Source organism: Podarcis raffonei, chromosome 5 (assembly GCF_027172205.1).
Source record: "Podarcis raffonei isolate rPodRaf1 chromosome 5, rPodRaf1.pri, whole genome shotgun sequence".
Lineage (NCBI taxonomy): Eukaryota > Metazoa > Chordata > Lepidosauria > Squamata > Lacertidae > Podarcis > Podarcis raffonei.
Window position 1 is genome coordinate 33247664 of NC_070606.1, and position 144179 is coordinate 33391842.

Here is a 144179-nt window from a genome sequence, read left to right on the forward strand (position 1 = left end):
TGTGGGAGAGGAAACCTGGGATGAGAATGTATGGCATGGGGAAACTAACACCCAATAACCTTTTTCTGATGAAACAGGGGACTGGACCGCATTGACAACACATATTGTTAAACCCGAGGCCTTGCCCAAAGGTGGGGCGAATGGACTCTTTGGAGCCTGACAGCACAGTCCCTGATGAAACACACACAAACTCCCAAGGGCAGGTGGGTAACACTCAAAATCTTGGGGATTCAGAGTGGAAGGAGAGAAAGGCAGAGAGACCAAAAGCAAGGGCACCCAAAGCTCCTTGCATTAGCTTGCAGCAGACATTCGCAGTTCAGGGAAAGCAATTAACCCTGTTGCAGGAGCTGCATCTATCCCAGCCTGTGTGCTCTGCTTGGAGTGAGGTCATTCCACTCTGCATATCCATTACAGCCACGCTCTGCCAGGCACATTAGAGGAAACATGAATACATTGACTTTGAGAGAGAGAGGGAGAGGGGGAGAGACAGGCAAGGTGCACAGCACAGCCTCATTACTCACTGGTCCCCAGGCACACATCTCCAGGGGAACTTCCCCCTCCCCAGCGCTCCCGTTAATGAAGGGAAGAGAAGCTGAAATGGCAACCGGAGCAGGGTGGGGATGCTGATAAGGCCAGCAACCTACATTAAATATCACAGTGCGCTTCCTGAGCACAGGAGCCAGCTCCCAAATGAAGGAGGAATGACAGTGTTGGCTTTTAAAAATGAGGATCTCTTTCTCTCTGTGTGTGCCTTGAGCAATGGGGCATGAAGACGAGTCGCAGCACCCAAGTTCCCTTGGAGGAAGCCTTAAAATTGCTGGCTGTAGACCTGCCTTTCAGAAAGAGAGAGCAGATATTATCACAATGGGTCACTCCAGCTACAGCAGTGGGCAAGGACTGGGCACTCACATATAGGAAATTGCTTATGGTACGTGTTATGTACTGAGTTGAATAGGATATAAAAGGCAGCAGTCTGATTGGTCCTAGAACATTAGGATCCAAAATGCAGCAGTCTGATTGGTCCTAGAACAATGCAGTATGATTGGTCTGCAGGAGCCACCCAATCCAGCTCCAGGTGGAAATGAATCCGCAACCTGATTGGCCTACAAGAGAATCCTGGAATTGGCCAATCACATGTGACCCATTGTGTAAATAATGTATATAAAGCAGGTATTTGGGGGGGAACTTTCATTCCCCACTACTATGAGCTGAATAAAGAGCATGAAATCCACACTTGACTCCAAGTATATTTCAGTATGGCACTCTCTGGGCTCCACCATTTTAGGATGCAGATTGGGGAAGGAGCTGCTTGCTAGGGTATGACGGAACCAACCCTTGGCCGCTCCGCGTATTTGGTCTGTTCCTCTGAGCGAGAAAGAGATTGAAACGGACAAGATAACAGGATCCGTGTCAGCTTGCATCCTTCGCGGGGTCAGATCAGGCAGGTGCAGGGAGATGACCTGTGCATACATGGAGCCCGATAAAAGTCAAACTCCGCCTGCATTCTTTTGCTGCCGTTATCACCGTGATGATTCTTGCTTCCTTTAATTGGCAATACTCACCTCTTAGCTAACAGACAACGAATGGGTTTATAGATATCAAGCCGTTAAAATCTGGCAAACCTTTCAAATGTGACCTATTCCAAAGAATGCTTTTATCAGATGACAGGTCTGGAGATCCACAGACATATGCATAATTGAAACGGTGTAATGTGTTGTTATTGTCTGAATCCTAGCAAACAATACCAAGATAAGGACTCTGGCACAAACCACAATGGGCATTTATTTATAGAGCCATTTCTTCTCATCTTTTTTCTTCTAATTTCACTTTTTTTCCTATAACTGCATGTGCACACAGCAACATTCTCTGCTTTCAGATGATGAATTTGCTGTTCATTTTCTGCCTCATTAAAATCTTTCCATTCCCACCCGGTTCTAATCCAGATCTTGGTAACGTGGCCCAGAAGTCTCAGGAACCATCATGAGTTGGGTTGAGTTGAAGGGGCAGATGGCTACTGGCAGAAGGACTACAAGAAAATTTGTGATTAAATTACATGCTGCTAAAATAAAGCCATATAACTAGGTGGTGAAAAATATGTGGACATGGTGTGTCTATTCCACAAAATTTCTATTCTCAAACTGATACCTGAAATATGACATTTTTCTGACCCAAACTTTCCAGTGCTATCAAAGATGGACTTTGTAATAATAGCTATTTTGGACACAGAACTTAATACGTTCCGGAGGTCCGTTCTTAACCTGAAACTGTTCTTAACCTGAAGCACCACTTTAGCTAATGGGGCTTCCCACTGCCGCCGCCGTGTGATTTCTGTTCTCATCCTGAAGCAAAGTTCTTAACCCAAGGTACTATTTCTGGGTTTGTGGAGTCTGTAACCTGAAGCGTCTGTAACCTGAAGCATCTGTAACCCGAGGTACCACTGTAATTCTTTCTGAGCAGTCATTTAAACATGCCATCTTTTCTTTAGGAGCCTTTTGATGTTAACAGGCTTGATGGAAAAAAGACTCTGGCTCAAGTTTGGGCAGAGCCTCCAGCTGGAGAAGGCGACACATCTATGCACCGAACTCCGGCTCATCTCTGAAAAGAAGCACAGCCCATTCTTTCCATTGCTCACTCTCTCGTTAGCTTGCCTGGAAAGACTGTCAGAGCAGATGCTGCCATTAGAGTCAAGCATCAAGCAAGGTAAAGCATGGCATTGCCTGCGGCTCCAAGTCAGAGTAAATAAAGCAAGCCTGCGCTGTTGCATTCATCTTTCATGTCTACGGTGAGAAACAATGGGCAAAGAGGCGCATTCCCTCCTGTTAAAAGGGACTCGGCGGCATGTGCAGCCACCAGAACGTTGATGAAGGGCTGTGCTAGGACAGCTCTACCCTTTGGCTCTCTCTTGTTCTCTCTCCCAGCTTGCGGCTGGAAATCTAGAAGGGAGACAAAGAGAGTCTCCAGTGCATCACGTTGTTCAGACCCTTTGGCTCATATGTCCCATGCGCAGCTGCCATAGCACTGCCCCGTGTTTTAATACTGGGCAGTGCTATGGAAGCTGCACAAATAGTGTTCTCGTGACCCAGGAGCACCAAGGACAAAAGTGAGCAATGGGGGGAAAGAACCAACCTCCCAACACATTACTGTACTCTGTGGTAGCGAAGACACAGCAGAACTATGGAGGCTGTTTAGCCTCACTGCCAGGTCTAGACAGGTAACAGAAAAAAGTATCAGGAAGAGCAACAGCAGTGTTGTTGTTGTTTTATACCCTGTATATCTGGTGGGTTTTGAATTATGCTTTTGAATTATGCTATTAGGCTTTTGAATTATGGTGCTGGAGGGGACTCTTGAGAGTCCCATGGACTGCAAGAAGATCAAACCTATCCATTCTGAAGGAAATCAGCCCTGAGTGCTCACTGGAAGGACAGATCCTGAAGCTGAGGCTCCAATACTTTGGCCACCTCATGAGAAGAGAAAGCTTCCTGGAAAAGACCCTGATGTTGGGAAAGATGGAGGGCACAAGGAGAAGGGGACGACAGAGGACGAGATGGTTGGACAGTGTTCTCGAAGCTACGAACATGAGTTTGACCAAACTGCGGGAGGCAGTGGAAGACAGGAGTGCCTGGTGTGCTCTGGTCCATGGGGTCACAAAGAGTAGGACACAACTAAACGACTAAACAACAACAAATCTGGTGGGTTTCCCCAGCCACTCTGGGCTGTTCCCAACAGAACACTAAAACAGAATAAAACTTCAAACATTAAAAACTTCCCTAAACAGGACTGCCTTCAGATGTCTTCTAAAAATCAGGTAGTTGTTTATTTTCTTGACATCTGATGGGAGGACACCATTCCTTGAGTGTTTATTTGCAGGATGGTGTAGTTGGGAAGCAAAAGCAAACATTAAGAGATTCCCTCATATTGAGGGCAGTGCCAAGGGGCAAGCAACAGACACACAGAAAGATTCTGATTATAAATCTCGGCACATCAGCACGTCTTCCGAGCTTTTATGAGCTTCTCTGAATCGAAGATTTGTTGCAGCCACCTGCCACATGTTGGCTCCTGCAAAACCAAGCAGAATCTTTCAGCAAAGGTCTCAACCAGGACATGACATCTGGGAAGCCACAAACACCCAAAGACTGAGTGATTTCTAGCTTAGTTTTTCAAATGGCGGGGTGTGTGTATGTGTGGCTGCTATTCTGAGCATACTCCTGCAAAGTGCTCTTGTTGTTTCCTTACATTGGAGGCAGAGTTAATGTTTTAAAACGCACAATTCTTTCGTCCCACTGTCACTTCTGGTCAAAACGGTTTATAAGGTTTTTGAAACCATACAAAAAAACCCTGCCAAACTTGCTGGGCCACAGGGGAAAGCAAGATGGACACTCACACCCAATCCCTCTTTCAGGCCACCTTGAACTTGTGTGTGTTTGTGTGTGTCCATCTTCAGCCCAAGTTGAAATCACCATCTTGCTCCAAACATTCTTCCATGTCCCAAAACTACCCCATAAGACAGTTTCCTCTTTTTCTCCAGTCTCTGAAGAACCTGACTGTAAAGTTCATCTCAAAATAAAATAAAATAAAATAAAATACAAGCTTGGAAACTTGCACAGGCCAAAGAGGTTATGAACAAAGGTTAATGGCAACAACAAACAGGAGGATGTTCTGAATTATGGAAGCGTGGAAAAGATGGGCAGGGAGGTTAGGTGTGTGCCTGCTCTTTGCATCATAGTTAATGGCTGAGCGAGGGGGAGTGAGCCAGTATGTACTAATTAGATTTGTAGGATGGGAGGGGCTAGGAACAAGAGTAAGGACAAGTGGGGGCTGTTGCCTTGTAGTTTGTTTGAGAGAATGACAAGTGTCTCTTAAAAAAACACAGGCCACTGGTGGGGAATTAGCAAAGAGGCACCCAACAGGTATTTCAGCACCTTAAAATTGCTTATTTCATGGCATATTCCAGAAGTGATCTATGCCTAATGACTAGGAAAATGATAAAAACTGCAATATTATTTATTGATAATCTGCTTCCTCTAAATCTTCAGTTGGCTTACAAAAATCCAACCTAAAATGACGAAATCGGTTTTTAAAAACCCAGATACTGCCGCTATCTTATTTTTAGCTGCTCCATCACCTGTGTTGGTTGGGGTTTTTTTTAGCAAGTGGCTAAATTGAAAGAAATCTGCGTGTAAGTACTTTATTTATATAAGTAACTTTTCGACACTCTGAAATGAGTGTAAATTGCAAAAAAAAAAAAACAACAACCGAGTCTTGTGGTTCCTTAAAAATAATCAAACCTATTAGGGCATGAGATTTTGTGGACTACAGTGCACTTCATCAGATTCATTCATATAGAGTCCACTGCCCCGTGATCTAAACTTAATAAATAATACTTCAGCCTGGAGCAACAATGGGTAGACCAAACTTCCCATGTTGCTCCATTAGGAGGCTTTAGGCAGCTCATTGCTGGCCTGCTTTGAGCCCACTGAGCTTTCTCCCAAAGCTTTGGACACCCCCTTAAGTTACTGACATGTGCGAGGAGGATGGGGATAATTTGAAAAGACCCAAAAAGATGCAAGGGGCATTTCCCCCCTTCCCTTTGAAGAATTTCAATTTACTGCAAGAATGTGCTGATAAGAGACTGGCAGAGGGACCCAGCTCTTTCATGTCTGGCTGGTTAAATTACATTGGAAAGGGAAAACATATTAAGAGCCTGTATTCCTCGGCAAAGAGAAACAGACGCTCATTCCTGCTGACATTTCTCCTTTCAGCCACCAGCTGAAACCTAACTTCAGGTCGCCAGAACTGCATCAAAGGGAAAGGCATCTTCTGCTACAGTTCAGTTCCATTTTGGTTCTTTTGTTCGGGGGTGGGGGGAAAGGGATGACAGGGACAGTGGCGTAGCGTGGGGGGTGCAGGGGGGGCCGGCCGCACCGGGCGCAACATCTGGGGGTTAGGGTTAGGGGGCGCAAATCCACGGGTTAGGGGGCGCAAATCCACGGGTTAGGGGGAGCAAATTACTTGCCTTGCCCCGGGTGCTGACAACCCACGCTACGCCACTGGACAGGGAACAGGTTGAATCAGTGTTTTAAACCACAGCATGGTACTTCCCTCTCTTCTATGAATCCACCCAATTTACCTTTCAAAGCCGCTCCACTCCCAGCCAGTGGCCATTGCCCCATATTGTGGTTGCGAATGTTGTGCTAAGTTAATTCTGAATGCTTTGAAGCACTTCTGCTTTAGCTATGCTGAACATACATCCAAATCAAATCAACAACCCTGCCCAACAAGCAGAGAGCACTCTGATGGTCCCGATACCATCCTGGCAGTCCCCTAACTTCAGCGTCAACATCTGCACTGACGAGGTCCTTTAATAATGGCTCATCCTCCTAAGCTGCTGGCAAAGCTCCCAATGAGCAGAAGTGGAACACCAGGGCCATGTTGTCAAAGTTCTAGTACAGGCATAGGCAAACTCGGCCCTCCATATGTTTTGGGACTACAATTCCCATCATCCTTGCCCACTGGTCCTGTTAGCTAGGGATGATGGGAGTTGTAGTCCCAAAACATCTGGCAGGCCGAGTTTGCCTATGCCTGTTCTAGTATAATGGAGAGTTAGAGTGTCCATGCAGTCTCAACACGGCTCAGAGATTTGAAGATCTCTATCATGTCTCCATCTAAACAAAAACAAGCACGTGCCACCTCCCCTTATCCCTTCTTCATAAGGAGACCCCTTCTTCTTCTACCTGGGTGATTTCCCCACACTGTCTACTGCCCATAAAGAGCATCCAACTCACTGGTGCTCGTTAGTTCAGAATGTGAACGTCTAAATTTGTCAGATGTCTCTAGATGTTGTTGTCATTATTACTACTGTCACTTTGCTCATGGAAATGGCTCCAAGAGGCTTAGACACAAACAGGAGTGTAAAACCAAGCAATAAAAATCTAAACAGCTACACATCTATACAAACAGAAGACAGATGTTTTCAACGGTGTGTTTTCGAAGGGTAGCAGCCTGCTCCAAGACTGGATTTCTAGTACCTACAGCGTTCTCGAGAGTGGGCTTTCCAACTGACTCCTTTAGAAATAAATCAAGGGTGGGGAACTTGTGGCCCTCCAGGTATTGAAAGGGAGCACCCCATAGGAACAGAAGGAAAAGAAGTGGGATGGGAAGGAAAGCTGGGAGAGTTAACAGGGAGAGATCGAAGATACATGTGATCAGGATTGTGAAGGAGAGGCAGACATTGACATGCACATTTTGAAGTGGCTTGCAAAGCTTCTTCTGCGTTTGTGTAGATTCCACACCCAGGATCTTGTATCGTTAGACCAGAAAACCCACAAGGTGCAAAATGTACAACACTTCTTCCTACTCAAAATGATTTGGTTCTTAAGTCCCTTTCAGAAGGAAACCCCAAATGCTATGAGCCATAGTGGCTGTGGCTACTTTGATTATATTCATTGAGGAGTTCGGAAAGCACCTCCTATTTTTAGAAGAGCAGTGGGAACAAATTGGGCAGGGAGATCATAGGACCTCCTTTCTTGGAGATGAAGAACATGCGCCCTCCAAGTGTTGGACCCTAGCTCCCACCAACCCAAGGCAGCATGGCCATTTGTTACGAATGATGGGAGTTGTCCTTTCCAACTCTTTCTCATCTCCCCTCCATCACTTTCCTCGGGCTTCTGCTTTCTCAGGAACCTCCATCCTGGTCTCCTCTTTCCCTGGGCCCCTGCTCTGCTCTCCTTCCTGGCCCAGGAAGCTCAGCCAACAGCACTCAAAAATCCCACTACCCTCTCTGACATCAGGGCAACTCAACCAATCCACCACCCCCAGATCCCTTGATAATATAGATAGAAGGCAAGACAGCACAAAGGCCCAGACTGGCATTTCACAATCTCTCCTTCTTAAGCCAAACGGGGCAGGCACTGCAAATCTAACAGGCAAGATGGAGACAGGCAGGGTACTGCAAATCCAGCAATATTATTCTACCCACAACGCACACACACTCCCCTGCTAGAGCATCGATCATACTCAAAGCTCCACTCTAAAACCTTTCAGCTCGCCAGCATCCTTCTGAAACTGTAGTGCCCAGTGCTAAACGCAGTTCTCCAAATGAGGTCATGCTGTGCTAAGTGGAGTTCAGCCTTCTGGGTTTTCGAATGATGTTCTTGTTGTTAATACAATGGAATTAGTCTTTTTAAAAACCACAGTCAAGCTTGGCTAATTCGTGCACCGGTTGTTACCAGAGAAACATGCCCCCATCCCCACCCCCCAAAGAATCTCTGTTCCTACAATATTTGAACAAATGGCATAGAATCATAGAATTGTGGAGTTGGAAGGGACCCTGAGGGTCATAATCACCAACCCCCCTCAATACAAGAATCTTTTGCCCACCGTTGGGCTCGAACCCATGACCCTGTGATTAAGAGTCTCAGGCTCTAGTTATCACTTCAGTTGTTAGACGACTTCCACCAGCCCCCAGACTGATGGGATTTGTAGTCCAGCAACACTTGGAGAGCGACAAGTTGACGAAGACAGCTCTAGATTACTGGATTTAGACTCCAGATCTCTGGAAATTGCATCAGAAGCTACACAGCTTCTGCTACAAGCCCCATCAATGAGGATTTGCTGGTATTTCAGAAATCCAAATGGTTTGGTTCAGACTCTATGCTTGAAGTGTCCATCGGCATTACTATTTTGAGGCATGTGTCACCAGAAGTGACAGCAATGTCCTGACTGACCTGAGCTCAGCACATTTGTGCGTCTGAGGTTGAGACTGGAAAAACAGAAGGGAGGGCAATAAAAGCTACAGGCGGAGTGTTGTTTGTTCTCACAGCTGTAATGATGTCGGTTATGTGTCTCTTTGTGTGTACAGGTCTATGAAGAATGCAGCTAGAAGGAGGACTTCTCAGCTAAGTGAGGGCTTGCCATCACACCATTTGGTTCAAGATTTTGAAAGCCACTGTGGTGTAGTGGTTAATGTGTTGGGCTAGGACCTGGGAGATCAGGGTTTGAATCCCTGCTCAGTCATGAAACTCACTGGGTGATCTTGGGCCAGTGGACCCCTAACAACACACCTATACCTGGGACAGCCATGGCTTGATTCAGGGGTCCCCTGGCCTATTTGGGCCCAGGGGGTGCCATGGGCCCATTTCAACATAAGAAAAATTGGTGATGTTCAGAAATCCCTCTTCCCAATGTCTGCACCCACCCCAAAACAAATAGAGCACAAACTCCAAAAAGGGGAAAGGCAAGCAACAACCCCCTTCTCCAAAACCAGGGGAGGGGGGACCCCGGCCCCAATCAAACAAGCAAAAGAGAAGGGGGAAAATATTTTTTAAACTGGGAGAGCAAAGGGCACCAAAGAGGATGTCTGAGGGCACCATGGAGTTCTCAGGTGCCATGCTGGGAAACACAAGGTCAGCTCATGACAATGGTGGCCCTTTGCAAAGGAGGTCAGAGGACTTCCACATTTCACGGCTGTTCAAAAGGTAGCATTCTGGCAGGTGCAGTGGGAAGAAGAGTAGGAAGTAGAGTTAGACCTACTGAAATCCCTTCGTATGCACCTGTTACATGTGCAAGACCCTTGCCATCCACAATATACATCTCCAGTATGTGAAACCCACATGCTTCTGCAGATTCAGCCCCACTGAAGTCCAGGAGGCCCACAGGGTAACTACAGCACCAGGAGGCCAGCTGTCAAGCCTTTCTGTATCATGGCCTAAGTCAGTTGAGCCACATCTGCCTGGTTGTGCTTAACAAGGCAGAACGCCATTTCCGCTGCAAATAATACTGCCCATCCTCAGATGCCCAATTATTAATAGCGCTGCATTTGGCAACATCATGGTGGTGTGTGCCTTTCTGCAGATGCACAGGCAATTTGGGGGGGGGGGGTTTGCAATCTTATCCTTACCTAAGGATGAAGGAGGATTTGTCCTGTCTGCATTTTTAAGCAAACTGATATAATCTGCATCTCCCAGACTGATACACGGGCTGAAACATAATCGTCCTTCAGATTTCACACACTTCCGAATTTTACAGTTATGATCCTTGGCCCCCTAAGATGCACCAAAACACATCAAAATTACGGATTTGGGGATAAAATGGGTTTAGGAATGTGTTTGTTGAGATAAGGCAGGCATTTAAATCCAGATTCAGATGAAGTGTTATTTAAATACGTTTTAAAGTATGTGCTTATGCATTTTCATACAGCCTTTTAATATATATATAATAATAATCACAGGTAGATACAAAAACCTGAATCAAACAAACTCATGCGAAATTGACCCGGGAGTCAATCCCACTGAACACAATCCTAACAGGTTTGCACTGGAAATCAAGGGAGAGGGGAGCTTTCAGAGAGGAAAACAAACGGCAGGCTATCAAAGAGAGCCTGAGAAAACCCGCACAAATGTTTCTCCCAAGCAATTGCAGGAACAATAGAGTGTGTGTTGAAGCAGCATGCCGAAGGGGGAGGGAAGAGAGGAGGGAGAAAGATTTGGCACCTCCGAATCTCTTCCTTGGGCTCCATCCCCGGCTCCTTGTCTCTTTCGCATGCATCCTGCCCTGCAGAGGACAAGAGTACAGTGCACCAGCCAGCTTAAGCTGAGATTTTATTTTATTTTATGGCACATAAGTGGCTCTCGGTGACACACAGTGACACAAGCTAATCGTGACTCACCGAGCACAGCATACATCTCAGCGGAGGGAGCCTGTTCCGAGAGACTTGTTTTATTAATCCCGCATTACTGGGAGAGCTTCTGGGGCTGCGTTTAGGGCCATGCGTTGCAGCAGGGCTCCGGGGGGCTGCCGCTGCTGCGTTGAACGCAGAAGGGATACATGAACTGCTCGTGTTCCCCTTGGGTGCACAGACACGGGCTTTCAAGCATGTGTGCCCGTAAGAGAGATGCAAAACCAGGCGCGTTTCTCTCTCTCCCCCCCCCCCAGAGGCTGTTTGGAGTGTCAGAACAGCAAACAGCGCAGATGGCCGTTTATGGAAAAAAAGGGAAGAAAAGAAATCAACATCACACCTACAACATACACACATACAAATTTGTGCAGCATTTAACTTCCCCTTGTCGGCTTGTCAAGTACAAGTACATTGGAAAAGCCGCAGAGCACTGTAAATGTTGCCAGAGGAGGAACAAAAAGCAGAAGGGCCAATTGCAACCAGGGTCACAGGATGCGTCCCAGGGATGGCGAACCTGTGGCTCTCGGACTACAACTCCCATCATTCCCGGTGGTTGGCGATGATGGCTGGGGCTGATGGGAGTAGGAGTGCAACACCAGCTAAAGGGCCACAGGTTCTCCACCTCTGCAGCAGCTTCTGGGTGTGTGCAAATGCTTATTTTGATGGAAGCAACTTCCCGCTTCCCACCACTGTGACACCAGCCCTCGCCCAGCACCATCAGCAGAACTGATTCAAAAGTCACCTTGCTTCAGAAAAACAAAGCCTGCTTGCTCCATTTTCCTTTTTCTCAATTACAGCTGCTGCTCACGCGATTCAAGCTAGTGGTAAAATTGATTGGACCAAATAGCCCAGCCCTCCTGGACTAGTCAATTTCATTCAACAAGGAAACTTTAGGTGGGGGAGAGGGAATCTTGAAAGGCAAGCCATTGCTGTGAGAGGGGTAGGAGTACAAGGAATCAGGGTGACTGGTTTTTAAAATAGTCCTCTTCTTAGGACTTTAACAGCAGTTGGCCACAAAAAGATTTTAATGGCATGGAGATAAGGTGTTGGGGGGGAAACTTCTGCATAACTCTTTCTGTCCTTGGTAAAAAGGACAGCAAGCCTAGATTCCACTTTTACTCCTGAAATGTGTAAACAGAGTAAGGACTGATCCCGTTTTTGATGTTCTACCACAGAGAGAGTGACAACTTCCTCTTCAGAGTAGGAGAGAATTCTGAATGGACTTGTACACAATCTTCCTGGGTAGAGGAGAAGCCAGGAGTATGGAAAGCCCAGATGAGTGATGGGGGAGGAAGACGTCCAAAGCTATGTTCTTCCTGGGGACATAGCAGGGTGATAAGATGTGCAGGATGGTCCTTATGCCCTCAAAAAGGTGTGTAAAAAGGAGTTTGGGCAACTGCAGCTTTGAGGCCTCTTCTTAAGCTGCAGCTTCCAAAACTCCTCCTTCTGCAGAGTTATTGCAGGAACCGGGCCCTGTCCGCCTTGGTACAGCTCCAACCAACGAAGATGCCAGTAAACATCTGAAACCCTACAGAGGATCCAGTTCTATCGCAAACAGGATTTGCTAATTCCACATTATGCGGTTGTCATAACGGGCCCCCACTGGGAAGCATTTAACAGGGGAACCTCCCATCCCTCTTTTATCCTTGCCCTTTATCTATTAAACTAATTGGTTTATTTAACACAGAGAATTACAGCCCACCCTCACCAGCTCAGTGAGAGCTCTGATCTATATTCATGAATGCACAGTTCAGCTCTAGCCCTGCTGGCTGTCAGGACAGATATTTCAAGAAGGGGTGGCACTGAGGGGCTTTGTTACGGCTTCGTGGCCTTTCCCTCTTCTTCTGGGAAAAATCTGGACTAGTGTGGGTGCCTCAAGCGGAATAGTAAGGCCGCAAACAGTTCTAAATGCTAAATGTATTCTTGGAAAGAAGATACGCATCCATGGACACTTGCCCTGTGATAGTGTTCCAACAGCTCTGGGCTCTGAGCATCTCTTAAGGTAGGCTTGAGGAACCTATAGTTCTCCGGATGTTGCTGGGAGTCCCAAAAGGCCCCAGCCAGCATAGCCAATAGTCAAGGATGATGGGAGTTGTAGTCCCAACAACATCTGGAGGGCCACAGACTTAAACTGTAGCCCAAAGGCCACCAGTAGTCCACTTTCAGGTGGTCCTCGATACCAAAGAAAAGAACAACAAAGGGAGGGAAAGAGGAAAGCCAAGTGTATTGCTGAAGTTTTCATCACATGCTGAAGAGGCAATACATTTCTCAGTTCCAAGTTTTGAGCAGCTTGCCTCTTCAAGTAATGCAAAACAGCAGGGCAGGACCAAGGCATTTTGGCACCTGAGGCGAACCACAAAATGGCACCCTCCCCTCTGCCAAGGAAGAAGGGGTGAAGTGGGGATCAAAGACCGTCATGACAAGGGAAGGGACCTGCTCTGAAAAATGCTGGGTGGTTACAGAGCCCAGGAGACTCGAGAGGGAAGCCCCCTAGGGGTGGGAGGAGACCAGCAGCATCACCAAAATGCCCCTGTAGAGGTGCCATGGGGGGGAGCTGCCTAAGAGGTAGCAGATCCAGCCTCCAATGGCACCACTGTGGCAGCAGCAGCAGGCAATGCATTCCGTGGAGGCCAAATCTGCTGCCCCTGCAGATCCTGCCACCCAAGGCAGTTGCCTCATCTTGCCTCATGGGTGGCCCGGCCCTGCAAAGCAGCTACAGTGGGAACTTCAAAGAAGGCCTCCTGCTACAGACCTGATCCTTTCCTGTGCTTGCCGGTCACAGAAGACAAATGCAACAATAGAGTTTTAATTGGTAAGCCAAGGGTCTCTCCATAGGGAGATGTGAGATTTTTTATTTATGTTTTTAAAGCAAGAAATCCAGCAAAAAAACAAGCCGGCCACAGGGCGGTTCTTAATGCAACGTCCTAAGGGTGTCTCTCTGTATGGTTCATCACATCCCCATAGGACAATGAGGAAAAGCACTAACACACACAAGCTAGATCACATATTCTGAAGATATGCTGCTGCATGAAGCTTAATCTGCCTTGTAGCATTTATGCAGATTAACAGGTAGAATAGCACGGTTCGTGGGTTTTTTAATGTTTTTTATTAATTTTTTTAACTGGCTATTCATATACATATTCCAATCCTTTTTCCCCATATATAAACTGTTTATGTGTGTGCGTGTGTGTGTGCGCACGTATGTATACATACATACATACATACATACACCAGGCAATATCAATATTTCTTCACAAGTGACTTCCCAACACCTCATTGCCGCCTCTTCTATCTTCTTTCTCTTTTCGACTGTGTTGTCTTTATCGCCTTTCTATTACATAATATAACATCTATTTGTTCTTAACTTTGCAAAATTAATCAAAGCATATCAAGGGTTTTATTTGAGAACAATGGTTTCCTAAATACTCTTTCACACATTCCCACTCTTTCTTACATTTTTGGTTTGGTTGGTTCCTAATTGCCTCTGTCATTTTTGTTAATCCCAAATATTCACACAATTTGATTTGCCATTCTTCCTTTGTCCCCCTTCCAATTCCTAGCAATTAACATTCTTGCTGCAATTGTAGCATATAGAAACACCTTTTTTGTCACTAGGTATATCAATTGTCATAATGCCCAGAAGAAAGGCTTCAGACTTCTTCTCGAATGTTTCTCTAAACATTTTTCTTAATTCATCACAGACAGTGTTCTGGATTTTTTTAATTTTATCACAACCCCACCACATGTGGTACATTGTTCCTTCCCCTTGATTACACCTCCAGCATATATTTGATTTTGATTTATATATTTTAGCCCATTTTCTGGGGGGTCATGTAAATAGCACGGTTCGTAATGTGAACTGGTGTGCTGCGGATGACACAGTGCTAAATATGGAACTTGGGAGACCAGTGTTCAAATTCTAGATCTGCCATATAAGGGTTAGGAGCTGCTGAGCTTGGACCGATCATTATGATGTCTGGAGTGAAGCAGATATGAGAGCGGAATGTTAATCGCAGACATGATTTATTTGTGCATCCAAGTGTTTGCGCCCTTGGACTTAAATTTTGAACCAAGCTAATGTGAGGTGGGAGGCTAGTACTTTCTTTTAAAGCTTTCAAAATTAAAGCTGCAGGGGAATAAATTAAGTTGGAGGAGCACACTGAACAGATCTAATTTAAGTTAATTCTGAGTCCAAAAACATGACCTACAGATAAAATTCAGTAACCGTCAGCAATTGCTGTCCTGCTGCAAATATCAGAAACGCACCAGCAGCTTCTTCTGTCGGAAATTTCTGTATACCCCAGGAATGTCAATTCTGGGAGATGTAGTTGTTGACTGCACATTTAAAGCATTCAACGTCCCCTAAAGAAAACTGAGAACTGTAATCTACCACTGATAGAGCTTCAACACCCAGCTCCCTTAACGAACTACAGCTCCCACGAGGCTTTGGGGGAAGCCATGTGCATTAAAACTGCTTTAAATGTCTGGTGTGATGTTAAACAAGGAACTTTCATCCATCAGAATACAGGTGCAGAGGGAAAACCCCATTGTTTTTTCTAGGCAAATTAAAACTAAAGAGATCTAGGTAAAGGGACCCCTGACCATTAGGTCCAGTTGTGGCCGACTCTGGGGTTGCGGCGCTCATCTCGCTTTATTGGCCAAGGGAGCCGGCGTACAGCTTCCAGGTCATGTGGCCAGCATGACTAAGCCGCTTCTGGCGAAACAGAGCAGCGCACGGAAATGCCGTTTACCTTCCCGCAGGAGCGGTACCTATTTATCTACTTGCACTGGCGTGCTTTCGAACTGCTAGGTTGGCAGGAGCAGGGACTGAGCAACGGGAGCTCACCCCGTCATGGGGATTTGAACCGCCGACCTTCTGATCGACAAGTCCTAGGCTCTGTGGTTTAACCCACAGCACCACCCGCGTTCCTGAGCCACCCGCGTCCCTAGAGATCTAACTAAGAGAGATCTAACTGGTAATTAATTCTCCTACAGTCTGTATTTCTTATAGGAGTGGTCATTTTATTGTGTTTTTCACTTTTACTTTTTAAGCTATGATTAATCATCTAAAGCAGGGGGTGGGGGACCTTTTCCAGACTGAGGGCCACACTTCCTTCTGGGCAACCTTTCAGGGGCCACATGCCAGTAGTACATGGGGCCAGAGGCAAAACTGGCAGAGCAACGAATGCAAATCTTCCTTTTGTATAGTAGGTTGGTTTTACTCTTTATCCTCCATCTGGACGAACTAGAGGCACTATCGGAGTTCAAAGGAATATTCAAGGAGGATCCATAGTAGAGCTGATGAAGGGATATGGCCTGGGGAGAATCCTGGGGTCTAGACAGAGAAGCTACCCTTGGTCTACAGCTTTGGCAACCTTTTCAGCAGAAAGGTTTTTATATTTATGAATCAACCAATCAAATGACAATATTTAGGGAGGTAAGGCTAAAACCTAGGTCAACGGATGGGCTGCAATGCAAGGGGCAGCTCAATTCGAAGCATGCTTTCTCAGAAGAAACCTCACCACCTTGGGTTGGGCTTACTTTCTTGATATCACATGCACAGGATCGTAGCCTTTATCTCACCATGGAATGCCAGCTTTACTCCTTGTTCATAAGACACACTCAGTATCTATAGGTGCCTGGGATACTCATGCAATCATATTCCATTTTTACAAATTATGCATTGGCTCAATAAAGAGTATCTTCTCCCACATAACAAAATATTGCAGTTTTGAGTGCTGGGAAAATGTGATATCCTTGCAACAGAAGGGTTTGAAGGAAAACAATCTGGATCCCCAAGAACAAGTGATTAACTATCGGGGGAGGAGGGGACATCCTCAGTACAGCCAAGGGTCTAGAAACACCATCTATTTCTCCCCCAAAATTAACCAAGTAAAGCATAATTCAAGCCAGCTACTTCATGATCCTGGAAGCCCAGATATATCATGACCCCCATCTCTAATTCCGCCACCCCATCTACAAATGTTAATGAGAAGAAGTGTGCAAAGAGCTGGGATAGGATAGCAAGGGGCAAAGCTTGCATACAGCAAGAGCACTAGGCTAGTTGTGCCCTTATTTCCTTATCTACTTCAAATATACCAGGGGTGGGAAAGATCCAGCCCTCTGATGTTGGTGGACTCTAATTCCCATCAGCTCCAGCAAGCATAGCCAATGGTCAGGGATGATTGGAGCTGTAGTCCAACACTGGGAAGACCAAAGGTTCCTCATCCTTACAATACACTGTATAGTCTGCCATATTTTATTAACTGGTTTAGACAACGGCCATTAGTGTATGATGAAACTCAGTTACACAGGATGAAGGACGAAGGGTCTTACCAAAAGATCCATCATACACCCCTGCCCTGCCCTCTCCTGGATCCAAAAGGACCCGTGCGTCAGAGGTTGCACGTCAGTTGGATACACGGAAAATGGTAGCCGCCTGCATAGTGTTAGGAATATAGGTTGTTAGATCCTTTTATCCCATTTAGTCTGCTTGCAAACAGCACTCCTCTCTTTCTCCCCATCTTGCAATGAACAGGCCACACAGTTAAGTAAATTTAAAACAATTTACTTACAAAATGTTCCAAAGGTCAGATTCATGCATTTATCCAAGCAGCAGCAAGGCAGAATACTCTTGGGTAGAAAATACAGAAAGATAGTTCCAAACATGTGCTCTAAGCTTGGCACTTGCTTAGGCACGTCTTCCTTGGTCAGTTCCATGGCATGGGGGGTGGAAAGAAATATTCACTTCCCCCCTCTTGGGGGAAGAAGGAAGAGGAGGCGTGAACTGAGCCTAGGAAACACAGCTCTATTATCTTAACCCTTTCATACACTAACTAGCCCTATGCTTGCTAGTTGAGCCACTGACGTTGCCTAAGAAGCTTCTTGTAGCACCAGCCACTCTGTGTTCCAACCCAGCTTTGCATAGGATCAGGAAAGGGTTAGAAATCAGATCAAGCCGCATTCCTTGTCAGCATCAGGATCATGGATGTTGTCAGATGGGAGTGCAAGCAAGTTTGGCAAGGCTACTCCTTTTAACCAAAGGTCAACTGCCTATTTTCAGTATGACTGAAGAAGATGCTGAGAGTGAATCACATCGCATGAATGCAACTAGGGCTGTGAAGACCAGCATGCAAGTGACAGTCCCTTCAACAATGCTTGAACGTGATGGGCAATGGGGCTGGGCAGTATCTGGTTTCCAACATCGTGATATATCTATCACCAGCTAAACATCGGGATATACCGATATATATCACAATGTCTGAAATAAGGATGGAGCTATGTAGAGGCATTGGCTTGCTTCACAGTTTTTCCAACATCATGATTTTTGCATAGCACACACATACATTTGTGATATATTGCCAGATCAAAAATTATAAAACCAGTATCACATTGAGGACTTCGTTCTGGTTTTGGACGATCTATCACCCAGCCCTAACACACATCATGATTCATGATATATTACCAGGTCAAAGATTATGAAACGGATATCACAATGTGGACTTTAAAATAGTTTTGGACGATATATATTGGCCCAACCCTAATGGGCAGCCATTGGGGAATTAAAAGGGTGAGGACAAGCTTGTTTGGCCCATTATGACTTTCTTCTTTATCTAGAGATAGATAGAACCATCCTATTAATTCTAGGCCATTGTTCCCCCAATGTCTGAGAGCTGAGGCACATTTTTCCCCCTTGAATTAAAACTGGAGGCACCGTTCACTCCAGAAAGATGTACACATGTACAGTGCAGAACAGTAAAAAGCAACCTGTTCACCTCTGCTGGAGTCACTGTTCTGAGCATGTCTCCTGACAGGTAGAGCACATGGCATTGCAACTAGAAAGCCCCACTTGCTCAATATTGGCTTCTGGGAGCAGCTCATCTGTGTTTCTGGCACGTGTCTCTCCCAGCCTTAGTTGTAGATGCCAGAAACACAGATGAGCTGCTACCAGAAGCCAATATTGAGCAAGGCAGACCACCGGTCTGACTTGGTGGAAAGTGGCTTCTTCTGCTCCAGAGGAACTCACAGAGAGATGCAACCCCTTCCAAGAGTGGAGAAGGCTGCAGAGTCTCCGCATTGAAAAAGAGTGACTGAATTGTTGGATATGGCCTAATTAATACCCGCCCTATCGTGCTCAGGCAGAGCAATAAATCATGTTCCAAGACTCAAAGCCCTCGATGGGCAGGTCCTTCAAAGGCTGCTGGGAACTGTGCTTTTAATGAATTAATTCATCACACACAGAGAGAGAGAGCTCTCTTGTGGAACGTAGCACAAGCATTACTTGTCTCACTGCCACGAGCCAACAAAACCTCACCCGCGGTTCTCCCATTTCGCATTCGTTCCTGTCAAACCCGCCAAATTCCACAACGAAGCAGAGTACCCCCAAACTATTTCTTCGGCCCACCTTGTTGGCACGCAAACATGGAAACATTTCCCGCCCTGTTTCTATTTTAAAAGGATCCCTGGGAACCTAGCATACCTCTGGAGCTGCCACGCATGGCATCGGTCAAGAGTATAGCCTGTCCTATGCGGAGGAGCAGCTGCGCGTGTCTATTTCACAACTCTGAGAGAAATGGAAACCCGGAGGGATGGAGGAACGAGACGCTGCTTCAAAAAGACCAGCATGCACCGTGGCTGCAATCCTGCACACAGGACTGGCTGAAAGGCAGGTGCTCTATTAAAAGTGTCTGCGTGAGTCAGGTGGGAAGAGAAGTGTGATTTTATTTTGCATCAAAGCATACAATGTTGTTGCAATCCTACATGCAGCCACATTAGAGAGGTTTGGTTTTTTTAAAGGATGGGGAAGAGGGAGTAATTTCCTTTTGCATTCCTTAGAGGAAACGTCGGGTGGGGTTGCCAAGGCACCAAATATTACAGTATTTTCTAAGCTGAGAGCCAATTGACTTGCAAAGCATCTGTAACATTCCGTTATCAGAAATGCTTGTATGTATGTATGTATGTATGTATGTATGTATGTATGTATGTATGTGTTGACGTTCCCTGGCATCACTGAAAATCACCCCCGAACTGATATGCATCAAACCACGGGCTTCAGTAATAACTGAATCAGCTTAATTTTCTTGTGGTCATTTTCCTTTAGGAGAGGCACAACATGTTTTCCTTCTCTAGCTTCCAAAAGTTTTAAATATGATTATCAGGAGGTTTTGCTAAAATGACACTGGACTCAGAGTGGGCCCACATTAAAGTGAAGGTGTTGGGGGGGGGGCATGTCCAAGTTAATGAACAGTAAAAAAATTATGTATGCAAAAGGGAGACAAGGACAAGATATTCAAACCAAGAGCGATATGTAACAAGTTGATATACCGTAAAGTTAAGCCGACCAATACTTCAAACGAGCTCCCTGTATTTTCATTTATGCACCTTACTCATTGTTGTGCTTTGCAATAAAATCACAATATGTAGCATTACAGGTTTTCAAGGCATTTTGCATGTCTTGTTTTCATAAACCTTTGTAAACAACAGTCCTGTAAGGTGGGTCAGAATGATTATCCTTCTACTGCAGATGCAACAGGGAGACTGGGCTGGCAGAAACCTGCCTGGATCGACCTACTGAGTTATTGGCAGCAGCGAGCTTTGATCACATCTGCAAACCTAGACCCACTTACCTGGGAGTAAGCTCCAATGAACTCAATGACACTCGCTTCTGAGTAGTAGACATGTAAAGGATCCCACTGTTAGCTGCTACATTACAGTAGGTCTCTACATATAGTTATGGTGTTTTTTCTCTCTCTCTCTCTCTGCCCTTCAAAGAAAGGTTACAAAAATAGCCAGGACAAAAGTGCCCTTGCGCAATTCCTTACTATGCCGAAGTATGTTTGCTGTGCAACGTAAAAGCACGTAAGAAAAGCCGCACTGGATCAGACCAAGCAAAGGTCCAACTAGACCAGCATCTTGTTACCGATAATCGCTAGGCAGATGCTTAAGAAGTTCACAGGAAGGCTGGAAGACAATATATTTTTCATGCTGTTGCCCCACTCCTAGCAAGCAGTGTTCAAGAGCCATACGGCCTCTGAACACAAGGGAGTCGATCTGTGCGCAGTGGCTAATAGCCCTTGATAGACCCCACCCTGCTCCATAAATTTGTCTTATTTCTTTTAAAAGCATCCGAGCCAGCCTTCGTCGTCACAACCTGTGTCAGCGCACAACCCATCAATTAAGCACAGTTCATACGAAGAAGAAGCGCTTTCTTTTGCCCGTCCGGAATCAGCTGCCAATCAATGTCATTGAGTGACCCCCAACTTTCTAGTTTTCTATGTTTTATATGGGCACAGACCCGCAGAATGGAAAGCTGGCTGTGCATTACTGACTCAAAAGACAATCTGGCAGGGGGCGGAGGGGAGGTGCATTCATAATCCTTTGCAAATGCATTGTTCCTGGCCAAAGCCAATCTGCTCAGATTGCAGCATGTCTTTGTGGGGATGGTGTGTTGGTGTGTGTGTGTGTGTGTGTGTGTCCGTCCATCCTACCCTTTATTTAATGCCTTTGCTAGTAAATCTTCCAGAGGGGTAGTGGGAAGAACTAAGTGGCTCTTCAGACGATGTCAAGAGGGCAAAAGCCAGTCTTTCTGAGTTTTATTGCTTAATCAAATTGCTTTTCCTTCTGATGGAACAGCCATTAGATGAAACCGTAGCTGCTTCCAAACCTCCCTTCCCATCAGCTGACCAGACATTTTCCCAGCCTCCTCGGTGGGTTTATGAAATAGACCAAACCAGATGTCGGAGGGGCTATGTCGGAAAAACATGTGCCCACGCTGGCAACCTCGCAAGACTTTTCCCTGGGAGCAATTAACCCGGAATTAACTAGCACTCCCTAAAATCACTAGCATCCCTCCAATGCCAAACTCAGCTAGTGAGTGCCGAAATAATTTTATCCATAATGGGGGCTGCTGAGAAAGAAGTGGGGGCAATCAGAATGTCTTTGGGAGGAGAGGGGGAGCAGAGGTTTGTGGAAGTGTAAGAAATCGTTTTGCAGGTTCCCCTCAGAGAACACCACCCACAATCATGAATTGTGCATGTGTGAGTACCTCAAAACCCCAGCGAACCAGGCGAAAGGCCTGCATACCCCAGTGTGGTATTAAGTTAGTTAATTCTTGTTTCCACCATGTTCAACCAAGACCACAAGCGGGGTGCAAAGAGCTCTTGTCCCACCCCCTTGTAATCCACAAGTGCTCGCAACCTCTGCTACTAGAGGTAGTATGTGGGGCTCTTGGGGGAGGGGGAACCCATCATTTGACCACCCGATGGTGAATAAAACTAAGGTTTTTAACAGTTGTTTCGAGGGCAAACTCATCTGAATTAAGTGCTCTTGCCCACAGAAATGTGTTTTCCCCCCTTTCTAAATGCAGGATTTACACTTTACGCTGCATAAATAGGGGAGCCAGCAGTGAGATGAGCATTATATCTTCTTCTTTTTTACTGGACCTGCTTCTTCCTCTTTATCACCTGCCTGGGCACGCACAAAGCGAGCAGAAGATGCTTTACCTGGCAAGCAAGCAAATGGCAGGTAAAGTGTCACCTGGTAAAATTCTGCAGGTGGGGGCTGCCCTTAAAAGGCACAGCAGTTAACAACAATGGCAAGCCTAGACATCAGCCTATTTCATTTATCCTTTGTTTCGTTTGTACGGTTGCCTAGTCCCCATGAAAACTGGCACCGTTTTACTGATGAGGAGGCACAGGGAGGACCGAAAAGCAGATCTATTCAAACAGGGAGGGGTGGCTGTGGTGTGATCTTCTGGTCAATTAATTTTAAAAAGGAGAACTATACAAATGAACCCCCTTTCCTCCCACCCCACAAATATTGGTCTCCCTGGGGATCGCCTCTCTTCCGACTTTTATTTAGTGTGGACCTCACAGAATAAATCTTAAAAGATCAGGGGCGGGAAGGGGGGAGAATTGCCCATCTGGTTGCATGATGAGCAAACTAGAGCTTTATCCACCCATTGTCCCAACAGCAGAGAACAGACAAACGGGCTTTCAAAAGGAAATCTGCAGCCACATACTCCAGAGAGCTTGCTGCATGAGTCTGCTCAGCAAAAGCAGCCGTCAGTCCAAATCCTACATAGGCTTAGTTGGGAGCAAACCCCACCAAACTCAGCATTCGTGAGCCTGAGTTCATTTATCCAGATGCACCCAGGGGAATTTAATTTAATTATCTCCGATGGCAGGCAGCTTGATCCGAACTCAGTCTGGGTTCACAACAACCTGCCATGGAAGTAAGTGAGCTAGTAAGAAGACGGATGCTCTGGACATGGGCAGAAATACACTTTCCTTTGCCAATGGAAGTCCAAGCTCCAAAATCTCCCCCTTACTTCCAGGCAGGATGCAGCAGTTTCGGCAGGTGTGGCTCGCCGCTAAGGTGCTGCTTGGAGATAGGAAAAGCTGCAACTGCCAAAATTCTCTCTTTCTACGTGCCTATTTTTTTAAAAAAGCACACGGGCCTTGACCTCTATTGGGTTGGGTCCCAAGAATCTGTAGAAAATGAATCACTCTCAGTTTTGGCCTTGAAAGGTAAGTCAACTCATTCCTTGTTCTCATGCTGATAGTTGATGCCAGATGAGCTACCTCAGCAGCAGCAGCACCCCCCAGAACCCCCCCCCCAATTACTCTGGAAAAAGAAGGACCTGCATCTGCCATCTGGGTGTAAGATGAAGCTTCTCTGTTCCCTAGTGACCATCCTAAACAGTCACTAGGCACATTTATTTCTCAGAAATCTTGTAGGTGTGGGTAGTTGTCGTAGAACAAGGGAGGCTGGGGTTGCAATCCTACACACCCAAATGACCTAGGAGTGAGTCCTATTGAGCTCAAGGCTGCTTGCTTCCGAGTAGACTGGTCAGGATTGCACAGCCAGGCAGATTTCCCTCTTCTGCTTAGCTTGCACACCTGTATAATGTGGCTCCGTTTCCCCTTGCATCTACTATTCCCCCTCCCTCAATTTTCTCTGTCCTTTCGTTGATGTCCGATTTCGCCGGCGTCAGCCGTAAAAAAAAAAGGGGGGGGAGCGGCGAGTGAAGTGTGCCCGCTCCAACACTGCAGTAACCAGCAAGACCAACCAAAGCACACTAAGGTGGAAACCGATCCACCCGCCCCGTCCCAACTCCACCCGGCGTTTACTGTTCCGGGACCTTAAATATATAGCAAAGAATTTTTGCACAAGGTGGCAAACTGAGCAGGAAGCGAGAAGGCGAGATGCCAGCCTGGAACAAACACACGCACAGCCCCCCCCCCCCCAGGCGCTGCGTGGCTTGCCTTGCAGCAAATGGCTCCGCCGCCAAAGGGCTCGTCGGAGTTCGCAAGGGCGGGTCTCCGCCTGGCCGCGTCGGAAGGAAACGGGAGTTCCGACGGGGCTCTGCGCAGCCAAGCAAAGCCAAGCTTGCGCGGCGGCCAGGAGAGATCTTTGCAAACTCGACTGTGTCTGTTTGTGCGCGTAACAGGAATTAAACCGCGAGGCTGCAAAAGCTATAGCCGGGTATCCAAATCCCACTTGCTCTCGTTTAAAAATAAAGAATCGGGACCAACAGTGCAACCTCAGCTCTCCCAACCCCGCTTTTTGCTCGACAGCCGCCGTGCAAAGAACCGTGCAGGTTCCCACCTACCCGCCCAGCTTTCCCGCTCCAAATGCACCAGCCACTGGGAGCCCCCCCCCCCGCGAGCCTTTGCAACGGTTGCTCCGCGCACTGCTACTGCTGCTGCAACCGGCGATTGCTCTTGGCGGCTCCCGGCGCGCCACCTGCACGCGGGTTGGCGCTGCAAGAGGAGCCGCCTCAACCCGCCACCGCCTCCTCCACGCCACGCCTGCACCTACATCCTCGACAGCAGCAGCAGCAGCAATTGTTGCAGGCTGCCAATCGCTCCGTTGCCCATGCACCCCCGCGGGTGCAACGCGTTGCAACAGCCTCTATCCACCGTTCCCTCCCTTCCCCACTCCCGGGTTGCCCTGGATGCTAGCGGGGCGGAGGAATTTGCATGCTACGAGGTAAAAAATAAAATAAAAAAATCATGCATGGGCTACTCCATCCGGACTCACGTCTCGGAAACGGTTCCAGTGCTTGATCTTGCCGCTGTACTGGGAGATGGAAGACAGCCATTGCTCGTCCTCCATGAAATTGCCGGGATTGTCGCCTTCTTTGGCCGCCTTGCCGTCCCCTTCCGCCAAGGCGAGGGCCAGCAGCAGCGGCAGCAGCGGCACCAGACAACAGCCTGGGGCTCTCATCTTGCCTGCGAGGCGGTGGCTCCCTCGCTGGCCGCAAAGCGATTATAGAGTCTTCTTCTTTCTCTTCCTCCTCCTCTGATCTCTCTCCCGGCTCGGAGGGAGAGAAGGGCGGCTGGATCCCCGCTGAAATGTGACCTGATTAGGAGATGCACTACTTCTGCGAAGCCCGGCGCTGCCTGGGAGCCACCGGGAGGATTACGGAGTCTGCGCCAAAAGAGGCAGGCTTAAGTCACTGGAGCATCAGCATCACATTTGACATCATCATACCTGTTAAAAGAAGCCCACCCCCGACGGAAGGGGGTTGGAGGGGACCGGGAGGGGGGGTAAGGACTCGGAATGCACCGGTCTCTTCGACTTCTGCCTAATTTGTAAAGAGCAACTCATTGTGGCTATTGACCCATAATGACAGTGCATAGCCCAAGAAAGACCTTGGGAGTGGGGTCCTAGATTATTTTTATGAGCAGGAACCCTACAGCTTTTTAGTTCAGTAGCTGTGGACAATTTGGGCGTAGCCAGGATTTATGTTGACCAGGGTGGGCACCCGTCATCATCTTCTGTCTGGCTCTGTCATGGGGAATGAAATGTCTCCACAACCGTTGTTTTAAATTGCTTTCTTTTGACACCAAGTGCTCAGAAAAATATTTCCACAATATCTACTTTTAGTTAAGCATATTTATTTATTTACTTGATTGGGGGGGCACTGCCCTCCCCCCCCCCAAGCTACACCCATGTCCCAGAAGATAAGAAATATACATGAAAGAGGAGCTTATTGTGATCGAAGGCATCCAAGCATTCAGGGTTATACAGAACTCAGAGCAGGTTGGGCAGACAGCAGTTTCTTTTAAAGCTACAGGACAGGTAAGAACATCAGAAGATGCTGGTGGACAGGTAAGAACATCAGAAGATGCTGGTGGATCAGGCCAATGGCCCCTCTAGGCCAGCATCCTGATCTCACAGCGGCCCACCAGAACCCAAGCACAAGAACACTCTTCCCTCCTGTGGCTTCCAGCAACTGGTATTCCAAACACCATACTGCTTCCAGCTGTGGAGACAGAGCTTTGCATCACAGCTAGCAGCCATTGATTGCTCTCTCCTTCGTGAATTTGTCCAATCTTCTTTGAAAGCCATCTAGGTTGTTGGTTACCACTACTTCCTGCAGAACTGAGTTCCATAGATTAACTATGTGCTGCATTAGGAAGCACTTTCCTTTATCTGCCCTGCATCTTCCATCATTCAGCTCCACTGAATGCCCACCACCAGTGCTAGCACTGAGAGAGGGAGGGTGCTTCCCCACCCCCATGTCCACTTTCTTCCTGCCATGAATAGTTTTATAAACATGCGTCCTGTTGCCTCTTACTTGCCTAAAAAGTTCCCAGTGCTGCAGCCTTTCTTCATAGGAGCGTCTCTCCATCCCTTAAGGGATTGTGTCACACAAGATGTATGGGCCTGCCGTAGGCTTTGCACTCAATAGGGAGCTGTAGCGAGCCCAAGTGTACCCAAAGGATACACACAGTGATGCCCTTAGGTAATATTAGCTTCTGGACTTCATGGTCATATGGGACCATTGTGTAATAATATGTGTATTATTTCCACTTCCTGCAATATTTACTAAGCCAACCCCACTGTGTTTGGGGGCGCTGCCCAGATGGCATCACTCAATATAGCTGTTTGTTCTATTCACACTTTACATCTTAATTTTACTCCCCAAGAAAGGCCCCCTGCAGCTAGAGTGGCTTTACAGGAAAGGCTTTTAACCCCTCAGGCCACATCAGATAATGTTTCTCCCACACCCATGTTTCCCCCCACTTCCTAGCTATATGATACCTCAGGAACTCTCTGGGGGGTTACAGCTGTTTGTAACGACTTTGCCAAATGTGATAACTAAACATTTCAAGCCCAACTGCTTCTACTCAAACCCCTGCTCCCCAGCTGAAAACTGCTGGATTCCGTACAATCTGGTGTCTCGAGGGATCCTAACCTATTCTCACCCAAGCACCAATGCGGCAACAGCAAGATCATACAAAGGACCAGGCCTGTACCAAACACAAACACCTTATCAGAATATCTGGATACATTTTAAAAGTGGGGAAGGGGCACCCATTTGGTAGGTGCAATTATTAATAATTGTGAGGCCATTGTTCTCCACAGGAGAGAGTTATGCATGTCCTGGACTTTCCTTCTGAAATAATAAGTGGGAACTGAAAGTGCTTAACTGTGGCAGGATCATGTCCACAACGCTGACTCCCCTCACTCCCAAAATGCATACTGTACTCAGATTATTCAGTGCAGCTACTCTTGCTGACCTGAATAGTTGTAGAACCTGTCAATTGAAACAACAGCGATAAAAACTAACCTCTACCTCACCAGATGTCCACCCTCCCTGTTCTATGCTGCTACTATACTGGGCAATTAAGTGCACTGTCTAGCATATCACCTACGGGTTCAACCACCTAGCAGAATTTGATGTTGCAAGTCTCCAGTGAGGCTTCCTTACTTTTGCAGCAATGAAGCCAATCAGTCCTGGTTCTTCCTGTGCAGGGATTTTACAGTCTTGCCAGACTCATGCTACAACCCTGTGCACACCTATCTGGAAATAAACACCATTGAACATGCATAGAAGTAAGGGGGGGAAGCCAACACTTCGATCTTCTAATGTTGTGCATGCTTAAGACAGTATCTTTTCAGCTCTTCAACCCCCCTCAAGAACCTCCAAGCCCATAGTCAAGGATTCATCCACTCTAAATTGGGAAAGCAGACAAAGAGTTATGGTTTCTCTTCTCAGAAAATTCTCCAAGAACAGGATACAAATGAGCTCTCCCGTACCTTTTCCTGGCCAATCATTTTTGATAGAAAGCTTCGAGGAATCCCAGTAGGGCATTTAATCATTGGACTATGCAGGGATGTTGAAACCCGTTTCAAGAGTTGACACACATGCTTTTCACTGTCTTGACCTGCTGATAACCAACTGCTAGAAACTATAAGCCACAGTGGGCCACCCTACCCATCCATCTATATCTATCTATCTATCTATCTATCTATCTATCTATCTATCTATGTATCATCAGTGAACATTGTACATGAAGAGTACAGATGGGTATATTGAACAGACATTAAACAAAAGCTAGAGAGTGAGTTTTTAACATCACGTGAGTTAACCAAAGAAGAAGCCAGGACATAGTAATACGATATGTGATTATTTCCATGGATCAGATGAAGAGTCATTCCAAAATGTGATGGGGGAAGCTGAAATTTAGAAATCCCGTTATTGATATATGGAAATAATCAGAGACTATTAAAAAGTTCTTGTTTGGCTGTCTCCTAGCCGGGGTGGGGGTGGGGGGAGTATTCCTATGAGGCCCAGGCAACATGACAAATAGCATGGGATGTTGTTGTGTCCATGTTGTCCCTGTTACTCAGGTAATTAAAAAAATAAAGAAAAATCCCAGCCCAATACTGTAAATATAAAGCAGGACAAAGTTTCCAAATGTCTGTTGTTATTATTATTATTAATTATTATTATTATTAAATTTATATACCGCCCTATACCTGGAGGTCTCAGCTATTTCCTTCCTGCCAGTCACTAGTATAACATATTTAAGAAGAAACTGTCATTGCAGGTTCGAGGGGAGCCTTCAAGATAACAGAGAAAATGATGGTTCTGGTTGCACCAATGGTGCTAAGTCAGAGATAGTGCTAAATGCTCATTCCCCAAAGATATCTACACCATAGCTAATCTATCACACATGAGTAAAAGAGCCTTATTTCTTGAACCCAGATGACTAGCCTTTTCAGTATCATATGCCAAATGTAAAGTAGCTTTTAAGTGGACCAGTCTTATTCCCCACCCCACAGTCTCCATTCTTATTATATATATATATATATAGATAGAGAGAGAGAGAGAGAGAGAGAGAGAGAGAGAGAGAGAGAGAGAGATATTTAAATGGAAAGCACTCTATCCTAAGAGTCCCTGTCTGGAGTAGTGCCGCCCAGACAGAGGTTTAGCACCTCACTGAGTACTAGACCCATGCAATTAGTAAATGAAGTGCAGAATTAGTACCTTAGCGGATTCAGCCTTGGTTGCCTGATTTATGAATAAGCCACATGTGGCTATAAGTTTGCAGACAATGCCTTTGCGGCACTACGTTCATTACAGAAATGCATCAGCCATCTGTTCCGCTGGCAAGAGAGGCACGATTAAGTATCATGTGACACATTGCTAGCCGTGCAACTTAACTTGGTTTAAGATGCTGCTATTTACACAGAGAGTGGACTGCTGAGGGTCTTAAATGGAGCCAAAGCTTGTTGGCTCCAAAGTCATAATCTATAAACCGGGCACCACTCTCTGATGTGCTTTTGCAAATATGCAGGATTATGAACTAGAAAAGAATGGTTTTCTGTCGAAGCCAACAAATGCAGTGATGTGATCTGAACTATTTCACACCGTCCGTTCATTATAGCCATAGCTTGCAGTTGTTTGCATACAAAACTTTAATTATGCAGGGGAGGAGGCCAAAAATGTCTCTGGGTGTGTGTGTGAGAGACAGAGACAGACAGACAGACAGACAGACAGACAGACAGAGAGGAGGGTGCTTTCTGGGGGAAATAGAGCTAAAACCCTATGCAGACAAACGGAAGGAAGACCCTTTTAATTCACCAAAAATAAGGAATCATACATAAGATCAGGCTATGCATATAAAGGCCCAGGGTGCCTTTAAACATACAAAAGATTCAGCACCGTATAGTGACCATGAGTGTTAGACTGAAGAACTAAGTTCAAATTGCCATTTAGCCAAGCAGCTCACTGGGTGACCTTGGGCCAATCACTCTCTCTCAACCTAGCCTACCTCACAGGGTTGTTGTAAAGGTAGAATGGCATGGGAGATGTGTGTATGCTGCCTTGAGCTCCTTGGAGGAAATATAAACGTAATCAAGAAATCCTGGTTTCTTGGAATCCTAGGTATTTGTGCCACGATTAGAGTCAGAAAGCATTTTGTTGATGAATGCAAAAAGGCGCTCCTAAAATCCTGAGAACCGCCTTTGTATTAGGAAACTCAGCCATCGCTGGTCACATGTTTTTTCCACTTGCCAGTCATATTTGTTCTGTGAGACATACAGAGGCTTGATCTACTAAAAGCCACACATAATCTGATCAAACGCAGCCCATCCTAAACTGCTCCATCTATCTTATTTATTGTCTGCATGCAGATGGCACATCATGTAACCTTCTTTTAAGCAACGTGTATTACAGACAGGAACTCAGATGGCAACAGGATTCAGATGGGTCCAGGTCTATGCAGCAAGGGTTTCTACCCCCCTCCCAACCCTGTCTCCAGTAACTAATCATAGGAAGAGCCATCTAGACACAGTTCATGCACAGAGCTTTTGTGTGTGTGTTTTGAGAGGTAGCAAAAGCAAAGATAAAATAAAACCAGAAAATTCAAGCAGTATTTATCTCCAGCTCAGACACCATTGTTGGCAAAGTTTCCTTCTATTCCAGATAGGGAGAAAGGGATAGAAAAAGTATGCAGCAGGCATTATTCACGAGCTGGTCCTGAATGTTTGGGGCCTGAGATGCAAAAAATATGCAATCTTGGGCGCACACAGTATCATTTTCAAGTCAGGGATGCAATTTCAAAGTGGCTATCAAGATGAAAGGCTTTACGGTAAGAATAACCCTGTAATTTCCAGCTAGAATCACAAGGGATGGATAAAGCAGGGCAACATGAGCAGCAGAATCAATTCAGCTGTATTGCTCTGCAGAAGATGGTGCTTTGTCAAAGCGCAGTGCCAAGCTGTCTGTCGGGGGGGGGGGAGAAAATTCTCAAGTCAAAATGCTGTGCTCAGAAATTTCAGCTGGAGCCAGTTGCAAGCAGAGAGACAGAGGTGTGCTTAGATTGCCTGCATCTAACACACTTGTCAGATGTCAAGTGGCTGTGCGACTACAACCTGATGAGCCCAGTTCTTAATGTTTCTAAAGTGTTGACCCTGTCAGCTGGGCTTGTCTTTTGTGCAGGGCACAAATCAATTGCTACAGTCAGCTAATGCTACAGTGCTCAACACAATGACTCAGAAATAAGGACTGCTTAGAACACAATGCAGTGCTTTTGAAACTGCCTTGGGCAGCAGATCCAGTGGTTACAGAGCAATGTTGTGATTTGCTTGCTCCGTGTAGATTTTTGTGCAGTGTCTCACAAAACCCTGTGGCTGCCAGAAAGGTTTCGTAATTAAGGCTCGTATACTTCTGTACCCTGATACATCTGTACGGCGTGCTCCGACTAAAATATATATTAATGTAGCATCTTCAAGAGGAAGCAGAGGCAAATGGAGATGCATGCTCCATGTCACTGTCTGTCTTGATCCTGTTATTCAGGGCTTTTGATGGTATACCTTGTGAGGTCACTTTGCTTAGACATATTTGGCACAGGGTTCTCTTCTCTCTCCACCCCCTCCCTTTGGGATGCCTTGCACCCCTTGTCAGCACCTATTTGAGGTGTGCTAATGTCCAGAACCTCACATTTTTATATAATTTTAATTTTAAAAGCCCCTTAAAGTGTCCATTGTGCACCAGCTCCATTAAGCTCAAATAAGACTGGACTTTGTGCTTGTCTTTCTTTCAGTGCTGTTACATGTTACAACAGTCAAGACAGATCCTCATTTTTGCACCTCACAATTTTTAAAGGATGCTTACGTCTGTAAACATATGACTGACGATTTCCCAGCTACCACAATTGGCCAAAGTTCCCAGGGGTATATTCATTCCTTGCTTTGAAATATGTGAATGTCCTTCAAACATTTAACAAAAGCATAGTCAATCCAGTAGAAATGCAAGGATTTGTTTTTGTTGCAAAATGTAAGCCACCTCTCTCTCACTGCAATAATATGCATCTTAAAAAGCAGAGACATCACCTTGCCGACAAAGGTCTATATAGTTAAAGCTATGGTTTTCCCAGTAGTGATGTATGGAAGTGAGAACTGGACCATAAAGAAGGCTGATCACCGAAGAATTGATGCTTTTGAATTATGGTGCTGGAGAAGACTCTTGAGAGTCCCATGGACTGCAAGAAAATCAAACCTCTCCATTCTGAAGGAAATCAGCCCTGAGTGCTCACTGGAAGGACAGATCCTGAAGCTGAGGCTCCAATACCTTGGCCACCTCATGAGAAGAGAAGACTCTCTGGAAAAGACCCTGAAGTTGGGAAAGATGGAGGGCACAAGGAGAAGGGGATGGCAGAGGACGAGATGGTTGGATAGTGCTCTTGAAGCTACCAGCATGAGTCTGACCAAACTGTGGGAGGCAGTGGAAGACAGGAGTGCCTGGTGTGCTCTGGTCCATAGGGTCACGAAGAGTCAGACATGACTAAACGACTAAACAACAATGTGTAGGTTTTCATACTGTACTAACCAGATTTTTGGGGGGCGGGGGGGGGACATTTCCCAAATCTTAAGACTTAAGCCAGCATCAAGAAACACAAGCTTCTGTAGTCACTGAACACTGACAATGCTCTGCCACCAGCTCTTGTGATCACAATTTGCCTTCACCAACAGCATAGACCAGGTTTGCTCAACTTGGTGCCACAGATGTGTTGGACTGCCACAGTGCTGCACCAATTATCCCCAGCTAACACAGCTGGAAGGCTGGAATAGATTGAATGTCCATTTATTTGAGGTGGGTTAGAGTTAGATAGCTATTTGGATAGACTTCCCAGTTGTCTTCAGAAAGAGGTATCCAGCGATGCTGGTACGTAGTCATTATCTTTGTGATGTGCTGAGTCCAAACGTTTGTATTAGAACACCTACCTGCAATGTAAGAATTTTGATAGGACTTGTGATGAGGCACCTGAGGTATCCCCAGTGCTAAGCATTTATAAGCTGTGTGTATTGTATTAGCTAACTGCCAAGGTTCTGCTGAGGACAGCTTTCAAAACAGATGTATCTAAAATAACTCGCTATAAAACAAAAATATATTTATTAATCAGCTTGCCCTTAAACATGTCCATATGAGGTATTGGACTACTACTCAGCTTCATAGAAATTAATTCCAGATCTGCTTCTCTCTGCTGTGAATTTTATGTACCAACTTAATCCAGCGTTGCTGAATTAATTATACTTCATACATTATAAAGGAACAAACTTATTAAATATATATATATTCAAAAAAGAAAAAGAAAGTACATACAATTAAAAGAAACCCTTTCAAATCTCATTTAAAATAAATTGTGTTCTCTGAGTTTAGGCCTTGACCTACTAAGTAATTAACTATATTATAGTGGGTTTGCACCGAAATTCAGTGCTATACTACTTAATCTGTAGCACTGAAAAAGATTTGTCAAGCTTCAGGTTGGCCCATTTGGTACTGGTGGTAGTACCCAGAAAGAACTACTCTCATGAACAATGAGAATGGCAGAATCTGGCCCTGCATAATCAAACCTAGCCATATTAATGTCAACCTCAATAACCAACAAGCAGCATGGGGAAAAATCAATGCTAGACGATAAAGGACAAAACTGGTCAGGAAAGAAAATTTATTGGAAAAGCTTCTATGAGGGAACTGCAGACAAAGAAGAATAAAAATAGTCCTCGTCTCCTTTTCGGGCTCTAATATTCAGCATGAAGTGCATTGCTAAGTGCATAAACAGCTTCTTGGTTACTGTTGTTAAAAATAAAAATATGTCAAGAAGCTTTCTGATGTACTTCTTTTCTTTCTGCTGCAGAAGAAATGCCTGGCTTTTGTGAGCAAGTGGAACAACAAAAAAACCCCCACCTCCCTCTGCCTTTGCTCTGGGTAAAGGAAGAACCAAAGGGGCCTGTATTTGGGCAAGCAGAGTACCTCTCAAAAGGTGCTGAAAATTGATGTGTGGAGGAGAAGAGCACTCAGGATCAGACCTGTGCTCTTCGAGGTGACTGGCAAAGTCAAGCCTTAAGAGCCTCAGAAGAGATTCTTGATAGCGGAAGAACGAAAGTGATGACATCAGCCAGCCAAGGAGTGATTAGGGAACGCAGGGGTTGCATATTTTAAGAATAATCATTAAAATGGTTCGTAGTTATTCATATGCCACAAAAAGAGTTTCACTCTGTCTGCCGTTGGGAGAAGGGCCATAATGCATGCAAAAGATCCTAGCTTCAATCCCCATCTCCAGGTAGTGATGGTAAGGAATCATTGAGAATAGTCCTGTAGGTCTGCTTTACCTGTGGAAGGTCCCAGCTCCAGGCAGGGCTGGAAGAGAATCCTGTCTGAAATCATGGAAAGTCACTGCCAGCCAGTGTCGATGGACCAGTGGTAGGACTCTAAGGCAGCTTCCTACGTTGCTATATACCGAAGAGCCACTGGCAGTGAGAGAAGATAATACTTAGATAGACTAACATAGTATAAGGCAGGCTACTGTGTTCCCATATGCCACTGGGGTTTTTTTTTATAAAAAATAAGCCACGACAGGACATCCTGAGATGCTAATGCAAGGAAACAGGTGTTGATTGGGCTGGTAAACAACAAAGCCCAGCCCACCCTCAGAAAACAATTGTGCTGCTAGTATAACTGGATGTGGACAGTGAAGATGATCCCCCAAGTGACAAACAGGAAAATGTATGCCATAGCTCCTGCATTCTAAAAATTGACAGGTGTACATTTATTCTCTCTAGCAGAATTTCTAGAAAACTGTTTTGTAACATTCAAGGGGCAGGGATATGGATGTGAATTGGACATTTCTTGCCAGTGCTAAAATAAGCAGCATGATTCAGTCCCAAATCAATTACTGTCAACCAAATAAACAATAGAATTGTAGAGTTGGAAGGGACCACGAGGGGCATCTAGTCCAACCCGCTTCAATGCAGGCATCCTTTGCCCAGTGTATGGCTATCAGTCATTAAGAAAGACTGGGTTAGATCTTCCAGAATTTACTCCAAGCATTCAGTAATATGGGGAATAATATTTCAGATATTACCAGAATTCTTGTATTTGCTTTTGCCTTGCCTTCCATCTACCGTTTCACTTCTCACCGTTTCTCCTTATATACTCTTGTTCCCTTCTTTTTGTTATGAGATGAAATAATTCTAGAACTCATATACAATAGCTTGTAGATGTTTTTTAAGATACGGGTCACAACACTGTGAGCCATAATAAATGCTCAGAGCTGCACACAAGTGAACACATCATGCCTACTGCCTTTGGGGCTACACAAGGAAATAGGCAAGCATTATCACACTGCTGGGTGTGATTTTTCACTACCATGTAAGCAGAATCATCCAGGGTGTTGTCCACGTGGCAAAACCTGGCCCCTCGTACGGAAAAATGTTGTTTGCATGGATTGTGCTCCATGGACAGTGCTCCATGGACAGTGACCATTTCAGAGATGAAAAGAGTTACTTGCAGCCCACCTGGACATGCAGTAAGAACCCCTTCTAGGCAACTGAAGATGGGAGCTTTTGTAAACTGAAAGCATCGATTCTTAGGGCAATCCATGAGTAATAACTAGCATTAGATATGTGTTCAAAGGTAAGCTAGTAAAAAAAAATGTATTGGTAACCTTGATTAATTTATTTACAACTAACTGAAAGCCTGTTACACGCAGAATGTATTATTTCATCTGTAACCAGCACCTATTCTTCAATAAAAGAACCAACAAACTAAAATATCTTATTTGAACAAGTAATTGTTTTCACTGTGTTCAGACCAAGGTGAATTTGCAAATTTAGAAGGAGGACAGAATGACGCTGGCCCATCAACAGGATCCATTTAAATCTTCTTCTTCTTCTTCTTCTTCTTCTTCTTCTTCTTCTTCTTCTTCTTCTTCTTCTTCTTCTTCTTCTTCATTGTGCAGTTCTGATGTCATTCTGTTGGGGCATTGGTCTCTACTTCAGGAGAAATTTAACTGCCCAGATGTCGCATAGTAACCAGAGCTATCTGAGGAGAATCTCTGAGAGAGGTAGACTGAATTCAGCTGCACTTCTCCGAAGCAGAAGTTCTCAAAGAGCTGAAAGAAATGAGATGGAAATAATGAAAGATCCCTAAAAGCGTGTGCTCATATTTCTTATGAGTGAAACTACAAACAATATTTTTGAAACACTTTGATTTTGTAGGACAGTAAGAAGCCAGATATAATAGCATCACAGATTATATCTGGCCTCTGGCCCAACCGTTGGCCATCTCTGTTCCTGACATTTCACAATCCTTGTTTACACTTGCCTCAGTAAAACACAAAGGGAAACATAAAAGTGGAATCAGCCCTTCAGACAAACTTTTGCTTGCTTCCCTGGGCTCCCCACAGATTGGAATGTGAGTGCTGCTCCTTCATCAGCCAAAATGAGCTCAGTGACCAAGTTCCCAGTACATTTCCTAAAAGATGTTACTGCCTCTCTTTGTTGGTATGTAGTGGTATCACAGAAGAAAAGGATTGTAGCTCAAGGAAGAGGTAAAATTATAGTTTAACCCTGAGTCTTCATTCTTCAGTTAGGTCTGAATATAATTTAGGCAACGACCATTTTAGGTGCGTCTGACTGACATGTGATCGCCGGTGCCACAGGTTCTTTTGGACCTGGAAGAATAGCAGAACAGGGCTGGGCTGGGGTGTAATGGAGCGGGGAATGTGGGGTAGGGAGACCAGGAACAACAGCCCCACACAAAATGGTCATCACCAGTAGTTCGTGAACTAGGTTAAACGAGGCTTTCCTTGGTGAGAGCTAGTTTGTAACGTCCATGATAAATAAACTGAGCTCATTTAATTAATGCAGGTTATCAAACTGCATACTGAAAGGAGACACCCTCGGGTGCTTTTGTTCAAGATAAGAAGAGTGAACCGGAACAAAAGGCTCTTTGACCCAATTCCTTCAATGAAGTCTTTCAAGGGCACTTAAACCACACACACACCACTCCTGAAACCTAGTTCAGGAGAAAGCTGCTCCAGTGATTAACACTGTACAGGAGACAGATGAAACGATTACATCAGAATATATTACAAAGGGAAGCCAGTAATATTGCTTTGAAGAAACATCACATTCAAGTGCTTTTCTCCATTCCATTAAGCAGCAGGAAATTGCTCTGCCTTTAAAATGCCTTTGGAAAACCTTTCAACAAATACACTAATTTCAAACTCGGTTTAATGCTGCTGTGCCAAGGGTCAACAAGGGCTGAGTAGCTTAGCTTCCCCATCATGGAGGCCTTAAAAACCCACACTCCATCTGACTTCTTCTGCATTTTATATCTGTCCCTACAGACCTCAGCTCAACATGGGCAGTACAACTCTTCTGGCCATTAAAGACTCCCAGCGGCTTTGAAAAAATCTACAGCTTCATTAAGCCCTGCTCATCCAGAGCTGACAATGCATTGATTCTTCTGTGTGAAACCACTGAAATTCAAAAATTTACTTGGCAGGCATAATGTAATATATTTCACTTCTTTCCAGAAATGTACTGAACTCTCCCTGGTACGGTTTATCTTAAACCACTTCTTCACTGATGTTGGCCATTTATTTTATGTTCCATGACCCTCTTATGTAAATCAAGATTTGCCCAAGTGGGTGGGGCATCTGACACCAAAAGAGTTTGCTAGGTGAGCCTGAGGGAGAAACATATACTGTCCTGCTCAAAGATGAAGACACTTCAAGGCAAGCTGCAGCTGACTGGGCTGTACTGTCAATCTCACTGCAAATATATGGATGGGGAAGGGCAGAAACAAAGACAGGGACTTAAAATGATCTGGCTGGCTGGGCAGAATACATTACGGGATCTAATAGGGTGGTAGGCAAGAGGAATTTCAAAATCTTGAGTCTCTAAGTATGGAGTCTTGGAAACAAACAAAAGGTTCTTAAACTATAAATCTAGCTTTTATTTTCAAATCCTTCTGCTACCCAAGAGCTTCAGAGAAAAAAGTAGCAAATGAGAATTGCAATAAACCTCACTGTCCCTACTTTGGCCCCTCCTTGACTATTTTTCCGGTTGTCTGGATGGAGGACAGAGTGGAGTGTCAGTGTAGAAAGTCACCTACTGCGTAAAGAGTAGAATTTACATTTGTTGCTCCACCCTCTTTTGGTTCTGGCCCCGCCCACCATTGGCATGTGGCCCCTTGAAGCATGCCAGTAAGGGAATGTGGCCCTCACTGTCCTCCGCCCTTGGTCTGGAAGCTGGTCCTGAAAACCTGACTTGCTAAAAGATTGCCCCAACAGCTGCTGGAAGTGCAGTTACATTTTGAAAAGGACATGAAACTACACAGGAGGAGGCCAAAAATTACTTTGAAATAATCAAGATTCTAGGAAAATCAATATTTGGATAATGAGACTTATCCTTTTACCGCTTCTTGTTAAGCCAGCAAGAATACATTTTATTGAAAACTTTAAAAAATAAGTTTTGATTTCATATTTAAAGCCCAGGGTAAAAAAGGAGAATTGAAAAGCCCTATGCAATTATAAACATGAATCCATAATGAGGCTCCAAAATCTTATGTTCCTGCAATCAAGAGATACATTTCTCATATATAAGAACTAATAATGGTGTGTGTAGAGGGTTGTTTTTAAATTAAAATCCAGTTTGACTGAGCACAGTATTTAGAGAATATTTTTTGAAGACTACAGCAATTTTGACAGGGCATAGGCTTTGAGCTCAGTGGCCAGAAGTGGGATTTTAAGACTACACCTGTTTTTTATTTTCCATATATTTTAAATAAGTAGCTCTCACAGGTCCTCATAATCCTACCTTTTTGCTTACTCAGCAAACAGGATGCTCCCTGCACTGCCTACACAACAGGAAATTGTTACTGTCAGATTGTTTGTGAGCCTGAAGATGTTTTTAAAGTGAGGAATATTGAAGTATTTATTTGCAGTGGCGGGGGCGGAATGTTGAAGTTTTAACTTCTAAGGGGATTATTTGCCTCAAGACAAGCTAGCACAGGAAGCAAAATGCATATACAGGATATTGCAAATATCTATTTGAGATAACAAAAGCAAGCTCTCTCTTACCATATAGGCAGTTCTTATTTGAAAATAAGCTCATGCACACACACACACTTTTCAGGGGTTACTCAAGAATACGCAGTACCGGCACCTCTTTTTGTTGTTGTTAAAAAGTGTAGCACTTACTGTAACAACTTCATGGTGAGTACCAGCACCTATTTTTCTAGAAAAAAAGCATTATATATATGTATACACACATACACATACAAACACACTTTACGTACACAGACACAGACACAGATATAGTAACGAAGTGCAAAAGCATTCTCCCCTCCTGCGGTTTCCAGCAACTGATATTCAGAAGCATATTGCCTTTGACAATGGAGACAGGAAATAGCCAATAGTAACCGCTTGAAAGTCCTATTGTCCTTGAATTTGTCGAACCCTCTTTCAAAACCATCCAAGTTGGTAGCCATCACTGCCTCATGTGGGACTGAATTCCATAGTTTCACTAAGCTTCACTGGGTGTCTGCAAGTTTTAATGTTATGATCCACTTTCTCCATGCCATGCTATGATTTTACAAACTTCTATAACGTCACCTTTTGTCTAAACTAAAAAGCCCCACAGCAGCCCTATCGCTCAAGAAAGGGTAAGGGGAAACATGAAGCGGCTTAGTCATGCTGGCCACATGACCCGGAAGCTGTCTGCGGACAAATGCTGGCTCCCTCGGCTTATAGAGCAAGATGAGCGCCACAACCTCAGAGTCGTTCGCGAATGGACCTAACGGTCAGGGGTACCTTTACAATTTTTTTAAGATAAAAAGGAAAAGAAAAAAAGGATACACTTATTTAAAATAGCCACCTGTTCCCAAAGTGGGGTGTGACCTCAACATGTTAAAAAAAAGAAGACAGAAAATAGCACTTTCCCATAGTGAACTTTAGTAGAACAATTGATTTTTCTGGAAAGGTACTAGCCGTACATTAATCATGAGCATAGCACAAGATTTAAGGAACAGCCACAGCCTTTTCTCTTCCCGCTTTCACATCAAGCCTCCTACTTTTATTACCTCACTTTATTCCCTCAGGCCTCAGGTGACTGAAGCCGCTGGATACCAAGAGTAGGCAGATGAGGGCAATAGCGTAGTCCAAAGGGCATAAGCTCCCTCTCAAAGCACAGCTAGGAAAGAGGCTCTTGGGAGCACAGATGGTAGCAAAAGGTCTCTGATATTGCAATGTTAATTTCTTGCTTTGAAAAAGGGGTCCCGTGACCCTGCCTCCTGAGCTTAGGTTTAATAGAGCTGCCTTCTACTTCACATCTGATGAAGTTGACTCTGGGCCACGGAAACCTATGACATAATCAATTAGTTTTCAAAAGGTGCCACACCTGTCCTGATTTTGCTAACATTATTTCAGATTAAGGGGAGTTAACAGCAAGTAAAAAAACGTTAGCAAGTTGGATGATCTTTCGTTTGCCCCCCTTTGTTTTCTCAAGCCACCCAAACTTTACTTATGATTGTAGGCCTTTTGAAGACAGAGATGAAACTGCTGTAGGCCACCCTGAACCCATGGTCTTGAGTGGGTTATAAATAGGATTAATAAAATTAAATTTTTCAAAAATATTTTAACTATAGTTTTAAGAATACTAAAGTGAGACTTCCATAAATGTGCACAATATATTTTGCTTTGGGCAGAATGAGTGGAACACCCCCTTTCTCGTCTGCTCGGTTCCTGCAGTTTCCTTTCGGCTACCTTCCCCCAAAATGTGATGCACCACTTCTGTTTTCAAACCTGGGAATAGCTACAATCAATCACAGGGCTAATATACACCAGGCTACCAGCAGAGCAGCACTGCAGCTCCATTTATGAAAACCTGGACATGCCAGCACAAACTACTGCTTTTAAATCACCTGTCATGAACACAGCAAGCATGAGAAACATTAATAGATTTGGCTGAAAAGGTGCTGGGCAGCAGGACGACAAATATAACCAGAAGAGAGGAAGGGGAAGCAGAGGTATTTAAAACTTCCTTCACGTAATCTCTCTGCTCTGCGCTTTGGGCAGCCTGGCCTGGTTTTCACTGTTACTGTCACAGGTATTGATCAGTTCCAAAAGCTTTGCTCTTGCCTAAAGTGGCAAGGCCAAAAGGACCATTTGGAATTAATTAAAGAAAAGAAAAGAAAACGAAAACCTAGCAGTTCTGCAGAGAATTTCAATACTTCAATACCATGGGAACAACTCACTGCAATGCTCTGCAGTTAAAAATCTACCAACAAAGAGAAGCAGTATCAGAGGATAAGATGCACACATTCACCCGGAAATGAATACACACATGCAGTCAGTCTGTAGGGAATCCATTCACTGAAAAGTATCAACCATATAAAGCACCGGCTAAGGATAAGGAGATTAATGGTGCAAAACTGTCCTTTGTGAAGCCGCACAAGAAGGCTGGCAAGAGAAATAACATGTCCTTAGCCGCCCGTACAGTTTATTCACAAAACCAGATACTCCCAGCCACGGGTGTGGGAGGCTAAGGACTCAGCCTGAAGGTAAGAATGTTTTAAGCATCAGAAGATGGAGGGGGGCCTTTCTCAACCTTGGGTCCCCAGATATTGTTGAACTACAACTCCCATCATCCCTCGCTAGCAAGGCCAGAGATCAGGGATGATGGGAGTTGTAGTCCAACAACATCTGGGGACCCAAGGTTAAGAAACACTGTGTTAAGGAATCAGATGCCTTGTTGGTGATACAAAGCAGCTACGATATGTGGTATCACCCCCAAATCTAAATATACCCCTAAGGGTGATAGTTCTTAGACTTGGATACAAGATCAGATAGGATATACAGTAAGAGCAACCAGAGACATAGTCAGACTTCTGGTGCCAGTGGAGCAGAGAGAGACAACACACCCATACCCACCCCTCAGTTTCCTCCTCAGGCAAGCTAAGCTGCCTAAACTGGTCCCATCATGACCCGCCCACAGAAAAGGACCTAAAAATATGATTACCTCAGCTTAACTCCAAGGATGTTTCTAAGGGCACTCCATCAACAGAAAATGTTTCATCTGCAGCACCCAGTTTTCCCAAGAGGAGATAAAAAAATCCCCACCAAAAGATTCCATTGGGATTGTTTTCATGTTCACTCTTTTCTGAAGGCAAAATTCACACTTATTTCAAAGCAGCGAGGTTCACTACATCATTTTTAGCAGGGAAAGTGGTCACCTACCATCTCACTCTCCCACAAATGAAAAGCACCAAAGTGTACACTTAAAATAAGGGGGCAAATTCACCATACACATATTAATTAGCTCTCAGCCACACTGATGAAGAAGTGGGAGGACTTGACTTCAGCTACATTCAAATAGGTACAGACTGGTAGAGAGTTTGGGATTACACTCAAGATTACATTATTTGACTACAGTCTTAAAGAGCAATACATGCTCTGCATCTATCATGCAGATAATATTAGAAAGTAACTTTGCTCAGTTCTTGACTTACATATCATAACTCTCCCTAGTTTTCTACCTGGAGACTTTGAAATTTTCAGTGACTACACCTAAATATACACTTTAAAACAGGCATTCCAGAGCCCTTGGCTTCACAAACTTTTATCTACTCAAGTGCTTAGTCTATATTGCAAAATACAGGAGAGTACTAAGCCCTCAGACAGCTTCTCTTGAAATTATCCACGAAAAATTTAATAATCCTACCCTAAACAAGTATAAAATAACCTAAATTGAAAATATATTGGTCCTGTGGCTTAGAAGAACTAGCTAGTTAAACCCATGCTCTTTATAGCCTGTCTTTGTGGAAAATATTACTTAAAGTGCAAATTATTATAATCTTTCAGACTTTGACTAAATCAGAACCTTAATACCAGCACAAGCTAGAGGGAAATATGCTGTAAGTAGCTCACCCATCAAGCATACAATAATTTATCAAAGAAGACAATGTTTGTTGTATTGGCCTGCAGCTCTTGTTCAGTCTTTTTTGGCAGAAATGAGTATCTACTACAAGGTCTCTGACAAGGAGAAGATTGGTTTAAAACCAAAGAGGGGTCTGCAAGTATAAATAAAGAACCTCTACTGCAGTCCTCTGGGAACCACATGGATTTAGAAACACATGCTATCCTGAGATGGCAGATATTGATACTGTAGGAGAGAGAAAGGGGGAGGAGGAATGCTTGTAGGGATAAGAAATAAATCAAAGTGATTGATAGGACAAAGGAGACTGATTGATACAAATGGAGTGAATTTCACAGTTCATGAATATGTGGAATGGATCTCAGTTGGCTAGCAGGCAGATGGGAACTATGGACGCAGTATGCTTTGGCCATCTGTCCCACACAACTCTCGTTAATGAACCTCCATTACGACATGGAATGAATCTGATATTTTAGTTCCTAGAAGGCATGAAGCTGGAAGGAATCTAAAAATCACCTAAATCCAGCCTCTACACATCATCATGCTTTCTCTTTCTCTCTCACACACTGATTTACACAGGTGATCCAGATTGCAATGCCTCACTAAACAGGAAACAGGAAGGAATAAGAACACGCAGTCAATGAACATTTAGTAAAACAATGAGTTAAGAGCCTGTCTGCCCCCCGCCCCCAGCACATTAGTACAGTGGTACCTTGGGTTACAAACACTTTGGGTTACAAACTCTGCTAACCCAGAAGTAGTACCTCGGGTTGCGAACTTTGCCCCAGGATGAGAATGGAAATCGCGTGCCAGCAGCATGGCGGCAGCAGGAGGCCCCATTAGCGAAAGCATACCTCTAGCTAAGAACCGTTTTGGGTTAAGAACGGACTTCCGGAATGAATTACGTTCGTAACCCGAGGTACCACTGTATTATAAAAATACTAATGGTTTCTGGCCAGAAAATGTCTAAAAGTGCATGTTGTTATAGTTCTGAAATGATCAGATATGAATCTAATCAATAGCATTCCATACACACTTCAGAAAAGAGCCTGACCATTCCCACATTACATAGATGAAAAATAACATGAAAAATGTATTTCAGTCTCTATTACGTAACAAGAACCACAAACTTACAGCACTTCAGTGATTTATGTTCCAAGATCGTTCAACTATTTCTAACAAAAGGGCCTCTTTGCTACATTTCCAAAGCAAAGCTTACTTCAGGTCACAGGCGTCAATAAAATCAATAAAAATACTTAACTAATTGAGGTTCTGCCCTCCCCCAACATAAAGCCTGACCCCCCCCAAATGAATCTTGGCTACGCCCATGCTTCAGGAGGCAAGTTGTTGTTCAGATGAGTAGCAGTGAACAGACATTCAGTGGAATTCATAGATATGTTTCTTGAGTCAGATCTTTTACTGGCTCAGGAGACAGAAGTTTGCATACTACTAACCATCACAACAAAGGAACAAATATGGAGGGTTAATTAGTTGATTCAGATCAATTCATTCCACATTTGAAATATGTTTTCAATAACATTTTGGTCACGCACAAAAAGCATATATCCGACTGTGTGCAACTCCAGACTCTGCAAGCTTAGTAATTACCTACACCATTTAATGGCACCTAGAAGCTTTCCAGCACTACAACCATTAAAAGAGCAGGTAGGCTGGTGCTGTTCCAGAGCGAAAGACCCTACCTTCTGCTCCAGAGTGAAATGAATGCTGCCTTCTGTCAAAATGAGCCTGCTGCTCCTTTCTAATGGCTTTTTAAAGGCATGCTAGCCAGATGAAGAACAAAAACTTCTGTTATGGCACAGGTGCTTTGTGATTAAGATGTGCTGCAGAGTTTCACAAAAAGCATGGGGGACAAAATGAAAAGAAGAAAATGAAGGCCTGGCATTCTTTCCTTACTTCCCATAGCAGGGCTTCCAAAACAACCCACAGGTTATCAAGGCCTTCCACCTTGAAAATACAGCTTGACAGATTTCTGGAACAGTCTCCCTAGAACAGCAAAGGGAGCAAATAATGTCATCAAGTCCCAAAGGAATAATTTGTAAGAGTACTTTATTCATTTTCTTTAAAATCTGGTGTATTACTCAGAATCTGTTGCATTCAGCTTTTCTCTCCCCCCCCCCTCAATCTTGTATGTTTTTTTCTGGGTCCAATTGCATCTCCAGGCACTACAAAACTTTGGAAGACAGCACATGCCAAAATTCTCCCTTATATGAAACAAAAGGTACAGAAGCCTTCTCAGGGCTGGGAAATCCTAGCTTTTTCCTGCACTTCTGGAGCAAGACAGATTGTCACACTGAGAATGTTGACTGGGAAGATGCTGTGATAAGAATGCCTTTTATTTGAATAGCTTGTGCTTCATCCTCAAGAGGCTACCAGTTTTTTTTCTCCTGATCCAACAGGCTAGCTAATCCAGTGACATTTTCCCCCTCCTACTGCAGCATTTGGCTTGGCTCAGACAGATTGTTCCACTAAATAATAAGACAGTGGTTCTTCCATAAGTGAGTGTGAATGAACATTGGAGAAGACTATTGATCTGGATAAGGTTTCACGAAGGACTTTGCCTTCAAGAATGAAGTGGTCTATCCAGTCCACTTCCCTTCCCATTCTTTTTTTTTTTTAAATGTCTTCTGTATTGTATTAATCTTTTAAAGAGCTATGATCTGGAGATGTAGGATTATAAAGGATTAATGGGGTCTCCTTAGTATTCCATAAAAACACCTTCAAAGCTCCCCAAACGTTGTCGCTTATTCTGCAAAACTAACATGTCAAGCAATTTATAGAAGCCTCTGTTTTATCAGCAAGCACAATATTCTTTTTGTTCAGTTCTCATTTTGATTAACTGTTTCCGCAAGAACTTTAATATAATGAAGCTTATTAAAAAGTCTCATGCTAGGGTTAAAAAAACCCCAAGATTTGAGAACAAAATTAGATAGTGTTTGAATTATGAAGGCAATTCATAGAATCATAGAATTGTAGAGTTGGAAGGGACCCCAAGGGTCATCTAGTCCAACCCTCTGCAATGCAGGAATTTCAACTAAAGCATCCATGACAGATTCAACCTCTGCTTGAAAATCTCCAAGGAAGGAAAGTCCCTCACCTCCCAAGGGAGACCACTGTTCTTCCTTCATCCGAGCATCACAGAGCGGTTTACAATATAAAAACACAAAAATACATACCACAGTAACAAACAAAAACAATACCCCCCCCTAAAACAGTTTAAAAGGCCATAGATTGTTTAATTAGCCAAAGGCCTGTTATACTTAAATGATCATGCAACAGAGTCACTCTTGGTACAAGACCTAATTACAATACCTGGAAAAATCCACATTTGCTGCATTTTATGCTCCATTATTTTCAATACCCACTGCTAACAAACTACTAGCCCACCCACAGGACTGCACTCAAATTAGTAACAGATCATACTCTTGGGTAACTAGCTGCACACAGAGACAAGCACATACAGAGTTCCCTCTCCTTTAATCGGTGTTACAAGAGAGTTAAGCAAGCAGTAATGGCACCTGCTGAAAAATAATGAATTAAAGATACATCTGCACAGAGCTCTCCGGCACATTTTAGTGATGCTCCATTAACTTTAATGCACTTTGAATGAAGCCATGTAGGCCTCTGAGAGTCTAATGTGTTAATGAGGTATTGATGGCTTTAGAAGTAGTTAGGCTGCAAAATGGGCCTTATTGGTTGCTTCCCAAGTAGCCTCGCAGCTAAACAAAGACTACTTGAAACAGAAGCAAGCATTCCGCTATGTCTCTCCATATTGCAAAACTTGGGCATGTCACAATATTCCATTCACACCTTCAGCAGACCCTGTTGTCTGGTACCAGTGCTACTTCCTGTGAAGCAGTATCTTGCTGTTATGTGACCTCTTTCTACTACCTTAAGCGGAACTATCACATTCTTTGGCAACCAATTTGTGTGCCCCATTCCTCCGTTTGTGTTTTGCTGAAGGAAGGATTGAACACTGAGATGTTCACAAGACTGTAAGAAATCTAGACATTCGTCTTCAGATCAAGAGCTATTTCCTCCTTAGGGTGATACCAAAGATTCATATATGTTAATATGCCACAAGTAGGTCCCCCCAAGAGTCTGTTCTCAGGCAAAAACATCTGAATTACTCTTACAATAAACCTAAAGACTGAGACTGGAACATCTCTTTCTATACATATGCATGCCTCTGGGCATTTCCCCCATGCTTTTTGGAAAGGATACTCAAGGTCAGCAGCAGAGAATAATCAAGTAAGTTAGCACTTACAGATGACAACAATACCCGACTCCCAGTATATTGTGGAGTGCAAACTGGAGTGCTTTGTTTTAAGGGAGAGAATAGATTTAGCGGGCAGTCATGGGATAAGAGAACAGGTCCTCTTATGGATCAGGCACTGGTTAAAGAACAGGAAGCAGGAGCTGTAATAAATGGATAGCTCTCCCAATGGAAGGATGTACTTTTAAGTATAGGAGTGAGAGTGTGCTCAATGATACTTATCACCTTGTAGCTGTGTTTGGAATTGCACACATACTCTGGAAAGTCTAACATAAAGGGGATACAGAATGTCCAAAATCAATCACATACTTTCTCCCATAAAGTTTCTGTCTCGTATGATACATAATGCATTGGGTCAGTGTGGTCTACTGGCCACTGTATATCAAGTGTAGGACTTTCAACTCACCTACTAGAAAAGAGGCAGAGGTAATTGCTGCTATACTGATCGAAGAGAACCTAAGATTGAAAGGAATGCCCATGGAAAGGAGTATGAGGGAAAGGGAAAGATACAAACATATCACAAATTCCCTATACTGTGTTACATTTCTTATTCACTTCTTCCTAGAATTGTTTCTCCAGTGGATTGCCTTTTTTTCTTTTTCTTTTTTGCTGTATTTGAGTTACTCCAACAAAATAAATTTTCTTCCCAGTCTCTCTTCTGAATGTTCTCATATTCTCTCTTAGATCACTAGCTTAAGGATTGCCCATATTCAGAGGATGTAAAAAAGCTTTCCCCCCCTCAAATATTAGATTTCTATTAATGTATTTATACAGTCATCCAGCCCCTTTAATCTTCCTTTCTCCAGACCATGCAAAAGTTGACTTTGAATCTCTCTTTAGCCCTGCGGTCTCCCTACCACAGCATCATTCTAATTGTGTGTTCTTGAATTTTCTCTAGTATATCAGAATCCTTTAATAATGCAGGGATCAGAAATAGATGCAATGTTCTGCAGTGTGCAAAGTGGCATTATGTGTTTCCAATTCTCCTTTCCATTTTTCTACCTAGCCACTCCAATATTAAAAAACCACTCTTAACCGAATATTCTATTCAAAAATGCTACAAAACATATATTTGTTTTCTTTCATCAACTTCTTAGTTTTATCTTCTGGTGTTTACGAAGCATGCCAGTAGTGTGTTCTAGTCATCTTGCTTTTATTAATTTACTTGTGAAATGCCTGTCATTATGAAGCGTGGAAGGAGAGCACATATATTACAGGGACTCACAAGTGTGAGTATAATATTATTTAAATAGAAACTTTAGAAACAGCTTCACTAAAAAAGTATCTCCAACTGGTGTACATTTAGCATGCAACATTGTCAGTGGAGACTGGATCTCCTAATTTCAGAAGAAAGAAGCAGGCTTCAGAACAGTGTACTCAAGTACAGTACTTTTACCTATAAGACCAGACAGCAGCTACTCATTTTAAAATAAAAAGATGCATGTGGGAACACTGCTGGGATGAGAGCTGAACCCACTCCTGCATCAAGTGACCCAAGTAGCTGCAGTACAAGACATGTTCCACTCCTATCCCTACTGACACACCATCTTTCAATTCATTCCTTTGTCACAGGAAGCGACTGACTCATAGCCAATGAGCTGCACCAGGATACACTCATGAGCCCCATGTCCAGAGCACAGGTAGATTTTCCTAGTCCCCTGCAATCCAGTCCCAGTTTGCATCTTAGTTTACTTTACCCAATAGGACTCTATGGAAGCCTTTAAGAACGAAGTCCATTCCTATATGCATATCCCCACCCTCGGCTTCATAGACTAGGCTCTCATTTTGTGTGACAAAACAAGAGAATCCAGGAGAAAGCTTTTATAAGAATATGATTGTGGGTTAATCCAAGTCACGCAGATTACAACCAGACCCCCTCAATATGGCTTGTACAAACTCAACAATGCCTTAGCACTTCTTTCTCGTATTGTAATTAAATAAAATAACCAAACTGATTTTCAGTGTTCAGCACTAGTGGAGATGGGGCTGTAGCCTGGGAGGGTCATTATTAAGAAAGTTAAGCTCTGTCAGTTTCTCAATAATATGGAATGCCATAAAACCCTTCTCTATCAGGATGTAATTAACTCTGCTCAGCATTATGTAGGCAGCTGTTACTTTAGCCTATTTTTTAAAAAAATCCAGGCAGTTTCCCCTCTATTTCACTTTAAATATATGACATTACAAAGTTAAGTGTCAAGTGAAAAATCTGTGTCCTGCATCTAGGTTATATCTATTTACCGACATGAGGATTACAAACTGTAGATAAGCGTACTCACAGATCATACCCCATTATCACTTTATTATCTTTTGCTAAATCTCCCTTACTTTTCCCAAACACACAGAGATGCCAAGACACCAAATGATTTTCCTTTCATTACAGGCGCAGAGTACCTCAAGGCCTGGACATTCTAGTGGACTGGAAGTGAAGTAAGTGTGAGGTTTAGGCCAGGGGTCAGCAACCTTTTTCAGCCATGGGCCGGTCCACTGTCCTTCAGACCATGTGGTGGGTCGGACTATATTGGGGGGGAGGGGATGAACGAATTCCTATGCCCCACAAATAACCCAGAGATGCATTTTAAATAAAAGGACAAATTCTACTCATGTAAAAACATGCTGATTCCCGGACCGTCCGTGGGCCGGATTGAGAAGGCGATTGGGCCGCATCTGGCCCACGGGCTTTAAGTTGCCTACCCCTGGGTTTAGGCCATAGGATGAAAGGGAAACCTTAGTGGGCCAGTTGTTAAGGAAATGTATGATGAGGCCTTGCTTGCTGTGTAATGCTTTCAACTGGCAACAGAGCCTTCAGCATGAGTGTACCAGTTGTAAGGAACTCTGTTTCCTTGATGATTGGACAAACCTACTACTCTGTCCTTTTTACTCAGGCCTTCTCCAGCATTGCTTTTCAGTTGATATGGAAAAGGGGCTTATAGCTCAGTGGCAGAGCATCTGCTCTGCATGCAGAAGGTCCCACCTCATTCTCTGGCAGGTAGGGCTGGGTACGTCTGAAACCCTGTCAGTATAGACAATACAGTGGTACCTCGTTTTCGAACATCTCGGAAGTTGAACGTTTTGGTTTTCGAATGCCAAAAACCCAGAAGTACCTGCTTCGGTTTTTGAACACTTTTCAGAAGTCGAACATTCCACACGGCTTCCGTATTGAGTTTTCCGTAAGTAAATGCTTCAGTTTTTGAACGTTTCGGAAGTCAAACGGTCTTTCGGAACAGATTACGTTGGAAAACCGAGGTACCACTGTACTGTGTTAGATGGATCAATGATCTAACTCGATATAAGGTACCTTCCTACATTCCAACTATGCTTTGTAGTTTTGTTTTATGATGGATTTTATCTTATGCATTTTTATGCACTCTTGTTCACCACTTAGAGGTTTTATGTTACGATCTTTATACATCCTTAAAATAAACAAGAGTTAAGTGTATGCAGGAATCTTATGAAGGGATAGATTATTGCCGAGCACTGTCAGTTAAAGCCTCTGGAAATCTGCAAACCTGGGGATATACACTGCAATAGCCCCCATATTTTATCAGTCTACAACTCCCATCAGCCTTAGCCTGCACAGACAATTGTGAGAGATTATGGAAATTGGGAGTCCAACATCCATAATATGTTGACTACTCCTGCTCTAAACAAAAGGGGACTCTATGTCACTGGGATCCCATTATACTGGACTTTGCATATGGAGGAAGAGATGACATCTTCTTTCAGAACATACAGTCAATAATGGCTTAGACTCATTAGAGCAGAGTTTCCCAAACTGGGGTCTCCAGTTGTTTTTGGACTACAACTCCCATCATTCCTAGCTAGCAGCATGAGGGATGACGGGAACTGTAGTTCCAAAACAGCTGGAGACCCAAGTTTGGGAAACCCTTCCTTAAAGCCTTCCTCTCACATATTTCTTCATGATTTCTAAGATCAGCTAGGAGTGCCCTCTTCAGGATCACACTCCTGGGTTGTTCTGGTGACAATGGCACATAGAAAAGCACTATCAGCAGCTGTCCAAACATAGAATCCACAAGCCTGCCCCAAATTTTCCAAAGTTTAAACATTGTTGGAAGCAAGAAAACATTTCTGTTTACGTTGGCATTTGGTAGCAGAGTTCAAAGCAGGCAAAAAGTTATTTTATGTTCTCATCCATTTGAAAACATGCGACACCTGCTGAGCCCTTTCTATCAGATTACTTTCTACTATATATTTATTACAGTCAGTATGGTGTTGTCTACAGGAAGGTACCAGCAGACTTTAATCTCAAAATTCTCCCAGCCTCATGTATTCTGGCTTCTTACAGACTTACCTCTTGAGCCCCTACTGTTGCATCCTAATGCCTAACTTCTGGCTTCTTCAGTAGTAGTAGGAGTAATTATTCTCAACGCATTTATATTCTGCCTTCCTGCTTTAATATGAAGCACTCAGTGTAACTCACAGCATGGTAAATACACACATACACCACAAAACACTTTTTAAAAACTCACCTAAAAAGGGGGATAGCAGAAAATACAAAACAAATACATGCAAAAGAGAAGGCCCAAAAAGGAGAAACAAACTGAATACTGGCCTGCTGGAACAAAATAATAATTAAATCTGCCAGGCAGAGTAATCCAAAGCCTAGACACAATAGGGGAGAAGGCTGTATTGAACATTCCCACCAGCCCACTCTCAGATATCAGTGGGATACACAAACAGGCTTCTCCAAATGACCTCACAGAACAGGCAGGCTCATAAGGTAGGAAGCTCCAGTGCATTTGATATACTGATCCTAAGGTGTTCCGGAATTTAAAGGTAATGGCCAGTACTCAAGTCCCAAACAAACCAGAATGAATATTGTAAATGGAGTGAGGGGGAGATTTGACAAAATCTAAGAGGAGGGGGTGGGAGGTTTGGCTACTCAAGGTTTTCAAATGCCCCCACCCCACGTTTCTCATTCAAACCTCCACAGGGGGGTTACACTGGAAGGCATGCACCCACCTGCCTATCAGCTTCTCCAGCACCCACCCCCCATAAACTTCCCCCTTCAAACCTCAGTTCATTTTGATGTCCCAGTACAGCTTCAAAAAAATCACTTTGGCCCACTAGGCGTAGGGGAGATAAAGATTGAGCCTGATCTAATGGGGAGGAGTTTGGCAAGCTGTAAGGGGGGAGGTGGCTTTGGCAAGGAAGGGGAGAGGGTGGCTTTGGCGGGGTGGGGGTAAATGAGGTTGGTGAGTTAAGCCAGCAGGGGTGGAAGTCCCTAGTACAGGGTTTCCCAAACTTGAGTCTCCAGCTGTTGTTGGACTACAACTCACATCATTCCTAGCTAGCAGGACCAATGGTCAGGGATGATAGGAACTGTAGTCCAAAAACAGTTTGAGAAACCCTGCCCTAGTATCTTGACAAGAGCAAAATGACTGATCAAAGTATGGCAGTAATCCTAAACATACTTGGCATAACACACTTAAAGCTGCAATCCAACTCCCCAATCTGTCACAGTCTCTCCTCAGAGCTCTGCTAGCATCACTCCTCCAGCCTGGAGCTCCTTGTTCTGCCCACTGAAAGTGTAGGTTGGGGTGGAAGTATCGCTAGCAGGAACTCACAGAAAGCCCCCAATGGGGTATGCTGGGGTGGTTGCACTGGCCCTAGATTCGCTGAATCCCAAACTAACCCCACTGCAGTCACTTGATGGTATCGGGCCTGATCCAGGAACAGTCACCACATCAGTTCCACATCAGCATGGAACAGGGTTTTATCTGCCCCAGGCAATGTTGAGTAGCAAAGCTGTGGATGCAGCAGTGGCCACCCCATTCATTCATGCCCCTCGGCTGCCCAGCCAGTGTGAAGATTGCTCTGTGATTCAGCGGGTTTAATTCTGAGTAAGTATGCACAGGATCGTGCTGTAACAGATCTTCTGTTTGTCTAACAGGGCTGTTGCTGGAAAATGTCTGGATGCACAGAAGCCTAAGGTTTATTTTTAATATGCATATTGCTTATTGTGAAGCATTAAATAATTGTTGGAAGACACTGGCAGATGTGCTGATGTGGATGAAATTAATTCAAGGTGAGTTAATAGATCTCAAAGATGTACACTGGTAGGTAATGACTGCAAAATAAAAAAAATTCTACATTTATAACAGAAAAGGTTATTGGAAAGGCTATCTGCAGTGGCATATTATGGAAGAAAATGCCACTGGAGGTGTACTGATTCTCCATATTATCATCGGTGGCTGATACGGTACCAGTCCAGTATCACAGCAGAACAAAAATGAAAAAGTGTTTTAAAATAGGCCTGTGTCTAACTTGCTGCAGGAAGTTCATCAGCTTGTGCCTGAGCTGTGCACTTTTTTTTGGCTGTTCCCACTTGGAGTTTGCAAATATACTTTAATTACCACTTCCAAATGAAATTTCTTTATACTACTGCTTGACCTCTTTTGGTTATGCTCCATAAAAAGGGGCTTGCTCTTACCTGGCATGCTCTCATTTTCAGTTATCAAACCAATCTGAAAGTTATCCGACTGGGAGAATTAACCCCAATCACTGAGCTGGTTGCATAAGCATCCACAAAGCAAAAAGCAAGTCAACAATACAAAATCTGGACTGGAAGTAAAAAAAATGAAAGACTACAATTTAAGAAGTAAGGGAGAATGGGTGAGTTTGTAAAGCACATTGCATTTGGATGGCAGGATGCAGCTGGTATGCTGTGACAGTCACTGCAGCTGCATTCATAACCAATCTGACATTTGGGCTTCTGTCTCTAAACCTAAGGAAACTACTTTGCAAGGAGAATTAGCAGAAGAATGTAACTAATATAAAATGGCAGGGGCAAGAGTGCCTATCAGAGCAAAATTCAAAAGAATGCATCACTGATCAATGGTCAGGCTGCCAGGGCTCTACTGCCAGTTATGAGTCATACTTAATTAGTGCCAGTGGGTGTTCCTCTGGGCAGTTGGCAACGAGGAGGGAAATGCCAAATGAGTGGTGAAAGAATGTGGGGGTGCTGGAGAAAGATGGTGTTTTTTAAAAGAAGGCGTGCTTGGGGGAAATTAGCAGCATTCTTTCATGCATCAAACAGCCAATGGTTCTATTGGCTGGAACAGTAAAAAAAAAATTTTTAACCCCACAATTAATGCTTCTAAAAAATAACTGGTCTGTCTCACATTTCACAGAGCTGTGGTATGAATAATAGACATGGGTGATCAAATTTAATGTATTTTTCCACTTAGAAACTCCATACATCAGCATGCCAAGTCAAGACACAGAAGTGCAAATGACACAATCTTTAACTTGTTGCCAAACAGGAAGATGGGACAGGTGGGAGATGAATGAACTACTTGAATGTATGATTCTTTTAAAAATCTAAGTATTTGGGAAATGTTCAAGGAATGAAAGACTCAAAAGAAGCTTAAGGTAGACCTAATGACCGCTAATATCCTTTTCTGCTATGTTGCAATTAAGTATTTATTATTGTATATCTTTGTCTGTCTTTCTGACACACACACACACACACACACACACACACACACACACACACAAATTAACTATGCTTGGATAATACTATCTGGGTTTGACATGCCAAGATATGAACAACTCTTTTGGCTGCATGGACAGCAACTTATTGCCACCTTTCTCATTGCATGCTTGAATGAAATGCAGGCATTTCTAACTAAACAGAGTTTCCCATTTTGTTCCCACTGGTAAACTATGGCTACCTGCTTTGGACTACAGTTTCAATATCTGTATATGTGTGCCCCACCCCATTCTGCCCCCATTCCACCTTCTTCTGGGTCCAAAAGGACCCATGCATCAGCAATCACATGTTTAATAGCTATATTAGGATCTCACTTAGTCCAGTCAATGTGCCTCCATATGTCAGTGTCATTTATACATTTTGCACATGTTAGACATGCCAACAGCATTTCAGATTGAATTCCTTTCTTTTTAGTACACACACTCTTTTTAAGTACATACATACATACATAGTACATACAATAGTCCATCCTCTCTCCTGCTAATTAGGATATCATAGATACAATATACAGGTGCAAGTTTGCAATTTATTTTTAATTTCACCTGGAATGTCATTTAACATAAGCTAAACAAGCCTACTTCACACTGACCTTCAATATATTTCGTCCATCAAATGACTCCCTTTCCTTGAAAAATTTGCCTGCAGATCTATTACTTTGCTCTTCAGCTGCAAAATAAATATATCAAATTACAGCTCAGCCTACAAGGGTTTTTTCACACATGGAATACAACTCTGCACTCACCTTTTATACAAGAAAGAAAACCTGCAAATTATTTCCCAAAGTATCATGTCAAAATTCCTACAGTCATCAATATTGTTGCAAGGATTATGCAGGGCTGACAGCTCGGTGTAATAGAATCATCCAAGGGGAAACTAGAGTGTAATACTCAGGGCTCTGTCAAAGCACATTTCAGCAATAAAGCATTCTCTCATCTCTTGAATTACCAAGTCCAGCATCAAATATCTGATCACTCTGCATAGTATATATTTAAAACCAATGAGGAAAAGTAAGCACTTGGGCAATGCATCCTTGTTCACAAGGTGTCTCTAATCTCTCAATGCCAGTATCTGAGAACAAACTCAAGAAGATGAATTACCCCTTAGCTAGAGTTTTGTTACTCTGCAATCTACATATTCTCCTCACAAGCATATAACCACCAATATGATTTCTGAGGTGTTCATGTTTCATTAAAAACCCCTCAAAATTCTAGCCCTTATGATAGCAAGGAAAAAACCGTTGCATTGCACTGAGCTAAGCCAAGGTTTAGCTTAGCATATCATAAGAACCGGAAACAGTGGTTCTCTCCTCATTAATCATAAGCTAAAATCGATAAAGAACTTCAGTGCTATCTCACTACGCCATAGTTTGGCTTACTATGTTGTGCAAACCAGCTATCTGAAAATACGACTTTTGGAAGTTGTCTATTTGTTAAAAATAAACATGAGCAGTAGTTCGTAATTCAGGCTTGTAAGCAGCAAGCTACCTGTTCACCTGTGAGAACTGCTTCCAGGAAGGATAGTAAAAACCTTGGTGGACTAAGAATTTTTATATTTTTTAATGTGCAGCCCAGGCACAGGATTTGAGATTGTGTGGACTCTTTGATAGAAAGTCTGAATTTTCTGATGCAGACATCACACAAACACATCTATTAAGTGTCCTATTTGTTCTATCAGCTAAAATCAAAGACAAAATCTTGATATACAGTTAGTTGGTTGAACTTAGCATGGTAGTTCTTATGGCCTTAAAATATGCAATGCACAGAGTGACTTAAGGAAATGTCCTTGTCATAGCCACACACAACAGTTTGCTGTAAGCAGTTTGTTAGAATTAGCGCAAGGCATGTTCAGGGTTCAGTTCAATAGTTACTCAGTTACTATTCTATTTACTGATATAGTCATTCTCACTAAAACAAAACAAAACAATGCAGGAGCCTGGAAGTACATAGCATTAACCAAATCCATTTTTTAGATACAGGAAATACGAATGAAGACAGTAACAGTCTTGTCTAAAAAGCAATACAATACCCTAACTTTCATCAGACATAAGGGGAAGAAAGAGCCAATTTCTGCCAGATATAAACAGTGTGTTTAATGTTTTAACAAAAGATTTCTTCTCTGCTCTGTACTGTGTAACCTTAATGAAGGAACCCTACTCCTTTTGAGAGTCATGAACCAATTATCTTCTGCCTAAAGGTCACAAAACAATAACAAATGAGCAACACCAAACACAGGAATCATATAACAATTTCAGAGATCAAAGTGGTAGCTATATTTCCTCAAGGAGACCTTAACAAATGCTCACCACTAGGATCTTTCCGGAAGATTGTGTTCATGACTGTGGCATGGAGTTTCACCCGATCCCACTCTTTCATCATTAGTCCAGAGGTCACAAACCGATCTGTCAGTCTATCTGCTATGAGCTGGAGCCTATGGAAAGGGAAAGGAAGTAAGGGAAGCCACAATTTTTTCATTACCGTAATGGGATACATAATTGTATGTTCATAACCCTGCGGGAAAATACATAAAATTGTTGTTACTAAAACAACAGATGTTGCATTTGCAGCCTGCCATTTCTTCAAGGTAGGGAGATATCAGTGGTGAAAGTTGGAATTGGCAGGTCTGGAGTACAGAACAAAATGTTTCAGTCACATTTGTCACTGGGCTTAGAATACAAGGCAAGCCTAGATAAGGGATCAATCATGGGATGAGATGACAAAACTATGTTCTTAAGACCAAAAATATACTGACCCCACCTGAAGATGGCTTGATATCATGCTAAAAACTATTTATCTTGTTCCATGTACAACTTTGTAGTGTGGAAATCAGAACCTTGGCCAAGGATGCTTGTCTGAGATAAAGAAATCACCTCTGAATCACAAGCACTTCTTCAAGTCATGCTGGTACCTGTCACTAATCGTCTCCAGTGACAGAAGTGATAAAACAATGTAGCTGGAAACTGTCGATACCTTGCTTAACCCTAGCAATACAGCACCTTCCCCTAGCCTACAATGCAGACATTTCTAGGACAATGTGGTACACAGGCAGGTCATCATACAAGATCGTTTTATTTGGGTGTGCACATCACATTCATTTTGGAATTAACCTGCAGCACACAGCCACAGGGTGGACATGTTTGTTTTCTGAACATTGCCAGAATAACCCAAAACATTTACAGTCAAGTGTTAAGATGTATTTAGAGACAAGTCAGATGCATCGTTTTTTGTTTATTCACTGCCAAGCATAATTGAACCCGTTTGGCTTAATCTGCTGCGGTACATCTCAGCTGCATGGTTTATCTGGGGATGCTTTCCAAGGCTGGTGCTTATGAATGAATTATTCTGCCTCACGCCATTTAAAGCACAGAGTGATGGAATTCAGACAGAAGGAAAACATGAGGTCACCATATACAGCAGCTCTCCTCACCATTTCAGCTCCGGCTTGAGATAATGGTTTTCCACAGGAAAAGTGGAAGGACAGAAAGTGATAGAAAAGAGGCAAAGCAATGCTCCCAGCTTAGAGCACCTTCGCAAAAATGAGCAGTTGACCAAAGCAGCTAGAACTGTATAGAGTTGCCGTGAGATTTTAGCTGTCTCTGATGACATCAGTCATAATGAACTATGTTGCTTCTATAAGTGGAAAAATATATATATATACACATATATATGGCAGGGGGACTGGAACAGATATACCCAATGCCTGAGCCAAAAAGCCACCTATATCTATAAGCAATAAAGTTGTGGCCATTTCTAATCCAGATCATTGTCTGCTTGAGTTTATTAATTACATCTTACATTTAGCCACTGCCTGTGGGGGCGGTGGCACTATGACTGGGCCCGCAACAAACAAGCAAACTTTGTGGCGAGTTCCCCCACTTTTCTCCCAAAAAGAAAAGCACTGGTTCTACATCATCTTAAAGGCATCAGTTTAATTCCAGTTCTGATTACAACTGAATGTTTCTGAAAGGTCAAATATGGGAATCAGGAAGTTTGATAAGTGTACAGGAACTTGTCCCTGCTAGAACGTACAAGTAATCTCCCCACACAAAAGTGTGATGATTCATATTTGTGCTAACTGCAAGCTAAATGTGTGCACTAGGGGATGAACACATTTCTAAAGCCCTGTAGCTCTTCAGTATGTTTTCTTCCTTGAAAGGACTGAGCAAGATTCATAGCACCATGGACAGAGAACATTCATTAAAACCAAACATTTCTGCTCATTAAAATGGGAGATCATCACACAAATGGGAAGTCTTATACAATCTTGTCACTAAGTCCATTAGCAACATAATTTGCCAGATAGCTCATCCCTTTCCAGCTATAAGTTGCCACCTTGGCCCTTTAGGTCTTACTCAGAGATGGAACAGTAATAAGGTTATTCCCTCTCCCTCTCTGGTCACCATTTGCTTGACAATCCTTGATGAGCTAACGTTACAGCCTGCTAGCTTTGAGCTGTCCCTTTGAAGCAGTTACTGGCCAATTTCTAGTCTTACTGATTGAATCTTATGTTTTGCCCTTCATCATTTTATTTCTGGTGATACATCAGTGACTTTTAAAATTAGCGATGACAAATGAAAGAAGTATCATCACAGATGATACTAAAACAAATTAACAAAATAGCTCAAGTGAAAATGGTGCTTTATTATGTTATAAAATTAATCAAAGAAATGAGACAAATTAAAATGAATTACAAAGTCTTTGCTACATGGGAACCATCAGAGTATAACCTTATTTCACTGTCTCCCCCCACCCCACCCCACACAGTCTAAACACAGTCTCCAGCATCACCAAGGCAAAGGAGGGAAATGGGAACTCTTATGCTTTGGGAAATCAACTATTCAGAAGCAAACAAAAATCAGAAAGGATATTTGCTTCTCACATTGCCATATAAAGGATGGATCAAGAACTTATTTTATAATCCTAAGTGTTGAAAGAGTCAGTCACTTTTCTTAAGGTATCAGAGTAACTAATACTGTATGTTACTATTAGTTATTAAACTCATGGAATCTATTGAGTATATCTATTAAATCCAAGCGCCTTAGCTTTTATATCATCCCAAATATGTATGTCCTGGTAGCACAGAATCCAGTTAATGGGTAGTGAGAGAGCTATGAAGCAATGGACACTTGGTCTTTGAACCTGTAAAATCCCGTCTCTACCACTGATCCTACGGATCAGATTCCTTGTAAGGCAGAAAGCTAAAGCAAATAAAAACATGGTAGTCCTTATTTTAACAAAAGCTGAGGATTAATTTGAAATGATACATTTAAATCTTGTTTATTTAATTTTGCTGTAACTATTTACTCTGATGCTTCTTTTCAGGAAACCACAGATACATTTCAAAGGGAAGAAATAAATAAATTGAAACATTCAATATACATTTGAAAAGAAAACAAAAGGAATGACCTGGTCTATATTTAAACTGGTTTCTTAGGGAAGGTAGTAACAACACTGAATACAAAATAAATGAACATTCATACTTTGCAAGTAGGCAAAGTAAAGAGCATTACAAAATTGTGATAACAATGTGACTTAGCAGTCAATTGAAAAGACAGGGGCCACATTCTCGCAGGTTAGCCATCTAGACAAGTCTGAACGGGTCCAAGCAAAGTTTTCAGCTTCCATGCTCCCCTTTCCTCTCTTGGCCTTCCATGGGGCCAGGACTTCAGCAGCATTTAGTTTCATTTTTAAAGAATTCTGGCTCAGCACCACCATGTGCATCAGAGATCCTGGTTTTAAAAAGCCTATGGCTAGCCACATAGCAAACAAACTCCAAACCATGGGTTATGAAAGTGGGTTTTAAAATGAACCAAGGTTTGTTTTAAATCAGAATCTGTGGTTCAAACCTAACACTTTAAAAGTGAAACAAAACTCTGCTGAAGTCGTCTTGCTCCTGACTGCATGGAAAGAGAAGATGGGAGGGGGGAGTGCACAAGCCTGATGCACTGTTTGGGCACTTTCAGGGTCACCCACATATGTGTGAACGCAGCCACTAGCTAGCAGTGGTAAGAATTTCAATCACACATTTACCGTATTTTTCGCCCTATAGGACGCACTTTTCCCTTCCAAAAATGAAGGGGAAATGTGTGTGCGTCCTATGGGGCGAATGCAGGCTTTCGCTGAAGCCTGGAGAGCGAGAGGGGTCGGTGCACACCGACCCCTCTCGCTCTCCAGACTTCAGGAAGCTATCCGCAAGCCTTGCAAGCCTGGCGGGAGGTCCCGCGGGCTCGCAAGGCTTGCGGGCAGCAGCCTGCAGCCCACAAGCTCGGGGGACAGCGGGGAGGTGGAGCACCGCCACCCCGCTATTCCCAGACCTGATCTGGAGGCTGGCGAGGGGGGGGGAGAGAAGCAAGCTTGCTTCTCCCCCCCCGCCAGCCCCACAAGCTCGGGGGATAGCGGGGAGGCGGAGCGCCGCCATCCCGCTATTCCCCGACCTGATCTGGAGGCTGGCGGGGGGGAGAAGCAAGCTTGCTTCTCCCCATCGCCAGCCCCACAAGCTCAGGAGGCTGGACACGGAGGCTGTCCCTGAAGGCAGAAGAGGGAGACGGAGCGCTCCGTCTCCCTCTTCTAGCTTGGGGATGGCTGCGCAAACCTGGGGGGGGGAAATAAATTTTTTTCCCTTGATTTCCCCCCCAAAAAACTAGGTGCGTCCTATGGGCGGGTGCGTCCTATAGGGCGAAAAATACGGTAAATTAGAACTAACGAGAGTGGAAACAGTTTCTAGTTTTCAGAAGTATCAACATTAAGCAGAAACTGCACAGGTGGATACTCCATAATTATCTCTCTCAGTAATACTACTTGTTATCAGCCCAAGGGCAAACTCATTACAGACCCTTCTTTACCTACAAAGAGGTTGCAATAACCTTATCTCCTGGATATCTTGCGGTATATTTTCTGGCAGAAACAATCAAACTCAGAGGTTGAGAGCCTTCTCAAGAGTCATTATATTACTTTTGCTAATTTATATATAATCACTTTGTGGAATGAAAATGATTTTTTTAAATTAAAAAAGCACGGGGAAACTTACTTGTTAGAGCCATCCTTCATATGAACTTTTGCATAGAGAACATCCATCATGGCTGGATCATCATTCATGTACTCTACACCTGCTACTTCTACAGTTAGTGGTTTGCCTCCAGCAATTGAGCTGTTTGAAAGAGGGGGAAAACACCAAACACAGTTCATATTTAAGATTTGCAACTGCATAATTCACTTGGTCAGCTGCACTAGGTTACACCAATTCACCAACACAGTTTCTCCCCCACTTTTTAATGGAGGTTTATGGATTACTTCAATTAAATTTATATATTTTAGTGCGGCTGTTATTTCAGTAGTTTGATGCATATTTAATTTTTAATTTTCATTATTTTGTTTTAAGCCTTTGTATGCTGCTTGAGAATACTTTTTTGAACAGAAAATCATACAAAATAAAATGATCATCGGCAGAATTCACAACTATATCCTGTCCCCAGCAAATTCACCAGAATACCTACCCTTTCTTCCCTAGAAGACAGATTGGATTGTTCATCACTATTGACTTTTGCCCTTGTTTCTGCTGTTTCTAGAATCATATAAACCTAACTTAGTTCAATTAATTTCAGTGCCTCTGCTCTGAGCACGTTAGCCGACTACAACCCAATGGATTCAACTCACAACAATCTTACACTATAGAACATTGAATCATACAGAGCAATGCCTCCAGGCCTCCTAAGCCCCAACAGATTTATGTCTCATTGTGAAACTTATAATGAAGACATTCAGATTATTTTGCCACATAGAGTGTCACAGGCTGTATTAATGGTCCCATCAAATGGAATGTTGTATGATCATATGAGGGTCAGTTCATATGAGGTCATCACAGGGATTCACTGAGATAGAGGAAAATTAAATCCTGTCATTATTAATGTAGATTCCAAGCTTTACATGCAGCAACTTCTAGATACTATACAGCACAGTGCTAGTAATATTTAGCTGTTAAAGTGTACAAACAACTGTAGCATCTTTTCCATACATAATAAACTGCCAAATACTGTCAAATATTAAAGCAAAGGATGAGAATTTTATCTATTTCTGTGGATAGTATCAGAATCCATGCAGCTAGCTGCTCCCTGAATAACGCAGACAAAGGCCTTTTCTCTGACAATTTAAACAAACAATCTAGAAAAGCACGTTGCTCATTGTGCTGCCAAGTCCTCATCACACACTAATGTCAACTTGGTGACACACACACAAGCGTCCTGTGATGCAAAAACTGGGTCCAGAAGTCCTCAATTTTTAGTGGCCTCAATAAGCCAGTTCAGTTTTGTGACTGCCAACAATCCTCCTGCTATGGATAAAATATTTGTCGTTGCACTTGGAGGCACTGAGCATTGAGAAATTTTGCTGTAATTAGAGTGACTCCGAAGCTCAGCAAAGCAGGGCCAAACCCTCTCCATCAACCACCTTTTCCTTAGGAGAGAGTGGTGGGAGGCTCAAGCCTGCAGTCACAAAAGGAATGTAAAGTAAGAGATGGGCAGGGGCTCATCTCTGACCTTGCTTTGGGCTTCAGGGGCACAGTAAGGCTTCTTGCCACTTCTGAGCACCTCCCTGATTTCAAGTGCCTCTGAAGCCCAAGGTAAGGTCAGAGACAAGCCCCTGGCCATAACTCACTTTGCATTTGCCACCAATGTGCTTACCTGCTAAAAAAATATGCTCATCATTTGCAAGCTCATCTGCGGGTCTCACCCTGCAAGCTAAGAATCATTCTGCTAAAAAGTCCTTGCAAAATTATTGGAAGTGGAAAAAATATCGGGGGGGGGGGAGATTCATAGTTTCACAGCTTGCTAATTCTACAGCTCAAAGAGTATGGTTTTGTGTAGCAGATTATGACAACTCCTGCACTGTAGAATCACTGATCTACTGTATTAGAGCTTTTTTTTTAATACAGTTCAATACTCTCTACCTTCGACTTGCTTCGGAAATTAATCTCAGGGATATACGACCATTGGGCGGGGGGAGCTATTTGCCAAAGGCTCTGCTAGTGAAAAAGTGCCAAGGCAATCACATTTTTCATGCACTTCCAGGAGGGGAGAATCAATCTTTGTTCATGTACAAATAAAACCAGCTACTGTAAGAGAGAGAAAAATGCTAGGTTATAATAAGATTGCAAGCAAAGAGATGCTTCTAAATGGTTTATATCAAGAACAAAGTGCAATTAGGTCCTTGTATTGCTTTGTGTAGGCTTTTCATTTACTCCTAATAATGGTTTTCTGGATTGCTGCAAGCTGGGACACCCCACACCCCTCTAAGTTACCCTGGCCCTAGAACCAGTACTTCTTTTTGAGTGCTGCAGCTGGATTATGGCATCCCAAGTGCTTTCAATTTACTCACTCAACAAAGTCTTCTTTACACCTCTGTAGGAGTTCTTGGGCCTTCTGGATTTCCTGTTCATTCAGGAGTACCAGTGTCCCAATAGTCAGATGGAGCTTGGCAGGGTTCTGGAACAGGCTACTACTGACACCATAGTCCTGTAGAAACATTGAGAAATTCATTGAGTGACATCAGAAATTCATGTTTCTCTTTACTTTTGCATATCTAGGAATCTGTGACACTTTTAAGGTATAGAGCAGATCTCTATTACAAGCGAGGCTTTATGTTCTAAAAAATGTGGAGCAGCTATTGGTTCTTTATTCCAATCTCACAGATTTGTAACCAGGTACCTGTAGCATCTTAGGGAGACTTATTCAACTGCTATCTCCAAGTCTTAGGGAGACTTATTCAACTGCTATCTCCATCTTGTAACTGAGTCTTCAAGGTAATCTCATAGCTAAACATCCAGCCCAATTTTACTTTATTTCTTTTTCCTTCTCTCCCAATCCCCTATTTTGTGTAACATCTTGCCTAACAGAAGAATTCTCGAGAACTCAATAACTTTTTGTGATGTTTTGCTTGCTTCTGAGAAAGGTATTAACCAACTCCAGATTTTTGAAGTAGAACGTCTGATGATCAGAATTCAAAATGGGTGACATGCAAAATTAAAGTCATATAATAACATGGCAATAGCAACAAATAGGAAATATTATTTTTAAAAAACCAGCAAACTAAAAAATGCCCAGATAAACGTATTCAAATTACATAACATAATTTCCTACATTTTTATGGCTGCTGCATTTTAAAATCAGTTAGCTCTTATCTTCATAGCTGCTTTAGAAAAGGTAATTTCCCTACAGGTAATTGTCTTGTCTCCATTCAACCACATTGTTAATTTTTACATTTCAGAAACCCAAGTGATGCTGCACAGCAGGAGGCCAGCTAATGATTCCCTTTCTTATGCAAGTCTTATTTGAAGGAGCAAAGTGGCAGATCATTTGCTACTCCCCGGCCACATATACAGGGATGCAGGCTGTAGAATCAACACACCCTCACTCTCATCTTGCTTGATGCCTGCCTATGCACTGCACACATGGGAGCTGCTAGCAATATGCATCACACTGGAATAGCTATATGCCGTGGCTAGGAGTGGCACCAGCAAGGCTGGGGTGCATGTGTGTCAGATGACAGTGCATGGCAGGAGACACCGGGTGATGCAGGAAGCGTTGGAGTAGCAGGGGGCTCTGCCACACAAGACCCTGGAATTATGATGACTAAATGTATTACCAACCCTTCATCAGCAGGTCCCACAACAGTAACAACAATTTAAAATTTGGTATTAAAAAATGTTAAAAATAAATAATAATCACAGAATAGGGTGGAAACACACATTTCAGGTGCCAAAGGCCGGGGTGAATTGGCATGTCATCAGCATTCACTGAAAGCTGTATAGTGAAGTCACCAGATGTATCTCTGTGAAGAGGGAATTCCACACCTTAGGGGTTGCCACGGAGAGAATGCCCTTTCCCCAGGCCACTGCCCCCTGAATTTCTGAGGGTGGCAGAACTACCAGGACCCCCCCCCCCCCCGATCTTAACACCTGAGAGGGTCTGTAGAGAAGGAGGCAGTCTTTCAGCTATTTGGGGCCTAAGTCGTTTAGGGCTTTAAACACTATCTACACAGGGAAATTAATTTTCAACAGTGAATGAACTGTACCAACTGGAAGAAATATACCAACTGGAAGAAAGACCAAGAACATTGATTTAGGGCCCTACATCCTCCAAGAGTCAGGAATCACTATAGCATATCTATTCAGTGTAAAAATAGATCCAAGTATGAGGAACGCAGAGGTCTTGATCCCTGAATAGTAGAAGTTTGACAAAGGCTTTTTCTTGTTTCTAAGCTTTTAGAAAGACTGCTCCAATTTGAGTTTTGTCAGCCACCTTTATACACAGAAACTTTTAAATCATTCGCTGAAATCTTCCAGAAACAGAAAGTTCCACAGCAGTCTATGCCAACCTGGTGTCCCCAAGATGTTTTGGACTATAATTCCCATCAACCTCAGACAGCAAGGCGATGATGGACAGGCCTGATGGGAGTCACAGTCCAAAACATCTGAACAGAACCAGGTTGGCAAAGACTGCTTTAAAGAAACCATTGTATTGTTCCATATCTTATGACTCCAGTTATGATCCTTCAGACTCCAAGACTCACTGAACATGGGCAATAATCTGCAGACAGAGCTAGGAATCCGTTATCAATGCTGCCCATGTTATTGGGAAAGCGTTACTACCGTCACTGCTACCTTCCAGGCCCTCACAGACAAAGGAGGCCAAATTGATAATATTCAATTCAATTCAGTTAATATCAATTCCACCTTTCAACGGGAATGCTCAAAGCAGCTGAGAACAAAAGCTCTCTCTCTCCCATTCTTTCCATTCTGCCAACTGGTACAAAAACAAAGCTGAAAAAGATCCTCATTCTCTTCTGCATGAAAGCTTATTTAGGATATACTGCAAAGACAAAGTGGTTGTACTTATGAGCTTTCTCTTCAAATATGGGACAAGCCCCAGAAGCCATTTAGTCCATAATGAAGACAGGGAGCCTCAGAAGCTGGGGAGGCAGCAGGGGGCAGGTTTGTTATGTTCCAACTGTTGACAGCAGTTCATTTTAATTTCTGTAATGCTCACAGATATGATGCGCACAAAATATATTAACACAATAAATAAGCAGCTTTTAGGAAAAGAGGGATAGTCAATCTAATCCCATGGGGGAGGGGAAAGGAGATTTCATGTTACCAGCAACCTAATCAGCTGAATTTCTTCTCTACAGCTTTCCAGGAATCAGTGGTATCTTACATGCTCTGACAGCTTCCTATTCTGATGCTGCACATCACTAGGAAACACCTGAACTAGCTTCGCAGGAGGAAGCCCCATTAATAGCAGAGAAGATCCATAACTCCCTCCTATAAATTATCTGCAAATATCAAACCAACTGCTTCTCATCTTTTACTACATTTTCAGAGCTCTAGTGATTGTGGTCTAAATTGGGCATAGGCAAACTCGGCCCTCCAGATGTTTTGGGACTACAACTCCCATCAACCCTGACCACTGGTCCTGCTAGCTAGGGATGATGGGAGTTGTAGTCCCAAAGCATCTAGAGGACCGAGTTTGGGGATGCCTGGTATAAACAGAACAATCCTAAGTAGGTTTACCCAGAAGTAAGACCTACTGAGTTCAATGGATCTTACTCCTTACCTGAAGGCGCAATCTTAATTCCTGGCAAGGGAACAGCAGTCTGAACAGAGAAGGAGAGCTGCCACCACATCTGAAGCTCTGCTGCTCACACTGGCCATGGAGAAAAGGGAAGGAGTATTTCACCTAATTTATGCTGTGCCAGCTTCATGTGACAACAGCAGAGAGACCTGGATCAAGTCCCTCCCTAGCTGCAGGACCAGTTCAGGGTCCAGCAAATTCATGGCTGGTCCACCTTCTCCACTGCCATTCCACCCCATATGAGCCCTTAAACTGACTATTACCAACAGGAACACCACTAGCCATAGCATGTCAACAACTCACATTGTTGATGGTCAGAGACAAACAGAAGGGAAATCCTCCCCTAAATGCATCCCAGCAGTGGAGGTTGGGGGTTAGGATTGTTCTGCAAATGTGTTTTAATCTTAACAATTTAACCCCATGACGCTTCTGAGTGGACTTTTCCCAAGAAAAGCCTGCAGCAAAGTTGCAACAGGCTGCTCTAGCTTGCTGAGCCCTTGCTGTTTTGCTTAGATGCTTGCCTGCTTTAAGACAAAAGAGCCTTTAAATTACTTGTTCAAACTCCCAGTTCATAATTTACTATTTAGTAATCAATGCAGTGCCATTGAATTGCATTGATTTTTCCTTCACATCTGCACCCAGCAATATCTTCAAACAACCCCTGTTGTACTTGAGCATCCTAACAGCAGCAGAAACAACAACAATAATAAAAAAGCAAGTCAGAAGCATATCTAGAACAACTCTTAAGTAAAGCAAAGTTAGAGAAGAAAGTTCGCTCACAAAAATCTGGACTAAACCAGACTTACAAGCTGTATACAGTGGTACTTCGGGTTAAGTACTTAATTCGTTCCGGAGGTCCGTTCTTAACCTGAAACTGTTCTTAACCTGAAGCACCACTTTAGCTAATGGGGCCTCCCGCTGCCACCGTGCCGCCAGAGCCAGATTTCTGTTCTTATCCTGAAGCAAAGTTCTTAACCCGAGGTACTATTTCTGGGTTAGCGGAGTGTGTAACCTGAAGCGTATGTAACCTGAAGCGTATGTAACCCAAGGTACCACTGTATCTAAATTCTATTTTCTTTCACCATTTAACTTGACACAAACTGGAGCCTCCACATTAGAATAATGGAAAGCTACCATTAACACTAGATTACTTCTCAGATACTTGTCACAATTTTTTTCTAAGCTTTCTTAGATGTAAGTTTCTAGCAGTAAATGCATCAGTTATATTGTGATAAAGCAACAAAGGGATATAAAGTGATTGGAATGGTTCAGAGCCACATGTGTACAATGACTTTCTATTACTATCTATGGGATTGTGCCTTGTGTGTGCATAAACCCAATGAAATCTTTGATGGCCACCAAACAGTTAAAGCAGTCATCTTGTATTCCATAAAATGCAATGTATAATGTTGGTACCATACTATCACTGTTATTATTAATGCCTCAGAGAAGACGAACATTCAATTCAGCTGGACACATTGGTGCAAACTCAGCTTGCTTCATGTAACAGAAGGACAATGTAATTAGATATTATTATCTATGCAAATAGTGGTTAGATTTCATTTAAAAAGCAATTGTCTGTAATAGGTCTGCACATATGGTAGAAACAGAACACAATGTATCCGTAAGTACAATCAAATTACTAAAGTATGAAGTAACCAGTAGTCCAGTGCATTCTGCCTCTTCTCAATGTGTGTACTTAGGGTCACAGTTTTTATATTGTTGTAGGATGAGTTGTACTCTGGGGCTCACTCTTAAAATGCTAAATTGAATTTAGAACTCCACTAGAAGCTAAAAAGATGCTCTAGCTTTTACAGCCCTTATAATTCAGCTTAGATACTTGCCTGCTCTGAAAAAGAAACCTCTTAACTATAATAATAATAATAATAATAATAATAATAATAATAATAATAATAATAATATATTTATACCCTGCTCATCTGGCTGGGTTTCCCCAGCCACTCTGGGCAGCTCCCAACAGAATATTATTGATAATAATAAAGTGATAAAACAGCAAACATTAAAAACTTCCCTAACAGGGCTGCCTTCAGATGTCTTCTTAAAGTCAGATACAGTGGTACCTCGGGATGCGAACAGAGCGTAAGACACGACAGCGCATCTGTGTGTCGTGTTTCGTCGCTTCCGTGCATGCGTGTGATGTCATTTTGACCATCTGTGCATGTGCGAGCGGCGAAACCTGGAAGTAACGCGCTCTGTTACTTCCAGGTCGCCGTGGAGCACAACCCGAAAGCGCTCAACCTGAAGCGTATTTATCCCAAGATATGACTGTAGTTGTTTATTTCCTTCCCGCCCGCAAGCCATTTCCAATTCAATTTTAAGTTCAATTATTTATTTTTGATGTGGGATAACTACTCACGTTTGCCAAGGAATAATTTGCCCAGAATCATGAGAAATGTCCCAGAATCAAAGTCAGCCTAAAAGTTCATCAGAACTATGGAGCTAAGTAAATGCACTGAGAAGAGACAGCGTGTGCTGATGGGTTGCACCCAACAATGGCAGAAAGCATTTTTGCTCATGCAAGTCTGGGTAGCCAATTCTTGTCGAGCCACTTAAGTCTCACATTTTCCCTCCCCAAAGCTGTTGAGGAACTCCCTGGAGAGGCTGGTAAGGGCAGTATATTCAAAACTGAATATACTATCCAACATCTAAGAAACTTTTTTTTTTTTTAATGGAAGCACATTCCATTTAAACCAATATCATTTGTTTCACATTCATGTTTAGGAGTCGCGCATCAGACTCTTAAAATACTGAGTTTCAGATATCCACTACTGCTGCCTTCCTAGCACTGCCCTCTGCTGGACCCAAAGTAATGGCAAGCCTTTATAACCCTATAAATAACCATAATTGTTCCATATAGTGGGAAATACTAAAGGTTGAAGGCTTAGAAACAGATGAAGGAAATTAAAATTTGAAGGAAAGAGAAAATTGAGAATAAGGCTGCTGAGGTTTTCCCCAACAATGTTTTCTTCATACTTACATTACAGGAAAAAATAACTACAAATAAAAATGCTAGTTTCATGAACATTCTTATTTCAACATGGAAGTTACATTTAAAACAGCCAAAATAGCTCATGGTCAGGGATGGTGATAGTTGTAGTCCAACCAAATCTGGAGAACCACCAATTCCTCACTCATGATTTAAAAGAACTCGGGAGACCATAGTAACTTTATCATCATAGTAGCTTATATAATCTATGGCATGGAAGGTACCTCTGCTGATTTTGGGATTCCCCCTTCCACTCTCAGCCCTCCATTCCACATCCTCCTCCACTGAGCAAGGCCCATAAGCCCTTGAAAGAGGTTTAGGGAGAGATGCCAGGAAGACCACCTTTTCCATCCAGCAAGTGACCAAGAACTTCCACCCAGCCAGCCAGTTGGAAGTGCCATTTTTACAATCTGTTAACAATCTATAACAGGGGCTACTTTCACTTATGGCAGTCTCATGCGATTTAGTAACTGTCAGATGCCATCTACCAGAAACTGTGCTTAGTACAGTGGTACCTCAGGTTACAAACGTTTCAGGTTACAGACTCCGCTAACCCGGAAGTAGTACCTCGGGTTAAGAACTTTACCTCAGGATGAGAACAGAAATCGTGCGGCGGCAGCGGGAGGCCCCATTAGCTAAAGTGGTACCTCAGGTTAAGAACAGTTTCAGGTTAAGAACGGACCTCCAGAACAAATTAAGTTCTTAACCAGAGGTACCACTGTATTTCAAACCTAGCCCCATGTGCACAGTAAGCTCATCTATTGTATATAAAGGAAACCCTGTCTCAGTAAACTCATTTTAAAGGTGATTTCTCCAAAGGCAGCAAGAAGATTGGAAACATCTGATTCCTAATTTAAAGTAACTACAGTTTGTTGTTATGGCCCAAAATTACTAACTGCTGTGAGTTTAAACTATGGTTTATTAATTGCAGCAAGACACTTTCAAACCAGTTTGTGATGATGTCTCATTTCATCGAACCACAGTTTAAACTAACTAGAGTTCCCATTTCAGATAAAATGAAAGACTCTTATTAGTTTAAACCAGTAAGTGGATACCACTAAGCTCTTCCTCACAACTGCACCAACGAAAGAGGGGTTGAGTAGGTCACAAGCCCAACACTCACTTCTGACCATTCACATAATGCTAAATAAACCATGGGGCAGTGTTACATAGAATCTATGGCTTGATTAGATAAATGAGCCTTCTGCCTATTTAATTTTTTTATTTTATTTGCCCTGGTCTGGGCTCCATTTGCTTAGATTCTGGGAACCAATATTAAATTATCTGCATTTTAGGTTTGTACTTGGATCTAGAGCTATTTCCAGATTTATTCTTTCCCCCCCAGGAAATATTTTCTTGGTAATGTGTTTTTATCCATTTCGAAATTTACAGCAATACATAAAAAAATGGCATTACAAAAACTTCAGGCGTAAATCCTGTCTCTATCCAATGTATCAGGAGAGTACTAAGTACAGAACTTTTGAAAATTGTGGCCAAGATCATTTCCAGTTCTTCTATCACCATCAAACCCCAGATCTTCGCTTCCTCATATATACTTCAACAGATGAGATTTTCTTTTACTTTTAACAAAAGAAAGGATAACGTGTGAAGATATCAAGGCATTTTTAACACTCTTAAAGGTGAGTACTTGATAGAAGACTTAAACAGGCAAGCAATTCCACCACTCCCCTTCAGTAGCAGACTTTGGGTTCTCAGATTTCAGCAGTGCCCTGTGTGACACTAAAATTTGGTGCCCCCTGCCTTCTACAGCATTGTTGTGGCGCTCCCTGCATTGTGGTTCCCAGTGCAACTACATAGGTCACACTACCATAAACTGCCTCTGCTCCTCTTTACCTGTTACCCTTGCCTACAAGCAGAAAGGGGAGGATGGAGATCTTGGCTGCAAATAACGGAGGCAGAATGTGAGTTCTAATATGAGACGAGGGAGATTTCACTGAGGAACTGAGAGTGCCTTATTTAGAAGGCACTCCCTACTGAATACCCACCCTATACTTAATTGTAGGTACCTCTCTCTGAAAATTCAACCTCCAAATAATTAAAGCTGTGACCTAATTTGATGACACCCATCAAATAACCATTTGTGATATGTATCCCCAAATCTGATTATATGGCATTTGCAGTATCTGTATGATTTTTGTAATGAAGGCCAACAACAACCTGTGTTTCTGCTCCATAATTTCAACAACAGTTTATTTCAGTTGATCCTGACAAGCGGCGGAGGCACATCATGAAAAGCTACAAATGATTGTGGTTTTTTGTATATTTAGTATATCTGCTAATTGGGTGATTTAGTACAAAACACTGATCATTCTCTTTCCTGAACACCACCAGCTCTTTTGAAATTACTTATGTTGTTTAAATTGGCCCAATCTTGCAACTTACTGGTAAAGAAACTGGTGGAGTCTTGAGCTGTTGTCTGTCTAACAGGCTAATTGGACAGCAATTGTTCTAATCAGATTTATTGCCTTCTTTGAGCACCAGAACTTCAATATTCATTCCCCAACCATTAAGCAGTCTTTTCATAGAAGTTTACATATGACAATTTGTTATGGTATGTCCACCTGGTGGTCATTATTCAGAAACATTTCAGAAGGCAATAATCAATTGTTGCAATACAATCAATGGAATAGTCTTTTTCAAGGGACTAAAGCTGGTCATGGCTTTGTTTGTTCTAATTTGGAAATTTAATTTGAGGATATAATACAAGTACAGTGGTACCTCGGGTTAAGAACTTAATTTGTTCTGCAGGTCCATTCTTAACCTGAAACTGTTCTTAACTTGAGATAACAGTTTAGCTAATGGAGCCTCCTGCTGCCACCGTTGTGCGATTTCTGTTCTCATCCTGAAGCAAAGTTCTTAACCCAAGGTACTATTTCTGGGTTAGCGGAGTCTGTAACCTGAAGCGTCTGTAACCTGACACGTCTGTAACCTGAAGCGTCTGTAACCTGAGGTACCACTGTACAGTACTTGATTTACTCAATAATTAAAGCCTTGATCAAATTGTGCTTTCCATCTTTCTGACTTTATTTGGGCATATATCATTACATTCACTGCTTTTGATTTATATGGTACTAGAATTATATGCTCCTTTGTTCACAGCAACTTCCGTTAGCTTTTAGTTGTCTTAAACATGCTTTGTCCTTCCTGCTTTAACAGTTTGAGGACCCTAATGGAAATCAGCCTGCAACTTAACCTAAATAAGTGAAACCAACACAATAGCACATTGCCTCCATGCTCACCCCTATTTCTCCAGCCCTGTCTTCCACTGAACTTTATATTGTAAGCTCATCAGAGAAGGAACCTGCCTCATCTGTTCTGTAAAGTGTTAGGCACTCTGATTGTGCTATATAAAAATACTGACACTAACAAAGGGACAAACCCACAAGCTGCAAGTAGCAGGAGCTACCTGAGAAGTAAAATCAGTAAGGGCAGGGTCCTTTTTTACTGTGATGCTTTGATGAGAAAACTTAGTCCCCTGAGACATCTGCCAGGGCAAATTAAACTTGTACACTTGTATTCAAACTTTTATTCTTTCAAAAGGCAAGCTATATATTTTCTGTTCAAGCAGGCATCTTGAATTCAACTTATTTGTGTTAGATTTATTTTCCACGTTATCTGGCATGATATTTTTATGAATTTTGATTATAATTGCTGTTATTCTGATGTTGTTAAGGCAACCATAGCTTTCCTCTGAGAAAGAAATCTGTGGTTTGTATAAAAATAACTTATAATAAATATAAATGTTCCTTGACCTTCAGTACAAGTTGTCTGCTCAGTGTAAAAGCTTAGATGGACAATGCTTATTAATTTTCACATTTTAATGCACTCTTAATTTTCTAATGAAGCAAAAAAGAGGAAGAGTTATCTGCAGCATATACAGACGCATGAGACTACAGCAATATAAATGATGGATGTTCGGTTGCCATGGTAACTATTATTGTGAGAGGGAAAGATTCCGTACCATTGCTCAACAACCAGCAGAAATGTTAATCTCAACACCTGATATTATTCCATTTTTTAAATAACATGGCTGTTAATCAGCCTCTTTTGAATAGAGACATCATTAACTGACTGCTCTATTTTGAAGCTGAAAAAAGCAGCAAGAACAAACACATACAGCTTCCATAACTAGCACCATATTCAGGTTCTAAGCATCCTAAAAGCTCACCCGCTGCTTTGCACAGCTGTATATACTTTCATATCGTGCTACAAAGCATAGGTTTGCAAATATTGCTTTCTGGCACATCCCACTGTGAGATAAAGTGACATAAGGGTGGGATAACTGACCATGAAATGAATGAGAGACATATGCGAAAGCAGTATGTTTTTTTCCTACTAACTAGCAGCTGTGTATTTTATACAACAGAGTTTAGAGAAAAGTGTGGAAAAAATAATGTACCTCACAGACTCCAGTCTCTCTTGCAGTGACTTAATTCTAGGTTTTAAAAATGTGAAGACTATGAATTTTGACAAAGGGGATTATGTTGTCAGATTTCAAGGAATCCAATTAAACCCTCAAAAAACACTGGAGTCACACATTCTGATGCACTATCAAATTATTTTCTCAGAATAGAGTATCAGTAGTTTGAAGTTGTTTTTTATCTGGCTGCACACAGAATTTCACCAGAAAGGTGCCAATACCATTCAACATGAAATGAAAAGAGTGTGCCATAAATATATTGTGAGACTTACTGATCTCCAGATAGATAGATAGATAGATAGATAGATAGATAGATAGATAGATAATAAAAGGACTGGTTTGTCTGTAACTTTTAGGGATTTTCTTAAAATTTAGTTATATATAGAGTATAAGTCTGTTTTTCCAGGAATACCAACATTTGAGGAACACTACACAGTTTCTGAAAGTGACTCCGTGTAAAGTGGATGCACTTCTGACCCCTTCTGCACAGACAGGCCACAGAACTTAGCTTAGAGGTCCTGGAAGTAACAAGGTGCCAGTGCTGGGGAAATACTTGCTTTAGTAAGGGAAACATCTTTCACTTCTTCATCACTAAAGGATGTGGGCAGCTTCAATGGGGAAATCCTGGATTTATAATGTGTGAATTCCAGGGACAAAATACAAATTGTATTTCTATTATCTCTCATGGCTTATCATCATACTTATTATCCCACCATATTGCTAACATGGAGTATATTTTGCAACATTCTCCAATTATTTATGAGTATTATCATGGCAACTTACATTTGAGCACTTCTCTAACACTTCCTCTTTGAACTGTAGAAACCTTTCCTGGATTGCAAGTTGGTTGAGTGCAAATGACAAAAAGTGTGTGAAGGGTTGTTTCTTGCGGAAGCTCTCCACAAGAACATCAATTCGCGTTCGAGCTGAAATAATACCATTCCGGTGTTGTCCTGTGATCACTGGAAACAAGCAAAACATAAGCCAGGATTTATGACAGCTTGCTACATGTGCTCACAAAAGTTTAGAATTAATAACAAGATTTTCCACTGTACCAGAAAGCCAGTTCCTAACAAGGTGAGAGCTATCTCAGCTGAATACACAGGTCAGTGTTACTATCAAACTAGTGTTTTCAAAGTGTGAGATGAAGCTTCCTAGTTTTAATATATTAATATTTATGTATTGCTAGAATCTAACCATTAAAATGTTTCTGTCCTTTAGTACATACAGTTTTGTATTTATTTATGTATACCTATTGATATTGCCAGGACTTTCTCTCTTATCAAAGTAGACTATTTTTGAGTCTCTTTGTTATAATAACTGATTCTACTTCCTCTGGAAACATTTGAGGTTTTCAGTTCACATTATGGGTGCACTGCAGAGTTTTGTCACTCGTTTTAGCCAAAGAGATTTTCGTGTGTGTTACTGTTATTACTGTGCAATGATTTGTGTAAAAGCAGTCCATACACTTTATGAATAAAGTGTATTGTGTGGAAAATAAATATCTAATGTTACATGCAGAAAGTATAATTAAGGGGAGGGAAATAAATAAATGGATAGCAAGCATTCAATCATGTCTGGTTCTTTAAAAAAATGTCATGCTAACCATGGTACCTGACTCTGCATAATTATGCAAAGCATAAATATGAAGAGAAAATTGTAGTTCCCTCTTTTTGAATAACAGGATGCAACCAACAATGATAGCCTTAACATTAGATCCACAAGATTACTATAAGTGGAATTAAAGAATTTGACCCTCTTCAGTCTGTTTAAAATGTGTTCACACTGTGCTTCTACATTCCTTATTTTCAGCCAAAATGACAGTAGGTGGGCCAACTGCAGTGAAGATTCAGTTACTGAAAGTCTTCAAATCAACACCAAAACAGTAATACAAACAAACCTAATACAAACATGCTCAAAACCCGTTTTGTGCATTCTGTCCTGGGTGTGCATGGAAGAGCTTGGAATGCGGAAAGAAAGCAATTGTCTGGAGTTGTAGCAAAGGAGAAGGCAAGTACAGAAAGACTATTCCCAGAAGCCTCAGGAGACAGATAAACAGACAGATAATATATGGAGGAGGCAGCAAATGCCAGGAAGGCAGTAAGTGAAACTAGGACTAGAATAAAAGAGTAAAGAGCCCATAGTTCTAAAAGGTGGCTTAATTCTTCCTATACCCAGAAAAGGTGTAGGAGATAGAGAGGGGATAAGCAGCTATTTGGACACAAAAAAGAATACATGAGTGGCCTCAACCAAGACTTAAATGGACAAAAGCAGCTTGGGGAGAGCAAAAATGAGCTGCGATAGGCAATAATTGGTGTAATACAGTAGGCATTTATTAGGGAATTTCACAGCATGGAAGGACATGCTCACTACTAGATACTTTCAGTGGCTTGGACCTAGCCTTTCCTATGTGCAGGAGGGTCTTTAATTAGGCAGGGGTTTCTGATGGCAGAAGAGAGGGAGGCAATTTTTGTCTATATCCACTTCAACTCCCATGCTACTTCCTACACTCTTCTAGTGGATTTGTCAACACCACAGAACAGATTTTCAAGGGTTGCAGGTAGAATCAGCCAAAATCGCCTCCGTTCCTCTTCCATCAGGGCAGAATCCACTGAGCATGGACCTGCCCATGGGATCTCGGGATCCAAGCCAAGATCCCATGGGCATCTCGGGATTGTAATAATTGCCAACCTTCAGTCATAGTCACACAAATTACTTTGACATTCTGCACTGAAGACATCATATTACCTTTCCTATACTGAATTCAGTATTTTAGAGGCAGCTAATTTCATTCTTCATGACAGTTTTTACACTTATTTTCCAAGTAGTACCAGGATGCCTTTATCATCTTTAAGTTTCACACCATGTCAGACCTCTGCATAAAAATTAAAGGCCTTTAAATTTTTACAAAACCCAGAACTCACCAATTTCTCCTTCAACTCCAGGCTTAGGAATAATGATAGAGGTTCGGGTTTCTGTTTCTATTTTCTTCTTTGTTTCTCCTTTTTTGCCTATTATATATCTATATAAACATACAGTGGGAAAACAGAAAAGGGAATCAGTGATAATTTTTTAAAAAAGAAATGATTAAGTAGTTCCAAACTTTAACAGCTTAAACATCCTACCCATTTTGGAATCCTAAATGCTAATACAAGCACCAGTTTCCTGGTGATCGAGGCATAGGACAGTCCCCACAATGTGAGGCTATGGCAACTAATTTATCCCAAATTTCCCATTAGTAGTTGTCAAAAGCTAATTGTAAAATCAATAATAAAGACTGAGAACACCTGACTTTCCCCTCTGTTGTTCTACCCGCATGATTAGCAATTCTGAATATGCACACACAGACTTACTTGTATAGTGGGCTGGGAATGTCCACAGCACATTGGTAGCCTCTCTCTGTCTCTTCCACCACAAAGGCATCACAGGGTTCATCTGCACAATCCTCAGGACCTGCAAGGTATGGAGTGATTAGAAACTATTCATGTAAAGCAGGCATCCCCAAACTTGGCCCTCCAGATGTTTTGGGACTACAATTCCCATCATCCCTGACCACTGATCATGTTAGCTAGGGATGATGGGAGTTGTAGTCCCAAAACATCTGGAGGGCCGAGTTTGGGGGTGCCTGATCTAAAGGGTAAATAACAAACAGACTTCTGTTTGCAAAATGTGTAGCGACTCACAAACCAAAGATTTTGGGATCCTCTAGATCTGGGGGGCTATGAGGGGGCTGGCAGGAGGAGGAAAGGAAGTTAAATCCAATTATACAAGCAGAGGTCCACTCACACTACAATGGCTTCCACCCATTATGCTAACTTTTAAGTCTTCCTGACATTGTCAGGAAGCAGCTGTTGCTGTCAACTGGAGGGCTTTCTTTCTTTTTTCTTTTATATTCTCATTGAAAATAATCTACAGAATAGCCCTGTGGAAATCTATTTTTCTCTGAGATGTAGGAGAAAATTTTCTCCTAGATGTTGAATTTTTGGCCTCATACAAATGCTTATTTAAGAAAACACTGAACAGCAGTGGATACAGATGCAGGACCCAAAAGCTGAAAATTGAGGCAAAGTGATATTGACTTCTAGTCTCAACAGCAGTGACTGTAATATGTTGAAAAATGGGGTATTTTTAGCTCAGTAAGAAAACACTGCAACTATTTTTCAGCTAACCAGAAATATAATTTCAAAAGATGTCACAAACCTCTGTGTTACCCCACTCTCACCATCATCGGATTTGTTAAGGTGGAATAAAATTTCATTGTATGAAGCAGCATTTTAAAGCGCCTTAAATTTAATTTACAGTATGTCACTGATTTGATAAACACTGCGGTTTGTCAAAGAAAGAACTATAGCTAAGGCTAATAACTACGAGTAATTTGCTGAAAGGGTGTTCAAGATGCAGGCCACTGGAAAAAAATGAGGCAAATATATTATAAACTGATCATTTATAGCAAACCAAAATATACAGCCTGAAATGTGTGTCTGTACATGTGCAGTGTTGCACAGTGACATTTGCATACTCATAGTGCAATACACACATAGACATTTCAGATAGTTGTGCATGCACATGTACACTCTGCTTCCTGCTGCTTATCCAATTCCTTGTCTATAAGAGGACCTTTCCTCTTACTCCATAACTGATAAACTTACTCAGGAATCTTCTCTGAAGTACCTTGTTGGAAGCTTTTTGAAAGTCCAACGACACTATGTCAAATGTCAAATGGATCACACCAACCTATATGCTTGTTGACACTCTCAAAGAACTCTAAAAGGTGAGATTTCTGTCTCTGTTCAGCAAGGCTTATTATTCTATATGCCAAGTTATTTTTTCTTTGTCAATACTTGCCACCAGTGGCTTGTAATTTTTAGGATCCCCCTCCCCCACCAGATTCCTTTTAAAAAATTGGTATTACATTGGCAGCTTTCCAGATGTGGAGGCTGGTCTAAGGGGTAGAAGATCTACAACTTCACAGCATAGCTGTAAACTTTTCCCTTTTCTTGCGAGGAATCCTATTCGGAATAAGGGAATTTCCCTTAAAAAAAGGGAAAAGTTCACATCTATGCTTCACAGTGTTAGAAGATCTACAACTTCACATTTGAGTTCCTTGAGAACTCTCAGGTGAATGCCGTCCAGACCCAGCAATTTGTCATTTTTTTATTTTTTCCATTAGGTCTGGAATTTAATATCATTACCACTACCTGCCTCAGACAGTCCTTGTGCTAAGAGTTATCCTCTAAAGAACACAACATGAAACACAAGGAAAAGGGATTGGGAAGCAAGATGCCAAAAGTATGATAGTAGCTAGTTCAGTTGCGTAGGTGCATGGGAATATATCCATTCTGGATCCAAGTGTACACATTATAAGGATCAGGTGTGCACTGCATCGATTCTTCTGACCTAGCATGATATTTACCACCCTGTTCCCCTTTTCTTTTTCCTTTTCTGCTGTTTCTTTTCTCATGCTTTCTGCTCATGAATTCATGCCTAGGCTTCTTATTCTGCCCACCCACCCTTCAGGGCAGGATGGCTCCTCAGAAGCCCATCTGGTGCTTCCCTTAAAGTGACTACAACAGTAGTTTCGAATGCAAGCAAACTTCGGCACAAAAACAAGTGTTGCCTCTTGACAATAGAGCTTTAACTCCCACTCCATAACAGAATGTGAAATATTTAGCAATTCAACACAACTTAGTAATGTTGGCATTTTTCAGCAGTGTGCTGAATTCCACTCCAGACTGTGAGTTAAGACTGTGATATCAATGGTGACAATTGCCTTTTGGTAAAAGTCTGACTAATTGCATACACTTCCAGAAAAGCAGAGGCAAGCTTTCAAAGTTAAAGGAACAAATAATCACAGGCATAGAGAGCTCTGTGTTTCCTATGAATAAAATGGAGTAGCAAGAGATGAAGTCCCCTTGCACCAAGACATATCATCACCATAAACTTTGTTGCACTAGCCAAAGGCCATGGCATCATTCACAAAGGGAACAAAAAGAAAAGCAACAATAACCATAAAACAAGACATATCAATAGTCCCCCAGGCCTAGTATGGTCAGCTCCACACATGGGGACTCTGTGGCCCTCAAAACTGGTGGATTACAACTCCAATCATTCCATGGTGGCTGGAGCTGATGGGAGTCCAACAACATCTGGAGCCCCATAGATTCCCCATCCCTAGTCTGCATTGACTTGTGCAGCAAGTCACGGGCAGCCCTGCTATCCAGCTCTGTTAACTGGAGAGACCATGATCTGAAAATATAACCATAAATATGCAAAGCCCATATATTATTCCTGAGCTACAGCCCCCATATAATTGTATTCCTGATGCTTACCCTCACATCTCTACATTACTCTAAGTACAGTGGTGCCTCGCAAGACGAAAAGAATCCGTTCCGCGAGTCTCTTCGTCTTGCGGTTTTTTCGTCTTGCGAAACAAGCCCATTAGCGGCTTAGCGGATTAGCGCTATTAGCGGCTTAGCGGATCAGCTGTTAAGCGGCTTAGCGGCTTAGCGATCAGCTGTTAAGCGGCTTAGCGGCTTAGCGGATCAGCTGATAAGCGGCTTAGCGGCTTGGGAAAAAGGGGGGGAGGGGGAAAAACCCGCAGGAACTCGCAAGACATTTTCGTCTTGCGAAGCAAGCCCATAGGAAATTCGTTTTGCGAAGCACCTCCAAAACGGAAAACCCTTTCGTCTAGCGGGTTTTCCGTCTTGCGAGGCATTCGTCTTGCGGGGCACCACTGTATAATATTGTCCTCTAATCCATATATTTCATGCATTCTCTCACAGGTATTAAACAAACAGGTTAAGAATTTTGAGACCCACTCTCTATCATCTTGAGTGTCTGTTTCTTTATTATACTGAGTCCATACAGACAGCATGGGTGTTGGCATTTTCTTGAGAATCATGGGTCCATATTCAGTACTTCTGTCCAAGTCCTAATGCCAAGATCAGTTTCATATCATAGTCTCATGAAATGGAACTCTGTGGATTCTTATCATACCTGCATAGAAATCCTCTTCCTCTTCATGCTGGTGGGGCTGTTCTCGAATATGTTTTTTCCTGTAAACACGTCCTCCAATTCTTATCAGCGGTGGCCGCAGAACTTCCATTGTGTTTTCCCTTTGCTGAAAGACTAAGTGGAATTCAACAGAACTTACTTCTGATTAGATGTTGTTAGAACTGTACACTAGTTGTTGTTTTGTTGTTGTTTAGTCCTTTAGTCGTGTCCGACTCTTCGTGACCCCATGGGCCAGAGCACACCTGGCACTCCTGTCCTCCACTGCCTCCCGCATGTACACTAGTACAACAGCACAATTCTATACATGTTTACTTGAGAGTAAATCCAACTGTGTCCAATGGGACTTACTTCCGTGTTAACATGGTTAGGACTGCAGCCTTCACTATGATATCTAAACAGAACCTCCCATTAAACAAGGCAAGGCAAACTTGCAAATATTATGTGCTGGAAAGGAAAAAACAGGGGCATACTCTACTTTTAAGATTCCACAAACATTTGACTGGCAACTGTGCTAGAAACAGAATGTTGGAATAGAATGTTGGAATAGTAAATAGTAAATTTATGGAGAGAAAGAAGTCTTACACTATATATATGAGCTGGTTCTTCACACAGGGAAAAGGGCAAGTTACACAAAGGCTTATGCAAATATGTTCTCTGTCCCATCCATTTTGACAGGGGAAAAACCTCCAGATGTTGTTAGACTACAACTCCCATTATACCTGACCACTGGCCATGCTGGCTGGGGTTGATGGGATTTAGAACTCCATCAACATTTGGAGGACCACAGGTTCCACATTCCTTTTTCGTTAGGGTACATCCATTCTGGGTGCTCCATTTACTTGTGTATGTGGATTTCAGGTATGTTCATACAAAGATTGGGCACTTATACATAACCCTGCGCAGATCTTTGGTGGTCCTTTTCATGGCTGAGATGCAAAAACTTGCACTGCTCTCAGGACGTCCTGTCTACACAGAGGGAAAGGAGCAGAGCTGCCATGCAAAAAGCAGCTCCTAACGCTATACAATGCTGTCACTCCTAATAGTTCCTGTACTTCCCAGGGCTTGTTTAAACTTAGGGTCTGCGGAGGTTCAGTGGGCTAAGGCATGTGCAGGTTTGTGTGCATATTATTAGCATCTATTCCAAGCAGCCTTGACCAAAATGTGGGATAAAGATCTTCTAAACCCGTAGTTCCCAATGTGGGGCATACGCCCCACAGGAGGGCAATTCAAGAATGAGTTATTAACAGTGAATGGCTTTTTAGGCTTCCTCCACACGAACAGCTTACTTTTTGAATAATATATATTTCACGGGGGTTAGGGATCAGGATTTTAGAGATGCTTAGGTGGGACATAGTCAAAAAAAGGTTGGGAATCACTGTTCTAAACAAATCAACTGGACAGTGTTTCCTGATCTTGCGTTCCTCACTTCTGTGCCAAGTGACGGTGCAATTTGCCACCATTCTGTCATACCATGTGCAAATGTCTTAGGGAGATTTGTTTAAAATATTTTTAAGGCACCCGCCACCATGTGATATAGGTGCAAGGAACATTGATATAAATCAAATACAATTATAAACCCACATATACATAAATTCACAAGGGCAGCAGTACCAAGAATCAAAATCTGGCCAGATGATCCATCCCCCATATTTAGTGAGGCGTTGTAGTACTTACTCTCTCCCCCCCCCCTTTATATATATTAGTAGGTCGGAAAACGTTATCACTTTTGCTAGACAGTGTTGCCTCCCCCCCCCCTTGCAGAGCTCTTGCTGTGACGTGACAGATCCAAAGGCAACTGGTCGAGCTTTCCCCCCATCAAAGAATCCTGACAAAGTGGGAGGCTTTACTGGTTGAGTTTCAGCCTCTTGGGCCTAAGTGGCAGGTGCTGAAATGGCTTAATGTCTCGAAATCTAGTTTGTTTGTTTTTTTAACCTGCATCTCAATGCTAAACAACGAACTTTTTTAAAAAAAGTTGGCATCAAATAATATCTCCGTATTTCCCTCCCCTTTTAATTTCATAAACTTCTGGGGGGCTGCGGCCTGCCTTCGAGGCTTCAGCGCTCTCCTTAGTCCTTCTCCCGTTGCCATGGCACCCAAAGGCCAGAGGGAGGAGGAGGCCCCCGCCTCCTCAAGCGACGCTGTACGTAATCAGGGCGTGCTCGTGCCCGCCAGCCTCCCAGGCGCGCGCACGTCTTCCTCGCCGACGTCATCCCGGTACGGCTCTCGTAAGTGAAGTTGAGAGCGGCTGAGGATAAGCGAGGTAAGGACGAGATAAGGAGGGGAGACTCTGCCGCGTTACTTACCAGGGGTGCCGTGGGGCGCACTAAAGCGGCCGTGGCTGGTCACCGGGAGGCCTACGGGCGAGTAACAAAAGGCCGCGGTTGTTCGGCCTGGTATTTACCTCACATTGGCGGGGTGGCTGCGCGCATGCGTGTTTCGATTCGGTTGCCCGCCACGGCGCAAGCGCACTGGGCATTTGAAAGTCAAGTCGGCGGGGTGTAACGTCGCGGTGAGTTCCGCCGCTCCCATATTGCTTTCTGGACATGCTGCCACCGCTGTTTTCCGTTCAAGTTTACTTGGGGAAACGGTCCTCCGAGCTTAGTGGGCCTTAGTCGCGTCGCACTTAAGAACACAGCGAGGGTTTCCTTCTGAGCAGGCACGCATAGGATCCTGCTGCTCGAATTGTTAGGTTACCAAATCTGCGGAGCAGGCAGACGTTAAAAAGGCGTGTATAAAAAGTTGGGCTAATTTTACGTTCTTGAAGTCAATGCACAGGACCAAGTTTGTAGATCTTTGGAAAATAAAGGGGGAAAGGCTGCTTAAAGCATAGCAGAAACACTTGCTACACAGCTGGCCGTGGTTCCATCACCTCCCTCTCCTCACCTTCCAGCATTTTGTATTCAAATAGAAAATATATTAGTGGCTTACATTTGACACTTGCAGTGACCCAGAATATAGTAAATATAGTATCCTGCTTTATTGCCCTCATGATAGGAGGTAATTATCATTGCAAACAACAGCGAGAAGGCAACTGGGAAGCTAGCCCAACTGAAAGTAAAAAGAATTCACTGGGACTGGGATCAGCCAGGCAAACCAAAGGATGTACATAGATATTGATTTATTCTTGCAATAGTTCTGTGAAGGTCACATCCTATACAGAACAGATAGTTAAACGAAATAGCTAAACAGAATGTCTGTGCTTGTATCTGTCATGTCAAGAAGTGAACCCGTTTCTCCATATGTAATAAGTGCTTGTGCAAGTGGGTGGCTTTTTTCTTGCAAACCAGCAGAGATACCACTGCAGCCTAAAGGTAGCTGCATGACTGTCTTTTGGTAGCTTATCATGTCTACGGGGGCACCTGGAAACTGTTTCAGTGCAAGTGTGTCAGTGCATAGTTGAAAAGAAAACCCTCTAGATGGTACTCAAAAATGTAGAGCAATTTTAATAAGATGATGAATTCCCCAGTGAGTTTCAATGGAAGCCACAAGAATCTTGAAGGCACAAGAATTCAGTTGATTGGGTTACTCCAATAGTACAGCACCTCTCCCACTTGCTGACCTTGTGGTCTCAGTATGGCATGTGTCATCATGGGCATAGCCAGCCCAGGTTTTATGTTGGGGGGCAGGCTTTATATTAGAGGGCAGAGCCTCAGTTAGTTAAGTATTTTTATTGATTTACTTGATTTCAGGGGGGCAGCTGCTCCCCCCCTTAGCAACAGCCATGCGTGTAATCAGGTGACAAGGAAAGTGTGTTCAGAAAAGTTCTATTCAGCTGAATGCATGGGGGTGCAAACTCAACCCATCCACCCGTCTGCATTAGCACCCACCCCTGCCACTGAATGCAGGTTGAGTTGAATGCAGCCTCCTTGTGATCATAACCTGTGTTATCAGAATTCCTGATTGTGAAGAGGTTTTTAAGTATGTTAAGTTGAATATGCTTAGGATCTGCCTTCAGACTTTTGTGCTGAATGTGGCATGGTTGGGAGTGGAGAGTGTGGGGCTGGTGCATGCAGGTGTGCTGGGGGTGGCCTAGTGACCTCTACATAGTTTGTACAGCTGGACACCTAAACAGAGCTAACGTGATTCTTATTTCACTATCTGAAAACTTCTTTCCCCACGGTAGCCACTAACGTTGAATTAAAAGTTCTCTGCAAAATGTCCTGCAGTTCCATGTCAGGACACAATTTAAAGATACTGATTTCGGTTCTGCATAACCTTCACCCTTCTTGCCTCTTTTAGATGGTACCCTCCCTCCTTATTTCATTACACTGACCTGATTTGCACATCATTTTGTGCCAAACTATGGCTTAGAGGAAACAGGTGTATGGGCTCTTGGAAAGCCATTTTGCTCACATCCAGACTGGGGCTCATGTTTAAGGTCTCTTGTCATGAACCACAAGCTGTAACCGAAGACCAGGGATGAGCAGAGTGGCTGTAGGGTCCTCTCCCTGAGCCCACAAACCTGTAGGGTCTCACTGGGCCATAGTTTGATAAAATGTAAGCCAAGCCATAGTTGATCTCTTCCAGGGGTTTTGAGCCCTTGGCTGCAAAGTAAGGGGAAAGTGTGCTGTGGGGCTGGGGCGGGAGAAGCAATCTCTTTTTTAACAATAAGATGCAGAAACTGGTTAGGTTTGTGTCTTTAAATCTGTTCTTTAAACCTGCTGACACCTATCTCAAAATTTGTGAGGCTATTTGCTACCTACATCCACTAACAGAAAGTAGTTACTATACATGGAATGAATCAACCTAGTAATAGGGCTTGCTCACTGGCCTACAACTACGTAGCATGATGAGTGGTCCTCTCCCAATTGTGACCCCACAAAGGTGCCCGTATATCTATGCCTGGCTCAGTGATATGGGGAAACACTGATGGCCGGCCCTACTAGCTTCAGACATGTTGTGCTATCTCTGGTGGACACTGAAGCCCCCGTTGAGGCTATGAGGAGGTTTGCTCAAAGACTGAAGAGGTACAGTATGAAGGTAGCTGGCAGTCTGAGAACTTTAGCAAGATATTTGTGGGGACACACCCCTCCAACTATTCCAGTGTTGGTTCTGTTTCTGGGAAATGCCTCGTGTTACAGCCGTTTATTTCATATCTCATATAAGCAATGGGATATCACTCAAAGGGCCAAACTAGATGCAACATTTTTCATGTTTTTAGCCCTTACATGGCTGGTTGGTTTTTTTAAATATAGTCAATGTGAGGAAGAGCTAGATGGGGGTGTGGCTGCTGTCGCATGCTGACAGCTTCTAGGAGCCACAGATGAGAGCTGAGTGCAGGGCGGGGACCAAAGGAGGACATGCTGCCCTAGCAGGAGCACATTGTGTCCCCCACCAGAGGTATTACCCCTCCTCTAACACCCCATTCACCCCCACACAAGGCTAAAGTCATGTACAATGTCACATCTATTTTTAACCTATTGATTCTTTTGCATTTGTTCCAGTATCTAATGTCTCCCTGCTCTAGATTATTTGATTTCCTTCTGACCATGTTTGCTTGAAGGGCAGAGAGCAACAGCAAGCGTCTTCTAGTGGCTTAGGTGAGACAGCAAGTCTGACTGGGGCATTTTTATAGGTTGTGAAGTGCCGCATGATTCACTTGGGTGCACTTGTGGCTTCCTGGTTGGTTTCCCTGCAGTTCCTTCGTTTGCTCAGAGTGTGGCAGTGGCACCCATGAACTGAGTTTCCACCCCAAGTTCAGGACTTGCTGTGAATGCCTTCATTACATTATTATATTACATATCCTCTTGTATTTTGTGGGATTTCTCTGACTACAAATTGCATGAAGCCACTTGTTGCCTTACAGAGGTAAGGAGATTAACAGTACAGTTCTGTGCATCATTAATTGGAAGTAAGTCCTGCTGATTTAAATTGGAATTGCTTTCTAGCAGATGTGTATAGGTTTGCATGGTTTGTGTCACAATACATTCATTAGTCTTTAAGATGTTGCAAAACACCTTGAGGTGTGTGGTTTTTCTTTTGTCACAACAGACTAACACTACATCGCTACTCTTTTTGAACTTGCTTTCATAAAGACCCCCAAAAGTGCCTTTTTTGAATATTCAGTAGCTGTGATTCTAACTGGAACTTAATTGATGCAAGCACATTTCAGGTTATTAACCTATGTCTGTGACCATATGGGATAGAAAGAGGTTTGGGGTATGTTGATGGGTTTGCATAGCAGCAGAGGAATACTTGAAATGCCCAGGACCTTTCAGAGAGAGAGAGCCTACATTTACAGTCCAAAGGACAGCTACTTGAATCTTCATGCTTACTACTTAGAGAGATTCTAGTTTTACTAGATTTCTTTCCTTTGTTTATTTCAAAATCAGTGAACCGGTTTTCCCAATATTCTCTATCCTGTTGCAGAGAAGACACTGAAGTCTTTTAAAAAGAAGGCTATAATACCCCTGTCTGGCTTATAGGCCATCCAGTGACTCTTGTGTACCTCAGAATTGATAGCTTTGTTGGCTTATACTAGCTAGGACAACACAAGGAAATACAAGCTCACAAAAAGCCATCCTTGATTGGATGAATTTACTGCTCCCACTGTGGCCAGCTTTTGGAAGATGTATTTCCTCCAGCAAATGCTTGGGTACCATGCTGAGCCATTGATCAGGTAGTCATTGGAGTATGGTGATTTACAAATGTGAAATGGGCTGCATGGCTCATAAAAGAGGAAGGAAGATGCTGTACATAATTGTGGTAGATCTGGAATGGATAATAAAAACAGTAGGTATTCAGTGACTAAACAGACAGCAATTGCTTTAACTGTGTTGTGTGTTGTAAGGTTGTTGTTTTTTTTTAATTATCTACATTAACAGCTTAAAAGAGCATTTTCTTTAGGTTGTGGGAGTAGTTAATACTGTAAGATAGCCGGCTCCACAAAACAACCTAAAGGTTTTGTATCTTACTTTTAAAAGACTTTATATAACAATAAGGACTTCAACTGGGGAAGGTAATTGAAACAGCTTTAAGGCCTCTCCAGCCCATGTTAATGCAGGAAATGTGAGGAGGTGGCATTGTAGATCTAAGGGTGGTTTTGTTAGGGGGAGGGGGCTGACAGAATGTTTCATTTATTCACAAGCAATGCTTAGATTGGGTTTTACACTTGCTGTATTTCTAAGCTGTATGAAGAGTTTGTGTTGACTAGGCTTTCCCCATTATAAGTAAAAATGGCTCTTTTCTGGTTTTCCTTTTGCATATTCTAATAATATTCATTCTGGCGGTGAAATGGTGTCCTTATCATTGCTTCTGTCCTTGAATAGGTGGATGACCCAAAAGGAAAGAAGCAGTGGGAGACGTCCACTGCATGGCATTTAACTTGTCATATCCAGTTCCTCTTCCTGCTATCTGATTCCACAAGGTGTTTGGTAACCAATTCAGAACATTACCCATCTTTGTTAGCCTCTGATAGTGAAAAGAATCCTGTGGCATCTTAGGGCCAATTCTTTTGTTACTTTCTGCACTTGAGAACTGGTATCTGGAATGTGAAATAAATGTGCATGGCATCTCTAAAAAATGGCACACACCTATATAATGCACAGCTTTTTGCCTGCAAAACACACCCAAGTGGCTGGAGAGGCTGTGAGCACTTGGCTCAGGAGTGTTTTGCACGTTAAAGCTCATTATTTGTGACCTTTTATAATGATTTCAATCTGTTCGTGATCACAATACCAAGTTCCTGTCTAGGAGCACCTAATCTTCTAACAGTGAAGTTAAGAGCATGTGAACCTAATGCTTCCTGGACCCCGGGAGATTCATGGAAACTTCTCTGGGCTTTGTAAACTGCTTTGAGGTTTTTTCCTGCATTCGAGCAGTGTATGCATTTTATTCAATAAATAAATAAATGCAAATAATATAATGAAATGCATGACATTGACCTTGGCCTTTGAGGTGCCACAGAACTCCAAAGTTTGGGTTTCTGCATTCTGGCTGCCACCCAGTGGTGAAAGTTTGTATTGCATTTTGTTTCTAAGAGCAAACATGTTGTGAGCAGATGGAGTAGTAAGGGTACAGATACATATTGTGGCAAAAGGTGAAGAAGAGTCAAGACTTGAAAGTTGGGGATGGTGCTGTGGCTGCTTGTGGTCCAAATATTCTTATGCATTCCTGAGAACAAGAGCACCTGTAGCTTTTGTTTGTTTGTCCTACAGATGCAGATTCAAGTTTTATATATTCATCTTCTACCTCTTAATTCCTAATGGGTTTAAAGAAACCTGGGTCCCAAGGTTAAACCGTTTGATTTCTGTAGACTCTCTCTTTTTCTTTTTTAGAAAAAGAAAAGCAGAATACCCAGCTGCATATTTTTCTACTTGACAGTGTTTGTAAGACAAATCTATTTTGATTTTTAAATGTCTGCTGCAATCCCTCTCTCTCTCTCTCTCTCTCTCTCTCTCTCTCTCACACACACACACACACACACACACACACACACACATATATAATTGAGCCATTTTTTCCTTGCCAGCCTTTGGTTAAGTGTGCATAGTGCCAAGCACACTGCAACATGTCCAGCATTTTCTTTGATGGCAGGCTTGCCCACATCTTCTGTCGAGAGGTCCAGCAGTTGCAGTTCTCCCCGGAGCCACAGTATGTGGGTCACTCAGAGTTGCTGGGTGGAGGTGGATGGTGTGGAACATGCAATCATGTTTTGCTCTGAGTACCTGACTTGATGAGAACTGTCTGGGTTTTAAAGCCCTGCAGCACTTCAATAAAACTACTATTTATTTGAATGAATGATGCTTTAACCTGTTCTCAGTGTCTCATCCTTGGGATGTTAGGCCACAGCCTGCACTGCGGAGAATAATCATTTCTGTCGGCATGGTGTCCCATCAGATTGGAAGGAAATTGCATCACTACCTAAGCTACATGTAATCTGGCTATCAGGGACATAACTTTGGTTAAAACCTTTCCTGGTACAAAAGTCTCTGTGGTGTCTGAAATAGCGTGAATTCATGCAGCTGATATGTAAGCTGCTATGCCTCTCTGTTATCATTTATATTTAACAATCGGCATTAACTATGTTGAGTATAATTAGTTTAAATTAAGCTTTCAGCAAGTTAATCCTTTTCAAATCATACTGCTGTCTTAGCTCAGACTTTGTGCTGGGTCACAGAAGATGTGTAGCACAGCCTCCAGCTTTGATCTATTGAGTTATGTAAACTAGCTAAATTGTGGGAGGCGGATTTACACTGCGCTCCCTTTGAATCTTGATGTGTTTCAATAGTATGGTCTGGTGGGGGAATTAAAAAGTTGCCAATTCTAGCTCAAAGGCACACAGCTATATTGTGATTGTGTGATCTGTTTTCTCAGCTTGCAATCCTAAATACACAGACTTAGAAGCAGGCCCCATCGATAATGGTAGAGATTACTGTGTTTAAGAAGAAATAAAATAATAATAAATAGTCCAGTAGCACCTTAGAGACCAACTAAGTTTGTTCTGGGTAAAAGCTTTCATGTGCATACACACTTCTTCAGATACCAATGGATTTCCATTTCCTGTAGCTCAGTGTGGTGCCTTCCATGATTCTAGATTCAGGTAGATAGCCGTGTTGGTCTGACGCAGTTGAAATAAAAAAATTTAAAAATAGTCCAGTAGCACCATAGAGACCAACTAAGTTTGTTCGGGGTATAAGCTTTCATGTGCATGCACACTTCTTCAGATATATTTAAGAAGATTTGTTTTAGGTTGGGATGGCAGTCTCTGAAATCGGTTTTTCTGTCACTGTTCTCATAATCACAGGCACCTAGATTTTGTGGGTTTGCAATTTAATTTGAGACATGGGTCTGGAATAAATACATTGACCTTCCTTCTAGCCTAGGAAGCAGGGCTAAACCTTTTGACCAGAAGCTGGTACTAGGCTGGCCACTTGAGCTACACTGTTCTCTTGCTAAGACAAACAGAACATTACCTCAAGCCAAGTCCCCCATTAATTTGAATATATTCCCTAATTACCTTATGTGTGAACAAAATGCTGTTTCCCCCCAGTTAACTCAGCAGTGTGCTGCTACACTCCCTCCACTGATAGCCTCACATAATGTAAACAACAGCACAAGAAGAAAGCAATCAAGATGGTACATACACTTGAAGCACTTGGTTTTCATGTCTTCCTTTCTCTTGCCTTTAGGTTCAGATTGAGCAAAATGGCTGCCTCTTCGTCATCTTCTTCGGCTGGTGGAGTTAGCGGAAGTTCCGTAACTGGGTCTGGGTTCAGCGTCTCAGACCTCGCTACACCAAGAAAAGCTCTCTTTACGTATCCCAAAGGAGCTGGCGAAATGTTAGAAGGTAACTGCTCTGCATATCTCCTCCTTTTGTGTCAAGGCAAGAAAAAGGGCACTGCTAAACATCACATAAACTTTCACCCTTGTGCCTGTGCAGCAGGGGCTTCTGTAGGTCTTTACAGTAAAGTGGTTTTCTCTTGGTGCAGGCGAGAGTGGTTAAGAGCCAGGAGATAGTAGCGGTAAAACAGTTTTGTGTGTGGCATACGGGCTCTCAACTTAAGCTGCTTTCCAGGGAGTGAGCCCCAATAAACCTGGGGGGACTTTACTTCTGAGTAAACCTGCTCAGGATTGCCCTGTGCCGTGTGCATTCTAGTGGAGCTTGTGCTACTTTTGTTATCCCTTTGCATCTGTTCAACGTGCATAGTTGGATGGAGTCGTTCGCCCAGTAAGCTGCATTGATTCCAGGCACCACTCGGCTGATGTTGCATAGCTGATCTGATCTATTGGGCTTTGGAATGTCGGCGATGTATGATTTGCACCCTTGTTTCAGGATTCGCTGCAGATAATTATAGAGCCCGTTTGGATACTTAGGAGCTGCCCGGTATTAGCCAGGAGACTGCCTGTCTCTCAGCCTCTGGGCTCATAAAGGAGAGCATGCAACCACAGCACCTTCTACTCAGTTAATGCTTGACCCATCTTTCTGTCCTGCCTTCTGCATCAAGCAGGACTGGTTGTGCTCTGCAGCAGGCAAGATAAGCCAAAGGGGTAAAGTCAGAGGCTGCAGCATCTCCAAGCACTTAAACAGACAAGCAAAGTTTTTAGGTTAGCATCTGGCAATCCTATCAGTAATAGATCTCCAGACACACTTAAGGACATCATAAGAGCACAGCTGAATCCGGTCAAAGGCCCATTTTGTCCAGCTTCCTATTCTTACAGTGGCCAACCAGATACCTTAGAGGAAGCCTACAAGCTGGACTGGAGTGCATCAGCACTCTCCCCATATGTTCCTATTTTGCCTTGGCAGTTCTTGGATTTTTCTCCTCCTCTTGCTTACACTTACCCATCTTCTCCCTGCTTAAACCTTGAGTTCAAGCAGGAAGACGCAAAAGCATTTCATTCCCCCGCCTTTACAGAGTCCCAAGTAGTCTTTAGACTCTTGTAAGGGCACTTTGCCTTTTGACTGAAACTCAGACTTTATTTCAGTGGCTTAGATTTCTTGGCCAGTATGCTATGCTGTCAGTACAATTGCTCAGGCTTGATGGATGGTGGCCTGTTCATTAAGATCTGAGGCAGTAGCTACTGCTTAGCAATGCAAATACATATCAGTCAGAATAAAGCTGCCCTGGGTTCTACTGCTGGAGCAAGATATTGAATTCTAGGTAGCTTTATACTGACCTGTATGTCTCTTAATCCTTGAAAGCAATCGATTGCTAGTATATGTAAAGTTTCAGTATAGATTATATTTATTAGGATAGAGTTGGCCATTTCCCCTAACAGCTCAGGACAGTTAACAGTATAACAGCAAGAAAGGATGGATCCTCTTTACATTTACGTTTTAGGAGTAGGAATGGAACTGAATTGTACAATTACTCCCATGCATAGCAAGAACAAATTATATTTATCTAATTGCCATATCTGGGTATGGCATGGTCTGCTTTTAGAAGCTGCCTTCCCTATAACAGGTGGCTCACAAGTCTTACCGATATCAGGAATAGGATGCACCGTTCAGCTGTGGGACTTGAATCTGCTGTGTCCTTACGGTTTGCAATTGGCGGCAGTTTCCAGACTCACTCATCCTAGGTCTTTTTGCTGAAAGAATGAATCTTTTCCCCATAGGCATTTCAAGACTAAAAACTAACATATTGAAACAACACAAGGCATAAGCATGGGGACTTGCTCGTCGCAAAAAAAAATAGTTTTGGAAGCACTTGCCATCACATAGTGTAGCTTCTCCATCCAAGAATGGTAGGCATTTATTTTTTAAAAAAACAGAAAGTTGGGATGGAACTCTTCCTTTATAAAACATGGCAGGATGGGTGGGTATAGTTGCTGTTTCCTTTCTTGAGAGGTAGTTGCTTTTCATTAGAGTTTTATATGCAGAGTTCGGTGTGGGGAGGGAAGAGCATTGTACTTTGTAGATCATGCCATCACTTTGCATGAATACTTGCCATGTTGCACTAATTATATACTGTGTCACAACCCTAATTAATATGTATACATATTAGCATCTGTATGCCAAACTGTTGGATTAATTAAGATTAAATGCTTGTCCTCAAACTTAATGAGCCTCTAGAACCAATTAAAATATTGAAGTATTTTTGTGTTACTGGGCATGTGCCCGGGAGAGAATGTCTGGTGAGGCTTTTTGTTCATGAAAGAAGAAATAAGACTCCTCAGCTGCCACACATGTTTAAGAGAAGTTAAAAAAAAATCACTTCCTACACTGAAAATCACCCATTATCCTTCCCCCACTTTGTTGCAAATAGTTCTGGGAAAGTGTGTGGGGGGGTCATAGTTGGTGAGACTTATACTAAATGGATTGCTCATATGAGGAGGGGGAATGTATGGCTCCACCACAGTTAGGAACACTTAATATCTCCAGTTGCCTCCACCACCCCCTGCCTTGTCTCATGACTACAACAGTAAAGATTATCGTAGCTGGAGGAGAGATTTCTGATAATTTAATAGTATTTTTCTGATAGCATAACGATAAATCAGCCTTGCCTAGGATTGCTTAAAGGGCTTTCTTATTCGGGTGGGCCAGTTCTTGCCATTTGTCAAATCTGGCAGCCTGTTGAGCAAAGACGTGGAGCTTCTAGCCCTCCAGATGTTGATAGACTACAACTCTCCTCATCCCTGACCATTGACCATACCGGCTGAGGCTGATGGGAGTTGGAGTCCAACAGCATTCGGAGGGCCACAGGTTTCTTACCACGGCCTCATCATGCCCTAAAGCAAGGGTCTCAGATTGTAATATACTTTTTTGAGGGGATACTAGACCAGAAACTGAATTTTGATTCTTCAAAGAGCATACAGTAAGATTAGCTGCAAGTTGGTGAAATGCCAAAAGAACCATAGTGTTATGCATCATCTTTCATGAATGTTAATATGCATTTCTAGCCTTGTGGTCATTCACATGGATCAGAGTATCTTATCATCCCCCCCCCCCCATCAAAGATTCAATTTTTGTCTCTCAGTAGTGTTTTCTACCTTTCCATCAGGCATTTGGTTGAAATAATCAACTATTTGCAGACCTACACCCCACACACAGTTTAAAAAGCCATTTGTTTAATTAGCCAAAGGGCTGGGACAAAAGGCATGCTTTTGCCTGGTGCCTAAGGATATGTAACAAAGGTGCCAGGTGAGCCTCTCAGGGGGAGAACATTCACAAACAGGGAGCCACCACAGAAAAGGACCATTCTTGTGTTGCCACCTTCCGGACCTCTCGTGGAAGAGGCAAACGAAGAAGGACCTTAGATGATGACCAGATGGATGGTATTAAATAAAATAAAACAATCACAGGGCCTGGGTCAGTTCATATGGGGAGAGGCTGTCCTTGAGGTATTGCAGTCCTGAGCCATTTAAGGCTTTATAGGTCAAAACCAGCACTTTGAATTGGGCCCGGAAACTTAATTGGCAGCCAGTGCAGTTGGGCCAGGATTGGTGTAATATGCTCAAAGCATCTTGCCCTGGCGAGCAACCTGGGCACTGAATTCTGCACCAGCTTAAGTTTCCGAACCATCTTCAGAGGCAGCCCCATGTATAACGCATTGCAGTCATCTAACCTGGCAGCGTTAGCACGCTTATACCATGGAACATAGTAGATGCCCCCACCCACTCTGCACAAACAAGCTGCTTGAAAGAGCCTGCAGTGCCTTCCTTGTACACAGAGGACTCCATGGTTCACAGGTTAGGGAGACAGCAATTGACACCTTCAGTCACAAGTTCCAGGGCTCCTCCATGCACCCAAACAGAAGTTATAATCCCCTGGGAATCCAGATATAGACACCTGCAGCCCACAAAAGATCCAATTTTGTGAGGGAAATGAACAGAGAAGGAAGACGCCTCGCTTGAATTGCAACAGCAAGCCCATACAAGGGATCGCATGTGGAATCCCTGCTTATGGATTCTTAGGAGAATTGAAGTCACTGTTCCGCTAATCAGAGTGACGGGCACAGACAGTAGGGTCCTAAGACAATGATCCGCATGTTTACTTGGATCATTGCCGGCATCTGCTGGTTATTTCTCCAGCAGGCCTTCTGACTGATTTTCTCTGCTCCTTCTCCTTCTTTGGTGATCACTCTTGGCCGAGTAAGATTGTCTTCAATTAACACAGTCTTAACGGTGAGTCCGTAAGTGGCTGTGGAGGCCAATTCTGGATTCACACATCCTTCCACAGTGGGGATGTAGGTTTCTGGGTGGGAGTTGATCATGGTGAGGGTTTGCCAAATGTACTTTCTCCCTTTCGTCCTGAATTAGACACCGTGAGACCTTTGGTGAAGGCTGTTCTCCAACTGGAGCGCTCATAGACCAGTGTTTCCCAGTTGTCAGTATTTATACTACATTTTTCTTAGATTTGCCTTGAGAGAGTCTTTAAACCTCTTTGGTTGACCATCAGCATTACACTTTCCATTTTTAAGTTTGGAATAGAGTAGTTGCTTTGGAAGTTGATAATCAGGCATCCGAACAACATCACCAGTCCAACAAAGTTGATGTTGAGGAATCATTGCTTCGACACTGGTGATCTTCGCTTCTTCCAAAACACTGGCATTAGTTTGCCTGTCTTCCCAGGTGATGTGTAAAAATTTTTGGAGACACCATTGATGGAATCTTTCAAGGAGTTGGAGATGACGTTTATAAGTGGTCCATGTTTCACAAGCATACAGTAAGGTTGGTAGTACAGTAGCTTTGTAAACAAGTATTCCCTGCAAATGTCCCGGTCCTCAAACACTCTGCACTTCAATCAGGAGAAAGTTGCACTTGCAGAGCTCAGGCAATGCTGGATTTCGGCGTCAGTGTCAGCCCTTGTGGAAAGATAACTGCTAAGGTAGGAGAAGTGATCAACGTTTTCCGACATTGCACCATTGAGTTGGATTTGTGGCGCTGCAGAGGGGTTGTTTTGAGCTTGTTGGTGCAGCACTTTGGTTTTTTGGATGTTGAGCAATAGGCCAAGCATTTTGTAAACTTCTGTGAAGCTATTTAGGATGGTTTGGAGGTCACCCTCTGAGTGTGCACACACCACGTTGTCATCAGCATATTGAAGCACTGTGATGGAAGTTATAGTAACTGTAGTCTTTGCTTTCAGCCGACTCAAGTTAAAGAGCTTTCCATCAGCAGCAGGGTAGTTGGGGGGGAAAGAGGGCAGGGCTCCTGCACCTTTAGTAATTGCACAAAGGAGGACATTTTCAGCTTGGCTACACCAGCTGCAATTCTCTCTTCTATGCAGTATTAAATATTAAAGATGCAGGGCCCCGGTTACCTTTCTTCACCTGGCCACCCTACTCCCCTTTGCTTCTGGAAACCACTGGGAGAACTGCTGTTCAATATATGATTTTTACCCCAGTGAGGAGTTTCCCTTTGACAATGTATAGGATCATGGCAAAGGAAAATAATAAATAGAGTTGGGGCGATAATGCAATCCTGTTTATACCTGATCCCACTGTGAATGGTTCACTTTTAGAACCACTGTTACCTGTGATTGTTGCTGTCATATTATCATGGAGGAGCTGAAGGATGTTCAGAAATTTATCTGGGCAGCCAATTTTCAGAAGGACAGTCCACAGGCCATTACAATTTACTGTTGAAGGCTTTAGTCAGGTCAATAAACGCCATATACAGCAGGTGATTTTGCTCTCTGCATTTTTCTTGAAGCTGTCGAGGAGTGAAAATTATGTCCACTGTCCCCCTATAAGGTTGAAACCCATTTTGAGACTGAGGAAGGGTAGCCTCAGATATAGTTAGGAGATGGTTTACTAAGATCCTTGCAGGAATTTTGCTGGCCGCAGCTAATAAAGAGATGCCTTGATAGTTTCCACAGTCTGTTCTATCACCTTTTTTAAAAAAGGTTGATCATTTTGGCTCCACCACGTAGTAACAACATTGCTTGGTTTATTATCACACCGTTGTTATCTAGGGGTGGGAGAGACAGGAGAGCCCTGAGTTTTGGGGGCTCCACCTCCTTGATCAGTGGTCCAGTGGAAGATTTAAGGAAGCTTGCCTGGCCTCTAGTGCAGTATCATTTTGGTACCAGGAAAACATCTTTCAGATCTTCCAAATGAGCCATCTGCTCATTTCGATTTTATTGCTGTTGCTTTTATTGCATATATTTTCATTGCTTTTGTTATATATAATTTCTCTCTCTCTCTTTTGTTTTGCTCTTTTATAGCTGCCCTGGGAAAGTTTCTTTGAAGGGTGGGGCATAAATAGCTTTAAATAATGGGTAGAAGCTGCAGCTAGGTGCTCATTAGGAGTTGTTGAGTGAGTAGTTTAAAGAGGGTGTTGGCCATAGAGGCACTGTTCGATTTTTTGCAGGCACCACCTTTCCCATTTGTAGGCTTGCTGCTGATAGCACTGTTTTGAGGTTCACCAGTTTCGGGAAACATGCACTTATGGAGATAATATTCACCCTATGCAGGAAGTTGCATCGGAATTATCTCTCTGGTTACTGTGTGTTCTGCTTGATGTGCCCTGGAACTGATCCTGTGAGGAAGAATGCATTGTATTGGCTAGCAGTACCAATGAGTGAAGTACTTGCTGTTTATCAGTGACCGTGTCTGTGCTCCTCAGTGTGTTGGGGGGGGCTCATTTAATTTTATTGTATACAGGTTGTACAATGACAATAAATGTATTGTGATGATGATGATGATGATGATGATGATGATGATTATGTGTGGTGTAAGCTTATGGGAGGCAGAACCTGCAGCAGGGTAGTCAGGGGAAAAAGAGGCTCCTGCACCTTTAGTAATTGCACAAAGGAGGACATTTTCAGCTTGGCTACACCAGCTGCAATTCTCTCTTCTATGCAATATTAAATATTAAAGATGCAGGGCCCCGATTATCTTTTTTCACCTGGCCACCCTACTCCCCTTCGTTTCTGGAAACCACTGGGAAAACTGCTGTTTGGGATGCACAAGTTGAGAGCACTCCTTTAGAAAAGCAGAACTAGCTACCCAGTTCTTTGGACCCTGACTCTAAACCACTTCAGAAGTTTATAGGCTCCAACACATAAACATCATTTGTCTGCCTTTGTCAGTGACGTACCTCTGAGCCATGGCGGTTGCATATTGCATCAAACGTCTCATGTCTCCTTCAAGTTAGTATATATGTCCAGTTTTAAAATAATAAATTTTACTTATTTGAAAAGTATAATTTTCTGTTCAGTTCTGGCTGAAGGATTACAGATTGCGGCTGCTAGACATTATGTGGAAAATTCCACGTTGTTTCCTATCTGGAGAAATCTAGCTTTTAAGAGAGTTTCATTACAGATCATTCTGCACGAACATAAATGCCATAGATTGCAAAATGGTTTGTAGTGTTCAGGAAGCAATATGTTCAAAGAAGAAAAGGAATCTTAGAAGATCGACTAAAACTGATTTATTTTTTTCCAGCCAAGTGGTTCTCTTGGCTTAACAAGTTAAAATGCTTTTTTTGGCCTGGTAACATGTACTGCCTTTGCCAGTTGCACTTAACTGACACCTTTCAACTTCTATACAGTGGTACCTCGATCTACGAACAGCCTAGTTCCCGAACTATTTGGAACACAAACACTTCAAAACTGGAAGAAGGTGTTCTGGTTAGCGAACTTTTTTTGGAATCCGAACGTACTCCGTTCGGGGGTGCACTTCCATTTTGAGTGCCACACTTGCATAGGAAAAGCACGCCTTGGTTTAAGAGCACTTTGGTTTAAGAATGGACTTCCGGAACGGATTGAGTTCGTAAACCGAGGTACCACTGTATTAGAAATGACAGGACAAATAAAAGATAGTGGGTGTGATCCAGCAGAACTTAAGCACGTTCTGGTCCCACAAAAACAATTAGACTTAAAGGTGCCTAACTGTGCTTGGACTGTGGTCAGCAATGACCTAGGTGGCTAATAATACATCACTAAACTTTAATGCCTGTGCAGCTTTACTCAGATGAGTTATAGAAGTACAGTCTGGCAGAAGCAAGATGTTTGTCCTTCAAAGGGCTTTTTGTCCTTATGGCCGGACTGTGCATTTTGCAGCCTTAAGTGCATCATCTATCTCATCTCAGACACCGACCATAATATGGTGTTGCTGAGTTCCTTTGGGCTGTGTGCTGGAGGTCAGCTGTATGTGAGAGCATGTCATCTCTTAGAACAATCATTTGGATATTTCACTTTCACTTACAATTCTCACACTAAAGTGGTACCTCAGGTTAAGAACTTAATTTGCTCTGGAGGTCCATTCTTAACCTGAAACCTGAGGTTCTTAACCTGAGGTACCACTTTAGCTAAGGGGAGCTCCCGCCGCCGCGGCGCAATTTCTGTTCTCATCCTGAAGCAAAGTTTTTAACCCGAGGTATTATTTCTGGGTTAGCGGAGTCTGTATCCTGAAGTGTCTGAAACCCAAGGTACCAGTGTATGGGGAAGGATGTAACCCACAAAAATACATCTGCAAAATCAAATGTGGGAGGTGTAGCTTGGCTCTGCCTCTCCAAGGTATAGAGCATAATAGAAGGCTGCCCCACAGAACAACCTTCCTTTCCTCCACCAGACAACTGTTGTGCATGCTATGTTGTGACCAGGCCCTTTATTCCAAGGCCCTCCCGGACCTCTCCAGGTACCTCCTGCAATTGGTTGCTTCCTCAGGCCTTCTGCTTGTAGTCTTCTTTGAGAAAAGCAAATACCTTCACACATCCTATTCAGACACATCAGATGGGGCTATGTTGGTAGCATGTTAAATATAAAGCCTCAGAAACTCCTTTGCATGCTTTGCAAGTATTCGTGAAACTACAAGGCAAACTCTTCGGGTAATTGTCAGCAGAATAAAGAGATGTATAGGATTCAAAACAGACCTGAAGTTCCTCCAGTTAAAACAACCAGCCCTTGCATGAGTTAGACTAAGGTAATTAATCCCTGTACTAAATTATTTCTCAGATCCCGCAATTGCAGGGCGGGGGTGAGCCAGGTGTATAAGGCCACTGAGTGCCCACAGAACCAAGAGTGCAGAGGTGGCTCCTTTGGAAGCAGTCTACACACACAGTCACTGACCAGTGTTGTCTAAGTGTAAATTTCCTCCAAGCCTTGACTGCTCTGTTTGAGCCGGTCACCAGTATGAAGCAAAAACCCTTCCAGTAGCTGTACCCCCATCAGTAAATTATTTGGGGCAAAGTACCACACATCCCTGCTTTGTTCTAGTTGTGGGTGCCTCCAAGGAAGAGGGGAGAAAACACAAATGTCTATGGTGAGGCAAAATATTCCGAACTGTAGTTGGGCACAACCGAAGCACAATACTGTTCTATTTATGTCCAAAGTCCCTGTCAGTGCAGATTGCAGATGCATGTTAATTTCAAAATGTACGCTAAAAGTGTACAGTGTGCAGTAACGTGATTTCAGTTTTAGTTTTCAAAATCGTCCAACTTCATCTGGAACCCTTGCCTAATAGCATGAGATTCTTAATCTCAGGGGTGTGAATTCGAGCCTCATGTGGGGCAAAAGATTCCTGCATTGCAGGGATTGGACTAGTCGACCCTCGCAGTGCCTTCCAACTCTAATCTATGATTCTTTGTAGCTACCACTGTTTAAGATGGGCTTAGGGAACCTCCTATGTCTGGCAAACCTAATCTCACTTGCTCTACCCCTTCCCAAACACCTGTCCCTTTCCACAGGGAAGAAGTCTCTTCCTGAGGAAACTGTGCAAAACTTCACACTTCTGGTAGCTGAAATCTTTCTTCTTCTCTCCAACCATAATTTTTAGTGATATGCTTTATAGCCATTTGCTCCGCTAGCTCCATTCTGTCATAACTCTATACTGCCTTCAGTGTATATAGAGTGCAGTCATTTCCCCTCCTGCCCCCACCAAACAATCAAAGGCATGCTTAATACATTTTCCTCCCTTGAAACTCTATAGTAGAATCTCTGAAGTCTACATGATGGTCATGGGGAGTCAAAATGGTGTCTCCTCTTCTCTCTTCTGTATGACTGACAACCCATTCCTAACCCTGTTTGCTGGGATGAGTGGATTTTCTTTCTGAGCAGGGCAGCTGGCGGTCTTGTGCAATTCCAAGTTAGATGAATCCAGTGCTAACTACTCTCTGAAGATTGTTCCCATAAGGTGGGAGGTGCTAATGCACTCTCTTCAATGAGTGATGTGGCCATGGTACATCTTAGAGGTTTTGTCCCAGGGATTTGCACAGTGGCCTATTTTCGATGTTGGATTGCCTGTACTTGACAAGTAGCCGTGCTCATATTGATTAACATTCTGCAATGTGAGCATGAGTTGCCAGCTCCATTCACTGCTAAGATTGCACCTTGAGATGCTAAAACATGTATTGTCCTATTCTTTTCCATTGCTCTCAGGTAGGCAAGGTGTGTGTTGCCATTATGGATGAGTCACCTATAGTCTCCTGAGATTAGCAATTCCTGGGGAGAATGGGCTCCCCCCCTCCCCCCCTCCCTAAAGCCTTGTGTTGAGAATCACCTATAGTTGCTTTTGGGCACTGACATGGTGCTCCGTCTTGTAGCTGCTTTGAAGAGCTGTTGAATCTTAACTGAAATCCCACTATCTTTGTGACACTTCTAGAAAATTGAAGAATTGTTTTCTTTGAAGGGTGAAAGAGGTCGTCTTTGTATTTTAAGGCAATTGAATTGGAGTTCATTTGCCTTTTTGAAAGAAAGAAAGAAAGAAAGAAAGAAAGAAAGAAAGAAAGAAAGAACAATAGTAACACAGGCTAGTCAAGAACAGGTATTCTGCACTTCAATTCCATAGATGTTAGAAGGAGGTGTCTGCTTCCGTTGATCTGTTTTTCAGTCCAGATACCACTTAAGGAGCTAATTCTTTTTTTCCACATGGGTAGCCTTGCTACTGGGAGCATCACCGCAGGGTTCTGTGATAGTGAAAGGAACAAATTATGGGCTAGGGATAATTGGGAAGGGGGTTGAAAATAGACTGGCCAATGTCATAATTCCTTCATATAAAGTTTGGCGTGGCTGCATTAGGAACCCTGATTGTGCCCCATCTCAGAAAGGATATGGTAGAGCTGAGAAAAGGGCAGAAAAACAACAACCAAATTGATCAAGGCATTGGGAGCATCGTTCTAATATAAAAAAGCTGAAGCATCTGCAAAACACTCTTTAGTCATTTTTCTCCATAAAGAACTAAAGAGGGGTGTGATAGAGCTTTACAAAACCTTTGAACAGAGAGCAGTCCCCGCCTCCCCTCTCATAGCTCTAGGTCACCCAAGGAGATGATTGGCATTATTATGCTTGGGGCAGACAAAAGCATACTCCTTCACACAACGCAAAAACTTAACTTGCAGGATTTGCTTCCCTGAGATGTAGTGATGGCTTGGAAAGGCAAATCTGTGAAGGGTAGATCCATCAGCAGCTATTTAACCATGATGTATCATAGAATCCTAGAGCTGGAAGGGACCTCGAGGGCCATCTAGTCCAACCCCCTGCAGTGCAGGAATCTTGCCCAATGTGGTGCTCAAACTCATAATCCTGAGATTAAGGTTTTCATGCTGTACTGACTGAGCTAAATCTATGTGATGGTTAATGGAATGTCCAAGTTTCTAGGCAATATTTATTTGCTATATTTGTAGAATGCCTTTTGTCCCTAACAGCTAACAAGGCCATTTATGAGAAAAACAAAGGCGAGGGGCTTGATCAATTTGTACGACACACCCTGATTCAAATTCTGCATTCCAGTGTCTCTGTTTAACGTGGCTGCAGTAGCATAGGAAAGTGCCTTATAAAGAATTAGGCCTGTGGTCAATTTCGCTCAGTATTGTCTGGGAAAAGTGGTCATCCAGTTGCTGCTGGACTCCCAACTCCCACCATCCCTGACCCAGCTGTGGTGGCTGGCGCTAATGGGATCCAGAGCCCAACAACATCTGAAGGGCCATAGATTCCTTATCTCTGGTGTAATTCCCTGGCAGTGGCTTTCCACGGTTTCAGGCAGGAGATTTCCCCAGCGTTCCCTGGAGATGGTATCAGGCAGGGTTTTTGTGAAGTCTTGCAGGTGGTTATTTAATTGTCACTCCCCGCCCCCTTTTTTCTATTAATGATAACAAAACCAAAAACCATTTTCTATCTCAGTACTCCATGAGTCCAAACCCAGGTTGGCTTGAATCCTTGGTCCAAAAAGAAATGGTTCTTGTTTCCAGTGGCACCGTTAGATGGACATAGGGAGGCATAAAAAACGTAAAGGGACCCCTGACCGTTAAGTCCAGTTGCAGACGACTCTGGGGTTGCGGCGCTCATCTCATCTCGCTTTCCAGGCCGAGGGAACTCGTGTTTTGTCTGCAGACAGTTTTTCCAGGTCATGTGGCCAGCATGATTAAGCCGCTTCTGGTGAACAAGAGCAGCGCACAGAAACAGAGTTTACCTTTCTGCTGGAGCAGTACCTATTCATCTACTTGCACTTTGACGTGCTTTCGAACTGCTAGGTTGGCAGGAGCTCACCCCGTTGCGGGGATTCAAACCGCCGACCTTCCGATCATCAAGCCCAAGAGACTCAATGGTTCAGACCACAGCGCCACCCACATAGACTAAATTATCTTCGCCTTCTATTTACAGATGGCTCAGAGAGATTCCTATGTGAATCCGTTTTCAGCTACCAGGTTGCATCCACATTAAAGCAAGTGAAACATGGTAAGTACTCTCCAACTTATATAAGAATCGTCAATGGATATATCTGTAGTAAAAGTTCCATAATCATAGAATCATAGAATTGTAGAGTTAGAAGGGACCCTATTTGCAAGTGGTTTGTTTTTTTTTAAAAAAATCTTAATCTAGTTGATCTCTTGTGAACCTGTTGACACAATGTTATCTCAGATAATAGAATTGCAAAAGCAATATTTATTTATGCAGTCTAGTTATTGAAACCTCTATTACTTTGTCCTGCGTTGTATGCATAAGAGGAGTAGTTTGAATGCTGCATTCATACTAAGTAGTCTTGTGAGATGCAATTCTGCTGTTAAAAAAACACTCTCTGCCCCACGGGTCAGTTGGTTTGAATATGACCTCCTCTCCTCCTTCCTGGCTCACATGGTATATTGGAGATCAGTTGGTATTTCTGAAGTGCCATCAAGATGGAAGAGATCTCTATCGGATACATATATATATATTTTGTACTGCAGTTCTGTGAAAAATGTTCAAAGTGTTATCCGGTTAGATTAACTTTTTGTGTACAAAACTAGATAATGTACTTTTCCAGCCATATTCTGTGGCCCAGCAGATTGGACAAGAATCCTTCAGTTGCAATAATCAATCCAAGTGGACTAAAAGTTAGATGACTGTTCTGAAGTCAGATTCCCTTTCAGATCTTCATGTTTACTGTGCAAAAGCAGTTCTACAGAGTCTAATGGTGTCTTTTTCCTGGGAGTAGATTCTGGTTATATAAAAAACCCTTCTTTACGTTTATTGAAAGCTATTGTAATTGTAATCTGTAGCTCAGTAGTGTAAAAGGGTTTTCCTCTTTGAAGACATTAAGAGTTTTCCTGCACCCCCTGGGGAATTGAGTCTCCCACAACTAAAGGAAGGGGGGCTTATTCACACTTACCTTTCAGCCTGCTTTTTCCAGGCACAGGTGAATGCACATCTAGAATACATATACAAATAAAAACAAAACTTAAATTTTGTTGCAGATTGAAACCAACTTGCTGGGGGGGGGGAGAGACCTTTTCTGTAACCAATGAAAGAATTGTCTGCGGCAAGAGACTATTCATGGCTGTTAATGTGTTTCATTTGAAAAGCTTAATTGAAAGTTTATTGCTAACCACAGTCAAATTTTCTGTTGCAGATCAGCAAGTTGCTCGGATGGAAAAACTTGCTGGTTTAGTTGAAGAGCTGGAGGCAGACGAATGGCGGTACAAACCCATAGAACAGTTGCTGGGGTTCACTCCTTCATCGGGTTGAAAGTTTGTTGATGTGGAAAGATAAATCACTTGCACGGTTCCCTTTTAAAACACTTGGCTGTTTTCCATTGCTTGGACTGCAGTGTAGTAAAGAACGGTCCATAACTGGGCTGCCTCTTACCAGAGCCAGTAAACTGCAGACACACAAGGTTTTATTAAAGAAAAAAAATTATTCGGTTTTCCAGCAGCCTCACTCAAGAGCTTGTTTCAGGAGGGTGTGATTGCTGTAACTAAGGAGATACAATCAGTTTTTGAAGAAGAACCTGTTTGCTCAAAAGGGAAGGGGTGGCTATTTAAACTTACAACCCTTTATGCTGACCTTGGAGCATGTGTGCTGAAAGTTGGCTGGGTAATTGGACCCTTGTTACTGTTCAAGTTAAACTCCTGGAGGGCAGAGTCAAAAGGCAACAGGCTTTGGCCTTAAGCTGTCCCTTTGAAGATGGATGTGATAAAACAATAGGATAGGATCACTTGAAGGGCAGAAGAACATTAACTGTTTCCTGTATTTAGATTCCTTGGTTTTTGCTGAGTCTGCATTTTGTCAGCTGTTTCTCTCTCTTAACTGACTGTGGAAATATTGGCAGAAGATGACTGCTGTTTAATGCAGAGCAAGCCTCTGAAAAGCAGCGTTGGCTGTCCTCTCCTTTGTTCCAATTCACTTGAACCGTCTGTTTGGCAATTAAATTATTTCTACTGCTATGGTGTCTGCTCCTGTATTCTTTTCAAGGGCTCTGGAGTCGGGAAAACGGGAATCAACTGGTGCCAACACAAGCTTCTATAAAGCAGCTGTCCATATTTAAATCTTTTTTAAAAATCTACTCCATAAGGATGATTATGAGTCAAGTGGATGAGTTCTCCTGCTGTATCTGCCAAAGCGCAATAGCGGCATCTCATCTTAAGCGCTTATTTGCTTGTAGAAGACGTTTTACGGTTGGGTTTTGTGTATCCTGTTTTCTATCAAATTTTAAGGACAGAGTCATGTATTACATTCAGGAATGTTTTTGTGTATTTTAGCAGTGCTCCACCTACACGGGCAGTGTAGTGTGGGAGGCAGGAACTGCTGTAATACTGCAGCCACAACTTTGCAAGCAGTGGGTGCTCAAAACCAAAAAGTTGCTGCTGCAATTTTGCACCAGATTTTATCACAAGTCTTCTGTGGCTTTAATACAATCAGTATAAGATTGGTAAGAAAAACATAGCTCCTGTACAACTTCTGTGCAGCCTTAAAGGGTACTAAAAGATTTCAGTTTATCTTCTTTGTTTTTAGCTCTCATGAAGAGTTGGAATGTTTTGAAAGGTATATAGAAGTTCAAGTCCATCAAATTTGTCAGCTCTCAACCTAAGCCTAAGCTAAGTTACCTAGATTTCTGTGGAGCTTCCTTTTAAGTAAATTATGCTGAGGCTCAGCGAACGGCGCTTTCTCACCTTTTGTGCTCTGTATGGACAGTTGCTATGTACCAGGGCTTACGTGGAGTTGCAAGGAATCCAGGTCCTCGCAGCATCTTCTGATACTGGGATAGCTGCAGGAGCGAAGAAGTCCCTAAGGTCTCTGGAAGACAGTCCTGCACTCCTTTTTTATAGTAACATCCCAGCATTATGCAAGTTTATGCATGCCCTGTTGCTTTCAGGTTGAGGAGAAATTCCAAATCTTCAGTGACAAAGAAAAGCAGCCTTGCTGCTGGGACAGGCCAAAGGCCAATCTAGTCCAACATCTTGTTCTCATGATAGCCAACCAGATGTCCATAGAAGCCTGCAAGCAGGACCTCAGCTCAACAAACAGACAATGGGACACACAGGCATGATCTTTAACCAACTTGAAATGCTGAAGAGCATCTCTTTAGCTACAACTGCAGGCTGACCATTAGGACTGGACTTCCAGTTTGTGTGTTTAATTTTTGTTACAGATTATTCAAATTCGTCATAGTTTGAGGGTCATAATTTTACATTACAAATACTATGGAGTTGGTGTAGCATGCTAGCATACTGCTGCTCCACATCTGCATTCATTAAAAAAAGGTAAATGAAGGATAGTAAATTGCAAACAGCTGAAATATCTAACAAGTTGACAACTAGTGAATCATTTCCATCTTCTCATGATTGATCAAGCTGCCCTTTTCTCTCTCCATTGTCAACTGTCCATAAATGTGTCACATGCAATGGCTATACGGAAAAGTCTCATATCCTTTACACAAAGCCACATCTCAAATTATTTCATAGAAAGTGGGTGATCATTTGAGGCAAAGCATTCTTAATCCAAGGTATAGTCCGACTAGAACTTTTCAAACTGCACAATACATCATTCTTTTAAGCATGCACACACTGAAATTTGTTAGCAATCTGCATTCCACAATTTTTATCGCAGAGCAGATTATATAGCAAACTTGTTATTAAGCAGGGGGAAAGTTTTGTGAAATTATCTATCCCATTAAAACTCTTTGATCAGCTCAGGTCAGTTCATATGGAGGGAGGTGGTCCTTGAGGTATTACGGTCCTGAGGTGTTTAAGGCTTTGTAGGTCAAAAACAGCACTTTCAATTGGGCCTGGAAACTAATTGTCTGCCAGTGCAGTCAGGCCAGAATGCAATATGCTCAAAGCATCTTGCTCCAGTGAGCAATCTGGCTGCCACATTCTGCATCGGCTGAAGTTTCTGAACTGTTTTCAGAGGCAGCCCTATGTATAATGCGTTGCAGCAGCAATCTAACCTGGAGGTTACCAGAGCACAGACAACAGTAGTTAGGCTGTCCTTATCCAAATAGGGGCACAGTTTGGCCATAAAATAATTTTTTTACCCATCTTGGTTTTCTAAAAAGAAACCTGCAACATCTTCATTAACATTTTGACCCTTTTAAAAAAAGAAAAAAGAGGTGGTGGTGGTTCTTGACTTGTTTTCATTCTGAGAAACGGAGGGAAGGGGAAGATTATTGCGAAGTAATTTTGATCAATGCTTTCCATTTAACGTTTGGATCTTTGACCCATCCCAATCCTTGTGGTGGAGGTCACCATGTCGAGTGCATCGTCCTTTCTTAGAAGTGGGAGGATTGTGGAACGCCAAACATGCCGTAAAAATAGTTTACAAGCAGAGAGAATACAACAAAAGGCCTTGTGCAGTGCTGTTCTCAGGGTTTCCAGGAGATGCCAGAGGAACATTTTGTACTGACTCAAGCCTTTTCTGCAGCTCTTCCCTCCCAAAGTGCTACAATCTGTACATGAACTCTAATTATGTACAAACAAATCTCCAGCCAACATCTCCAGATTCAGACAGCAGAAGGGAGGCTTCTTAAATAACTTGGAGCAAACGGCACAGCAAATATTACCGATCCGAGCCAAAAGGAAGCTGTACAGCAAGCCAGTACTTCTGACCTGGCTTGCTGCGCTGTTGTGTGTGCTTGCAGAGCTGAAACTAGCACATTTTCTGACATGTTCCCCATCATGTGGCTTCAGTCACGCATCTATGTCTTGTTGTGCTGGACTCCTGCATCCTGGAATGGGGCCACTTGCTCCATTGTCCGTGCTAAAGGAGCAGCACACCCTTCTGAACAGCTTTGTTTTGTTTCTCCCTGAAGGGCACCGGTAACCCATGAGCAGATCAACTGATGAAGTGATGGGGATAGCTTCACCTGCTGAATTCGTGCTTGCCGTGTGGTAGTTAACAGCAACATTAATGGAAGGAGGATAATAGACAAGATGCTTCCACCAATATTTCTGAACAGCAGTTGGTGGAAGCCACTGGAGTGGAGAGTGCTCTTGTTTGCCGGTTTCCCCATAGGCTGGCCACTCTTGAGAACAGGATGCTGGCCTGGATGGGCCTGATCCAGCAGGCTTTTCTTATATAGACAGCCTTGGCTCCTACAATAGGTCCTTGCATTAAAGGGACAGGGTGGGGACACCCTCCACATCACGAAATGGTTCGATCATGAAGCTGCAATAGAAGACCCCAATTTGATGTTCTATGTCTTTACCAACTGTCTATTGTGCATGAATTGGAGAGATGAAACATGAAGGGTGCGATGAGAGGAAAGCCTTCAGCCGCTTAATTTCTGCATGTCACACATGTTCACAAATGCATACCAATGGGACTGGTGGGGGGGGGGAGTTGGTTATTGTTGCCTATATAGGTTATCAATTAGTAAACAGACCTGAGGAAGATTACACCAGGTGATCGCATATTCCCTTTCAGCCCTAGGTGTCTTTGTTTCGGTTTTTTAAATTTCTCAGTACTCTGTGTCCTGGAACGATTCCTGGAGTTTGTTTAAGGAGTACTCAGACAATTCTCTTATTTTGAAAACGCATTTATAGGAGGCAGCATGGAACAAAGCACTTGTTAGAACATTTTTGTAATGACAGCAAACATCAGTCAGAGAGCGAAACGATTTCCTATGCCAGTGTCAACAGAGAGTTGCACTCTGCATATGGTTTATTCTCATCTGCTATTAAGCATCATCAGACTCTGCAACTGCCTGAGGATATGGGTAGCATCTCGTTGGGAATGGCCATCCCCAATGAATACAGTGGTACCTTGGGTTAAGAACTTAATTTGTTCTGGAGGTCTGTTCTTAACCTGAAACTGTTCTTAACCTGAAGCACCACTTTAGCTAATGGGGCCTCCCGCTGCCGCTGCGCCGCTACTGCACGATTTCTGTTCTCATCCTGAAGCAAAGTTCTTAACCCAAGGTACTATTTCTGGGTTAGAGGAGTCTGTAACCTGAAGCGTATATAACCTGAAGCGTATGTAACCCGAGGTACCACTGTATAGGACAACAATGCAACTTGCAATCTGACATCCTCCGGGAAGATAACGAGAAATAACTTGGCTTTGATCCATCTGTGAAGACATAGCTATCATTTCAAAGTCTGTTCGCAGGCTATCTGATCAGTCTGTGAGGATATATCATGTCAAAGTCCATTCCCAAGCTATCTGATCATCTTCTCTTGAATGCATTGTTGTTGACATCCATCTGTCTCTTAGTCCTTATAGTAGGCCGTGCCATTGGTCCACCTAGTCTGCTATTGTATGGTATATTATGATTGCCAAAGGCTCTTCAAGATCTGCCTCTATCTGGAGGTGCCTGAGGTTAAACCTTGAGTGTTATGTAAGCACAGAACATGCCACTCGCTGGGCTGTGGAGATTTCCATTGCACTGCCCTGGAATAAGGAAATCGGATGTTTGCTTAACTTCATAACTGAATCCCATAATGCTTTCTGAATCTTCAGCACAGTTGTTAATTTCCAGGAAGTGACATGCCCTGGACATTAAATATAACCTATCATTAACACTCTCTGGTCCAAGCAGAAAATTTCCACCGGGGGTGTTGGGCAGGGAGAGAGAATTCCACACTCACTCTAATGTTTCTTTTTACTGTTTCTGCATCAACACAGTAAGAGAACTGAACACAGAAATGATACTCATAGGAAAATAACTGATCCTGTTGCTTCATGAGTTTCTCCGGCAGCTGGCATTGCTCATACTCTAAACACAAGGCCCTGATTTAGCTAAATCTATTGTGAAGTAACCTGAAGTCTTAACATCCATTAGGAAATCCAGGGGAATGTCTGTGCTGTGACACATTGTGATGTATGCATCGCCTTGCTTGTGGAATTTTTATGCCTTTAGCTGTTTATCCTTCCCTATTTTCTCCTTACTTGCCTTATTAGTAACTGATACTTGATATGCCAGAGTTGGTCCTCTTTTCGCCCCCTGATTTCTCCGAGGGAAGATGGACAGGTGTAAGTCTCACTGGCTGCATTTAAACATCAAACTGAACCAGCATTTAGCCTTCCCTGAATATTGCGCTTCTGGACCAAGGATGATGCTGAGTCTCCTTGGGAGGAAGAGCGGATTATAAAATTAATAATAAGTAAATACCAAACACTGGTTGGTTTAACAAATCAGCTTCAGCAACCATGGTTTGACTGGAGCTTGTTATAAATGCCGATCCTTGGTGTGGATGACACAGTGAGCCAAGATTCAGGGAAAGCAAAACTAAATGCTTCCATTTGCATACCCTCCAACATTTCTCCGATGAAAATAGGGACGTCCCTTTCCATAATGATAATTATGCTATTTATACCCCCACACATCTTATTGGGTTGCCCTAACACTGGGCAGCTTCCAACACATATATAAAACACAAGAAAACATTAAAAAAAATTTAAAAACCACTTCCTTATACAGTGATACCTTGGGTTACATACACTTCAGGTTACATATGCTTCAGGTTACAGACTCTGCTAACCCAGAAATAGTGCTTCAGGTTAAGAACTTTGCTTCAGGATGAGAACAGAAATCGTGCTCAAGCGGCATGGCGGCAGCAGGAGGCCCCAGTAGCTAAAGTGCTTCAGGTTAAGAACAGTTTCAGGGTAAGAACGGACCTCCGGAACGAATTAAGTACTTAACCCGAGGTATCACTGTACAAGATTGCCTTCAGTCTGCTGTGGGGTTGGCTAACTCCATACCTTCCAGCGTTTCTCAAATGAATCTAGGGACATCCTAAGGAAAAGCGGGACATTCTGGGATCAAAACAGAAACCAGGATGGCTTCTCAAAATCAGGAACATCCCTGGAAAATAGGGATACTTGAAGGGTCCGCATTTGGGATGTGCAGGAGAGGGGAGGTGGACTACATGTGGATAGCGTGCTTGGACTTATTCTAGCGCATGCATGCCACACTGATTAAACCAAAAATAGGGAATCCAAGCTGAGTGCGACCCTCCTTTTCAGCTTCAATTTCTCCTCTTCAATTGCTGTGATGGCTACAGAGAGACTTTTCTTCCTCCCAACCTCTGTGTGTGTGTTTGTGTGTATGTGTGTATACACACAAACACAAATACTAGGGGGTACCTACTCTTGCCAATTGCCCTTCCCCCACATCTGACCACCCCCTTTTACACCTCACCCACCCCCTCATTTATTCCCCCCCCCACAGCTTGCCCCAAGCCCCACTACCTTCCCCTTGCACCCTCTCCTTTAAAGGACAGGCAGGCATTTCAAAGAACAGTTTGTAAACTGCTGTGTGAAGCACCTCCATTAAACCTCAGTGCAGCTATGTTTAATGGAGGGGGGAGGCACCTGGCACAATAGCTTTCTAAACTGTCCCCTTCCATTAAACAGCTTCTCTGGGATGCCTGCCACCTGCACTGCTTCCCCACTCACCTGGCTGCCATTTGTGACATTGCAGTTGGCATGGCCGCCTATCAGCAGCCAAGCCAACTACAGCGTGATGACAGCCTTACATTTTTATGTCTATAGAAAGATAAGATAGATAAGGTGCTTATCTATCTTAGCAGGCACTTTATATTGTTGATTATGTAATACATGTAATCTTGAAATAAACCACACAGAAAAAGAACACGTGTTTTTTAAGTGCTTGTCTCGCCCACTCTTTATATTTTTAAATGTGCACCTTAAAAAAAAAAAAACCTCTTAGGTATACAAACAGACAAAAAAAACCCCCTGCTTATCTGCTGCTGAACAGTAGCTCTAAAATCTGCCAAAAGCAGGTCTGAAAGGGAAACAGCCTCAGCAGCTTTGTGGGTTTCCTTTCAGCTGCTCTCTTAAGTTGTGAAAAAGGTTCTTAAGGAGTTCTTAGTCTCCCACATAAGCCACCAGTGGGAGGGTTTCGATTGCCTTGGAACAAGAGCAAAACCAGAGGCCCCTTGTTTGTTGCTGCTACTTTGGAACTGGTTGTACTAGAAGCAAAGGAAGTGAAAGAGCAGCTCCCTGAAATGGGCTCTTAAGTAACAGGGTCTTAAGGTTGTCGCTTGCCACTGGCCACCAAAACGCACGAAACCTCCACGGTTTTAGAGCATCTGGGCAGACTGGCTGAGATCCTGCTGCATGCAGAGGGAGAGACTGAGCCAGCCAGCTTGATGGACTTCATACCAGGGGGCAGAATAAATGAAAAACACGCATTGGGGCAGGGGCAGAGTTGGCCCCAAATGCATCACTTTGTACTTGCTTACATTGAACTGCATTTCTCATTTTATTGTCCATTCATCCCATTCGGAAATTCTTTGGGGGCTTGGTTTTTGTTGTTGTTTTTTTTACTACCTTGGTGTTTGTCAGCAAACCTGGCCATTTCAGTGCTCCCCTCTAACTCCAGATCACTTGTGGGCAAGTAAAAAACCAATAGTCCCAATGAGCAGCGTGGATGAGCAGGAGTTTGAGCCTACCTGCTCACTATCCCACCAATCATATGGCAAATAGCCCCATGACAGAAAGCCTAATAACAACATCCTGCAACAGCCTATTTTAAAGGTAAAGGGACCCCTGACCATTAGGTCCAGTCGTGACCGACTCTGGGGCTGCGGCGCTTATCTCGCTCTATAGGCTGAGGGAGCTGGCGTTTGTCCGCAGACAGCTTCTGGGTCATGTGGCCAGCATGACTAAGCCGCTTCTGGTGAACCAGAGCAGCGCACGGAAACGCCGTTTACCTTCCTGCCGCAGCAGTACCTATTTATCTACTTGCACTTTGACGTGCTTTCGAACTGCTAGGTTGGCAGGAACAGGGACTGAGCAACAGGAGCTCACCCCGTCGCAGAAATTCAAACCGCCGATCTTCTGATCAGCAAGTCCTAGGCTCTGTGGTTTAACCCACAACGCCACCCGCGTCCCGGCCAACAGCCTATTTTAGTACCTGGTAAAATAGTAAGGCTATACATAATTAGCAACTTAAAATGCTGCAAGATCGTCGTCGTCCCCCCCCCCCCACCGCCCATTATGTTTCAAGTCGCATTTTAATGTTGCTGTACAAACCAGAGGGGGGTGGGGTAGGAATGTCTTCCCTCATTACCTGATTTATTTCCCCATGCCTGCAACCCCCTCCAACTTCTGTTCAAAGATGATGTCATCTAAGCTCATGCTGTCATCTGGGCATGTGCTAAAAAGGCTGTCAGAACTGTCCACACTTCAGCAAAACTGGCTTGCGTTTTCATATTGGATGGAAGCCGGTTTGAGGGTGTATTAGGAGTATCTCTTGAGAGTCTACTTTGCACTTCAGTTACAACAGGATGCAGATGGATTGTGGCTAACATCACGTGTGCCCGGCTTCAAAAACCAGCAGTGGGAGTCTGATGGAGCCAGAGTAGACGCTATTGTGTACATACTGTAGCATTCAGCTCTTAAACTCTTGTTATGCCAAGATGAGGATCACTAATCTGGTTTTCTTGTTCTTCATAGGTGATCACAGCACTGAAAGTAAAATATTACAGCCACGCTGTGGGAGGTGACATTGAAACATTTCCAAATTGCAATGCATCCTCTGTGCCCATCCTGAAGCACAGAGGATGCATCCATCCACTGCTCTGCTGAAAAGGCAAGACGCTTTTCAGTTTTAAAAGCAAGTTGCCTCTGCAGCAAACTTTCCTCCCTCTTATTTTTAACTCCTCTGGCTTTTCAGGATCCTCTTTATTATTTTCATTTGGGGTCCCCAGCCAGGATAAGAATCATGGATCCACTCTGAAGCAAGAGGAGGAGACAGCCAATCCCTGTCCAACCTGATCTGAGCACAATCCTGCGCAAAATGCGCCCCACAGAGCCAGAGGCAGCTCATCAGTCATGCGGTCTGCCAGAGGCTGCACGGCCCCTTTGTTTGTACAGTTCTGGGCAGGAGATTTATCAAGCCCCCTCCTGGTGTGCCTGCCTTGCAGAGTTGTGGGCTGTGTTGGGTGTGATGGATTGTACAGGCCTGATCTAATCTGATGGCATCTCTCATCCCGGCTTTGCAAGTGCACAGAGGGAGCTGACAGGGCAGAGCAGCTCTTTCCCAACCCGGTGACCTCAAGATGTGCCGGCCCACAATTCCCAGCCCAGCCCTGCCGGCTGGGAAAGGCGGCTGCTGCAGAGGATGTTTAGAGCTCCTTCCCCGTCTCTAATCTCCTCCATTTCCCAGTTTGTCCTCCGTTCTCTGGGAGGCGATACATGATCCAACACCCTCACGCTCCAGCAATGTGACCGCCCAGACGATGAGATGGCACACATAAGTGCAGCTACGCACCACCAACAACAAAAAAGGCCCCCAATTTAGACAACACCGGGAATAGCGTAGAAACAAATCCAGCAGAGAAATGCCCTTTGCCTTTCATGCTTGGATGTCTGGATGCTGTTTTATGAAGCTAGCCGACCGGGTGCATGAAGAATTAGCATTCATGGAGACCGGTTTGGCAGCTAGGAGGGGAGGCAAAGGGGGGGGACGGAGACCATCTCTGTCTAGACCAGCTACTTCTGGCAAGAAGCCCAGCTTTAGATTTCCTCTCAATCCCTTGAGCTATTGAGGATTGCTCTGGAGTCAGGAAGCAAAATCCAAACACGAGAAGAATCTCCCTGGGACCTTCTTATTTTGGCATGCACAGAAGGTACAGCCATCTTTATGTCCCCAAAAAATGGTTGTGGCCCTTGGGTGCCCAAAGTGGTGAAACAATTTCTGCCTCCCTTGTGGCCCTGCTATGCATGGACTCTGACCTGAGATACAGGCTCAATTCGGGGCTTACTGGTCTTATGCACAGCATCCTCGCTATAGATGGCAATGTGCATTACTTTGCATTCCTTCAAAGTGTGGCAGACCAGCCCTGCCGCATTGGGGAGCTCTCCAACTCATTCTGCTGAGTGGGGCCTCAGACTTCGGCTCCAGTGTCCTTTACTGATGGTGCCAGTCAGACAAGACATATTCTCCCAGGCATGTGGACATATTTAATTCTATTAATGCTGCAGGAATGCAATCTGGGCTTTAGGGTGTGTTCGTATAATGGTTATTGTATTGATTTTGTTCATTATCATGCTTTTATTATGCTGTATTACAATTGTTGCACTATATATGGTTGTGGGGGTTGATTTGGACGATTTCTTCGGGTCACCTGCAGGGAGCTTTTGTATCTGTAAGGTTAGAGTCTGTACCAGAAGGAACTGCTCTTGTTAAGCATCCGATTTACATGTCTAAAGAGTTGGTCAACTACAAGGGTGTTGCCATAGAAGCAATGAACTTGCGAAGCCTTTGGAATGTACCATTTGTACAGGAGGGTAGTTTCAACATACGCTCGCACATCCCTCTCTAGCATCCACCCAGACCAGCAAAAAACATAATCAGAGTTCAAGAACGTATTCCAGCCAGGCAAGAATATTTGAGGGTGCAAAGAAGGGAGGGACAGAGGGACGTGAAAGGCTGAAATCAGCCCCTGGGTCTGAGTTCCAACTCCCCCCACCCCCGGCCATAGGTGTCATGTCTGCACTACCAAGCTCAGCTGCTGAGAGGATAGCTGAAGAAGCAGCCCAAGCCTAGCACCCCCAAGCATGGCATCCTCTGGGTTGTCTGCCCCTAAACCTAGCCCTTGAAGCCATCTGCAACCCATGTGTATTTTCTCATCAGTGAACCCTACATAAATCTGAAGTCCCCGAGATGGTCGGATGGCGCCTTGTAGGCCTCCTTCCAGCAACTCCTGCAGCCAAGCTGGTGACAAACGTATTGCTCTGCTTTCCTTTGGACCACCTCAGCAAGGCCAAGAGGGGATATTGTCATCTGGGCAGCCCTGAACCTCCATACACGCTGCCCAGGCTTGTTCCCCAGAGAGGTCACTTTGGTGCTGCTAACACAGCAAAAGCAATGCAGGGGAGGTAGCAGTTATGAGCTACCCGTCTCTGCAGCCACAGCAGGAGCTGTTAACATTCAGCAGTTCGACTTCACCCTGAGTGGTTCACTCCATTGTCTCTCAAGGCAGACAACAACAAACTCCCTTCCCTCTTGTCCCTTCTACTGTTGATCTGTAGTTCCTTGGGGCGGAGACTTGCCTTTTTATTCACATTACTCCGCAGTGCAACATGAATACTTAGGAGGAGGAGAACACTGTTGTCTCCTTGCCATCTGCCCCCCACCCAAAAAAATCCCATCTCAGTGGCTCTTTCTGAAAAATATGAGAATGCTACATGGAGGCATAAAGAAAACTTGGCCCTCCTGTTGCTGTTGGACTTCGGCTCCCAGCCTCCCTGTCCGTTAGCAATGATGCCTGGGATTTATGGGTACCAGAGTTTAACAACATCTGGAGGGTCACAGGTTCCCTTCCCAGCACACAGGAAGAACTCGATAAACGCAGGCAGGCTGGCCTTTTCAGTCATCCTTTAAGTGCATCCCTTCAGCCCTCAGGGAGCTCCCAGGACTGTCCTATCTCCTGCACTTCTGAATAGCTGCTCCTGCTTCCTTCTTTTGCTGTGCAGTTTGAGCAGACCCCCCAATCTCCTCCCTCAGATGAGCAAAAATCACTGAGCTCAGCACATGCCTGCCTTGGAGCTGGGTGGGAGGGCTAGGGGGTTTTTTGCGGGGGGGGGGAGGAAGTGCTTCTTCTGCCTCGCAAGGCACGTCCCTGGCAGCCCAAGAATTTTTGTTTTTGTTTTTAACCATTTCCAGGGATGGTAGTACCACAGTGTGTGCTACTTTGCTCTGGAGTTTGATCTCCTTCCAAATGAATCCCGGCTACTGCAGACACATCAGACAAAAGCAGACGGGGAGGCGGGAGAAATGAGCCAATTGCACAAGGGCAAAAATAGTGTCACTAGGTTCATTCTGACTGCCAGGATCGCTGCCATAATTCGCCTAGGCTTTTCTTCCACCATGTGATCTGGCTGGTTTTAATTCCAGTGGCTTTTGCTGCTTTCTGCTGGGTTAAGCATTTGCATTTGAGGACTCTGCTGAATTCATTTGTGCCCTTCTTATTTACATGCTCATCTTGGTTGCCATCAGTGGTTTTAGGATCATGAAAGTTAAGACTGAAAAGAGCAGCATATAAATCTTTTAATCAATCTTTATTTACTCATTTAAAAGATTGATAACCCAGCCTTCACTAATACTGATATCAGGACAAAGTTCAACAAAAGGTCAAATAGCCAACCAATTTAGCGGATAAACAACCAAGGCTGCAATTCTAAGAGGGAGACCAAATCCAAAGGTGGCTTATCTGCAGGAAAATTAACTACAAACCCCAAAATTTGGGATCCTCTCCAAACCTGCGTCACAGGTTTTGCAGGTTGTTTTGCAGCGAAAACCCCACATTTTGCAGCACCCCACAAACTGAGCAACTGATACATCAAAAACGGGGTTTGTACTTAACATCAGGTTTTGCTGTGCCCCACAAACTGAGCAATTGCTACTCAAACCTAGGGTCATAGCTATCCCCCAAACCCAAACCCAATGTTGTCCAATTCACTTCAAAACAGTGCCAACACCAACAAGGAAGGACGTCTCTCCTTGCCATCTTCCATGGGCCAGAGTCCGCTCCATCAGATAGCATCAACTGCCGCTGTGTTTGAAGAACTATCCTTCCTGAAGGTTACAATCTGCTGGTTTTCCTCTGTAGAAAAGGAGAGGAAATAATGATGATAACACCGAGGACACAATTTGTGTGAGAGCTTCACATCCTCCAGTCTGGGCAACTGGCCAGAAGGATAAAACTGGGCTATACTAAAACTCTGGCCTGTTCATGGGTATACTTTGCCGAAGTACCATGTTGGGGGACATGAAAGAGAACTTGTGCATGCACTTACCAAGGTCAGATCCAGGTGGTTGGGGTCCCTGGGGCAACGCAACACATGAAAGAAGGTACCACAAAGAAAAGTCTTGTGGTATCTTAAAGACTGGGAAGGAACCTACCAGCTCTCTACTTTGCTTTCACCTGCCTCAAAATTACTCTCGTCCACAGGAAGGATGCAAACCAACACATAAAAGTGAGCGGGGGACGACCAGTGCTATTTTTCTAGAAAAAGAGGTTCTAGAATTTGTCATGAACGCCTCCCTTGTTCTCTTATAACATACTGTCCAACATTTCTCTGATGAAAACAAGGACATCTCATTCCATAATGATAATTTTAGTATTTATACCCCACACATCTTGCTGGGTTGTCCCAGCCACTCTGGGCAGCCTCCAACATATATAAAAACAGAATATATATAAAACATATATAAACATATATAAAAACAGAACATTAAACTTTTTTTAAAAAAACAAAACCTTCCCTATACAGCATTGCCTTCAGACGGCTCGGGGGTCAGATAACTCCATACCCTCCAGCATTTCTCCAAAGAAAATAGGAACGTCCTAAGGAAAAGTGGGACATTCCGGGATCAAATCAGAATCAGGGACAGCTTCTCTAAATCAGGGATGTCCCTGGAAAATAGGGACACGTGGAGGGCAATAGCGCCCACCTGAGAAGTGCCAGAACTGAATTCCAGTGATTTCCAGCTGAAAACAAAAAAAGCCCTGGTGATGGAGGAAGCGACCTCTGGCATCATTTTCCTCCTAGGCAACAGAATATGCTCCTTTGCCACCTTTTGCCTCCAAAAGGCAATGAGAGTGGGAGACGATGACTTCAGGGCCACTCAGGGTGGGAGGTCCTTCAGACTTCTGGAAGTGTTCTGCATGAAACCTGTGTCACCAACTTCTGGAAAACCTGCTCCCCTGTCAGGTTACACATTTTAATTCATACCTTGCCTCCAGGAGGGGACACACACACATATATAATGAAAGTTCAGACGGCAAGGACCCCTTGCAGGCATGGGCCCTGCTGCAATTACTCCAATTACACCGTGGATAATCTGGCCTTCGTGCTCGCAGGGGATCTCTGCATGCCTAATGATCCAAAAGACCAAATGAAGCCACAGGTAAGAGCAGGTTGAAACCACAGCAGACACATGCCCCAACTTGCCCCAAAGGGAAACAGGCATCAATCAGCTTGGATGAGTCACCTTCAGTGCTTCAGACTGCTTTCTTTTCTATTTGCCCATTTCTTGGAGTTAAAGTCGCTGGGTGCCTCTTCTTTCTATATAGCCCCCCCCCCTTTTTGGGAAATGCCCCTGCTCCCTTCTTCCAGAAACTTGCATCTATAAGGAAGAACTTAATGGCAGTTTTTTAAAAAGTCAAATTGCTGTTGTTTTTCTTAAGGAGCAGTAGATGTAGGTATGCTAGATCTGACTGGGCATGCAAACATTGGGGTTTTTTTTTCTTCCTTTAAAGCTGCATGAAGATTGGCTTGCCAGTTTTTCAGCCAGCCACTGTAGCTGTGCCTTTAAAAACAGCTTGATCTGTAGGCACTGACAAGTGATTGTGTTGATCTCCATGCTGAGAAAAGCTTCACTTGCTAGTTCGTGCAGTGTTCTCTGCACAAGATCAAGCACCAGAACTGAATTCCTAATTGTACTTTCCTCAAAGTGAGGTACGATCTGATCCTCCTCAGACTGGAGACAAACAATAATTCCTGAGAGGTCAAAGTAACGCAAGACGGCCATTCTTCCCCGTGCGATACTCAGGATAGAATTCAACCAAGTTTTACTCAGTGTAGACCTCTGGAAACGAATATACATAACTACCGGTAAGTTAGGTCCATCAATTTCAATAGATCTACTATGAGTAAAAGTTAGTTAAATGCCACCCTCATCTCTGGTCAAATCAGCTTTGTAGGATTTTAAAGAATCACTAAAATCTGAGGGATAATAGTGTATGGTTACCAGATTTTTTTCAATGAATCCGGGGACACTTCCCCCCCCTTTTTTTGAAGCTGAGTGGCAACAGGGAGTCAGTGAGGATGGTGAGGCAAAAGACCCTGGGCCCAAGCACACATGCATATTGTATAAAGGTGCAAAGCCCTTCTTTCGCACCCTGTGAAACATAAATGCACAGAGTTTTTAAAAAACTGGGCAATGGCTGCTGCCAGCCTGTGACTCCTGAGCCTCCTCCAATCTCCTCCCCCTTCCCCCTTTGTTTTGACTGATGGGGGAGGCTCAGGAGTCGCAGGCAGGCGGCCATTGCCCAGTTTTTTAAAAACTCTGTGCATTTATGTTTCACAGGGTGCGAAAGAAGGGCTTTGCACCTTGCCTGGCAGAGGTGTGCCTTACGCCCGTCCTGGGGAACAGCTGCCCACCCACGACTCCCGAGCCTCCCTTGATCTGCCAAAACTAAAGGGGAAGGGGGCAGGAGATCTGTACCACCAAACATCCCCGATTCTCCTTTGGCAGTGGCGGTGGCAGCGAGCAGCTCCTGAAGCCAGCCAGAGCCAACTGCGCTACCAGGCTGGCTCCGGGCTGCTGAGGCTGCCGCTGCCACGTTTCCCAGGGACAGATTTGCAAATCTGGGGACATTCCAGGGACGGAACTTGTCTGGGGACAGATTTGCAAATCCAGGGACTGTCCCCGGGAACCAGGGACGTCTGGTAACCCTATAATAGTGTGATTCATCTATGTTGTACACATTATTAAAAAAAAAAAAAAAAAGGTTCTGTCTTCCTGTCTTCAATTCTCTGGCTACTTTTGAGAATCATAATAACCATGGTTTATCATTAAAGAAAAAAAAACCTGGGGTCAAATGCTCTCCTTCTCTAGACACAAGGAGGAGATTGGAAGCTTTCACTTCCATTGTCTTACTAACTACAGCGTGTTGTCTTCTTCAATTCTAACAAACTGCAATTAATCTAAATACGGATACCGTATTTTTCGCTCTATAACACACACCCGACCATAACACGCATGTAGTTTTTAGAGGAGGAAAATCCGTAGGCATGCCACCCGTAGGCATTCCCTCCATAACACGCACAGACATTTCCCCTTACTTTTTAGGAGGAAAAAAGTGAGTGTTATGGTGCAAAAAATACGGTAGTTTGAAACAAGCCAACTTCAAACCATGGGTTATGAAACTGGCCTGTTTCAACAAAACACAATGAAGACAAACCACAATTTAGGGTTCAGATGGAATATGAAACTGTTTTTTGTTTTTGTTTTTAAATGTTATTGATTTATAGTACAGTGGTACTTCGGGTTAAGTACTTAATTCGTTCCAGAGGTCTGTTCTTAACCTGAAACTGTTCTTAACCTGAAGCATCACTTTAGCTAATGGGGGCCTCCTGCTGCTGCCGCGCGATTTCTGTTCTCATCCTGAAGCAAAGTTCTTAACCCGAGGTACTATTTCTGGGTTAGCGGAGTCTGTAACCTGAAGCGTATGTAACCTGAAGCGTATGTAACCCGAGGTACCACTGTAAAAGTAAATACAATCAAAACAAAACCAAAACGGGAAGCAGGTGGGGAGGGGAAAGAGAAAAGGAAAAATAGGTTCCAGAAAAGACTGCTGGTCATTACTTCATGTAAACAATTCCAAGTCGGGGTCCCCACTGTCTGAGTGTTTCTTCCCTTTTTGCCACCTGCTTCAGGTGGCTTTTTCATAAATCGCAAAAAAAGTAAAACTTCTTTTTTATAAATAAAACTTAGGGAAGTGCTGGGTGAGATCCCATGGACAGTAATACTAAAAGGAAAGGGAGTTCATGATGGCTGGGAGTTTGTTAAGAGGGAGATAGTAAAAGCACAACTTCAGGCAATACCAATGAGACGGAAACATGGAAGGTGCCTAAAGAAGCCAGGGTGGCTATCTAAAGAACTTTTAACTGAGTTAAGATTTAAAAAGGATGTGTACAAAAAATGGAAAAGGGGGGAAACCACCAAAGAGGAATTCAAACAAATAGCCAGCACGTGTAGACACAAAGTCAGAAAAGCTAAAGCACAGAATGAACTCAGGCTTGCTAGAGAGATTAAAAGCAACAAAAAAGGCTTTTATGGGTATGTTCGTAGCAAAAGGAAGAACAAAGAAACAGTGGGGTCACTCAGAGGAGAAGATGGTGAAATGCAAACAGGGGACACAGAAAGGGCTGAACTCCTCAATGCCTTCTTTGCCTCAGTCTTCTCTGATAAAGAAAACAATGCCCGACCTGAAGAATTTGGAGCAAATGATTCAGCAGAGGAAACACAGCCCAGAATAACTAAGGAGATAGTACAAGAATACTTGGCTAGTTTAGATGTATTCAAGTCTCCAGGGCCAGATGAACTGCATCCAAGAGTATTAAAAGAACTGGCAGATGTGATCTCAGAACCACTGGCAGTCATCTTTGAGAATTCCTGGAGAACAGGCGAAGTCCTGACAGACTGGAGGAGGGCAAATGTTGTCCCTATTTTCAAAAAGGGGGAAAGAGAGGACCCAAATAATTACCGCCCAGTCAGTCTGACATCAATACCAGGGAAGATTCTGGAGCAGATCATTAAGCAAACAGTCTGTGAGCACCTAGAAAGGAATGCTGTGATCACCAATAGTCAGCATGGATTTCTGAAAAATAAGTCATGTCAGACTAACCTGATCTCATTTTTTGACAGAATTACAAGCCGGGTAGATGAAGGGAACGCAGTGGATGTAGCCTACCTTGATTTCAGCAAGGCATTTGACAAGGTGCCCCATGATATTCTTGTAAAGAAGCTGGTAAATTGCGGTCTTGACTATGCTACCACTCAGTGGATTTGTAACTGGCTGACTGACCGAACCCAAAGGGTGCTCATCAATGGTTCCTCTTCATCCTGGAGAAGAGTGACTAGTGGGGTGCCACAGGGTTCTGTCTTGGGCCCGGTCTTATTCAACATCTTTATCAACGACTTGGATGATGGACTCAAGGGCATCCTGATCAAATTTGCAGATGACACCAAACTGGGAGGGGTGGCTAACACCCCAGAGGACAGGATCACACTTCAAAATGACCTTGACAGATTAGAGAACTGGGCCAAAACAAACAAGATGAATTTTAACAGGGAGAAATGTAAAGTATTGCACTTGGGCAAAAAAAATGAGAGGCACAAATACAAGATGGGTGACACCTGGCTTGAGAGCAGCACATGTGAAAAGGATCTAGGAGTCTTGGTTGACCACAAACTTGACATGACCCAACAATGTGACGCGGCAGCTAAAAAAGCCAATGCAATTCTGGGCTGCATCAATAGGAGTATAGCATCTAGATCAAGGGAAGTAATAGTGCCACTGTATTCTGCTCTGGTCAGACCTCACCTGGAGTACTGTGTCCAGTTCTGGGCACCACAGTTCAAGAAGGACACTGACAAACTGGAACGTGTCCAGAGGAGGGCAACCAAAATGGTCAAAGGCCTGGAAATGATGCCTTATGAGGAACGGCTAAGGGAGCTGGGCATGTTTAGCCTGGAGAAGAGGAGGTTAAGGGGTGATATGATAGCCATGTTCAAATATATAAAAGGATGTCACATAGAGGAGGGAGAAAGGTTGTTTTCTGCTGCTCCAGAGAAGCGGACACGGAGCAATGGATCCAAACTACAAGAAAGAAGATTCCACCTAAACATTAGGAAGAACTTCCTGACAGTAAGAGCTGTTTGACAGTGGAATTTGCTGCCAAGGAGTGTGGTGGAGTCTCCTTCTTTGGAGGTCTTTAAGCAGAGGCTTGACAACCATATGTCAGGAGTGCTCTGATGGTGTTTCCTGCTTGGCAGGGGGTTGGACTCGATGGCCCTTGTGGTCTCTTCCAACTCTATGATTCTATGATTCTAAGTTACGTCTTCTGATCACTGAGCAATTGGCCGGGGTGCATGGAGACATGTGCTCCTTCCAGTATTGTAACACTAGTCTTTAGGCCACCAACGGTGGGGTAGAATATAGAAAAGAAATGGAAACGGTTTTGCAAGAAATGTAGCTTTTGCATTTGGTTTTAAAGTTGAGGTCAGGACTGTTTGAATCCTCTGTTACAAAAATACCCAGCATTTTACTTACTCTACAGAATATCACAGAACATAGTGCTGTTGTGTTTTTTTCAAATTTGGTTTTAAATGAAGACGGTTTGGGGAAGCTATAGCTACAGAATAATACCATAATAAATTGCTTGCACCCCATCCTATGCAAGTCTACTCAGATGTAAGTTGCTTTCAGTTCAATGGGGCTTATTCTCAAGTGAGTGGGCATAGGATCCCAACCTTACTCTGTAACTGACTCTATCTTTCCACAATGCACAGCTTCAACTGTTGTCTACATGACATCCTTGGAGAGGAAAGCTGTTTTTAATTTGCAGTAACTCTTAACTGTTCCTCAGCACCTCCCCTCCTCCCAAAAATCCCTGTGAGGAGTCTAAACCCACCCGCTCAGCTCTGCCTTCAGTCAAGTGTGTTGCTGATGCAGGGTATATTCAGTTCCAGTGGACTTGTTTTTTTCGGGAGCACAGCACAGCGTAAAAAGCCAGGTGAAAACAGAAAGTGTTATGCTGCCATTGATGGTTCTGAGAAAGACTGGTTCAAGTGTTCTAGAGACTGAAGGTACAGAGGCCCATTCACTGGAATGAAACAACAGGAAGCTGCAATAAAATGCTATTTTTCAGCTTTTGAGGAAAGACATCTCTTGGATGCAACCATCAAGAGTTCCAGGAAGTGGGGGGAAATGAAATCTGAAATTAAGGAAAACTGGTCATCAGTAAATCATAAGGTCCAAAGACAGGTATATCACCTGATGTGTGGCTTAGAGAACCAGGATTTACATTTCTTTCTGTATCTAAATTTATCTTCAGCTTTCTCTTCTTACCCAGTTAGAACCTGGATAGACTTTTCTGTCAAGGCAGACATGGGGTGACTATTTGTTATTTTAATGCCATAGCCTTTTAGGAACTGTAGAGCTGGCAACTGGCATCTAAGTTGATAAAATAAACAAATACATAGAATCATAGAATTGTAGAGGGACACCGAGGGTCATCTAATGCAACCACAATGTCAACTAGATCATACATGAACAATGGCCATCCAACCTCTGCTTAAAAACATCCAAGAAAGGAGAATCCACATCATGTTCTATTTCCCCACCTCTCCCTCTCATTGCATACACAAGCAGCCTTATACCATGAGACTGAGAAATGGCAAGATGGGCTCCTCAGGTGGTCTCTTGTGACGTATAATAACAGGAACCCTGCAGGTAAGGCACCAACTTCTTCCTGGAGCACCAGAAGGACCTGCAAGTCATGATTCTAACATCACAGGCCAGAATCCTTCTAAATCCTTTGGGGGTGGACGGCCTCAGAGCCAACTCCATCCAACCTCCTGCTAGGTAGCTCCATGGTCTGTTGTGGACATTCTACTTGTGGGGAAATTCTACATGTGACACCACCCCCTATGGAATATTATCCAGCGGTGACCTGAAAAACGGGCATTTTCTGCCATTACCCCTGTATTATGGAATGCCCTTCCCTCTGCCATATGTGAAGTAGCAACCATCAGGTGCTGAAAATATCCTGCAAAGATTTATCCATTCGCCCAGGCTTTAACCCAGGCTTCCTCAACCTCGGCCCTCCAGATGTTTTGAGACTACAATTCCCATCATCCCTGACCACTGGGCCTGCTAGCTAGGGATCATGGGAGTTGTAGACCAAAAACATCTGCAGGGCCGAGGTTGAGGAAGCATGCTTTAACCCATAAGATCAGTCCCTGTTCTATGTGGCTTTTATGTTAATGTTTCATTAGTTTTAGGCTGTTGTTTCCCCCCACAGCTGTTGCTTTTATTCATTTATTTAGCCGCTTGACAATTACCAATAATCGACAAAACTCCGCTCCCCCACAAAATGTTGCTTTGTCTCCTAATATGATGCAAGTAAATGTGAATCAACATAAGGATACCATCTCCCCTCCACTGCCTCCTCGCAAAGAATGAAAACCTACATGAATTTGCTTTCGCGTGAGGAAATTATTTCGCTGACAATATATAATGGGCAGCCAGTTTATTCGTTTCATTTACGGATAGCTTTTCATAAAAAAAAATCCCAAGGCAATTTGACAATTAAAAAAAACAACCCAATAATGAAAAAGCCTTGATTAAAAAAAACAACATCGTTGTTGAGTCTGATATGGATACAGACTGGGATACAAATCTCCACTTGAAAGATTTCGGCCACTTAAAAGATTCAGCAAGGCTGAAACCTGAGAGCAGTGCGGGAGACTGTACTGGAAAAGGAGGGTAAGTTTTTGACTGCTTTGAAGTCCTTCTTGCCAGAAGCATGGGCAAGAGAATGTTGTGGTTGTGAGTGTCTCCTTCCTCTTCCCCAGGATTAAGCAGGGCTAGGGTGGGGTCTTCTTAGATCTCTTTCATTCTTTGTGCCATTGGTCCTAATGAACACTGCTTGACATCTTTCTGCAGGGCCTGCAAGACAGAGCTGTTCCACCAGGCCTTTGGCCAGGGCACAGCCTGATTCCCTCCTTCAGCAATCTTCGCGGAGCTCTGGCCCAATGGTTGCCATTGGTTTGATTTGAATTAATTTTATAATGAATGATTTTAGAGTGTTGTGTTGTGTTGTACTGTTGTACTGTTTTATTGTTGTTAGCTGCCCTGAGTCCGGCTTCGGCTGGGGAGGGCGGGATATAAATAAAAATTATTATTATTATTTCCCAGCCACCCACCCACAACTGCTATTTGAACAAGGAGAAAGAAGCTGTTGGGTGGGTGCCAGGGGTGGTGGTAAAGGGTTAGCCTCTTCCCTGCTAACAGCACCCTCCCCAGGCAGCAAAGAGAGCAATCCTGTGTATTATCGACACATTCGGTAATCACAGGTAGTCCTATGCAGACTGCAACCATCCTTCCTGTTCTCAGCACCTTTCCCTTCACAACTTGCCTCTCGCCATTTGCTTCACAGGTCACCTATGCTGTCGGCGATGATGAACGTGAATCAAGCCTGCCCTGAATTGTCGCCAGCTTGTCTGTAGTCAACACAAATGACTTCAGTGGATGGAATTGAGGTCAGCTGCAGTGGACCGATTGTCCTGAGAAAATTGAGGTCAAATGATGTACGAGTCCCCCCACAAATAATCTGCGGCCGGCACAAGAATCATGGGCAAAATAACAGGTTGAGCTTAAATCTGTGTCCCTCAGCCACTTGGGAAGCCTTTGCCTAGCAGTATGTATCTTCCGCTCCATCATTCCTAAACTAATCCCTTAGGAAGGGACAGTGCTCAAAAATATATACTGACTTCCACAATGATCAAAGTTATCCTTAGTAATGCAGTAAAATAAATATTGAGGGTGTGCTACCAGTTAATTAATACAGATGCTTACATTTCCATGGGAAATGCTCCCCAGCCTTTAACAAATTCTGATCTTTGGCTGTTTGATAATAAATTGCAGATTTGGACATACAGGAGCACCATTCAGGTATAAACCTGTCTGAGAGCACCGCGCAGGCATCAGACACAGTTTTAAATTCTTTTATAGATTGATTCACTGGAGCAAAAACCCGGTTCCTCCTTGTTGCCACCAAGGTGACATGCTGAGTCATTAGTGGGATCTACAAATAGAACTAGCTGGCCTAATTCCTTCCCTCCTTCTCTAACCAGTGCTTACATTCAAACAGGAGAGGTGTGCCCGGGGTCAAGGATGCCATCTGTCCTGGAAGCCCCCGTTCCATAGCCCTAGGCGTGTGGAGAAAGGCTGTGGTTATTTGTTGGCCGTGGGGAGCAGGGGACACTCTGCACATGCTCAAAGGCATGTTTCCTTAGGATTATTTCACATTTTCCAGGACTCAGAGCCCTGGCATTAAAAACAGATCCCGAGGCTGAGCCCAGGGCACAGATGGTGCGCCATCTGTAGCATATAAAACTCATTTGCATCCTAGGGTCCAGTGGCGTCAAATGCTTAACTTGTCCAGTTCCTTTTCTTTGACTTTGCAAAACGTAAATCTGCTAATACAGCATGCTTCCTAGATAAACACAATTTTAGAGCATTTGCCAGACTTTTCAGGGGACGCTTGAAGAAACCATTTTCAGAAAATGCCATATTTTTATTTTTTTATTAAAGTTAGAGAAATGGTGAGGTTGTAGCCGAATCACTGGCTTCAAGAGCAGAACAGTGCAGGTACAGCTTGGGAGGAAACAGTTCTGGTGCTAGTTCTTAGTTTTAAGGGCCTAAGTGGTTCAGGGACCTGGGCAACTTAAAGACCACCATCTCCCATATGTCTTCCCATCTTCCCCCCACCCCACGCCTGCATTCCACTCAACCCCTGAGTTTCTGCTGCATATTCTCTTGCCAACCAGGGATGATGCCTAGGACCAGCATGACTGAGGCATCTGTCAAGGTGTGCTCTGGTACAGGGGCTCTGCTGTTCATCCCCTTTGCTGCTGTTGCGTCCTCATTCACCTGCTGGGGCTGCCAGCAGAAGAGTTCCAAAATAAAAGGAGCACCGTATGAGACCAAAAGAAAATGTTGTATTCCCTGCATCTAAACATTAACGACACTTTATTTGAATATACCGCCTTCATAATGCATCGGAACCTTTGCAGTGATGGTGTATCACATGAGCTCACATGATTTACAAAACTGTCCTTGGCAACCTACCCATAAGAAGCAGGGCCTTTTCAGTTGTGGCACCAACACTGAGGATCATACCCAGTGTTAATCATAAACCAGCGGATTTAAGCAACATAACTCCATTGATTTAAATGGATCTAATCTGAGTATAACTAATGTTGGATACTACCCTGAATATTTCCAGTTGCCTAAATAAAACCTGCCTTTTTCAGAGAGGCCTTTTACTATCAGTCTCGGTCCTTTCTGTTTGCTGCCTTGCTGCCTTGATGGGGCTAGGCTCTTCTTTTCAATGTTCTGCTTCTGATTTTACTACTTTTTATGACATTTATGAGCTTGCTTAGCTTTGGCTATCTGTTTGGCTGCTTATGCTGTCTGCTGCTGTTTGGGGCTACTTTCTTGACATGATTCGCAGTGTTGTGTTACTGGTCTTCATGTGGCTAGCTGCTTTGATTTCTTAGGAAGATAAACCAGGGTGCACGTTTTAAAAATAAAATCTTCATAGGATCTACTGGATATGACCCAAGGCAACCTGTGGACCCTCGGAAGAGAAAGAAAGAGAGCAAGCCCCCCACCAGCCAGAAAAAAGGTGGCATTCAACTGAAAACATATGCATGATTGTACTGCTTTTCAGAGATGGGGACATTTATGGTCCTCCATACTCACAGCCATGCAAGAGTCTGTGCTTTTTCAAGAGGGGGGGTTTGAAATGCTGCTTTCCTTTTTAAGATTGTATTTTACCATCATTTCTTTTCTAAAAGCAATGGGTGGGGTTAACCTAATGAACCAGTCTCCTCCTTCTGTTTGCCCCCTGAACCCCACAAAATTAACTACGGAAGAACCCCCACAACAGCACACAGGGTTGAGGGGGGATTGTTCTGTCTGGCAAGCTAATAGGTTTGTAGAGGTGGAACATTCAACACAGCATGACTTTGAATTCCAGCCAAGGGATGTGCTCATTTTTACTCATCTGCTGAAGTTAATGAATAGGACTTAAGTTAGCTTTATTCATTTCAACAGGTAAAATTTATTTGAGTACCACACACTATTTTGCAAGCTTCCACATATCAAGACAATCGTAAGGATTTTTAAACAAGGGCTACATGTATTTTAACAGGTGCAATGTAAACAGCTATAATGTATTGCCTACATCGCACACACACACCTTTCTCTGCAGTGCATATGTTTTTTTGGAGTGACTTTACAATCTATGACCCACTATATATGGGGTTTGTGATGCATATCCTGCAGGTCCCATGAGACAGTCCGCAAAGCAGTTTTGTGCGTCCCACAGAACATTGTGAGAATGTATAAAACCTTTAATTTAGTTTCTTAGAAAAACAGATTTTGAGTCCTCATTATTGCAGGGATAATTTTGAAGTCATAGTAGTAAAAAAGCACTACAGGAGCGGTGAGCGGAAGGGCTTATAAAAGTTTGTCATATTCATTATTTTTCAAGTCTCATCATCACTGAAGGCTGGGCTGGGATGCAGGGGGTCTTTTTCCTCAGTAGAAGCCACCATTTTAACATCCATCAGTCTAGTTTATGACAGTGAACGGCTAAGGAAGTGAATTCCCTGCTACTGAAAATACATGCTACTGAACAAATGAATCTGTGGGTTGAACTATTTTGTGTGTCCATGTTATCAGCAATGATGCTACACATTGTCCACGCAGCCTTGGTTATACACCCTTGCCGGTCAGTTTCACAACCCAGGGTGCCACGATATTCCCACACAAGGTCACATGACCACATAGAGAGAACCACATGGTTCTAAGTGTGGTCCGAGGGCTGCTACCTTTTGTTTTATGGCAGCTAATAAAAATACCTGTAAATTTCCATTGGAAGAGGCTTTCAATCATTTCCTTCAGAGTTGTCCAGGAAAGAAAGGCTGATTCACGAATCCACCTCCTCTCTCATTTGCTGTCTTACGAACCCACCCCTCTCCATTGACATCAAGCCTCTGTAGCAATGCCAGTGTCTGCTTGCATAGAGAAAAAAACCGGGGAAATATCTTAATGGAAGGCAATTGCTTGCAGTCACAACCAGGATGTCAGGTTCAAACGAGAGAGGAAACAGTGCTGGGCAGATGAAGGGGATAATCTTCTATATTCAATGGTGCACTTTGTTGGTTTACAATGCCTGATAAACATTGGCTTTATGAAGATAAAAGGAATCTGATCATCAAGTCATTGCCTACTTAATCCATCCATCTTTCTGCTTTTAAATAATAATTTTTTTACACCAGTTTTTGGCTGAAGAAGACCAGCACTGAACCCTATCATACTGCAAAGGATTCTGGGACATTTTATGGAGGAACATATTCAAGGCTAAACAGACACAACACAGGAGATCTGTAATCAAATTTCCTGACTTTCAACAACAACTGTTTAAAGCAGACAGGGGGCTCCAGATTTGTTCAGGGGCAGTGGCACAGGGAGAAGCAGATGTCTAGCTCTTCCTTCCTGCCATACTTCAGCCCAAAATTGCCCTGCAGAACTGTGGGAAGATACAGCCATGAAACAGCTACCTATATGATGCGCCCCTGGCCAAAATGCTTTGGACTACAACTCCCATCATTCCAAGACAGCGTGACCAGTGGTCAGGGATGGTGAGAATGGTTAGGCCAACAACATCTAGAAGGCACCAATGTGGGGAAGGATGAGCAAAGGCGAATGTCCTGACACAAGGCCAAGCAAGCTGGGATCTGAAGTTGCACACCCTCTGGAAAGCCACAGGTTCTCCACTTCTGACATATACAGCCACTGACATGGCAGCGGTGGGGAGATCCTCTACCTCTGTACAGTTCTAGCCTGCTGAATTTTGCTGGAGGGTTTTAAGCACCTACCAGAGCTTTGGGTGCGTGTTTATAAAGCTTAATGTGGATTAAAGTGCTCTGTCACCCTACAAGTCCACTTCTGAAACTCAACCTTTTGATGTGGCTGGGAAATGCACCAAAAAGTGGATCCAGGTGAATGCTGGATGAACACTCCATCGCTCACGGTCATACAATCGACATTCTCATTGCCCTATTGTGGCGCCTATATCACTTGAACCTCTATTCTATGGCTTGATTTGGGTTAGACCACCAGACTTTTGACTTTGATTTAGTTGCACTCACTTAACTTTTTCTTGGCCAAAATGGCATAGCAGTCCGGAAACTGGAATGGATGGAGGGTGGGGGGTGGAGGAAAATTCTGGTCCCGCTAGCATAAAACCATGCAAGGACTACCGCTAGCACAATAGGGCTTCCTCTCTCTCCACCCTATGCACTACTAAATTGGCTGGGGAAGCAGGATCAGGAGAAGCTGCAGGACATGTGTGTGTGTGTGTGTGTGTGTGTGTGTGAGTGAGAGAGAGAGAGAGAGAGAGACTGTGTGTGATTATTCCATTGGGCATGCAGAAATGCTAGTACTGATGCAACTTGAATTCTTCTGTGACTGCAATCCACAAACCACAGAATCTGGATTATCTTGGAATAGACGTGTATGTGAAGGGGGGTGGGGCTTATCCACAAGAAGAAAACCCCCGCTCTTTAGCTCTGAATTGGAACAAACAAATTTGTGGAAAACAAAAATTGACTTTTGCTCTGATTGAGCGCTAAAGAGTGGGTTTTCATGGGGGAAAGGTAAAGTAAAGGGACCCCTGACCATTAGGTCCAGTCGTGGCTGACTCTGGGGTTGCGGCGCTCATCTCGCTTTATTGGCCAAGGAAACCGGCGTACAGCTTCCAGGTCATGTGGCCAGCATGCCTAAACTGCTTCTGGCGAACCAGAGAAGTGCACGGAAACGCCGTTTACCTTCCCGCCGGAGCAGTACCTATTTATCTACTTGCACTTTGACGTGCTTTCGAACTGCTAGGTTGGCAGGAGCAGGGACCGAGCAACGGGAGCTCACCCTGTCGTGGGGATTCGAACTGCCGACCTTCTGATCGGCAAGTCCTAGGCTCTGTGGTTTAACCCACAGCGCCACCCGTGTCCCTCATGGGGGAAAACTCTGGGGCAAAACAAACAAACAAAACCACTGGACACAGAGCTTTCAAGTACAGTCCTGTGCGTGGAAAGAGCAAGGCAAAAGGTAAGCATGAATAAACCCAGAGAGAGTTTCATAGGTTTGGGCTGTGTTTTATGGCTGCTTTCGTTACGTATACTGTTCCAAGCATTGTGTGATTGAGCAATCTAGAAAACTTCCTAAATAAATACATAAGGGCAAAACGAGATGCTGCCAGGAAAATAATTGAATGATGAGCAATTTGGGGTACCTTGCGAGGCAACAATGGGACCAGGCTAGTTTAAATCACGGGGGCCATTCTGGAGAAGGAAGGAGGAAATCAGTAAATTGTTGAAATAAGGAACACACACTGCTTCTTTTTGTATTTAAAAAAAAATAAAAATCTTAAATTACAGGTGGAAATCAGTTTGAATGTTGGAAAACCAACATGTGAACATTTAAATAAATGTGCCTGCCTTTGATGGGAAATCTGGTCACTTTGGGATAGGATGGACACATCAAGAGCAGCTGAATGACTCAGGATGTGAGCTGGGAATTCCCCAGGTTCAAATCTCACCTCATCCCTGAACTCAGGAGATGCCCTTAGGCCAGCTGGGATCTTGAGGCCTGCCCCTCCTCCATTCTTCCCATTGGCATTATGAATGTAATAACACTGGCATGCCTACAGGGTTCTTTTAAGAACGATTGAGATAATAATATAGATTGAATGCTCGGAGCAGTCTTCAAGCACTCTATAAAATGCTGAGAAGCATTATTACTATCAGGTTGAGAGACATTTTAATTAGGATTCTCTAGATTTCTTCTTCATTTCAGTCTCACTGTTTATGTGCATGTGGGGAACATGAGCAGAAATGCACAGGCTATGGCAGCCTGGTACCTTGCAAATGCTTTGGACTACAACTACTATCACAGTATGACCAATGGTCAGGAATGATGGGAGTTGTAGTACTAAATAAATAAATAAATAAAATCTAGAGAGCACCAAGATGGGGGAGACAAAACTAAGGCAAATCTCCTGACACATGGCTTTCGATTGGCCCACTTTTCTAAAACTTGCCAGGGCATGGTGGATTTTTGTCTGGACATGTACCACAACACAGCCACTGATGTGCGTGAGTAGGATGGAAATAAACCTGAGTCAGCTTCACACACATTTTAAATGGATTGCAGGGACCAGTTCTCAGGGGCGTCTTACCCATAGAAGCTAGTGGAGCGGGGCGCCAGGGTGTCAAGTTGTGGAGGGTGCCAGGGAAGAGGCAGAGGCCTCTTTTGTATTCCTCCCTGCTCTGTTGTTTTTCAATTTATGCAGCGCTGTGAACTGAAACCCAGGATAGGGCACACAGGTAGATTAAAAAAGGGGGTAAGGTAAGGTAAAGGACCCCTGGATGGTTAAGTCCAGTCAAAGGCGACTCTGGGGTATGGCACTCATCTTGCTTTTCAGGCTGATGGAGCCGGCGTTTGTCCACAGACAGCTTTCCGGACCAGCTGATCCGGAAAGCATGACTAAACCGCTTCTGGTCCACGGAGGACTGTGACGAGTGCCAGAGCGCATGGAAACGCCATTTACCTTCCTGCCACAGCTGTACCTATTTATCTACTTGCACTGGTATGCTGTTGAACTGCTAAGCTGGGACAGAGCAACAGGAGTGCGGATCCAAACCACCAACCTTCCGATCGGCAAGCCCAAGAGGCTCAGTGGTTTAGACCACAGCACCACCCGCATCCCATGGGGCACAGAACTCCCATACCTGCTCAAATTTCCTCTCCATTTTGGCAAGCTTAATTTCACCCCCAGTTATTTTCATTTAAAAATGTATCTGCTCTCACTGAATATTTTTATTTTGCCTATTTGAAAGCATTTATGATATAAAAGCAAATAAAAACAGGAGCCAAACTTATGGGCCAGAGAAAGTGTAGCAAAGGTGGGGGAAGGGGGGAAAAACGAAAATATATGCAACTTGGCTAGCCATCTGCTAACGCCTGCTGCCACCATCAGCAGATGGGAGAAAAAGTTTGGTGCACCGGACAGAGAAGTTACCGTTTCCCGAGTTACCATTTCCCAGGACTGCCAGCTGTTTTGGTTTTGCTTGACTTAAGAACTTAAGAAGAAAAGTTTTGGGGAAATCCGAACGCTGGCTCATTGCTCTTTCAACCTAACCAATAACTTATTGTGACACCAGGTCGAAGCTCTTAGTATGTTCAGAATTCATTTATTCCCCCCCCCCACTCTAATTAATGTGTGAAGCCTGCATTGGACTGGACCCATCTTTCTCTAAACTAGGGGTCAGCAAACTTTTTCAGCAGGGGGCCGGTCCACTGTCCCTCAGACCTTGTGGTGGGCTGGACTATATTTTGGAAAAAAAATAATGAACGAATTCCTATGCCCCACAAATAACCCAGAGATGCATTTTAAATAAAAGGACACATTCTACTCATGTAAAAACACGCTGATTCCCGGACCGTCCACGGGCCAGATTTAGAAGGCGATTGAACCGGATCCGGCCCCCGGGCCTTAGTTTGCCTACCCATTATCTAAACTCAATGCCCTCTCTTCTAGAAACCTCGGGTGAGTCAGTCCGGCCTTAAGCCCTCTTAAAGGTCCTGCAGTTTATTATATGGAGTTTCCTCCTTTCTGATGAAACGATATGCTTTTTTGCAGCAGCTCCGGGTGCTTCCTCTCCCATCCCTCCCTCTCCCCTCGCTCATGATGCAATTCCCGCAGCAATTTACACGGCTGGGAACCCGGGAGGCGCTAGGGCCCAGCCGAGCTCGCCGTGTGAGTTCTGGCTGCGGCTGGACTGCTCGGCTCGAGTTACGGAGCTCCCCGACGTGCCGAGCTCGTCGTCGCACCGACCGGCCTCCTCCTCCTCTGCCCGAGGAATTGCAACAAAACCCGCCCTTATCAGCTCCGCGGCGGTCAGTCGATAGCGCGGCCCTGCGCGCACCAGCGCCCAGACATGAGCTGACGTCAATGCAGGCGCAATAATAATAATAAAACCCCTGTTATTTTTTGGAGATCCAAAGTGTTGACAGAGAGGCGAACACTTAACGTGTGAACCCGAGTCCGACACGGGTCCCGACCCGTTTTTACATCACTCCTCTTGTGTATTGCAAGGAAAAGCCCGATGGAAATGCGCATAATAACAAGTACTTTTGCGGGGGGGGGGTCCTGATCTTTGCAGCAACAAAACACGCACACATCCCTCTACAGGCCGCTTTGTGGAAGATTCACTTCTTCGGCTGCTTGTCAAAATAATGTAACCTGGCTGCTAATGCAACTGTTACTTTCGTGGCCATATACCTACACGGTTAAGGTCTTTGGGAGAGCACACTGTAAATAGGAAACGGATCCTTTAAGCTTTGGAAGTGTCCGGAGGTATATTATAATTAAAGTTGGCAGCCAGATGCCAAACCGTTTCTACGTGCGCATCAAGTAGATATTCCCTTGAAATCCAAGAAGTTTATCTGGCTTAGGATCGTGGTTAGGATCGGGGTGTGTGAGAGATACCGGGGTCCTTCCTTTTAACTACAGATCTATTGTGTGTCTGGGGAAAACAAAATGCAAAAGGAGCCACAGCTTCATGAGAAAGAGCAGGCCGTGCGTACACTGGGATTGAGAACAAAGCAGGTAGCTCAATCCGTAGAACTCAAGAGACTCTTAATCTCAGGGTCTCGGGTTCGAGTTCTACGTTGGGGGGGGGAGATTCCAACATTGTAAGGGGGGGTGAACTGGATGATCCTTGGGATCCCTTGCAGTTCTTTGATTTTATGAAAACTACCTCGCCACTGATTCTCTAAAGCTGCGGTCGTAACCCCACACTTACGTGGGTGTAAACCGCCCTTGAATACAATAGGACGGGCTTTTCAGTAGACTTGCGCCGATCCTTTCCTCGTCCATGCTAGTGCGCGTTATAAGGAGGAAAGGCCCTACTGGTTTGTAGCGGAGCCTGCTCGCTACGTGATACGGGCGCCCAGCGAGGGATCCATCGCTTGCCTTCCCCAATCTTAGAATCCCATACACGTTGAAGGGCGGTTTACTCAGAAGCAACCCCCCTCTCCCCAGTTTGGAAGCTGCCTTATACTGAGACACACTATTGCTCCACCGAGCTTAGTGCTGCCTACACTGATTGGCAGCCGTAAGCCTTTCCTATCCCTAGCGGGAGTTGATTTACATGGTTTTCTCTTTCTGTCACACACAACTGGGGGCTTGATTTCCAGGTAAACGCGTCCGTGGGACCTTCTGCTTGCACGCAGCGCTAAGATGCATGCACACACCTCGGGCTTACTTGGGAGCGATGTCCCGTTGAACTCTGCAGGCTTTGCACCCGGGTGCAATTGCAAACGGGCAATTTTGCAATCGGGCATCGAGGGGTGCGAAGTTCAGGGGTGGGTGCCACACACATTGTTATGCGCCCCTTTTCCCCCTCCCCCCCACTTCCAACACCAGCCTATTGTTCTGCAGCCTGCGCCACCCCCTCGCCGCAGCCACAAGCCACCCCCGCCCCCATCCCCGTGCAGCCGCAGAACAAGAACAGCGCGGAGGAGGAGGAGAAGGTGGGGGGGCGTGTCCCAGGCTGCTGTAACCGGGCAGGAGAGAACGTTGCGAACGTGCGCTCCCTCTCCATTGGAGCGGCCCAGCTCCCGCTCCCGGCCAATGAGCTGCGGCGGAGCAGGAGAGCCGAAGCGGCGAACGCGGCGGAGGAGATGGGGCGGGGCTTCCGAGCGCGCACACCCCCCCCCGACCCGACTATTTAAAGGCGGAGCGACGGGGGGTGGAACCGCAGTGCCAACGAAAGGGCAGAGGAGGGAGGTTGGGTGGCAGTGGGGTGGCTCGGGCAGCTGCGCGCCTCTTACGGGTCCTACGGCTCAGCGCTGCTGCTGCTGCTTCCACTAGGTTCCTCGACGGGCGCCCTGAAGCCGGTAAGTAGATGGGTTTTCCATTAGATGCCCGTTTTGCACGGGTCCCGAGGTCGATTCTGCTGTCCTTTATCTTTTGGAGCTGGTCTTAAGACGTAGGGATCCGATCCACTCCGATCCTCACCTGCGCCCTCCTCTTCCCTTTTGCTACAGAGCCGTCGATCCCAGTAGCGGACACCCGTCTTCCGACCCCCGGTGTGGAAAAGCGGCCGTGGGAAGAAGGGCAGCGATGCCAGTCTCGTGGGACAGCTTCTCCTCCCCGCTGCCTCCTATCCCGGAGCAGAGGGAGAACCCGCCCGCCTTCGCCTGGGAGAAGGAAAGCGCCTACCAAGGGGCCGCCGGCCGCAGCGCCCGGCTGGAGAGCTCCGACTGCGAGTCCCTGGATAGCAGCTTGAGCTCCGAAGCGGGTAAGCGGGGTTTCTCCATCTCACCGGGGGTGTCTCTTACATGTCTGCAATACGGGCTCCTAGGCCTCCATATGCGGGTCTGGGCTGGGAGAATTGGGGCCGGGGAGCTGCTTGTAATGGGTACCACGTCTAAGCAGATTGGGGGGAGGTGACTAGGGATGCTGGTGTAGGGGGAGCTTTGGGGACCTGCATACATAGACGGCGTGGGGTTCTATCATGTTTACTTAATTCCGATTAAAAACTCCCCTCCCCAGCCCTTTAAAGCAGAAAAGGAGCTCTTCAGTGATTCCCATTTAAGTGCATGCAGAATTGGCCTACTTTAATGAAGCCTTGGAGGAGGATGGGGGGTGGGGGAGATGGTGAGCATTATGGGCAACTACAGGTCAAAATAGGAATTTAAAGTGCTATGTATGTTTAATGGGCAAACCAGCAAGCAGCCACTGCCTTTGTTGCCTGCCTTCTCTAGCAGAGGGGTTGCTGAGAAGCGGCTGACTTAAGCTTATAATGTGATCTTTTTGTTGCCCAGAATGGCTTCTACCAATTGAAAACAACGAAACGCACAAAGCTGTTTTGGTTTCTTGGCGGGGGGGGGGGTTGGCAATAAAGGTAACGCAGGAGCATTAGCAGCAGAGTAGTCACGGGGCTGTTGTCTCTCCTTCATTTGCAGATGCCCAGGAATATCTGGATGAAGTGTCCTTGCCAGACTTTGACTTGTTAAATGATCCGGAGGATGAGCTCCTGTGTGCCAATCTCATGAAGCTAATCCAAGTCAGTCTGAATAAAGCGAAGATCAACTCCAACCGCTCCTCCAGGCTCCTCATGCCAAGCCAGCTGATCGCCCAAGTTGGCAAGGAGCTCCTCCACTTGGCCTATAGGGAGCCCTGTGGCTTGAGGGGGGCCCTCATCGACTTGTGCGTGGAACAAGGGAAGGGTTGCCATAGTGTGGGGCAGATTGCTGTGGACCCCGGCCTGGTGCCTACCTTCCAGCTGACTCTCGTTCTAAGACTGGATTCCCGCCTCTGGCCTAAAATCCAGGGACTCTTTAGCTCCGGCTCTGCTTTTTCTCCAGGCTTCAGCCAATCGCTGAAGCTCAGCACTGGCTTCAGGGTCATTAAAAAGAAACTGTATAGCTCTGAGCAGTTGCTCATAGAAGAGTGCTGAGAAGTGTCTCCTGGTTGGAACTAAAACTGAGCATTTACTCTCTTAAAGATAATGGCCAGCACCGGTCCAAAGTGGGGAGGAGGCGTGTTTAAAGGGCTGTGGAACACAAGCCGTTTCCAGGACGCGGCTGTCCTCTTGAGCCACTGTAGGTTAGATTTAGATGGAAGATTGACTTAACAAGTGATACTAGGCAGGTAGTCCAAAGAGGAGGAGGAGGAGGAAGGCAAGGTTTGAAAATTAAAAACAACAACAGCACTCTGCTTTTTAGTAACTGACCAAAAAAAGCCCCCTGGAAACAATGTGCTAGCTTTAAAAAAAATCCTTGTCTGACACGTGGGACAACTTTAGCAGTATTTTTTTCCCTGACAGCTGATGACATAACAGCAGGGCTGCCACTAAGGATAGATGAAGGTTGCCTGCTTTTTGTGATAAACTTTTCTTTTTTTAGAAATCGGAAAGAAAAAACTTAGATAGTAATCAATGGATATCTGGTGAGTGGTGAGGTGCATGGACAATTGTTTATATGTGTTTTAAGGTCTAAAGGGACCCAAGAATGTGTTGCATTGCTTTGAACAGAAGGGCATGAAGAAGCTCCACTACTGACACACTAGGGCAGCTAAATATATAAGGACTTCTGAATGAATGGGGGCGTTAAATCCACCATGCATCATTTATGCAGCTCTGTTCATGTTTATTTTTTTCCTGAATGAGACCAGTGTGGGAGGCACAGGGCACACTAGGTGGAGTGTGCTCTGTCATGGTTGGGTATCCTGGTGATGTATGTTTGAGGGAGGTGTGAGGTGATGCTGGGCTGGGGTTGGGTGGGGGGGCAGGAACCCTCGCAGTCGGTCTGTAGTGCTTCCATTGGTTACAGTTCACATGGAATACACTTGATGTTCAAGTTTTTGAAGACTCCTATGCAACTGTTGGTTTTTTTACTTTTCTAATAAAAACATTTCTAATAATCTGCTTCTCTCCTTCCTTTTCCTTGCCAGTGTTTTAACTGGGGCTGCAAAAAGGTGATGGGAGTTGGATGATTGACTTCTGAAATTGGATGATTGATTTCTGAAATGGGCTTTGGGACACTGGAGGTTTGCTAGAATCAGATTTGGCCTGCGGCCTCTATTTTCAAATACGGTTGAGTGAGGGGAAAACAATGCACTCGGTTGTTCCCACTGTGCCTCTCTCCACCCAAATCCCAATTTTCAAACATCTTCTGGACATACCTCCTTCCTTCAGATTGTACTGTCTTAAGAACCTGGAAGCAAGCAGGAGAGAAAAGCCCCTTGCTTTGATGTAAGATTGGAATGGACACCTTGGTCAGAAGTTCTGTGGTTGCCTCTCCAAATTTGCTGAGCCTAGGGTGCCAATTGACCTGTAGCCGAAAATGCCTGTTCATGACCAGGTTGTCAAATGGGGTTTAAACCAACTAGCATATAGGCCTCAAAAGGATATGGGCATGTCTACCAGTACAATGGAGATCATTCCATCAAGGGCAGAAGGCCTTGTGTGTTGTACCTATCTGAATTATTTACTTCCCTCCCCACAGCTACTCCCAAAGCCACCACAGAAGGGGCCTTGCATCAGATGCTCTACTGGGGCCTGCGCCATTGTTAGCCATTCTCCTTGCAGGGGCTGGTGAATAGAACTCTTAAGTATCCTTATCAGTCCTTAGGGGCACTCCCTCTGCTGAAAACCAAGGGATTGGCTTTTAAGTTGCCAATGTCTCATCTGCTGCAGGAAGGCAGCTATTGGTATTCCTCCAGTGGTGAATGCGCATGAGAATTCTTCCCTAATGGCTGAAATCAGTGGTACAATAGAGGGTGTGTTTGCTCTAAGAAGGTTACTTGGGGAAACAAATCAAAAACCTCAACAAAAGGAACCAGTCCTGTGTGTAAGTCAGCTGTAGGTTTTCTGTTTTAAGTGGCAAGTTAAAGGCTAATACTGAGTAAAAGGTAAATATTGAGCCATTGAGTGTGGCATAAGCTGCTGTAATGCAGAGCCCATCTTGTCAGGTTCATGAGTTGTACTTTTGGCAGATAACACCTTGTACATACAGAATTTGGGGAAGTGTACTAAAGTCAGGCCTGGAGCCCCTGCAACGTAAGAGTAAAAAGGGAAAAATCTGAGAGCGTAATCCAGTTGAAGGGCCATCAATTTTGGTGGAAATGTTAGGCATAGGCAAACATAAGATCCCTGCTAGATGAGGCTAAAAGCCCACAATGTCCAATATTCTGTTTCAAGAGTGGCCAGTCAGAGAAAAACGTCCACAGCAGAACATGAGCGCGATAGCCCTCTTCCCACTTGTGAGTCCCACCAACTGGTATTTTAAGACTTGGCTGAGTAATCCTTTACCTGTCTTTAAGTAGAATCTGGGACTGAAGGGGGGGGGGGACCACAAAAGGCAATTATACCAACATGGTATGGGAAAGAGAGACACCCGCAGCATCCCTGCAAACATGGATACAGCCCACCAGGTAGGGACTGTGCTGCCAATAATGGCCCCATGCTACCCAAACATGGAAGGAGACCATGAACTCCTGCAAATGGGGATACGCCTGCTGCATTGTGACACCTGTGGATGAGGGCAGCCCAGCAGCCTTACTAGCTCCAGAGCCATAACCGTCTGCAGACAAGTGTCTTCCTGATCATATGTATATTGTGAAGGTGACAGTGGCACACACTACCTCTGTTTTGCTATAGAGTTCTATTTGATAGGTATAATACACAGAATATGTGATGTGCGGAGCTGAATTCTACAAGTGGCCTCTCAACAAAAGTTTGTAGAATCGCCTAACAAGCCTAGCAGTGCATTCCGTTTCACAGTGCTGACCACGAATGTTTGACTTCAGCTCAATGTCAGCACATTGCGGAATGGGCAACAGGCTTCCGTTTCTCCATTATGCATTGCAGAAGCAGCATATGGTGCTGCTAGACAAGCATATTTTCCCCAGGATGGGTCTATCTGCTCATGGATGATGTGAGGCCCTGACAGCTATCGTTTTACATATTTATGAGAGTGTAAGACCCCGTCATGACATAACCAGAAAAGGCACCTTGCTATTAGTAAAAGCACATGCACAAACTCATTCCTTCTAGTGAGTGGGGGAAGAATAGCTTAAGACTTACTTCGGTGTTACTTATTCCAGGTAAGTGCATCGGATTGCATGGGGCTCAGTTACATTTTAAAGGAAGGATGAGAGCAATCTACAACACAGGTATAATCCACATTCTTTCCTAGGGATGTCCCTGAAATACGATAAACTTCAACTGTGGTGGACCTGTGCCACCATCCTAAGCCATCTCTCTCTCTCTTAACTTAGAACATTGCCACTTTATTCAAGGAAAACTGCTGGAGATGGATAGAACAGAAACAAATGTTTAAAGAATCCCTCAAAAGCATTCTAGTACAGTCAAATGTTTAAAAACAACAATTGCTGTTTGGGACAGTGCATTTTGGAATGTTTGGGCAAATCAGGATTTAGGTGTTCCATTAAAACTGACTTAGTTTGAGATTCTTAAGCAGAACCTTGAGTGAAATTGTTTTAGAGCTTGCTGCAATCCAGCAGAGGATCCTTGCTGTTGATCCACTGCCTCGGCAGTATTGCATTTTCCATAGGAACCTAGGAAGCTGCCTTATGCCGAGACAGG

At 43.8% G+C, this 144179-nt stretch overlaps 4 protein-coding genes across 9 annotated transcripts; 2 read left to right on the top strand and 2 right to left on the bottom strand.

Annotated features, from left to right (window-relative positions):
• Window positions 1-24640: 24640 nt before the first annotated feature.
• LOC128413962 (testican-2-like) lies at window positions 24641-25171 on the bottom strand. The gene has a single exon (XM_053388542.1). It carries the CDS (start codon window positions 24899-24901, stop codon window positions 24686-24688), a length of 216 nt encoding a protein of 71 aa, XP_053244517.1. The 5' UTR covers window positions 24902-25171; the 3' UTR covers window positions 24641-24685.
• Window positions 25172-35409: 10238 nt separating this feature from the next.
• Window positions 35410-83992, bottom strand: ASCC1 (activating signal cointegrator 1 complex subunit 1). 3 transcript variants are annotated; one of them, XM_053388548.1, is made up of 10 exons: window positions 83889-83992; window positions 81568-81699; window positions 77925-78024; window positions 77496-77593; window positions 75355-75533; window positions 63870-64006; window positions 61528-61647; window positions 56807-56931; window positions 55094-55170; window positions 35410-35868 (listed from the first exon to the last, which is right to left on the bottom strand). In XM_053388548.1, exons 2-10 carry the CDS (start codon window positions 81674-81676, stop codon window positions 35752-35754), a joined length of 1062 nt encoding a protein of 353 aa, XP_053244523.1. In that variant the 5' UTR covers window positions 81677-81699; window positions 83889-83992; the 3' UTR covers window positions 35410-35751. The 3 variants fall into 3 exon arrangements, with proteins under 3 accessions (XP_053244523.1, XP_053244522.1, XP_053244524.1); XM_053388547.1 differs by lacking the exon at window positions 83889-83992 and adding an exon at window positions 83197-83259; XM_053388549.1 differs by lacking the exon at window positions 83889-83992 and adding an exon at window positions 83183-83238.
• Window positions 83695-106608, top strand: ANAPC16 (anaphase promoting complex subunit 16). Of its 4 annotated transcripts, none has more exons than XM_053388551.1 (4): window positions 83695-83799; window positions 91716-91873; window positions 104570-104644; window positions 105795-106608. In XM_053388551.1, the coding sequence occupies exons 2-4, from the start codon at window positions 91732-91734 to the stop codon at window positions 105908-105910; spliced, it is 333 nt and encodes a 110-aa protein (XP_053244526.1). In that variant the 5' UTR covers window positions 83695-83799; window positions 91716-91731; the 3' UTR covers window positions 105911-106608. The 4 variants fall into 4 exon arrangements, with proteins under 4 accessions (XP_053244526.1, XP_053244527.1, XP_053244529.1 ...); XM_053388552.1 differs by having other exon boundaries at window positions 83722-83845; XM_053388554.1 differs by lacking the exon at window positions 83695-83799 and adding an exon at window positions 83993-84094.
• Window positions 106609-138813: 32205 nt separating this feature from the next.
• DDIT4 (DNA damage inducible transcript 4) lies at window positions 138814-141493 on the top strand. The gene is made up of 3 exons (XM_053388550.1): window positions 138814-138963; window positions 139114-139367; window positions 140035-141493. Exons 2-3 carry the CDS (start codon window positions 139190-139192, stop codon window positions 140526-140528), a joined length of 672 nt encoding a protein of 223 aa, XP_053244525.1. The 5' UTR covers window positions 138814-138963; window positions 139114-139189; the 3' UTR covers window positions 140529-141493.
• The last annotated feature ends 2686 nt before the right edge of the window (window positions 141494-144179 follow it).

What these genes read in the sequence shown, in the direction of transcription:
- ASCC1 (XM_053388547.1), bottom strand. Translation starts at nt 83,233, where the DNA reads ATGGGGGATGGATCATCTGGCCAGATTTTGATTCTTG. An exon ending in TGTAAAGAAGACTTTGTTGA is followed by an intron (nt 61,648 to 63,869) that starts GTGAGTAAATTG and finishes TCTTTCAAACAG; the next exon opens with CTCAATTGCTGGAGGCAAAC. An exon ending in CTTCCGGAAAGATCCTAGTG is followed by an intron (nt 55,171 to 56,806) that starts GTGAGCATTTGT and finishes TTTATTTTGCAG; the next exon opens with CTGAAGAGCAAAGTAATAGA.
- ANAPC16 (XM_053388551.1), top strand. Translation starts at nt 91,732, where the DNA reads ATGGCTGCCTCTTCGTCATCTTCTTCGGCTGGTGGAGTTAGCGGAAGT. An exon ending in AGCTGGCGAAATGTTAGAAG is followed by an intron (nt 91,874 to 104,569) that starts GTAACTGCTCTG and finishes TTCTATTTACAG; the next exon opens with ATGGCTCAGAGAGATTCCTA. An exon ending in ATTAAAGCAAGTGAAACATG is followed by an intron (nt 104,645 to 105,794) that starts GTAAGTACTCTC and finishes TTTCTGTTGCAG; the next exon opens with ATCAGCAAGTTGCTCGGATG.
- DDIT4 (XM_053388550.1), top strand. Translation starts at nt 139,190, where the DNA reads ATGCCAGTCTCGTGGGACAGCTTCTCCTCCCCGCTGCCTCCTATCCCG. An exon ending in CAGCTTGAGCTCCGAAGCGG is followed by an intron (nt 139,368 to 140,034) that starts GTAAGCGGGGTT and finishes CTTCATTTGCAG; the next exon opens with ATGCCCAGGAATATCTGGAT.
- LOC128413962 (XM_053388542.1), bottom strand. Translation starts at nt 24,901, where the DNA reads ATGAGAGCCCCAGGCTGTTGTCTGGTGCCGCTGCTGCCGCTGCTGCTG.